Source organism: Azolla caroliniana, unplaced genomic scaffold, assembly GCF_043228905.1.
Source record: "Azolla caroliniana isolate FFs.n. ecotype wild unplaced genomic scaffold, voAzoCaro1.0.p SCAF_7, whole genome shotgun sequence".
In the NCBI taxonomy this organism is placed as follows: Eukaryota; Viridiplantae; Streptophyta; class Polypodiopsida; order Salviniales; family Salviniaceae; genus Azolla; species Azolla caroliniana.
In genome coordinates, this window is record NW_028230442.1 from 3,730,290 (window position 1) to 3,874,468 (window position 144,179).

Sequence of the window (144,179 nt, forward strand, 5' to 3'; positions counted from 1 at the left end):
ATATGTCCTTGATCTTCGAGGTATAGTCAACCACCGACAAATCGCGTTGTTGTAGGTTGCTCAGCTCCTGCCGGAGTTGAAGCTTCCTAGATGTAGTGCTTGCGGCGAAAATCTTCCTCAGATTTCCCCAAGCATCCTTCGGCGTTTTTGCATCCCAAATGTAGCTTAAGAGTTGTTCACCCACACAAGACGCGAAGCACTACAGTACTCTACTCACCGATTGTTCCCAAGTCGGGAAGTCTTTGTGTGTCGACTTGGGTGTTGTGTCATTTGCTCCATCGACATAGCTCCAGTAACCGTGTCCGAGCAAGTACTTGTGCATCTTGTAAGACCAAGACTCGTAGTTGTTTCTGTCGAGCTTCTCTGTTGGAAGCGAGCTAGCCATGCCTCTATCCATCGGTTTTGCCTGTTCTTCTTGGTTGGTTTTTCTTTCAAGCTATGTCGGCTGCAGAGGTTCTCAACCCTCGCGCTCTCATACCATGTAAAAGATTATGTGCAGAAGCAATAGAAAACCAAATACACAGAAAATACGCAGGTTTAATGGAGAGCTTGAGTATGCACAGTACGTGGGAGAGACAAAGAGAGAACACACAAGAAATAAAATTCAAAAAATACTAACTTTATACATACATCGTGCTCAGTGAGCACCTTTTATACAAGCCCTGACAATGGGCTGACACAAGTACTAACAGTACTTGACTGCTCATAAATGAGCCTCGACACTTACTCCCAAAACTATTCCTTACGAGGAATATATCTCTAACGGCCTTTTGGTTTACGCACCGATATGGCCTTCCTACACACCGGTCTGCGTACCAGTTTCCAACCAATCTGGCCTAACCGATCAGTTCCAACCGATCCGGTCCCCGGCTTGCTCAGCCGATCCGGTCGATGTTGAGCTTGTCTCTCAACATGATTTAACCCCTTTCACGTAAACCCATGTCAGACAATGATTTATGAAATTAGTATTTTCCCTTAGACAATACAACTAAATCTTAGTGGGACATAGCTCTTACATGTTGCTCTATTCCCTATTTTTCTTCATACATTAGCCAAGGTGAAATGAAGCCTCATTGAAAACATGACAATGTTAGTAAGAGAGAGGATTTACTAGATGATAAAAGTCATAACTCATTACATGTGAGAGAAATGAGTATGAGGGAACAAATCAATAAATAATACAAATCACTCTATAGTACAAATGTTGGAACGATATAAATCGTTACAATGTTGGCATCTTTAAATGGATGTTCAAACAATTCATTAAGATTGATCTTGCAAAATAAAACAAAGGGTGTGGTTACAATAAATGTGTTGTTTATGCACACTGCTTGATGACTTCATGTATCTCTGTGTTCCTCTTTTTAATACTTCAAACCACGGTAGTGACCCAATATGACTATATTTAGGTTTTAAACATTCGTACCTTATAACAAATCCCCAAGTGTTTATCATACCACATACATTTACATTTGATGTTCCCCATTAAAGTTTTACCGTACCATGCAAAAACATTTTGCCATTTTTAAATCATGTCAACGATGCTTGTTATAAATATGGTTGTATTGACCAGATAGTTAAATGAAAGGAAATTATGCAATTATGCATCTAATTTGCAATACAATTGTCACATTTACTCATGTCATCAAACCCAATCATAACTTTGTAATGTCCTAATTTGGCAAACAACCTTATAGTTGTTTTAGATGTTGGTGTCATCGATGATGCAAAAATGAAATCCTTATGAAAGTATTGTTGGAACTCATAGGAGATTGTTTGAGAATGGCGAAAAGGTTGTCATACCATGAATCATTGCATAGAGTGCTTGAATATATCCTCAATAAACGTATGTGGCTATTTGTTTTCAAAGACAATACCACAGTCTACTACCTAAATTGAAACTTCTCATTACTTACATTTATGTATTGGGTAAGTTATACATTTATTGAATGTCTCAATCTAGGGTTGGAATATGAGTACACATGCAATCAACAATTTGGACTTAGGTAGACCTTAATCAAATCTTAATGCCAATACCATGAACAACTTACAACTAATATGTTGTCACCTTAAGCTTTGGCAAGTGGTATCCTAAGTCAACAAGGAAAATGTACAAGTTGAACCAATGTTGCCTTTTGACGGCTAACATTGCTTGTCATGAGAATGATATTCCAAAAATTTTGCCTGTCAAATGGTTGTTTGTCAAAAAAATTGCCCTTCAAAAAATAAATGTATCAAATATTCGTACTAAACAATATATTATACCCTTCTTCAATGTGTGGCCCATTCAATGAGACTCGCATTAAATCATCTAAATGTTCTATATTCAATCCATTTCTTTTCATCTCTTTGATGAGATTTTGCTTAGAGAACCCTCTCTCACACGAAACCATGATAGATGGAATAACCACAGTAGCGTGCTATAATTTCATCAAATGAGGGAAACTATCTTGCCAATCCTTCATTTTGCAAAACATACGCCAAGCTTCATGCACAGTATAGCCTTCACAATTTAAATGTAAAGTGTCAACAAACCTATAGAGTTCATTTCACAAGCCTTTGCATCATGTAACATTTGAAGACATGCATTGACATTAATGATCAATTATAACTTGTGTGTGAGAGACAAGGTGGGAAAGAAAGAAAGAACACAGTACAACTTGATCAAAGCAAGGGAGAGAGTCAGAGCGAAATCAAGAAAGAAGTAGAAGCAAGTGGAGAGAGAGAGAGAGAGAGAGAGAACCAAACAAACAAAAGAGAGGAATGGGCTAAAAATAGAAGAAGCCCTAAGTTTATTTTCGCACTATGCATATGTCCAAACACTTCTTCGCCTTTATCATATCACATAACATATGTTTACACATTTACCCTTCTCAAATAAAACTATATGCTATAGCCTATGAATTGTAATTTGTAACTACTAATACATGTACTATTGTTTTGGCCTTAGCAAAATTTGACGGTATTAACAAATTTTAAACCTTCATTTTTACGTTTTTATAAATATATGCCTGTCAAGATTGACGGTTTCATTTTCAGATTAACCTTCATATACGGTTAAATCTGCCAAAAACGGTCAAAACGGTCGTCAAAAGGCAACAGTATGTACAATAGTATCAAAAGCAAACGTTCATAGCAAGTTGGAGTCTTATCACATGTGGAGAAGTAGGTGTTTAAAGGTTCATAAGTTTTGTTGACAAAGTTTTACAAAAGCATGTTGTGAAAGTGAGGAGTTTCAAATATAGAAAAGCGTATTATCAAAATGAAAAGACACTCACAGAAAATAACATAGAGATTCTCTTTGATGTCGCGAGAGGTATAGGAAACATGTTGTGAAAGTGAGGAGTTTCAAATATAGAAAAGCGTATTATCAAAATGAAAAGACACTCACAGAAAATAACATAGAGATTCTCTTTGATGTCGCGAGAGGTATAGGAAACATTGTGATAACAATCAGATCATAGTGATTATCTAAAGTTGATGTATGGTTAATTAAGGTAGGCATGAGTGAGAGTGTGGACGTGGAAGTGCATGAATTCATACATATGCAACGTGCACAGTTGCTTATTTATTCACACACCTAATTTAACTACCAAATCACGAGCTTGAAAGATCGGTGTGTGCTATATTCAATTGATATGAGAACAATAATTGCACGTAAAGAGTATATGTGCAAGTGAAGGGGGCAGGTAAGCAACTCCATTGATTTTTGAAAGCTACACTCAAAAGACAAAGGAAAAAACAAAAACCGTAAAATAGTATTAAAATATTGTTGTGTGTGTGTTGGGGATGCGGTCATGAATAGAGAGCAAAACAAAACAAAAATGAAGTTAATAACAATAATCAGAGGGTAGTGGTTTCTATGGGAAGAGAGAGAGATGGGTATGTCGTATAGCAACAACAATGGCAATGATGATAAGCTTCAATCAATGGTTATCATTAAGTTAATGATGATAATGTATAGAACCAACATTATGACGACAATGATTCACGTATAGCACCAACAATGACAATGATGAATTTGGTCTTCCAATTTAAGTCTATGGATAAAAACAAACAATCTATCAATGCATGAATGTTCCACATGTATGCGATGCGACCAAAATCTATGTACAAAAACAAAAGTAGAAGAGATCTCGGAGTTGCATCATTTGACTAGAGCGTTCAATCAAAAGAGCAAATATATGATGCCAAAAACTGATGGACGATTGCCATCACTTTGGCCAGGACCATCAACTACTAGTGCTAATTCCCAAAGAGGAAGCGGTGAAATGGATGGACTTTAACAACGCCATGAGCCCTGAAAAAACTCCTACCATTGTATGGTTTGTTGGTATCTTTCCCTCAAATGTTGGTCATCTCAGCCTCACTTTCAAGACTCATTACAAATGTGCACTCTCATTATCGTAAACTAATCCTACTGTTGTGTTCTGAGCGTAGTGGTTTTGTACTTTCTCAACATTGCCTTATTATAGGAGCAACTCGATTAGTCCTCACTTGTTTGTTGGGAAGCAAGTACATAGCTTTGAGTGCGCGGATGGGCACAAGTTATAATAACATGGTACTAGGGATCAGCAACGGTTCGGTTTAGGCTTAGCCGGTTTGGCCTGATCCAAGCCAAACGGTTTAGCCTAAACCGTTTACAGGATCTCAAACCTGAGCTGAAACGGCTTGGAAACCGGTTTCCAAACCGGTTTAGAAACCTCCCTCCCTCTCTCTCTCAGATGATCCACTATATACTATATACTATATACTGTACATTGTACAAGCTCTCCCTCCCACTCTCTCTCACGTCTGTGGTCTCGACTCGCTCCCTCTCTCCCTCTCTTTCTCCCCCTCTGTGTAGTCTCTCTCTCTCTCTCCCCTCTATGTAGTTCCTCTCTCTCTCTCTCTCTCTCTCTCTCTCTCTCTCTCTCTCTCTCTCTCTCTCTCTCTCCTCGTCTGTGTAGTTCTCCCTCCCTCACACACTCTCTCTCTCTCTCCCATCGTCTGTTTAGTCTCCCTCACTCTCTCTGTCTCTCTCTTTCCCCTTGTCTCTTGTTTGGCAAGGCTCAAGCCGAGCCGAGCCGAGCCGAGCTCAAACCGAGCTCAAACCGTTAAGGCAAGTTCAAGCCTAAACCGAGCCGAGCCGAGCCACTAAGCCATTTTCAAGCCGGCTAAGCCAAATGGTTTAGGCTTGAGCCGAGTCGTTGCCATCCCTACATGGTACCCAAGGGTATTGTTGGGCATGGGTCCACTCACACATATATCTATGAATCTATATATCTATATAATCTTAATATATATATATATATATATATATACACACACACACATAGATTGTATGTATACAATTAAGATAGATCGATAAAGATAGAGAGATTTGGGTATAATACCACGGATAAGTGATAGATGGAGATGTATGTATTATGTATAGAGAATAGAACCCCCAACTACTCGCACTAAGATTTCTTCCTTTCTTGATGACCTCGCATTTACTGCATACCGCGTTGCACACACATATAAATATAACTGAAAAAAGCAGCCTCCTCTCCACCACACCACAGTGCACACAACACAATACGCTCACTCTCAAACCAAACCGTGTAAACCGTATATGAAACCCTCTCTCTTCTTCTCTGCACCAGCAATGAAGGTGGCCATGCTCCTCCTCCTCCTCCTCCTCGCTGCTTCTTCTTCTTCTTCTTCTTCTTCTGCTTCCTCTAAACTCTCCCCTACCGCCACCAAGTTCGAGACGTACACAATCTTCCAGGAGCCCGCTACCCCCGTGGCCTCCACCCAGAGCAGCAGCAGCAGCAGCAGCTCCTCCGCCTCCCCCCTCTACGTCTCCGAGTACGCTGTCTGCGCCCCTAGCGCCGGCAAGGCCTGCTCCGGCAAGGTCATACGATGCCCTGTTTCCTGTACGGACGGCTACTACGGCGGCAGCCCAAAGGGAGATTACAACGGCGGAGGTTATAACGGCGGCGGAGGGTACAGCGGCGGAGGATATGGGTGGAGATTTGGCAGAGGAGGGTACGGAAACGGTGGGGGCTACGCAAACAACCGCGGCGGATACGGAAACGGCGGTGGATACGGTGGTGGAGGCGGAGGAGGAGGAGGAGGAGGAGGAGGAGGAGGAGGAGGCGGCGGATACGGAAACGGCGGTGGAGGCGGAGGCGGAGGAGGAGGCGGATACGGAAACGGCGGTGGATACGGTGATGGAAACGGCGGTGGTTACGGTGGAGGCGGTGGGGGAGGTGGAGGCGGCGGCGGCGGCGGCGGAGGAGGTGGCGGCGCAGCTGGCAACCAGCTCTTCGCTTGCTCCTACGCTTGCAACAGCGGCTGCACGGCTACCTGCGCCGCTTAAAAATGAATGAATGCAAAATTGTAATTTGTATGCGTTTGATTCTTCTTCTTCTTCTTCTTCTTTTTATGATGTTTTTGCCCAATGGGTTGTTATTATCATCATCATCATTATTATTGTAACTCCTTTTTTCTTTTTCGTTTTGCAATGAATATTCATTCATTCTAATGTTAACGACTCAAGAGCCAGACCTCGTCTTCTCCATACATGCCCATGCCCATGCCCATGCCCATGTCCATGTCCACGTGTGTATGTCTGTTATTCGTTAATTGTCTTACCTCTTTGTCTCTCTATATTTGTGCCTACCGTTATTTGGGGTATGTATGACTCTTTCGTCACACACACTTCAACACACGTTACAATCGGCTATTTCATCAACCCCTCCGCATCAATATCTACTTCAATAGCTCATAATTTGAATGGAGGTGGATCATGTGAATTTCAAACTCTTGACTATCACAAAGAGACAACATTGTGTACTGAATAACCTTTGCCTCTATTATGGTGTGACTAGACTCATTGTTCGTGTTTGGCCCATGAAGGGGAACCAAAGGGGGACATCAACATTTGGTTTTTAGTGGGCATCACTAAACAGTAGGGAAAAGATATGTCAAATTGTAGTAGGTGCCTTACATTTGGACATCATACATAAAAACCATTGTAGATACATACTCTTCCCTCCTTGGGGCTATGCTTGTTTTCTTTAGGGCCTATCTGGGTTGCTTCCCCATTCATTCCGTCCTCCTTATAGATTATTTGATGCTCTCAAGGTGGCTTCTTTATGTCATTATGCTCATTTCAAGTGTATTTCGCCGCTAGTTCTTAATATTTTTAACAAACCCTAATTGTGCGAAGAAAACTAGTGAGTTGACATGTTGATCAATCTATTGGTAGGAATTATGGTTTATTTGTAGAGCTCTTCATAAGTTTTGCCCCATATACACATAATTTATGATGATACATACATACATACATATATAGAAGTTAATTCATATTAAACCCTTCTTGCAGTTTCAAAGAAATATTTGGCTACTTTCATAATTTCAAAGCAGAGTCTCGCGAATCGATCTATTCTGTGTTTCTCGCGAATTTGATATTGTATTTTGGTCTATTATGGTAACTTGGTGGCGCTTGCTGAAAGAGTTTCACTCCGATTCGAAATCAGAAATTGAACTTAGACGCAAACAGAAATGAGAAAGAACACACAATTTACGTGGAAAACCCTGATTCAGGGAAAAAACCACGGGACAGAGATTTCACTATGAGAAATGACAGAATACAATCACAGAACAATGAAACCTGATTTGGTATGAGCATATACTGAAACCACGATTTCAGTCAAGCTCTTCAAACTCTAGCACGCATGCGACTATTCCTTTCGAAGCTTTCGAAGCTTCTCTGTCTTTTCTCTTTTGCTTCACACTTCTTTTCTTCTTACTTAGCTTCTGAGTACGTATACTCTTGCACAGCCACCACTGTGCAGAAAACCAGTCGTTCTCAGATTTACAACGCACACACAACTCGTTTTCCTCTCATATATATATATCTCACACCCTCACATACGCTATGTAGGTTTTCCCCCTTTTCTCACTATTTCACTCTTAGTGAGTTATCCCACATACGGGCGCACTACCAGGCCTGTCAGCATATATATACTAGGTCATTATCTTCTTTGTATGTAGAAGACATATGTATATGTATATGTGTGTCAATTCGATTGAGTACGAATTTGACTCTCTCACCGAATTCGATCAGCTAACCCCCCGATTCGGTTCTTCGCAACTGACTATCTTTTGCTTTCCGAATTTCGACCAAATTCGGTAAATCGGTTTTTCGGCCGATTTCAATAATTCGACTCTTTTCGGCTTTTCGGCCGATTTCGACCAGTCGACACTCAAGTCGACTTTTCGGCCGACTCCCCCGCAAGGAGGGACGCCTTTACACAACAAACTCCCCCTTCACTCCTGTAGGGGGAGAACCAATCAAGCCAATCTTATTCCTGCACGCAACAAGTTTTTCCATAGGCAAAACTTTTGTGAGCATGTCTGAGCCATTTTCTTCAGTGGGGATCTTAGATAGAACAAACTCATTTTCTTCCACTCTTTCTCTTAACCAATGGTACCTTCTTTGAATGTGCTTTGTACGAGAGTGGTAGGTAGCATTTTTAGCCAGATGGATAGCACTTTGATTGTCACAATGAAGTAAGTACTTGTCTTGCTTCAATCCTAGTTCATTCAAGAACTCTCTCATCCAAATTAGTTCTTTTCCGGCTTCCACTGCAGCCATATACTCAGCCTCGGTGGTAGACAAAGCCACAACCTTTTGCAATCTTGATTGCCATGACACAGCTCCCCCTGAATACATCATCACATACCCTGATGTGGATCGGCTAGAATCTACATCACCCGACATGTCAGAATCTGTAAAACCTTCTAGTACAGGTTTCCCGGAGCCATATCTAAGACATACATTCGAAGTTCCCTTGAGGTATCTAAGAATCCATTTCACAGCTTCCCAATGCTCCCTTCCAGGATTTCCCATGTATCTACTAACTGTCCCGACAGCGAATGCAATGTCCGGCCTTGTGCAAACCATAGCATACATAAGGCTACCAACCGCAGAGGCATACGGCACTCTTCTCATCTCTGCCTTATCTTTCTCAGATTTCGGACATTGTCCTGAATTTAACTTACAGTCCATTGGCAATGGAGATCCGACTGATTTTGCATCGCGCATATTAAACCTTTGCAAAACTTTTGTCACGTATTTCTCTTGTGACAGCCATAGCAAGTTTTCAGTCCTGTCCCGGACTATATGCATTCCCAAAATCTGTTTTGCCGGTCCTAAGTCTTTCATGGCAAATGATTTGCTCAATGATTTCTTCAAGCTTGCAATCTTTTTGACATCCTGTCCAACAACCAACATATCATCCACATACAACAACAGAATAAGAAAGTCACCCTCATTATACCTTTTCACAAATACACAATGATCGGCTTGTGTTTTGTGGAATCCATGTTCCAACATGAAGGACTCAAATTTCTTATACCATTGTCGTGGAGCTTGCTTTAAACCATACAAGCTTTTCTTCAACCTACACACGAGATTTTCTTTTCCTTTTACCTCAAAGCCCTCCGGTTGTTGCATATAGATTTCCTCTTCTAGCTCACCATGCAAGAAGGCTGTTTTAACATCTAGTTGTTCGATTTCAAGATTCATACTAGCTGCCATACTCAAGACAGTCCGAATAGAGGTCATTTTTACAACTGGGGCAAAAATCTCATCGAAGTCAACACCCTTTTTCTGTTGGAAACCCTTTACGACGATACGGGCCTTATACCTGGGTGTACTACCATCTTCACCAGTCTTTAATTTGTAGACCCATTTGTTTCTAAGTGCCTTCTTACCATCAGGCAACTCCATCAACTCATAAGTTAGGTTCTCATGCAAGGAATCCATTTCTTCTTGCATGGCATTATACCATTTCTCCTTGTGTGCATCAGTCATGGCCTCTTCATAGCATTCTGGTTCCCCTTCATCAGTCAAGAGAACATATTGACTGGCTGGATATCTAGAAGAGACCTTCCTTTGTCTTCGTGGATATCTTCTCCCTTCAATAATTGGCTGATGGCCGTTTTCTTCCAGCAACTCATCTTCCGACTCAGACTCGTGTGTGTCAGTCAGATGTTGGGTGTCGACCGACTCAGATTGTTGTTGGGTATCGACCGACTCAAATTCAATTTCATTAGCCGATTGTTGTGTGTGAGTCGGATCGACTAGTATTGACTCCATAGCAGTGATCGATTTGGGAGACAACTCTGGTCTTTGTTGCTCCCAGTCCTCGATTGTCTTGTCTTCCATGAATATGACATCTCGACTTCTTATCACTTTCTTGTCAAGGAGATCCCACATTCTGTACCCGAACTCGTCTTCCGAGTACCCCAGGAATATACAAGGTTTGGACTTGCTGTCCAGTTTTGACCTCTGATCTTTAGCAACATGTACATAGGCCAAACATCCAAACACCTTTAAGTGCTGATAAGACACATTTCTCCTTGTCCACACTCTTTGTGGTACATCCCCCTTCAAAGGCACTGATGGAGACCTGTTTATGAGATAAACAGCAGTCAACATTGCTTCAGCCCAATATGATTTTGGCAATTTTGCATGTGCCAACATGCTTCTTACCCTTTCCATTATGGTCCGATTCATTCTTTCTGCTAGACCATTTAGCTCAGGTGTCTTCGGCACCGTATACTCAAGTTTGATGCCTTGAGTCTTGCAATACATTTCAAATTGGCCTCTATATTCGCCACCGTTATCTGTCCGGACAGCCTTCAGCTTTTGTCCGGATTCTCTTTCTGCCCTGGCATGAAACTCTTTAAAGACCGACAACACTTGGTCTTTAGACACCAGCACATAAGCCCACACTTTCCTACTAAAGTCATCAATAAATGTGACAAAGTATTGTCCTCCACGATGAGATGGGGCATCAACATAACATACATCGGTGTGCACCAACTCTAAGGCATGCTCTCTCCTCATTGGAGGCCTAGAGTGAAACGCTGTTCTATTTTGCTTTCCAGCGAGGCAATCCACACACCTTTCCAAATGCACTCCTTTCACCTCTGGTAGGAAATCCTTTTCCGCAAGGATATGCATTCCCCTTTCACTCATATGTCCGAGCCTTTTATGCCACAACTCACCATCTGAGCCAGCCACTACATTTGCTTCCTCTCGACACAACTTCCCATGCATTACATACAATGTGTTCTGTTTTTGGGCTCGAGCCACGATCAGGCTCCCTTTACAGAACTTCCATGAACCATTTTGGAAGCCACCGCTGTACCCTTCATCGTCTAGCCGTCCAGCCGATATCAAGTTCAACCTGACATCCGGAACATGACGTACATCCTTCAACATTAACCTGCAGCCTGTAGATGTTAGCAAGCACACAGTTCCTATGCCCACAATCTTGCATTCCCCGTCATTTCCCATCTTTACATGACCATAGTCACCCGCTGTGTAGGATGAGAAACATTCTCTTTTGGGAGTTAGGTGAAATGATGCACCGGAATCCACTACCCATGAGCTCTCAGCACTTGCAAGATTCACACTATCTTGTTCACATATGAACAACATCTCTTCCTCACTAGTTGCGATGGCTGAGGTATTTTTATCATCGGAGATTTTTCTAGGTTCGGTCTCATCAGCCATGCCTTTGTCCTTCCTAAGATGTCGACAATTCTTTTGGAAATGACCAGGCTTCCCACAATAAAAACATGTTGGTCTTCCTCTAGATTTCGACCTAAACCTATCCCCATTTTCTAGACTTCTATGTTCTCTTCTACCTCTACTAAATTCTTGGGTCACATTAGCCTCCGATTGAGATAAAGTACTTTTATCCTTTCTTCTTGTCTCTTCATTTAGAATACTCGTTTTTACTACTTGCAAGGATAAGTTGTCTTCTTTACATGAAGTGCTGAGTGTTACTATTAGGTTTTCCCAACTATCGGGTAGAGTACATAATAATAGTGTGGCCTGCATACAATCATCTAGTGGGAACTTTGATGATGCTAATTGATTCACTAGTCCCATAAACACACTAATGTGCTCTACTATACTCTCCCCATCTACATACTTCAGTCTCACTATCTTCCTCATCAAGAAGGTCTTATTTAAGGCATTTTTCCTTTCATAGAGGGCGGAAAGCTTATGCCATAGCTCGAAGGCATTTGTGTCACTCGCTACATGTTGTAGGACACTAATGTCTACACATTGTCTTATGGTCGCCACTGCCTTCCTATTTAGGATTCTCCACTCCGAATCTATTACCCCCTTTGGTATATCCTTGTTTTCTATGGGCTCATACAAGTCTTTTACTATTAGGAGATCTTCCATTTTGATCTTCCAATCTGAATAGTTCTGTGCGTTCAAGACAATCATCCCAGGAAAACCACTCACGCTCCCTTCCATCTAGAACCTTCCGCTCTGATACCAGTTTGAAAGAGTTTCACTCCGATTCGAAATCAGAAATTGAACTTAGACGCAAACAGAAATGAGAAAGAACACACAATTTACGTGGAAAACCCTGATTCAGGGAAAAAACCACGGGACAGAGATTTCACTATGAGAAATGACAGAATACAATCACAGAACAATGAAACCTGATTTGGTATGAGCATATACTGAAACCACAATTTCAGTCAAGCTCTTCAAACTCTAGCACGCATGCGACTATTCCTTTCGAAGCTTCCGAAGCTTCTCTGTCTTTTCTCTTTTGCTTCACACTTCTTTTCTTCTTACTTAGCTTCTGAGTACGTATACTCTTGCACAGCCACCACTGTGCAGAAAACCAGTCGTTCTCAGATTTACAACGCACACACAACTCGTTTTCCTCTCATATATATATATCTCACACCCTCACATACGCTATGTAGGTTTTCCCCCTTTTCTCACTATTTCACTCTTAGTGAGTTATCCCACATACGGGCGCACTACCAGGCCTGTCAGCATATATATACTAGGTCATTATCTTCTTTGTATGTAGAAGACATATGTATATGTATATGTGTGTCAATTCGATTGAGTACGAATTTGACTCTCTCACCGAATTCGATCAGCTAACCCCCCGATTCGGTTCTTCGCAACTGACTATCTTTTGCTTTCCGAATTTCGACCAAATTCGGTAAATCGGTTTTTCGGCCGATTTCAATAATTCGACTCTTTTCGGCTTTTCGGCCGATTTCGACCAGTCGACACTCAAGTCGACTTTTCGGCCGACTCCCCCGCAAGGAGGGACGCCTTTACACAACACTTGCTACTCAACCCAAGCACAATGACCAATTCTGTTAGTCAATGTTTCCTTCTGTAGTTAGTTGATTTAATATTGTGGCACCACCTGCTCATTAGTATGGTAAACTAACATTTCTTCACTATTGCGGCATCGCATCACTGCCTGCTTTTCAACTAAGCACAATGATACTTCTATGAATTTTTTTGCAGTTCCTCTCATAGTAAGTTGAATTACTATTGAACACTATCAATGAATCCTACCAAGGTACTTGTTTTTTCAGTACTATTTTGCCTTGTATCTTTCAATTTAGGAAGACCTCTATACACATGAACCCTAGAAAGAATTAACCCTTCTTCAATGTGGATGGGCAATTAGGATATTCATTTAAAGATTCATACATAACTGGTTGTTCAACTGTAAATTACATTGCTCTAAGTATAGAATTTTGTCTCTGTCGGTTTTGTTCAAATTGTTTGTTTGAGTTCACACACAAAGAAACTTCTTGAATTTGTTTTTTACATCAGATGAGATCATGTTACATAAATTCTGATTTCTAATGATTCTGTTTACATGTTTGTTCCTTCTCTCTCAGGTGGAAATTTTATTGTTGAACTTGTTTGCTTACAAGAGATTATGTAGTTATGCTTGAACTGAATGCCCATGCTAACACAGAAGGCAATTTTCCACTATGATGGTATTTCTGCTTTTGAAGTTCTTCAAGCCATTTGTAAGAAGCAAAATGTCAAGAAGGCTATTCAAAGGATATTTTTCATGCAGCAGGAAGGAATTCCTCCCCCAGAAGATTTTGTTTGCTCGCTTATTGAGAATTGCACAAGAAAGAGGGATATTATATCAGGTAAGAAACTGCAACTACTATTACTAAAAGATGAACTCAATCCCCCTACATCTGTGGTGGGTGATCACCTTATATGTTTTTTTGCATTTTCTAATAATTTGCAAGATGCAAGCAAGGTTTTTTCTAGTATCTCTAAACCAAAAATTTACACATGGAATGCAATCATCACAGCACATTCAAACCTCAATAGTAATAAAGAAGCTCTTCAGTTATATGAGGAAATGCTAAATTCTGGTATAAAGCCAGATAAGTTTATGTTTCTTCCAGTGTTGAGAGTATGTTGTAGTGCAACCACCATCAGTAAGGGTAGATTAATACATGATCAGATCATTAGAACTGTCCTAGAGCTAGATGCATCTATCAGAAATGCTCTTATGAACATGTATATGAAATGTGGCAATATCAAAGAGGGTGAGAATTTATTTATCAGTTCACCAAATAGAGAGTTGGTATCGTAGGGGACTATGATTTCTGGGTATACCCAACATGGTTCTGGACTCGTGGCTCTTAAATGTTTTGAGAAAATACCAGTTGGGCTTGTCCTAAATACAGTGATATATTCTTGTGTGTTGAAAGCATGTGGAAGCATAGGTCCCCTTGTAGAAGGAAGGCTTGTTTATGATGAGATTCTAAGAAGTAAGCTTGAGTTGGATGTGGGTATGGGAAATCACCTTGTGGAGATGTATGTGAAATGTAGGAGCTTAGAAGAAGCGGTCCGGATGCTTGCAAGCTGGCCAAAGAGAGATATAGTTTCATGGGGCATATTAATTGCAGGATTTGCAGAATGTAAAAATGTTCCTGGTGCTCTGCAGTTGTTGGAAAAGATGTTCCAACAAAACGGTTTGAAGCCAGACCGAGTTATATTTATGTCCCTTTTCCAAGCTTGCAGTAATACAGAGACTGCTGAGCAAGGGAAAATCGTTCATGATTTAATGATTAAGAGTGAATTGAATTTGGATATTATGGTTGGAAGTACTCATGTTGATATGTATGCCAAATCCGAGAATTTAGATGAGGCATGTAATGTGCATAAAACCTTGCCTTATAGGGATGCTAGATCATGGGCTATACTAATTTCAGGATATTCCCAGCATGACTGTCCACACTTAGCTCTTGACTGCTTTGAGAAAATGCCGAGGGATGGTATAGAGCCAGAGAGTCATGTGTTTTCATGTATTTTAAAATCTGTTGCATTGCAAAATGGAAGATTGCTACACTTTCAGATCATAAAGCATGGGCTCAAAATGGATGCAATCGTTGGAGGCAGTCTCGTGGACATGTATGCGAAATGTGGGAATTTAGTGGAAGGGTGGTATACCTTGAACACCATACATCCTCAAGATGTTGCCTCATGGAATGTGTTAATTTCAGGTTATGCACAACATTGTGAGATTACATTAGCTCAAGAATGTCTTCAAGCAATGCAAGCTTAGGGTTTGAAGCCAGATAGCATAACTTACATTAGTATACTTGCAGCGTGTAGCCATGCGGGGACAGTGGAAGATGGTCATTGGTACTTCACATCTATGGTGAGAGATCACATCACACCAAATGTAGAGCATTTCAATTGCATGATTGACCTTCTTGGTCGTTCTGGCTACTTAAATGACGCACTAAAGTTGTTGAGCTCGATGCCTATCATAATTAATACTACTGGATGGACATCTCTACTTGCTGCATGTAGACAATTTGGAAACTTGAACTTAGCTAAGGAAAATGCTTTCATCAAATTATGCAACTAGATCCTGATAATGGTGCCGCTTTCATTCTGATTTCAAACTGCTATGCTGATTTTGGGTTGTGGGAGCATGTGGAGGAACTATGTGGCAGCAGTAATACCACATGGAAAAACAAAAAATCTTGGATAGAGGGTGATGATATATATCATATATGATCCAGTAAGGCATCTGTACCCCAACCATCGAGTTGGTTCATTGGATCCATCAATACCATTGTGTTTCATATTGTTTGGCTTAAAGTGGAACTTCTGAGTTGGAGAAATTGCTCAAGTAACAAAGATAGTCTCCATTTTTTTAATAGATCAGAAATTATGTGAAGTTTCAAATGAACCAGTTACCAATGATGCCCGTCTCTATGGTATGGAAGTTAAATGAAGCTTCTCTCTTGTAGGAATTATTACTCTAGATGACCACCATATGATGTATTGAGTTGAAGGATGACTGGAATTATCCTTATAGATGATAGTGAGGAATTGATATTGGCAAACAAAAAATAGAGGCGTATTATTATGGTTCATGATCATGGTATATATCTGATCCACACAAGAAAGAGGGTACATTTCCAAACTCTAGTTAACGTAGCGCAAATGGCTATGAAAAACAGCCTAACAAGACCTTTCTTTGGTGGCAGACATTTGTGCTTAAATGATGAAAATAAATGGGGAGGGCAGAAAAATTATATGATGTAAAAGCCACCTAATACATTGTGCCACATATACATGCATATTAGATTTGAAACTAGGCAAACAACATGAACGTATAGTAAGAATTTACTTTTGCAAACTTTGAAAATTAAGAATTTCACATATTTTGGCACTATCATTGAGAGGGCCCTTATCTATGGAGGTGCTTGTGAAATGATGGAGATAAAGAGATTTAGGTATAATACCAAGCATAAGTGATAGATGGAGATGTACTAAGATTTCTTCCTTTCTTGATGACCTCACATTTATTGCATACCGCGTTGTATACACATATAAAAATAACTGAAAAAGGTTTAGCTGCCTCTCCACCACACAACTCAATACACTCACTCTCAAACCAAACCAAACCGTATATGAAACACTTGTCTCTTCTATGCACCAGCAATGAAGATTTCCATGCTCCTCCTCCTCCTCCTCCTCCTCCTCCTCCTCGCCTCTTCTTCTTCTTCTTCTTCTTCTTCTTCTTCTTCTTCTGCTTCCTCTAAAATCTCCCCGACTGCCACCAAGTTCGAGACGTACACTATCTTCCGGGAGCCGGCTACCCCCGTGGCCTCCACCCAGAGCAGCAGCAGCAGTAGCAGCTCCGCCTCCGAGTACGCTGTCTGCGCCCCTAGCGCCGGCAAGGGTTGCTCCGGCAAGGTCATACGATGCCCGGCCGCCTGTACGGACAGCTACTACGGCGACGGGGGAGAGGGAGACTACGCAAGCGGAGCTTTTAACGGGAGTAGGTGGCTATCTGGCGAAAGAGGGCACGGAAATAACGGGGGATACGCAAGCGGCGGTGGTGGATACGGAAGCGGCGGCGGCGGTGGAGGCGGAGGAGGAGGTGGAGGCGGCGGCGGCGGCGGCGGCGGCGGAGGAGGTGGCGGCGCAGCTGGCAACCAGCTCTTCGCTTGCTCCTACGCTTGCAACAGCGGCTGCACGGCTACCTGCGCCGCTTAAAAAGCAACCTCATTTTTATTCATGAATTAATAATTGCAATAGTAGTCATTTCATTTGTATGCGTTTTGCTTCTGCTTCTTCTTCTTCTTTTATGATGTTTAGGCCCCCAATGGGTTGTTATTATCATCATCATCATCATTATTATTATTATTGTAACTCCTTTTGTCTTTTTCGTTTTGCAATGAATATTTTCAATCATTCTAATGTTAACGACTCAGAACTCGGTCTTCTCCATCCATGTCTATGTGTGTGTGTGTGTGTTATTCGTAAATTGTCTTACCTATTTGTCTCTCTCTATTTGTGCCTACTGTTTTTTGGGGTTTGTATGACTCTTTCGTCACACACACTTCAACACATGTTACAATTGGCTCTTTTGTCACATACACACTTCACAATACTCTCGCCATAGTTGGACGCATGCCACCCTTTTTGTCATTTGTTTTGGAACAAGGCCATGCCAAAAGGTATAACGTAATCCGGTGTTGCAGTATTCCGTGTGCACGTGTTAGAGCGGGTCGGACCATGGGGGTCTCGGACCAAGGAGTCGGAAAGGAATAAGGGAGGCTCTTGTTACGGTTCGGTGAGTTTCTTCGGATCGGTCCGGATAGCAATGCCGGTTCAGGTCCATCGGGAAGTCGAGAAGTAGCGGCAAGCGCACGGGCTTGCGGATTCGGGTGTGCACGCAACAAGGGTCGGAACGGGACTTAAGATGCGAGCTTGGGCACAGTTAACACGCAACAAGTAAGAACAACACAGAAACCCCAACATGAGAGGGAACTCAATCGACAAGTGATTAGCAGAGAACCATTGAGTACAATTGGGCACGGCCGGTGACAAAGCCAAGCGCTCACGAGAGACACTCGCACACACTCACACACAAGGAAACGGGATGGAGAACCTTTAATTGAGAGCTCACGGGTTTCCTGTGCGAGCAGAGGTTTCCTTCTAGAACCGGGCACGAGAGAGAGAGAGAGAGAGAGAGAGAGAGAGAGAGAGAGAGAGAGAGAGCCCAGATGGATGTAGCTCAGTTGGTAAGGTTGTCCAATGGAGACCAGGTGGTCATGGGTTCAACCCCTGCATTCCACAATGGCATCTAGTGAATTATGAGATATATAAAAAGTATATAATAGAGAGGTGAGGAAGTTGGGTGAATAGAGAGACAGAGACCGTGGATAGAGCCGACAACCACCACAAGCAGAGACCTGACAGGAGGCTGACGGAAAAGAAAGAAGAAAGGAAGAAGGAGAGAGAAGAAGAACAAAAGGATACATCAATACAACAAGAAGAAGAGGATGGCGTCAACGAGAGATCTAAGAAAGATACATAGAAGAAACAGATAGAGAAGCGAGCGAGATAGAAGTAAGAGAGAGGAGGGGAATAATAATAATAATAATAATTGTAAAGAATCAAAAGATGGATTCTTGTGAAGCGGAATAGGTGTGAACTATGTGTGTGTATGAGTGAGAGAGAGAGACAAGGAGTAAGACAGAGTATACGCAAGGTAGTAGATTATATTAACAAAGGAGAAAGACTCAACACTATACAAGGTGGGAGGAGGGTGCTTTATATAGTCACCCTCTCTCTTCATTAACTACAAGATTCATGGAGCATGGGGAATGTGAAAGCTCATAAGTTATGTGTCATAGAATATGATTCTATGACTCATACTAAATGCTAGAATACAAAGTGGTGACATAGTGGTGACTCTTGAACGTTGGAGTGTCTATTCACTCTCAAGGTGAGTTCACACACTAGACCAAGTTGAGCTTGATTCTCAACACGCCCCCTCAAGCTCAAGTCTGGTCGGTTTCAGACGGTATCCAAAATACGCTTCGACTCGCATTCCGGAATCCACGTCGATTCACATTTATGCGGAGTTGCGGAATCTGTGCATTAGCTTGCATTGTGCGTAGTTGTGAAGTCTGTGCTTCAGCTTGCGTCTTGCATTGTGCGTAGTGTCTTGTGTACTCCCCCTCAAGCTTGGTAGGTCAGGAATCGTCAATCCGAGATCGGTCATGAATTGCCATAGCTTGTCGGCTCCTAAAGCTTTAGTGAAGATGTCGGTCGTTTGAAGATTGGTGCTAATATGTTGTTGGTCAACATCGCCAGGTAGAACGCGCTCTCGGATGAAGTGATAGTGCACTTTGATATGCTTTGTCCAAGCGTGGAACACCGAGTTCCGAGCCAAATAAATACTGCTCATGTTATCGCAGTAAAGGGGAATCAGATCCTTGATGGCAACGCCCAAATCCTTCAAAATCCTCTTGAGCCATACGGCTTCACATGCAGCTACGGCTGCGCCCCTGTATTCCGCCTCCGTACTCGAAAGAGCGATGGTAGGCTGCTTCTTGCTACTCCAGGATATTGCTCCGCTGCTGAGGGAGAAAACAAATCCGGAGGTTGATCTTCTATCGGCTTTGTAGCCGGCCCAATCGGCGTCTGTGTACCCCTCGAGTCGTATTGGCATCGCGGTCTTGTAGAGGATGTTGCAATCCATTGTGCCGCTCACATATCGTAGAACTCGCTTAACGCAATCCAAGTGAGTATCACGCGGTGTTTGCATGAATTGACTAAGGAGACCGACCGGATAATATTGGGTCGAGTGATCGTGAGGTAGATGAGACTCCCGATGAGTTGCCGATACTGAGTCGGCTCACACACTTTGGTGTCGGAGTTCGCATCTAGTTTGAGATTGTGATCGAGCGGGGTTGTTGCGGATTTGCACTCAGCCATCCCAAACTTGTATACCAAGTTGAGGATGTAATGTCGTTGACAGATCATGATTCCGGTTGGAGTCCGAATTACCTCGATGCCGAGGAAGTAGAGGAGCTCCTTCATGTCCGTCATCTCAAACTTGTCGGAAAGGAGGGAATTGACTTTATTGATTTCGACGAGATGCTCACCTCCAATGACTAGGTCATCCACATATAAGATGATGACAATAGGACTTGCGGAATCACTTCGTATGTAGAGGGAGTTGTCCGATTTTGACATACGGAAGCCAATTTGATGAAGATAGTGCGTTATCTTCGAATGCCAAGCACGCGGTGCTTGCTTGAGGCCGTAGAGGGGCTTCTTTAGTCGGCATACAGCTTTCGGATGGGTGCTGGAGTTGAAGCCAGGTGGTTGTATCATGTACACCTCTTCTAATTCGCCTTGTAGAAAGGCGTTCTTGACGTCCATTTGATGGAGGTGCCACCCTTTCGTCGTGGCAAGCACAATTACGGTCCGCACCGTCGTCATCTTTGCCACCAGGGCAAAGGTCTGCTCGTAGTCAACTCCGTGAGTTTGGGCATAACCTTTCGCTACAAGTCACGCTTTGTAGCGGTTGACGGAACCGTCAGCGTTGTACTTCACTTTGTAAATCCATCTGCATCCGATCGCCTTTTTGTGTTGTGAGGTGGGAACGAGATCCCACGTCTCGTTCTTGCGTAGTGCCTGCATCTCCTCGTTCATGGCTTCAATCCATCGCGGATCCTTGGCTGCTTCGGAAAATGTTTCTGGCTCGCGTATTGTCACCACCTTCATCATAAAGGCATAGTGATATGCCATGTAGTCGTTGTAGCCGAATCGGCTGACCGGATTCTTTTCACGGGTGGAGCAATGAAGCTTTTCATTTGCAGAGATGAGGGCTTTCTTAGCTCGATTTGTACATCGAAGCCGCCGAACTCACTGTCGAGTGAGTGAGTCGACTCATCGTCGTCAAAGCGATCGCCTGCGTATTCCGCCATTTTCGCCTTGCCTTTGTCCATCTTCGGGCTAGGCCGTGATGTGCTTTGATCGCTCAAAGGCTCTTGTGGTCCGCTCAGTCGGGTCGTGATCGGAATTTCTTCGAACATGCGCGTAAGGTGATCTTCATCCTCTATCTCTTGTTCGGCAGATTCCGGGTCGAGTGGAGTGGGAGTTGGAGTTGTCGCTGGTGCGTACCAGGATGCGGACTCGTCGAAAACGACGTCTCGACTTACACGAGATTTTCGAGTTGAGGGGTTGTAGCACTTGTACCCCTTTTGCTCCAATGAGTATCCTACGAGCATACATTTCTCTGACTTCGGATCGAGCTTTTGATGCTTCTCGTCGGGGATGTGCACGTACGCAATGGAGCCGAATATCTGAACATGTGATAGGTTCGGCTTCTTTCCGAAGAATCTTTCGTGCGGAGTGACCTCGTGCACGCTGGATGTTGTTCACCGGTTCATTAGGTAGACGGCCGTATTTGCAGCTTTGGCCCAATAAGACTTGGGCATATGCTTCTCATTCATCATTTCCCACGCTACTTCGAGGATGTGCCGATTTTTGCGCTCGGCTACTCCGTTTTGTTGCGGAGTGTGTCGACAAGTGAATTCTCGCCGAATTCCTTCCTTTCGGAGATACGCCGTGACATCGTCCGAGAAGTACTCCTTGCCGCCATCCGATCGAAGACAACGTACATGTCGGCCCGTGGCTTTCTCGACTTCATTCTTGAATGTTTCGAAGTGTTCAAACACTCTTTTGCCGCATCGGGTAGATCCAAGTGTGCCTAGAGAAGTTGTCAATGAAGAGCACGTAATATCAGCATCCACCGAATGTAGCCATTTGCGTCGGTCCCCATACGTCAGAATGGACTACGTCAAGTAGACCTTTGCTCACGTTCCACTCTTTTGGGAATGGGTGTCGGTGTTGCTTGCCGAATTGGCACGCTTCGCATACACCTTCAATCTCCTTCTCTTTGATTGTTGGGAGTCTGATGACGACTCCTTTCGATTTCATTGCTTTGAGCTTTTGGAGATTTATATGGCCAATCCGCTTGTGCCATAACTCTATGTCGGAGTCGGCTTTCATGCCCTTTGCGAACATGGCCGATTTCATCTCGTACGAGTCGAGAATGAACATTCGGCCCTCTCTTCGTCCCTGTGCGATGAGTCGGCCCTCTTTTTCGATGAAGCAACCGCCTTGATTAAATCAAACTTGCATCCCTTGCTCTACAATTTGGCCGACGGAGACCAAATTCTTCGTAATGGTCGGTACATGCAAGACATTTTTAATGTAATTTTTCTTACCTTCTTTTCCGAATGGAACATTGCCGATGTGCCGAATCGGGTGCGTAGTGTTGTCTCCGGTTTCAACATAGCCGGGTCGGTCCGGCTCTCGAAGTTCTCGGAACCATTCTTGATGTGATGTCATATGGTTCGAGGCACCGGAATCGACGAAGCATACGTCTTCCAGACCAGAGGCACTAGTTGAGGTAGAGGCCGACATAGAGTTTGCTCTATGTTTCATCATGAACATTCCGCCACGGTCGGAGTTGTGCGCATACATTCCGCCACGATCTTCGTAGTCGGAGTTGTGCCCGTAATTTGTGAGTTGTCGGCTTGTGGAAGCCGTTTTGCGCATCTTCTTTCGGCACTCTTCTTCGTGGTGGCTGAGCTTTCCTCAATATCCGCATTCGGTTGCGTTTTGACGGCTCGGGCCGGAGTGGAAGCTCCCCCTTCTTGTGAAGGTTCCTCGTTAGCTTCCGTTTTGTGGTCGAAATTGGGAGTTGTTGTCGTAGGTCGGACCTCGTCCGACTTGTCCTTGGCCGAATCGGCCTCTCGCTCGTCCGCGTCCTCTTCCTCCATTCGAGTGCGTGTAGAGCATGTGACCTTCCGACTCATTGCTCCTTGTACGCACGTGGTTTTCTTCGACCAATAGCATTGATTGGAGCTCAAAGAAGGAGGGAGATTTCTTCCTTGCTAGAACGGCAGTTCGCATCGTGTCGAACCGTGGTGCGAGGCCACCGAGGCACATTTGCACCATCTCATCATCATCGATACTTACGCTTATTGAGCCGAGCGAGTCGCAAAGCTCCTTGATCTTCAAGGTGTATGTCGTGATGGACATGTCCCTTTGTTGAATGTTGTTCAACTCTTGGCGGAGGTGAAGATTCCTCACGGTCGTGTTGGCGGCGAAAATCTTTCGTAGATTTTCCCACGCTTCCTTTGGTGTCTTGGCTTCTCGAATGTAACCAAGCATGTGCTCGTGAACACATGTCGCCAAACAATCCATCATGCGGCTTGCGGCTTGATCCCATGTTGCATATTCGGGAGCCGTGTCGACGGGTCGGTCTTCGTGCGCTCCTTTGATGTAGCTCCAATAGCCTTGTCTGACAAGGTATTGGTGCATCTTGTACTCCCAAGATGCGAAGTTGTTTCGATCCAACTTCTCGGTAAGGAGAGCGCTCCCCATTTGAGTATTCATTATGTAGATTCTTCTTCTTCTTCTTCTCTCTTCGAATGCGAGCTATGTAGCGAAGCTACGATAGCGATGAGCCGGTTCTTGGTCGTCGGCGTGGAGCACAACACACGATCACAATGAGGAGAATGGGCTAGATCGAACTACCAAATCGCTCTGATACCATGTAAAGAATCAAAAGATGGATTCTTGTGAAGCGGAATAGGTGTGAACTATGTGTGTGTATGAGAGTGAGAGAGAGAGAGAGAGAGAGAGAGAGAGAGAGAGAGAGAGAGAAGGAGTAAGACATAGAGTATACGCAAGGTAGATTATATTAACAAAGGAGAAAGACTCAACACTATACAAGGTGGGAGGAGGGTGCTTTATATAGTCACCCTCTCTCTTCATTAACTACAAGATTCATGGAGCATGGGGAATGTGAAAGCTCATAAGTTATGTGTCATAGAATATAATTCTATGACTCATACTAAATGCTAGAATACAAAGTGGTGACATAGTGGTGACTCTTGACTGTTGGAGTGTCTATTCACTCTCAAGGTGAGTTCACACACTAGACCAAGTTGAGCTTGATTCTCAACAATAATAAATAAATCAATAAAAAGAAAGGACAAGAGAGAATGATAGGGGTATCAAACATAATTATAAAAACATGATGGTACATAATACAAATTTCAAAATCAAAGGGCATTGTCATTAGTTTAGAAAATTTGAGGCTACAATACCTAAATTTAAAAACTCATCGACCTAAAGAAAAGGACGTGATGAACCACGACAATTCACACAAAATTAAAGGAAGGACACACATACACACAACGTGCTTTTGGACCCATAATGAAGTTCGTGAACCAACAAAACGGGAATGTTTGTGTCGATGAAGTCGTTGTCCGAAGGAGATGTTCGAGTCAAGCGCTCCGATCTAGGGAGTCGATCATTGAGACGACCGATGGAAATTCCGGTTGAAGAAAGATTATGATTAAGGCATGTGGGATCGACGTGCAAGGCACTCTCTCACGGGTGTGCCATATTGTGTTACCGTATGAGATGTACGGGTGATTGATAAGTGAGGGTGAAAGATGCAATGTGTTGATATGTATGTGTAACGTTATACGATTATGTGTGAATGTAAGTGTGAGTGTGGTTGATACAAAGAGGTGTGAGTGAGTGACTAGGTGTGAATGCCAAGGGGGCTTGCACCCTTTTGTACCTATTTAACCCCTTATGGGGAATGAATGAAGAATGATCATTTCTCTCTCTCCCTCTCTCTCTTTGACATCCTTCTCTTTCTCTTTCTCTTCCTTTACGTTGAAATAGAGCCATTCTAGGCACCACCCCCCAACCTGTAATGCTTCTCAATGCACACCCCGCAATCATCATCAATCATCATCATTATCATAAATATTAACCCTACGTTCTCATCCCGATCATAGCCACAATGATGGTGAGAATGTAGGGCTTGACCCACTTCATGTGAGGTCACTCCTAGGACACACATATCCAACATCCCCCCCTCATTACATGGATACGAGGCCACCATGAGATCATTCTTACGAAAGGCATTCGTAATGACGTAACCATGTGATGGGCCACGTGAGCCTACCACGAAAAGAGGGCTCATTTGGCTTGACCATTAGGTTGCACTTTGGCGTATACCATGGTAATTATGAGACTTGAGGTTAGGTAACATACCAACATAGTTTGTGGTAAACGAGGCGGAAATAAGGACTCTTGACATATATGTTTACTTTTTAAACAAAAGATATATGAGCAAATACCCCGCATATCTCTTATACGCATAAAATATTAAACATTCAACACGAGCAACCTATTTGGTTAGCTCAAGTGTTTAATGCATTTGTTCTCGAGTTCTCGAGTTCAAATATGACCAAGACCATACAACATTATTGATACATATGACTATAATACATGTTTAGACTTTAGGTCTAAGTGCACTTCGGAGTCCTCGTAATAGGACTTAAAGAGCCGAAACCACATACGTGGGCACAGAAACATAGTTTACTGTTAACATTTTTTTCTTGTATAAACTATTCATGATGCGAACAGGTTGAGCCTTCGGCAACCGCCATGAAAAAAATCGATATAGAGATCAGGGAAATACACCCCCATGGTTTTTAAAACACCTTTGTGCTACCATAGCAACCTGATCTTGAATCTCATCTCATACGTTTAGAGGGGTATTGGCGTGAGATCATGATATCGAGAATAACGACCCGATGTCATCCGCTCAAGTGGAAGGAACTCAAGGAAATCCTCCTGGAGCAATCTCCATTGAGTCGTATTTCTTACAAATACAAAATTTCCTTAGTTCAATCGAAGAAGCAATCTGCACGTGGCTAGGCCGATGGGAGTCTCATTTTGAGCTCTATCCCATGCCAGATAGTACGAAGATTGCATATGTCGACCAAGAACTAGGGGGTAAGACCGCTGCTTGGTGGCGTGGGCTCCGAACTTTGGGGAAATTGCCCGATACCTCGACATTTTTTGTCACAGTTTTTAAGGGCCAATTTCTACAACCTCCCTCTCAAACCGAGGCAGCACAAGCTTTAATGAACCTCTCTAGCAGGAAGTTTTCCTCGCTAGAAGACTATGTCCACCATGCTAGAACCCAAATCCAAAAATCGGATCTAGAAGGGGACAATTGGTTAATAGCTTGTTTTGTTAATGGCATCCCCAATTCGGACTATCACGGGATAGTGCACGATAATGATCCAAAATCCTTTGAAGAGACCGTTGAAATAGTTCTTCGCTATCAACGCACTTCGAAGGACCATAACAAACCCAACGATGCGCTCAGGATCGGCGGATGATCGGAGCAGTGAAGTGTCGGTATCGGCGGATGATCGGCGAGCATGGAAGGCTATGCCTTGAGAACCGGGGGAGGTGCGTGGAGAGCAACGGGCTACATGCCAGGAAGAGGAAGCACGGCGTCCCAGAAGGCATGCGAGGCCAAGCGGGCCAAGAGGACGAGAGTCGGGATGAAGCGGTAACGGGAGTCGCGAAGGACACTGACATGGTGGTCGGGATGACGGTATGCTCTACGGCGAGAGAGCATGGCGAGCGAGGGGGAAGCGAGGAGCGCGTAATGAGGTCGCCGAGGGACCGAAGAACAAGCGCATGTTCGGGAGACAACAAGGGCACACGGAAAGAGCCTACGGAAGGTGAGCGCGGAACGGAGGGAATCGGCACGAGGTGTTCGAGACGAAGAGAGGATCGAGCCAGAGATAGAACATAAGCGGTACGCGAGGGGCGAAATCCGGCGAGCAAACGGGGTGACCGAGGGCCTAATCAGAGGACCTACGTGGCGGACAAAGTAAGAGTGACCGGATCGGCAATGGCGTTCGGGAGGACCGACCGGGAGGAAGGCGCGTGCGGTGGATATGGCAGTTCGGATGGAGTCGATGTTTCGGGGACACACGGTGGACGTGGTGGATTGGTTGGAGTCGTCGGCTCGAGGACGTGCGACGGATACGGTGGAACGGGATGCTACGATGGTTCGTGTGGAAGGGACAGGCATGCTCGAAATGGAAATGAAGCTGAGCAAGGCCAACGAGGACACGGCGGACCTCGGTTTTATCGCCATGGCCGAAAAATCTCACCTCTTCTCCTTTCTTGGCACATACCAATGGATGTGCGGTTTGGTGGGGGCGGATGTCGTGAAGATTTTCGTCCATAGGCGGAAACCGGGGTGGAATAGGCAAATCGGTGGTGTGCACCATGTGCACAAGTATACTAAGAAATGGTGTATAGAAATAAGAGGGAAAATGCTATCCCACATTGTACGGTCCCTCCCTCCTTGGGCTATAAAAGGAAGGGAGGGGTCACTTATGAGGGGTTGCCTATTTTTGAGGGAGAAAGGCATACCACTTAGCTCGAGGGTTTCCTATTTGGTTTTAGGGTTTCGGTTAGGGTTTTCTTCTTGGGTTTTCCTTTAGGTTTTTTGATATAGTCGTTTGGTGCGGCCATGGCGGCCACCATTGTAAAGCGTTTGTGTTTCCTTAAGCTAACTTGTTGAGCATCTTGCCCGTCTATTCTACGTTATTGTCTTATTCTTTCTCAACTCCTCTTGAGCTAAGCTTCCATTTTGTGTCTTATTCTTTCTCCTCCACTCCCTAGTCCAAGACCCCCGTGGTCCCGCCCCTTCTACACGCAAGCGCGTAACAACGCGACAACGCCGAGAGACCTAAAGAGGAGTGGGAGAACTTAAAGAAGAATCTGTTCACCACCAACACGATCGCCCGCAAGCTTCAACTCCAACAAGAGTTGAATAACATTTGACAAAAAGACATGTCTGTGTCGGACTACACTGCCAAGATCAAGAGCATTTGAGAATTACTTGGCTCCATCAACATAAACGTCAACGAAGACGAGATAGTTCAAGTATGATTTGGCGGCCTCGCACAACGATTCGATCCATTACGGACGGCAATCTTGGCAAGAGAAAACCCTCCTTCATTCTTCGACCTCCAATCAATGCTATTGGTTGAAGAGAACCACGTCCGAACAAAAAGCGAGACGTCGGAAGGACAAATGTTCTTCTCGAATTCGGACGGTGGTCGAGGACGAGGTCGCGGCGGTAGAAGAGGTCAATTCGACCCATCACACGAAGGGAACTCAAACCTTCACGGAAGACATCAAGGAACCTTCAGAAGAAGGGGGAGCTTCCACGCCGAACATGGTCGGCAAACAAGGCCCGCAACTTGCAATTATTGCGGCAAAATCGGCCACTATGAGGCGGAGTGTCGAAAAAAGAGAAGTGAGTCGGCTTCAACAAGTTGACAACTCACAAACTACGCATCGAACTCCAACTACGACAATTGTAGCATAATGTTCACGAATCACGCTTCGAATTCCGACTACAATGATCGTAGTGAAATTTTTACAAATTACGCCACGAATTCCAACTACGACAACCGTGGCGGAATGTTCATAATGAGGCATAGAGCGAACTCTATGACGGCCTCCAACTCCACAAACACCTCCAATTCGGAAGACGTATGGTTCATCAATTCCGGCGCCTCACATCACATGACATCCCACAACGAGTGGTTCAATGACTTGCGTACAACGGATCGATCGGGCTACATAGAGACGAGAGACGACACCAGGCATCCCATTCCGCACATCGTTAATGTCCCATTCGGGAAAGAAGGCGAGCAAACTTGCCTCAAGAATGTCTTGCACGTGCCCACAATAACGAAGAATTTGGTCTCGGTCGGCCAAATCGTGGAGCAAGGCATGCAAGTCCACTTCAACAACGAAGGTTGTTTCATCGAGAAAGATGGCCGACTTATAGCGAAGGGGCGAAGAAACAGTTAAATGTTCATCCTCGATTCGAACAAGGTGAAATCGGCAATGTACGCTAAAAGTCTCAAAACCGAGACAAGCATCGAGTTGTGGCACAAGAGAATCGGCCACATAAACCTCCAACGGCTTCGAGCAATGCAAACAAAGGGAGTCGTCATCGGACTTCGGACATTCAAGTCGAAACGAGTCAACTAAGTATGCGAAGCATGTCAACTCGGCAAACAACATCGACTCCCATTCCCAAAGGAGAGCCATGCGAGCAAAGGCTCCTCGACATCTGACACTCGGATGTATGGGCACCGGCACAAACGCCGACGATCGGCGGATGTTGATTCTACGTCACCTTCTTCGACGACTACTCACACTATGCGTGGATCTTCCCGATGAAGAAGAAGAGCGAAGTGTTCTCCCACTTCCAAAAGCTCAAGGGGCAAGTTGAAAAAGAAACCGGTCGTCACATTCGATGCCTACAATCAGATGGAGGAAAGGAGTACTTCTCCGACGAATTCACCTCCTATCTCCAAAGTGAAGGCATTAGAGAGAATTCTCATGCCGACACACACCCCAACAAAATGGAGTAGCCAAAAGGAAGAATCGGCAAATACTTGAGATAGCACGAGCCATGATGCATGAGAAGCACATGCCGAATTTCTATTGGGCCGAAGCGGCATCCATGGCCGTCTATCTCATGAACCGGTGCACCACCAATGGAGTCCATGAGCTAACTCCATACGAGCTCCTCGTCGAAAGGAAGCCGATCCTATCGCACCTCAAGGTGTTTGGAAGCATTACGAATGTACGCATCCCGAACGAACAACGATAGAAGCCCGACACGAAGTCAGAGGAAGGCATCCTCATAGGATACTCATCCGAGAAGAAGGCATACAAGTGCTACAACCCTTCTACCCGAGCAGTTCGGGTAAGTTGAGACGTAGTCTTCGACGAGTCTGCATCCTGGTACGCACCAGAGACAACTTCGACTCTGACTCCGCTCGACCCGGAATCCTCTGAACAAGAGGTAGAAGATGGAGATCGCTTCGAACACATGTTCGAAGAAAGTCTAATTACGGCAAAGCCTAGTGGGCCACAAGAGCCCCTACGCAACCCAAGCATGTCGCGGCCAAGTACAAACTTGGACAACAGCAAAGGTAAGATCCCCGAATACGAAGTCGACCACCCCGACGACAATGATTCGGATGGATCGGCTCCCTCACTAGACAATGAGTTTGGTGTACCCATCATGCGGACACCCGGAGTAAAGAAGGCATTCACATCGGCGAGCAAAAAACTTCGACGCTCTTCTAGAGAGAAGAATCTCGTCACTCGGCTCAGCTACAACGAGTATATGGCCCATCATTACGCCTTCACGATGAAGGTAGCACCAGACAAGAGCCCGAGAGCTCTACAGAAGTGGCTTGTAACCCACGATGGGTGAAAGCAATTGGCCAATTTCGCACAACAAGCCCTCATCACAAGCTTGAGGGGGAGGAACCGAAGCTGACAAAAAAACGTTGACGCCAAAAGAACCAATACCAACCATCCAAAATCGAAGCCGATTCAACTGAATCGAAGATCCGAACGTCAAAAGCCAAAGCGGACATCGGATGCCCCGTACTTGAGCTTGAGGGGGCGTGTTGAGAGATCAAGCTCAACTTAGTTTAGTTAGTGAGTCAACCATGTAACTTCGTAGTTACCCAAATAGAATCTAGTTAGAAATGTTGACCATAATACCTTAAATAGGACCTTGTACTTCGGTGGGATATTCTAGATCCTCCACTCCTAAGTACATTTAATATAGGACTTACACTTTTGTACCTATATTATCCTCACACATGTGCACCCTTGCACATGAAATCAATATATACCTCATTGTAGGTATTTTTGTATTTGATGATGATAATGCTAATTTAATATTGTTACTCATCCCCCATCTTGTGTTGTTCATAAGTGTCTCTCTCCCTCTCTCCCTCTCTCTCTCTCTCTTCCTCTCACACACATATCACGTTATCTTCCGCTTATAAACTAATCACATAATTAGGTACTAATTAATCCTTGTTTAATTACTTACCTAATTCTCAACATCGGTGAAGTTGAACTTCGGTATGTTCATACGGATCGACAGGTTGCCGACATCTTCACTAAGCCGCTCGGATCGAACAAGTTGCAACACTTTTCTGAAATGTTGGGTCTACAACATCTCAACGTGACGCACTTGAGGGGGAGAATGGATGGCACCGAACAAGGAGCTAGAGAGGAAGAAAGAACCAAGTGGGGAGATGAGCAGAAAGAGGAAGCCGAATCGACCGAAGGAGTCGGCATATCACAACGAGTTGGAGCTAGCGGAGGAGGTGGCAGAGTCAAGAAGGACAGAGCCAACCAGAAGAAGGCCAAGACCCGAACGTGGTCCGATGTGGTGAAGGGCCTAAAAACGGAAGACAAGTTAGAGACTACTAACTCGGACAAGAGCTAGAACGAATCGGAGGAAGCCGATTCGGTTCAACAGTTGGATTCAGAAGAGCCAGATCAACTAAAGGCCAAGTGGACGAGAAGGCAGCGGAAGTTGACACCAACACGGAGGAACCGATGGGTCGACAAGCGCTAGAGTCATAGCAGCGAAGGAGCTGAGATGGGCCTGCTAAGCAGACATGCCGACCAAGGAAGTCGAGGTGTGCAGAACCGAACGGATCGTGGGAAGCAGAACCGGACCGGACGAGGAGCGCGAGCAAGGCGGGAGGACACTAGAAGGTGCTGGAGGAAAGGACCCACTGACACCACGATCCGACCTCAAGTTGAGCTTGAGGGGGAGTGTTGAGCGAGCAAGCTCAACAGTATCCGGATCAATTGAACAAGCTAGAGCCGGATCAGGGAGCCGGATTCAAATGTGAACCGGAAGGCTAGTAGTAGCCTACACTCCTAAACTACTAGGTAGTCAGAGTGCTCGTAGTTAGTGTCAACCACCCATATGAGCATTGAAGTACATACTACTTCTGTCAGTCCTTTTGAGGACTTGTATAAATAGTGTTGTTTAGCACATTGTATGTAGAGAGTTTTAAAGAGTGATACAGTGTGTTAGTTTTAATAGAGTTTATGTTCTACTCTCTCTCTCTCTCTCTCTCTCTCTCTCTCTCTCTCTCTCTCTCTCTCTCTCTCTCTCTCTCTCTCTCTCTCTCTCTCTCTCTCTCTCTCCCGCGTATGCTAAATACTCTCAAGCTTCCATTGAACCTGTGTTTTTATTCTCTGCTGCTACCCGACTAAACCGGTTTTGTCAAACTTCCGCACGCTAACTTTTACAAAGATGTTATAAAAAATGCTTCTATCTTGCAAAAACCAGATTGCGTGTCATGAATAATAGACGGCAACACTGATCTTAGTCTAAGAGAAATGGTTTTAACCATAATCTTGTTCACATCATTAAGCAATGTTATTGGCCTCCACTTGGCGACTTCATCACACTGGGCATCGGACTTAGGGATCATATATATGATTCCTTCCATCCATTCTGCAGGCATGCCACCGCTTGAAAATATTAAATTAACCGCTCTAGTAAGTAGGGGACCCAGAAAATCCCAATAATGCAAATAGAAGCCAATTCCTATTCCATCTTTTCCTGGACAAACATCCTTTCCTAAAGATTTAGTTGCAGAAAAAACCTCCTCCGGTGTGAATGGTTCCAATAAATGAGATGCCATTTGTCAAAAAGAACACGCTCAGATGAACAGCGCTCGGCCACAACCGAGCCTAGAATCAAACACAGAAAACGGGTATTGAATGCACGACACAGTGAAGAGAAGAGAACACAGGATGTTATCGTGGAAAACCCAAACTAGGGAAAAACCACGGCAGCCCACAGACTGCAAACTATCACTATATCAGAATGTACAATAGTAAAGCACCGAGGCAACGGCCTCGAGCTTGTTATCTTCACCACAGGCGGCGGTTACAACAGAGGCAACAACCTCTTCCTCTCTCTCTCTCTCTCTCTCTCTCTCTCTCTCTCTCTCTCTCTATACACAGTTACGCGCTCAAATCTTACACCAACAAGAATAACGACAACTGACTATACAAAGTTTGCCCTAAGTCATATTTATACTAATATGACTTTTCGGCTATTTACAAATATAGCCCCGATGGCCTCTCAGGAAACATATTTACGAATATGTCCCTTCATCCGGTGAGCACTTCTCACCGGGTCTTCACCATCCGGCTCTTGCCGGGTACTCCTCATCTGGTTCTCACCGGGTCTTCCGTAGCCGAGTACTCCTCATCCGGTTCTCACTTCCCATCCGGAGGGACCTATTTCCTAACAAACTCCCCCTTCACTCCGGCATGGGATGTCTTACTAGTCCGATCCGCTTCCGACATGCATCCAGCCTGTCGGGTACCAGTACTTTGGTCAACATATCTGACCCGTTCTCGGCCGTGTGGATCTTCGTTAGCGTGAACTCTCGATCTTCTACTCGCTCCCAGATCCAGTGATACCTACGCTGAATGTGCGTCGTCCTAGAGTGGTACGCTGCGTTCTTAGCAAGGTGCATGGCACTTTGACTATCGCAATAGAGCCGATATTCATCTTGTCGGATACCGAGCTCTCCGATGAAGTCCTTCATTCATAATATTTCCTTGCCGGCTTCCACAGCCGCCATGTACTACGCCTTTGTGGTTGACAACGCAACCGTCTTCTGCTGCCTCGACTGCCATGAAACAACTCCCCCTGTGTATGTCATTACATACCTGGATGTAGACCGGCTGGTATCCACATCAGCCGACATGTCCGAATCGGTAAAACCGTCAAGTTGAGGTTTTCCAAAGCCGAATCGGAGACACATGTTCGAAGTGCCCTTCAAGTACCGGAGTATCCATTTGACCGCATTCCAGTGCTCCTTGCCGGGATTGCTCATAAACCGGCTCACCACTCCAACTGCGTATCCTATATCCGGTCGGGTACACACCATTGCGTACATCAAGCTCCCGACGGCAGAGGCATATGGAACCTTCGTCATATTAGCCTTCTCTGCTTTCGTCTGCGGGCTTTGCTTACCGGATAATCTGCAGTTTGCCAGGAGCGTCGATCTGACCAGTTTCGCTTCTAACATGTTGAACCGTTGAAGCACCTTTGTCACGTATTTCTCCTATGAAAGCCACAATTGCTTCGTTGGCCGGTTCCAGATGATATGCATCCCCAGCATCTGTCTTGCCAGACCCAAGCCTTTCATTGCGAAAGTTCGGTTGAGAGCCTTCATCAGCATCCATATTTTGGCTTGGTCCCGTCTGACGATCAGCATCTCATCCACGTACAGAAGGAGTATCAGGAAGTCGCCTCCTTCGAATTTCTTCACAAACACGCAGTGATCGGCCTGCGTCTTGTGGTACCCTTGATCGGTCATGAAGGAGTCGAACTTCCGGTACCATTGTCGAGGAGCCTGCTTCAGTCCATACAGGCTCTTCTTCAACCGGCAAACCAGTTGCTCCTTCCCTTTCTCCACGAATCCTTCCGGTTGCTGCATGTAGATCTCCTCTTTGAGGTCACTATGAAGGAATGTTGTCTTCACGTCTAGCTGCTCTACCTCGAGGTCCATGCTTGCCGCTATACTCAGTACCGTCCGGATGGAGGTCATCTTTACTACCGGGGCAAATATCTCGTCGAAGTCCACGCCCTTCTTCTGCTGGAACCCCTTCACCACGATCCTGGCTTTGTATCTCGGGGGGTTGCCGGCATCTCCCGGTTTCAACTTGTACACCCACTTATTTCAGAGTGCCCACTTTCCTTTTGGCAACTCCACCAATTCGTACGTATGGTTCTCATGCAGGGAATCCATCTCATCCTGCATGGCACTTAACCATTTGCGGTTGTGGGTGTCATCCTTTGCTTCTTCGAAGCTTTCTGGCTCCCCCTCATCGGTTAGCAGCACATGCTTTGCATCCGGAAATCTCCGGGGGGGGCTTCTCTCTCTAAGAGGATATCTCCGTCTTTGGGCTTCGGTAACCGGCTCCTCCATTTGCTCTTCATCCGAATCTGATTCGGGGTCTTGGCCGGTTTCGATTTCTACTTCCTCTACTTCTTCTTCTGCCAATTCGGTATCCTCACCATAACCGGCTGGTTCCTCGAGTGCTAATCGGTCTCTTGCCGGTTGGGTCTGCTCATCGTAGAATCAATCCTCACCAGTCGACTCGGAGTTCATTATCTTCTTCTCCGACTCCCAGTGGGCGAGCGTCTTGTCCTCCATGAAGATAATATCTCGACTCCAGAATACCTTCTTGTCGACCAGGTCCCACACTCGGTAGCCGAACTCATCGTCGCCGTAACCGAGGAATATGCATGGCCGGGTCTTCGGATCTAGTTTTCCTCTCCGGTCCTTAGCTACATGCACATACGCAAGACATCGAATACCTTCAGATGCCGGTAGGACACTTGCTTACCGGTCCAAACTCTCTGTGGCGTGTCTCCGTCCAAGGGTACTAAGGGTGATCTGTTTATCACATATGTCGTCGTCAACAGTGCCTCAGCCCAAAACTTCTTGGGTAGTTTTGCATGCGCCAGCATACTCTGGACCCTCTCCATTATGATCCGGTTCATCCTCTTGGCCAGCTCGTTTAGTTCTGGCATCTTCAGCACGGTAAATTCAAGTCGGATTCCCTTCGAGCGACAGTACTCCTCGAACTGCCCCCGGTATTCACCTCCGTTATCTGCTCGAACCGCCTTCAATTTCCGGCTGGTTTCTCTTTTCACTCTCGTGTGGAGCTATTTGAAGACGGATAACACCTGATCCTTCGTCTTCAACGGTGTGGCCCACAGCTTCCGACTGTGGTCATCTATAAACATCACAAAGTACTGCGATCCTGCATGTGACTTCGTGTCCACTTAACACACATCAGTATACACCAACTCTAGTGGTGCATTACATCTCATCAATGGCCTTGGTCGGAAGGAGGTCCGGTTTTGCTTACCGGCCAGACAATCAATGCACTTCTCCAAGTGCACGTTCTTCACTGGAATGAGGTTGTCGTCTACGAGCCTCTTCATCCCCTTCTCGCTCATGTGACACAGCCTTTTGTGCCATAGCTCACCTGTAGTGTCGGATGCCACGTTCACTTCCTCCGGACATAACCGGGCATTCATCAGGTACAATGTGTTTACCTTCCGGGCCCGAGCCACAATCAGGCTCCCTTTGTTGAACTTCATAACACCGTCCCGGATGCTACCCGTGTAGCCTTCATCATCTAGCCGACCAGTTGATATCAGGTTCAGACGAACCTCTGGAACGTGTCGGACATCCTTCAGCAGCAGCTTGCATCCGGTTGGTGTTGTCAACCACACGTCTCCTATGCCGACAATTCGGCATGTACCTTCATTCCCCATTCGGACACAGTCGTGATCACCGGCTGAGTAGGATGAGAAGCATTTCCGGTCCGGGGTAAGGTGGAACGACGCTCCAGAGTCGACCACCCAGGTCATCTCGTCGCCGGCAAGGTTTAGCTCACTCTCCTCGGTGATGAGCATCAACTCTTCTTCACTTGCTGCGATTGCCGTCGTTCCCTTCCGGCCCAGCCCCCTCCGGTCTTTACCGTTCCGGTCCGGTGTTCGCTTCGAATCGGTACCGTCGGTTTCCTTGTCTTTTCGGAAGTGGCGACAATTCTTCTGGAAGTGTCCCGGCTTGCCACAATAGAAGCAGGTAGGCCTCCCCCTTGACTTTGATCGTGTCCCCGACTTCTCCCGGTTTTGGAGACTACTGTTCCTTTGTCTTCCGCGTTTCGATTCGGTAAGGAGCGCTTTGGAGTCGCGGCTCGTATCCTTATCTTTCTGACGCACCTCCTCATCTAGCAAGCTCGACTTCACTCTTGCTAGGGATAACCGTTTTCCTTCCGGCCCGGCGTTGCCCAAAGTGACAACCAACGTCTCCTAGCTATCTGGGAGGGAACCAAGTAGGAGTAGCGCTAGTACCTCATTGGCGAGAGGTACTTCCAATGATGTTGCCTGGTGAATCAGCCCCTGGAAGGCATTCATGTGCTCCGCCATGCTAGAGCCATCTTGGTACCCGAGTCTTACTAGCTTCCGAAATACCGAAACCTGATTAACATCATTTTTGTTTTGAAACATAATGTTGATCTTCTCCCAAAGCTCATGAGCCTTGCTCTCTTCATTGAAGTTGTTGTATAGACTCATGTCGATGAAGCACCGTATGTACGCCGTTGTCTTCATGTGCATCACCTCCCATATCGTGGCGTCGATTTTGTCTAGTCTCTTGTCCCCGAACTAAACTGGCAACCAAAGATCTTTAACCATGAGCATGTCCCTCATCTTCGACTTCCACACCGAATAGTTGGAGCTAGTGTGCTTGAACATACCTCCCAACGAATCGTCCATTTTCTGTGTCGTTTCGCTCTGATACCACTTTGTCAAGAAGAACACGCTCTGATGAACAGCGCTCGGCCACAACCGAGCCTAGAATCAAACACAGAAAATGGGTATTGAATGCACGACACAGTGAAGAGAAGAGAACACAAGATGTTATCGTGGAAAACCCAAACTAGGGAAAAACCACGGCAGCCCACAGACTACAAACTATCACTATATCATAATGTACAATAGTAAAGCACCGAGGCAACGGCCTCGAGCTTGTTATCTTCGCCACAGGCGGCGGTTACAACATAGGCAACAACCTCTTCCTCTCTCTCTCTCTCTCTCTGTACACAGTTACGCACTCAAATCTTACACCAACAAGAATAACGACAACTGACTATACTAAGTTTTCCCTAAGTCATATTTATACTAATATGACTTTTCAGCTATCTACAAATATAGCCCCAATGGCTTCTCAGGAAACATATTTACGAATATGTCCCTTCATTCGGTGAGCACTTCTCACCAGGTCTTCACCATCCGGCTCTTGCCGGGTACTCCTCATCTGGTTCTCACCGGGTCTTCCATAGCCAGGTACTCCTCATCCGGTTCTCACTTCCCATCCGGAGGGACCTGTTTCCTAACACCATTACATCTGTCAAGATTCGAACTCTTGACACGACCATGTTATAATCTACTATTATGAGTTAACCAAGATATCTAGTACTAGTTATGTATGTAATTGTTCCTTATTATTTTGCTAGCATCATGTGCATAGTTGCTCCCTTGTAGTATTTACACTTGGCACATGCATGCATACCTACATGCTCTATTGTAGATTCACATGCGTGCAACAAGTATGCATGCCATGTAGTATAAATAGAGGAGTTCACCTTGAAGGAATTCAAGGTGAACAACACCAGTTATGGAGTCTTTCCTTTAGTACTATATTCTTTCTTGTCCATTTGGTTATCTTCTTGGTTGTCTCTTGAGTTTATGATCCGTGACAGTTTGTTCACCTTCCCATCCTCATAGCTCTCCCTCTCATAAGCCATAGCTATGTCCGACTCAACTAGTGAGTTAGGCCAAATAATGGTAGCCTTACGACAACTACAACTTGAAAATGAAGCCCTTCGAAATTCTTTACAAGAACTTCAAGTCGGTACCTCCTTATCCTCACAACCCCCGAACCCTAGTCTCCCACAACAACCTAGCCTAGAGCCCGATCTTCTACCAACATCTAGCCTAGCTTCGTCACAGTTTCTTGAGCCTAAGGTTAGCCTCCCAGAAAAATTTGATGGAACGAGGTCGCGTTTCCGAGGGTTCATCAACCAAGTTCGACTTATCATTCGGCTACAACCTCAACGTTATGGAGATGGTCTTCGACAAGTCGGTCTTGTGGGCACCCTTCTCTCCGGTCCGGCCCAAGCTTGGTTTGCACCATTGGTAGAAACCTCATCACCTTTATTGGAGAACTTTCCCGCCTTCCTCGCCGAGTTAGAGGCCACATTTGGAGAGACGGACCGACGACGTACAGCTCTTAACAAGATTTATGCACTCGAACAAGGTTCACGTGCAGCTTCGGTCTATGCTTCCGAATTTCGACAACTAGCATGCGACGTCAATTGGGATGATCAAGCTTTAGTTGATCACTTTCGGCGCGGTCTTCGAAGCAATGTCAAGAATCTTCTCTTAAACTTTCCGGAGCCCACCTCGTTATCCCAAGCGATTTCACAAGCAGTCCATTGTGACAATCGTCTTTTCGAATTTCGCCAAGAAGAGCGCCGGACTTGGGTTCCACCTCATTCACTTCCACGCCACGCCCCGGTCATACAACCCCAAGCATCCTCACACTCGCCTACTTCGGCAGATGCTCCTGTCCCCATGGAAATTGATCAAACCCGATTTCGGCCATTGACTGATGCTGAACGACAATTTCGGCGGGCTAATGGCTTGTGCATGTATTGTGGCGCCTCCGGTCATGTCGTTCGCCATTGTCCTAGGAGTACTCGCCCACAATTCCATCGAGCTAACGGACCCCAACATCCGGAAAACGACATCGTTCGGTTGCAGTAGGAGCCATGCAACTGGACATCTCCCGTCGCCCACATTCTCTTGGTTCCATTGCCGGACCATCAGGCAATTTCACATTGGAGGTATGGCTTTCGTTTAACTCTAGTTCCATTCAGTCTGTTGCTTTACTTGATTCTGGGGCATCTTCTTGCTTCATCGACGTCACGTTTGCCCAAGTACATGGCGTACCTGTCGTTGGCCTCTCAAAACCCATTCCAGTTGAAGCCATCGACGGGTGCGTCCTCTCGTCAGGTGCAATTACTCAAGCTACAATCCCATTAGGGCTTCGGGTGGGCTCACACCAAGAGGAGCTCACCTTTTACCTCATCGCATCTCCTCGACATCCGATCGTCTTAGGACTAACGTGGTTGGAGGCGCACAATCCAATAGTAGATTGGTGCAACCGCTCGATCACATTTAGCAAGCCAAGATGCTCGTGCAAAAGTATGAAGGTAAATTCAGTTTCCTATCCTTCGGAGACGGTCGACTCCGAATTGCCAAGTAGGGTCGCCATTCTTCAAAGGCAGCAATGATAGCAGCAAGCTCCTTGTCGTAAATGGGATAATTGATTTCGGATGCCGTAAATTTTCGGGAATAGTAAGCCACTGGGTGCATTAGGTTGTTGTCGTCTGCTTGGGATAAGATGGCGCCAATGGCAAAGTCAGAGGCATCGGTTTCGACTTGGAAGGGTTTTGTGGGGTCGGCATGTAGCAGCACCGGGGCAGTGATGAATGCGTGTTTGAGTGAGTCGAACGCATTTTGTGCCTCCGAGGTCCATAAAAATGGAGTGCCCTTATGGGTGAGAGCGATAAGAGGTTGTGCTAGGGTGGAAAACCCCTTGATGAAGCGACGGTAAAAATTTGCGAAGCCGAGGAAGGATTGCACATCTTTAAGTCGCCTTGGAGTCGCCCACGCCTGAATGACAGAGACCTTCTTCATATCCATGGTGATGCCAGTGGGCGAGATGATGTAGCCCAGAAATTCGATCGAGGTACGGTCGAACTCGCATTTCTCGCCTTTGGCATAAAGGCCATGCTCGCGAAGTTTGGCCAGAACTAATCGGACTTGGCAAGTGTGCTCCTCCATGTTTGGCGAGAAAATGAGAATATCATCGAGGTAAATGACAACAAAAAGATCAAGATATTCCCGGAAAATATCGTTCATCATATGTTGAAAAACTGCGGGAGCGTTAGACCCACTTGCAGGTCATTTCGAGGTCACGAAAACCCTCGAGCTAATCTCTCGGGGGTATTGGTGGCCACAACCATGGAAGCTGGTCAAAGAATACATAAAGAGTTGTGAGGTTTGTGCTCGCTCCAAAGCCATTCATCATCGGCCATACGGCTTACTACAGCCGCTTCCATGTCCTCGTCGTCCTTGGGCCTCTATCTCTATGGACCTGATAACTGATCTACCCTTGGTCAATAGTTATGACTCGGTGTTGGTCGTTGTCGATCGGTTTACAAAGATGGCTCACTTCACTCCATGCTCCAAAACCATTTCCGGAGAAGGAATGGTGCATCTCCTACTCAACAATGTAGTACGCTTGCATGGACTCCCCGATGATGTCATCTCGGATCGCGGACCCCAGTTTGTCTCTCACTTCTGGCAGCGCCTGCTACAAACTTTAGGCATCTCTGTCAAGTTGTCCTCCGCTTATCACCCCCAAACTGACGGGCAAACGGAGCGTGTCAACCAAATCCTTGAGCAGTATCTTCGGTGCTCGGTTAGTTACCAACAAGATGATTGGGTCAACTTACTTTCGCTCGCGGAATTCGCCTACAATAATTCTCTCCATGCATCGACTGGCGTCACTCCCTTCTTTGCCAACTATGGTTTACATCCTCGCTTCAACATTTCCCTTCCTACCACTTCCGTGAACCCTTCGGCGGAGGATCGTGCCCGCATTTTGGAAGAAGTACATCATGATTTATCCTTGGAGCTTAGTCTTGCTAATGAACGATACAAGAAGCAGGCTGATCGCCATCGATCTTCCACTCCACACTTTGTCGTTGGAGACATGGTCTGGTTGTTACGTCGACACATCTCTACTACTCGTCCATGTGCGAAACTTGATTACAAGAAGTTGGGACCATTCCGTATCATCGAGTGCATCAATCCCGTCGCCTTCCGGCTCGCCCTTCCATCCCACTTCCGGATTCACGATGTTTTTCATGTCTCCCTCCTCGAACCCCATTATGCTTCACAACTCCCAGGACGTCAAGCCCCACCACCACCACCTGTGCAATTGACGACAGGGGAGGAATACGAGGTCGACCAAATCCTTGACTCGCGTTGGCACCGTCGACACTTGCAATACCTCGTCCTATGGAGGGGTTACCCCATGTCTGAGGCCACATGGGAACCATCGGCAAATTTACAAAATGCCCCAGAGGTCGTCCAAGATTTTCATCACCGATATCCCCACAAACCAGCGGCCGATTTGGGAAGGCGGCGTAAGAGGGGGGATAATGTCAAGATTCGAACTCTTGACACGACCATGTTATAATCTACTATTATGAGTTAACCAAGATATCTAGTACTAGTTATGTATGTAATTGTTCCTTATTATTTTGCTAGCATCATGTGCATAGTTGCTCCCTTGTAGTATTTACACTTGGCACATGCATGCATACCTACATGCTCTATTGTAGATTCACATGCGTGCAACAAGTATGCATGCCATGTAGTATAAATAGAGGAGTTCACCTTGAAGGAATTCAAGGTGAACAACACCAGTTATGGAGTCTTTCCTTTAGTACTATATTCTTTCTTGTCCATTTGGTTATCTTCTTGGTTGTCTCTTGAGTTTATGATCCGTGACAACATCTGTAACCTTTTGTTGAACAATTGCAAGAACAACTTGTCGCTTTTAAAGACTATCTGCCGAAAAAGATTCCGCAAACAACAACTGATGGTAATAATCCGAGCCTATATCTCGCATCTCAAATTCATCTGATGTATAGGATCCATCATGCCACTTCAAAGAGGTAATAGAAAGAGGTTTATTTTTCCGTTTAAACTGGTTAAAATATTCTTTGTTGACCCAATCCTACCTTTGTGACCAACAAGCAACATTACGGTGGTAGAAGAACATTGAGCATTCCTCTTGTTTATCTTTTAAAACGCTTTTCACTTGTTGCAAGTCAAAGCGTAACATAGATGAAGTTGGATACCTTTCCAACAGTTGTTGTACTACTCCAAGAGCACGACGTAGGTTGGCAATTTCTGAGTTGCAACGATTAAGTGATGTTGCAATTATTTTTGTGAATAGACTCTTTGTATCGAGTATGGCATGAACCATATTGTTAAGCAGACAGTCATCTGAGAAATTGTAACTGGACCATATCTGAGTGATTGACATCCTGTGATTATCATTAGATTGCAATGAAGGAGGGATACGCAATTGCTTGGAGTATTGCCTCTTGGTAAATGTAACATGTAGCTTCAAAGGATCATGGTCAGAGATAACTGAGACCAGAATAATTCCTAGGGACCCACCGGCCTCCCAAAATACACTACCAGCATAAAATCTATCTAGTCGAGACAAATTTGTAATAGCCACACTCCCATCTGATCGAGAGAATTGAAGGGATCCTTGTATGCGTGAAAACAAGTGCACCTTCCATCATTTCACTGACATTATGTGAAAATGTTCCAAATTTTATCTCATGGACCCCTAAGGTTTATGATAAAACAATTCTCTCTCTCTCTCTCTCTCTCTCTCTCTCTCTCGTAATTACCTTACCCTAGTGGTAAGTTGTTGACACTACAAGCACTGCATCATATGGGTTCAAAACCCAATTTCCTCACCTCTCTATTATATACTTCATATACTCTTAATTCTCTAGATGCCACTGTGGAATGTAGGGGTTGAACCCATGACCACCTGGTCTCCATTGGGCAACCATACCAACTGAGCTACATCTCTCTCTCTCTCTCTCTCTCTCTCTCTCTCTCTCTCTCTCTCTCTCTCTATATGTGTAAAGAATTGAGTGTGATGTTGTGCAGCGGAAGAGATGCATGTGTGTGTGTGTGTGTATGAGAGAGAGAGAGAGAGAGAGAGAGAGAGAGAGAGGAGGTATACAAAAAACAAGAAAACTATATTAACAAGGAAAGACAACCAACAACTACAGTCTACAAAGAAGTGGAGAAGGTGCTTATGTAGTTACCTTCTTTATATGTTCTCTCACTACAACCACCTCTCGGGTGTTCGGTAGAGTATGATCCGGTTCGGTAGATAATGGGGACAAGGACAAGTCAAATATTATTATTAAGATAATTATTAGTTAGAAATATTTTGATAACATAACTTCAAGTGAGCGGACAAGCACAAGATATAATAACATGGTATAAGGGGGTATTGTTGTGCATGGGTCCACACGCACATATATCTATGTATCTATATATCTATACAATCTTAATTTGCATATATATAGATACATATATGTATGTATATACAATTAAGATAGATCGATGGAGTTGAAAGACAACGAATAGCATTCATCGAACAATGGTCATCCTCTCCCTTTCTTGAGTCAGTGGGCATCCACATAAGATGGAAATATCGCGTCCCTACAGGGATTTGTTCATAATTATCTCATTTGTAAAATTTTATAACTAATGGAAGGAGTTTTTTTTTGGAAAAATAAATAAATAAAGATAGATAGAGAGTTTTAGGTATAATACCACAGATAAGTGATAGATGGAGATGTATGTACGTATACATATAGATAATAGAACACCCCCAACTACTCACGCTAAGACTTCTTCCTTTCTTGATAACCTCGATCCTCGCGCATACCGCGTTCCACACACATATAAATATAATTGAAAAAACCAGCCGCCTCTCCACCACACAACACAACCAACCATACACAATACATACAAAGTGTACGCTCACTCTCAGGCCAAAACCCAAACCCAAACCAAACCGAATCAAACCGTATATGAACCCCTCTCTCTTCTTCTTCTTTGCACCAGCAATGAAAGTGGCCATGCTCCTCCTCCTCCTCCTCCGGAGGGTACAACGGCGGAGGTCATGAGCCGCGATTTGGCAGAGAAGGGTACGGAAACGGTGGGGGATACAAAAGCTACATCAGTCGGAACCGAAACGGCGGTAGATACGGTGATGGAAACGGACGTGGTAACGGTCCTGGCAATGGAAGCGGCGGCGGCGGCGGCGGCGGCGGCGGAGGTGGCGGCGGAGGTGGCGGCCACCAGCCCTTCGCTTGCTCCTACGATTGCAACAGCGGCTGCAGGGCTACCTTGCAGGGCTTAACCAGACGTCATTTTATTAATGAATTGCATAGTAGTATGTAATTTGTATGCGTTTGCTCCTTCTTTCTTCTTTTTAATGATGTTTTTGCCCAATGTGTTGCTATTATCATCATCATCATCATCATTATTATTATTGCAAGTCCTTTTTTCATTTTCGTTTTGCAATGAATATTCATTCATTCTAATGTTAACGTCGAACGACTCAGAACTCGTCTTCTCCGTCCATGTCCATGTCCATGCCTATGCCCATGTCCATGTCCATGTCCATGCCTATGCCCATGTCCATGTCCATGTCCATGCCTATGCCCATGTCCATGTCCATGCCCATGCCTATGCCCATGCCCATGCCCATGCCCATGTCCATGTCCATGCCCATGTCCATGCCCATGCCCATGCCCATGTCCATGTCCATGCCCATGCCCATGCCCATGTGTATATGTGTGTGTTATTCGTAAATTGTCTGACCTCCTTGTCTCTCTATATTTGTGCCTACTGTTTTTTGGGGTTTGTATGACTCTTCCGTCACACACACTTCACAACACATGTTACAATCGGCCATTTCATCAAAAACCCCTCCGCATCAATATCTACTTCAATAGCTCATAATTTGATTGAGGTGGATACTAGGAATTTCAAACTCTTGACCATCACAAAGAGACAAGATTGTGTACTGAATAACCTTCGCCTCTATTATGGTGCGACTAGACACATTGTTTGTGTTTAGTCCATGAAGGGGTAACCAAAGGGGGACATCGGCATTTGGTTTTAGTGGACATCACTAACCACGAGGGAAAAGATATGTCAAATTGTAGTAGGTGCCCTACATTTGGACATCATACATAAAAACCATTGTAGATACATACTCTTCCCTACTTGGGGCTATGATCGTTTTCTTTAGGGCCTATCTTCATTTTCTTTAGGGCCTATACTAGGTTGCTTCCCCATTCATTCCGTCCTCCGTAAAGATTATTTGAGCTAATGCATCCATCACTCTTATACGTACTAACTAGCTTACCTAGTATGATGCTCCCAAGGCGGCTTCTTTATGTAATTATGCTCATTACAAGTGTATTTCACCTATATTTCTTTATATTTTTAAAAAACCCTAATCATGCTAAGAAAACTAATGAGTTGACATGTTGATCAATCTATTGGTAGGAATTATGGTTTATTTGTAGAGCTCTTCATAAGTTTTGCCCCATATACACATAATTTATGATGATACATACATACATACATAGAAGCTCATTCATATTAAACCCTTCTCGCACTTTCAAAGAAGTATTTGGCGACTTTCATAATTTCAAAGCAGCAGTGTCGCGAATCGATCGATTCTCTATGTTTCTCCCCACTCTCCTGTGTGTAATGAAAGCTCACCTCGCTTCCGGATCCCTGGATCAGGAAAGAGTGAAGAGGAAGCCATGGAAGTCTTGAAGAGATTTGGCCAGCCTCCATCTCGCAAGGAAAACTGGGGCTTCTTCTTCTCCACTGATAACAATGGAAGGTCAGAGAGACGTATTATAAACTCTAAGGAAACTATAAAATATGTGTGTCCGAAGGTCAATCATTCTAGTAAGTGTTCCTTCTCTGATGTATAATCTCGAATGTGCTTGTATGTATATGTATGTACATATTTCTGCTCGTTCATGCAACTATGAAACACCCCTGAGTCTGTCTTTATTTCGTTAAATGTCTCTATGCTTCTGATATCTTCTCAACAATGATCTTGGTGAAACATGATCAAGAAATTATAGGTACCATATTTGACCAATTTTATGTCAATTCATCCCTTTCCCTGCAATTATATGTGCGATTTGGGCTAGGATATGCTCAATTAGTTCCTTTTTTCTTTCTTTTGGGATTGAACAGCGCACTTTTTGGAAATAACATAAACTTTGGAGCATTCATAGGGATATTTTATAGTTTTTCCCTATATATAGTATGAGAAATTTGTTTTACCTCCCCAATAAATTTGATGTTGTATTTTGGTCTATTATGGTAACCTGGTGGCGCTTGCTACTCAACCCAAGCACAATCCTTTTGTAGTTAGTTGATTTACTATTGTGGCACCACCCACCCATTAGTATGGTAAACTAACATTTCTTCACTATTGCGGCATCGCATCACTGCCTTTTCAACTAAGCACAGTGATACTTTTATGAATTTATTTGCAGTTGCTCTCATAGTAAGTTGAATTACGATTGAACACTATCAATGAATCCTACCAAGGTACTTGTTTTTTCAGTACTATTTTGCCTTGTCTCTTTCAATTTAGGAAGACCTCTATACACATGAACCCTAGAAAGAATTAACCCTTCTTCAATGTGGATGGGCAATTAGGATATTCATTTAAAGATTCATACATAACTGGTTGTTCAACTGTAAATTACATTGCTCTAAGTATAGAATTTTGTCTCTGTAGGTTTTGTTCAAATTGTTTGTTTGATTTCACACACAAAGAAACTTCTTGAATTTGTTTTTTACATCAGATGAGATCATGTTACATAAATTCTGATTTCTAATGATTCTGTTTACATGTTTTTACCTTCTCTCTCAGGTGGAAATTTTATTGTTGAACTTGTTTGCTTACAAGAGATTACGTAGTTATGCTTGAACTGAGTGCCCATGCTAATACAAAAGGCAATTTCCCACTATGATGGTATTTCTGCTTTTGAAGATCTTCAAGCCATTTGTAAGAAGCAAAATGTCAAGAAGGCTATTTTTCATGCAGCAGGAAGGAATTCCTCTCCCAGAAGATATTGTTTGCTCCCTTATTGAGAATTGCACAAGAAAGAGGGATATTATATCAGGTAAGAAACTGCAACTTCTATTATGAAAAGATGAACTCAATCCCCCTACATCTGTGGTGGGTGACCACCTTATACGTTTTTTTGCATCTTCTAATAATTTGCAAAATGCAAGCAAGGTTTTTTCTAGTATCTCTAAACCAACAATTTACACATGGAATGCAATCATCACAGCACATTCAAACCTCAATTGTAATAAAGAAGCTCTTCAGTTATATGAGAAAGTGCTACATTCTGGTATCAACCCAGATAAGTTTACGTTTCTTCCAGTGTTAAGAGTATGTTGTAATGCAACCACCATCAGTAAGGGTAGATTAATACATGATCAGATCATTAGAAGTGTCCTAGAGCTAGATGCATGCCAAATCCGAGAATTTAGATGAGGCATGTAATTTGCATAAAACCTTGCCTGATAGGGATGTTAGATCATGGGCTATACTAATTTCAGGATATTCCCAGCATGACTGTCCGCACTTAGTTAGCTCTTGACTTCTTTGAGAAAATGCTGAAGGATGGTATAGAGCCAGACAATCATTTGATTTCATGTACTTTAAAATCATGTGCTAGTGCTGCTGCATTGCAAAATGGAAGATTGCTACACATTCATATCATAAAGCCTGGGCTCAAAACTGATGCAATCATTGGAGGTAGTCTCGTGGACATGTATGTGAAATTTGGGAATTTAGTGGACCGGTGGGATACCCTGAACACCATACATCCTCAAGATGTTGTCTCATGGAATGCGTTAATTTCAGTTTATGCACAACATTGAGAGTATACATTAGCTCAAGAATGTCTTCAAGCAATGCAAGCTCAGGGTTTGAAGCCAGATAGCACAACTTACATTAGTATACTTGCAGCATGTAGCCATGTGGGAACAGTGGAAGATGGTCATTGGTACTTCACATCTATGGTGAGAGATCACATCACACCAAATGTAGAGCATTTCAATTGCATGATTGACCTTCTTGGTCGTTCTGGCTACTTAAATGACGCACTAAAGTTGTTCAGCTCAATTCCTATCGTAATTATCACTACTGGATGGACATCTCTACTTGCTGCATGTAGAAAATTTGCTATGCTGATTTTGGGTTGTGGGAACATGTGGAGGAACTGTGGCAGCAGTAATACCACATGGAAAAACAAAAAATCTTGGAGAGAGGATGATGATATATATCATATATGATCCAGTAAGGCATCTGTACCCCAACCATTGAGTTGGTTCATTGGATCCATCAATACCATTGTGTTTCATATTTTTTGGCTTAAAGTGGAACTTCTGAGTTGGAGAAATTGCTCAAGTAACAAAGATATTCTCCATTTTTTTAATATATCAGAAATGATGTGAAGTTTCAAATGAACGAGTTAGCAATGATGCCCTTCTCTATGGTGTGGAAGTTAAATGAAGCTTATTACTTTCCCAAGCTTCTCTCTTGTAGGGACTATTACCCTAGATGACCAATATATGATTTATTGAGTATAAAGATGACTGGAATTATCCTTATAGATGATAGTGAGGAATTGATATTGGCAAACAAAAAATGGAGGCGTATTATTATGGTTCATGATCATGGTATTTCCAAACTATAGTTAACATAGCACAAATGGCTATGAAAAACAGTCTAGCAAGAACTTTCTTTGGTGGCAGACATTTATGCTTAAATGATGAAAATAAATGGGAGGGCAGAAAACTTATATAATGTAAAAACCACCTAATACATTGTGCCACATAAACATGCATATTAGATTTGAAACTAGGCAAACAACATAAACGTATAGTAAGCAAGCATTTACTTTTGCAAACTTTGAGAATTAAGAGTTTCACATATTTTGGCACTACCATTGAGAGGACCAAATGGTTTCTCATTGGCGTTTGCTTCTTCTTCTTTATGATGTTTAGGCCGCAATGGGTTCTCATTATCATCATCATCATTATTATTATTATTATTGTATCTCCATTTGTCTTTTTCGTTTTGCAATGAATATTCGGTCATTCTAATGTTAACGATTCAGAACTCGTCTTTGCCATTCATGCCCATGTTTGTGTGTGTGTTCATCAAAGATTACTCAGTATCTTCACCAAATCGGCTTTCGAATGTTGGAGTTGGATAACGCCCTTTACGTAAGAGAATCATGTACGTGGATGATCTAGTAATTGGAGGAGAGAATCTAACTGATATCAATAAGGTTATCCCTCTTGTCCGGCACCTTCGAAATGAAAGACATGCAAATGGAAGGATCACGCATTCCACTTATAGATTCCTTTTATACTCTTGCGATTTTAGGCAGTTTCCAAAAACTTGATACACTAGCATATAAAATGTTTAAACATTTAAATGCGTAAACGTTGATAGTTTGTAGATATGAAATGTAGTTAACTTAAAGAGAATCACAATGGTTAACTCAAGGCACAAGTTAAGATTAATTGTTTCATTATCTTGATGAGATGAGGTTCAAGAAGTGGATGTGGCATATATTGTTAGACGTAAAAAATGTTTTAAGTATAAGAGTTAACATTATAATCTTTATTGTCATCATTTATAAATTTAGTGCTCATCAACGTCCATAAATTCACAACTCAAGAAATGTAGACAATATTCATAAATAGTTTTGATAAATTCACAACTCCAAAAATGTTGACAATAAAGTCCATAAATTCACAATTCAAGAAAAGTTTTGATAAATTTACAACTCCAAAAATGTTGACAATATTAATAAACTTTCAAACTTAGAAGTGAACATTAATATATCAATTTGAACATATCACATAGTTATCAGGGTATCCAAACTGCTCTCCCCTTCTTCTTTTTGAGAACTCCCCTACAAAATTTGTGCAGTAGTATCTACTCCACCTAGGCTAGCAATGATTGATTCCTCAAATAGCTTCCTAGGTTCACCAGCGAATGGAGGAATAGGTTCATGGGATGCACATTGAAAATGTTAAGGCTTTAATCTTTATGTTAATGAAACTCACTTGCTCATCATCCTTTTTATGCGCAACAATATTTCTAAATAGCTTCAATGTAGACGCAGATGTAGTACACATTAACAATTTGAAATGAAGATTGCTTTAGCTAAACATAAACTATATTGATTTCGAAAGGCATAGCAAACAAAGTCATAACAATTTACCGGAGCCGAAGAACAAATCTAGTATCCAATCTCCTTTATTGAAGAACATTTCAAATAACAAATATTAGACTAGGCTAGTTTTGTAAATAGCAAAAAGGGTAGTTGGTATTTAAACCAACCTTTTGTAACTTAGTTACTGTTGGATGTATTTCTTGTCTTGTCTACTACTGTCATGGTATAGCATGGTATGGCTTCAAAAGGATTTGAACCCATGACCCTATGTCACATGAGTTGAAGCCTTACCATTAAGTTATACATTCTAATATAAAGAATGTTGTTTTCATTTATTATTTCACCTAGGAAATCCATGTATATTCTACATTTCTCTGGAACATTCTAGAAATGTCAAGAATACTCTGAAGCACACTATAAAAAGAGGCACATGGCATTATTGAGAACCAATTCGGTTCAACCCTAGTCTTAAGCCTCATAGGTGTTCTTGTATCTTTCTTCATATAATATAATATACTTCTTGTGGTCATCATTATCTCTCTCTCTCTCTCTCTCTCTCTCTCTCTTTTTCTTATCGTAATTAGCTTACCCTAGTGGTGAGTCGATAACACTACAAGCACTGTGTCTTAGGTTCGAAACCCAATTTCCTCACCTCTCTATTATATACTTCATATGTATCTCTATTTCACTAGATGCCACTGTGGAATGTAGGGGTTGAACCCATGACCACCTGGTCTCCATTGGGCAACCTTACCAACTGAGCTACATCCATCTGGGCTCTCTCTCTCTCTCTCTCTTTCCATAAATCAATGTTTACTATTAAAACAAGATGATAATACAACCCTTGCTATCTTCACTACTTCATAAATAGTGATAGTGCAAGGGAAACCCTCTCAAGTGTTGTAAAACTAGATGACATAAGTCTATCTCCTCTTAGGACAATATCCCCATACAACATAGTTGTGAAAATTGCCAAATCAATTTCCCTTTCATCCTACGAAGTTGTTGTGTTATCCCATGAAGTCCATCAAACAAGAACTCATTTCTCATGGTCCAATTAAACCACATCCCCCAATATCTAAGGTAATTAAAAACCACCTTATACGATGGTGTGGGCATAACTTTATCCTCATCCATAAAAACCCATTTATAAGGTGACAAAATCTTTCCTGTTATCAATGCCCAAATTTGTGACATAATCACCCAAATGGCCTTAGCAACCGAACATGTAATGAACCTATGTCTGGCATCTTCTTCAACCACTGTACAGAAAAAACATATCCCATTCGAAATATGTCTTCGTTTTAAAGTCATCGCCAAAGGCAACCCACCAACTATGGCACACCAAAGAAACACCTTTGCACAAAATGGAAGATGAGACTGCCACCCTGTACTAAAACTCTACACTACCACTTTACATTTCTAGTAATGCTCCATGTATCCAACACCTTATTTGCTAACAAAGCTCTATCTTCAACCAACTTATGGTACACATAATTAGTGTGCACCACATAAATCGCTTTCCCATTACCAAATGACCAATCTTTCCATGCTTCCTCGACCACCAACTCTAGAATTGGGGAAACTAATCTAGGCAATGCCAATATTGATTGCCAAATATACCCATATCCACGTGGTATATGAAACTTATTTCTGATTGTTCGAATGACTATCATTTTCCTATAAGGTGCACTTGGCTGATGGAAGAGTACAATACATCAATGGGGCGATTTATTCATTAGGAATTTCTATTAATACTTATATAGAGGAAGTAGACTTCCATATAATGAATCTTTGTACCACTTATGTAATACTGGGTTATCCCTGGTTTTACAATAAAAACTCTTCTTTATCTATTGATTGGGTTCACCATTCCATTACCTTTGTATTGGACGATTGTACTTATTTTATTCTCCATCAATTGTTTCCTCTTCATCTTTCAATTGTTTCCTCTCCATCAATATCCGAGTTATCTTGTTCTTCTTTATTTTATTGTGTACTTGATCCGAACATTCACATTTATAATATCGATAGTGCCTCGGGTCATTTACCATATTTTGAACAACTCAATGAATCTTAAATTATTTTCGTGATGTTTTTCCAAGTGAACTACCACATGGGTTACCTCCTAAACGTAATATAGACCATCGTATAGATATTGTACTTGGCGTTGCACCAATAAGTATACCTCTGTATCGCTTAAGTCGATCTGAAGAGGATGAGGTATCTAAGCAACTCACGAACTATTTACAAATGGGTTATATACGTTATAGTATATCTCCATGGGGTGCACCTATTCTCTTGGTAAAAAAGAAAGAGGGCACATGGCGTATGTGTATTAATTACCAACGCTTAAATAAAGTGACAATCAAGAATTAATATCCATTGCCCCAGGTTGACAATCTGATTAACTGTCTCCAAGGAGCTCGATATTTTACGAAACTTTATCTCTATATAGGCTACCATCAAATTCGTATAACTGAGGAAGATGTTCCTAAAACGGCATTTCGTGCATGCTATGGCCATTATGAGTTTCTGGTCATGCCTTTCGTTTTGACCAATGCTCCGGCCACATTTCAACAAGAAATGAATTACATTTTCCGAGAACAATTTGGAAAATTTGTCGTTATTTTCTTGGATGATATTCTAGTTTATAGTCGTACATTAGAAGAACATGCTAAACATGTCCGCTTCGTTTTACAAACATTGAGTGACAAGAAATTCTATGCGAAGATCTCAAAATGCGAGTTCTTCAAGAAATCAATTACTTATCTTGGACATCTCATAACCAAACGAGTTGAAATTGATCCTTCTTGCATCGAGAAAGTCAAACTTTGGCCCACTCTTTGGAATATTTGAGAAGTTCGATCATTCCTTGGTTTTGTCAAGTTTTTGCGAAAATCTCTTCATAATTACTCCCAATTGACAACGTCATTTACTGATCTTCTCAAAGGTCAAACGCGTTGTTGTGCCTTTCGGCATCAGATCGTTTGCGTGAGTCGGGCGGCAACCACTAGGGTTTTGGACTAAGAGGAGAATTTTTTTAGACAGATAGGAATGTTAATAGATTGTAAGAAAGAGATATAGAAACCTTGTGAATCCCATGAGTGTATTGTATTAGATTAATCGACCCTTATGAAAAAAATCAACAAAACATTACAATTTGCTCCCCCACCCTTATATATTGATGGGAAAGACTAAGTATATCTTACTACATGCAAACATGATGCTTTTTCTCTAACTCGAGTGTTCATGCACACTAGATGTACATGAATAACTTCCTTTATCATACTTTTTCTTTTAGCTCGAGTTATTATGCATGAATAACTTTGGTTATCTAGAATATTTCATGGGATGAACTTTTGTATAACTAGAATAAAGTGTCTATAATTTTAATATCATAATGTGTTAGTACAATGGTAAGGCTATTGAAATTGGCAACATGGATGTACAGGGTTCAAATCTTGCCCTATGCATGTAACATAATTATTTTAGTATTCTCTCCTATTTCTTTATACTTAGTCAATCAGGTACTCTGTATATATATTTCACGTAGTATACAAAATATACCACGACATTCACCCCCTTTGAACCTGCACATCCTCCTATATATGCCGAAATTGCAAGTACTCGTTAACTTTCTTCATCCGTTGCACTCTCTAATTCTCCCACTATGTTGACTATTAATTTAGGCTCACTTTCTTCGCTTCCCGCTTCTTCATGATCCATATCTACTTGCTCCTCAGTGTCGGCGTTGCGTAAAGTTACGTAGGGTTTGACGTCACTTCGCTTCTTGAAAATCTTCACCCGCTTCCCTGCCATAGGCACTCGAAGTATCGTTCCATCTGGCTCACTTAGACGGTAAGTTCCTGTTAAGAATTAAGTAATTAAGTACGGGGTAATTAGTACCTAATTATGTGATTCAACTAAGCAGAAGATTATGTGATATGTGTGTGTATGTGTGTGAGAGGAAGAGAGGGAGGAAGCTACACTTATGAACAACCCAAGATGGGGGATGATTAACTCTATATTAAATTAGCATCATCATCATCAAATACAAAAATACTCACAATGAGGTATATATACATTTCATGTGCAAAGATGCACATGTGTAAGTAGAATATAAGTATTACGGTGTAAGTCCTATATTAAATGTACTTAGGAGTGGAGCATCTAGAATATCCCACTTAAGTACAAGGTCCTATTTAAGGCGTTATAGTCAACACTCCTAACTAGATTCTATCTTGGTAACTACGAAGTTACATGGTTGACTAAATAACGAAACTAAGTTGAGCTTGATCTCTCAACACGCCCCCCTCAAGCTCAAGTGTGAGGCGTCCGACATCTGCTTTGGTTTTCGTCAACTTCGTATGCTTCCGTCCGATCTTCGGCTTTCTTCGGCCTTTTTGAGGCAATCTCGGTTCCTCCCCCTCAAGCCGGTGACAAAGGATTGTAGTGTGTGGACGAAGGCCGACTACTTCCACCCATCGTGGGTTACAAGCCACTTCTTTAGAGCTCTCGAACTCTTGTTCGGCCGCCACCTTCATCGCGAAGGCATAATGATGAGCCATGTACTCGTTGTAGCCGACGGGATTCTTCTCCTTAGAAGAGCGTCAAAGTTTTTCGCTCGCCGATGTGAGCGCCTTCTTTACTCCGGGTGTCTGCATGATGGGTACACCAAACTCATTGTCTAGTGAGCAAACTGACACATCCAAATCACTGGTTTCAGCATGGTCGACTTCGTATTCGGGCATCTTACCTTTGCCTTTGTCCAAGTGCAGACTTGGTCGTGATGTGCTTGGGTCACACGGGGGCTCTTGTGGCCCACTAAGCCTTGTCGTAATCCGACTTTCTTCAAACATGTGTTCTAAGCGATCTCGTCTTCTACCTCTTGTTCGGCGGATTCCAAGTCGAGCGGAGTCGGAGGCAAAGTTATCTCTAGTGCGTACCAGGATGCGGACTCATTGAAGACTACGTCTCGACTTACCCGAACCACTCAGGTAGAAGGGCTATAGCACTTGTATGCCTTCTTCTCGGACGAGTATCCTACAAGGATACATTTAGCCGACTTCGTGTCGGGCTTCTCTCGGTTTTCATTCAGGATGCGTACATTCACAATGCTTCCGAACACCTTGAGGTGCGACAGGATCGGCTTCCTTCCGATGAGGAGCTCGTATGGAGTTAGCTCATGCACTCCATTAGTGGTGCACCGGTTCATGAGATAGACGGTCGTGAATGCCGCGTCGGCCCAATAGAAGTTCAGCATGTGCTTCTCATGTAACATGGCCCGTACTACCTCGAGTATTTGCCGATTCTTCCGTTCAGCGACTCCATTTTGTTGGGGTGTGTGTCAACATGAGAATTCTCTCCGAATGCCTTCACTTTGGAGGTAGGAGGTGAATTCATCGGAGAAGTACTCCTTGCCTCCATCCGATCGTAGACATCAAATGTGCCGACCGGTTTCTTTTTCGACTTGCCCTTGAGCTTTTGGAAGTGGGAGAACACTTCGCTCTTCTTCTTCATCAGGAAGATCCACGCGTAGCGCGAGTAGTCGTCGATGAAGGTGACGTAGAATCAGCATCCGCCGATCGTCGGCATTTGAGCCGGTTCCCATACATCTTAGTGTATGATGTCAAGGAGGCCTTTGCTTGTGTGGCTCTCCTTCGAGAATGGGAGTCGATGTTGTTTGCCGAGTTGGCATGCTTCGCATACTCGGTTGACTCGTTTCAACTCGAATGCCGGAAGTCCGATGACGACTCCCTTTGATTGCATTGCTCGAAGCCGTTGGTCGTTTATGTGGCCAATTCTTTTGTGCCAAAACTCAATGCTTGACTTGGTTTTGAGACCTTTGGCATACATTGCCGATTTCACCTCGTTCAAATCAAGGATGAACATTCGACTGTCTCTCCGTCCCTTGGCTATGAGTCGGCCATCTTTCTCGATGAAACAACCTTCATTATTGAAGTGGACTTGCATGCCTTGCTCCACGATTTTGCCAACTGAGACCAAATTCTTCGTTATTGTGGGCACGTGCAAGACATTCTTGATGCAAGTTTGCTCGCCTTCTTTCGCAAATGGGACATTGCCGATGTGCCGAATGGGACGTGTGGTGTCGTCTCCCATCTCTATGAAGCCGGGTTGATCTAGTGTATGCAAGTCATTGAACCACTCTTTGTGAAATGTCATGACATTGTGATGTGAGGTGCCGGAATCAACGAACCACGCGTCTTCCGAATTGGAGGTCTTTGCAGAGTCGGAGGCTGACATAGACTTCGCTCTATGCCTCATTACGAATAGTCCGCCGTAGTCGTCGTATTTGGAGTTGGGGGCGTAATTCGTGAGTTGTCAACTTGTTGAAGCCGACTCGCTTCTTCTTTTTCGGCACTCCTCCTCGCGGTGGCCAATTTTTCCGCAATAGTTGCAAGTTGCGGACCTCATTTTCCGGCCTTGTTCGGCATGGAAGCTCCCCCTGCTTCCGAAGTTTCCATGATGGCTTCCGTGAAGGTTTGAGTTCCCTTCGTGTGATGGGTTGAATTGACGTCTTCTACTGTCATGACCTCGTCCTCAGCCACCGTCCAAACTTCAGAAGAACATTTGTCCTTCTGACGTCTTCGCCTTAGTTCGGGCGTGGTTCTCTTCGACCAATAACATTGATTGGAGATCAAAGAACAAATGAGGGTTTTCCCTTGCCAAGATTGCCACCCTCAATGAGTCAAATCATTGTGCAAGGCCGCCCAAGCATACTTGAACCATCTCGTCTTCATCAACATTTATGTTGATGGAACCAAACGAGTCGTAAATGCTCTTGATCGTGGCGGTGTAGTTCGACACAGACATGTCTTTTTGCCGAATGTTGTTCAACTCTTGTCAGAGTTGAAGCTTTCAGGCGGTTGCGTTGGCGGCGAACATTTTCTTTAAGTTCTCCCATGCCTCTTTGGGCGTCTTGGCATCTCGAATGTGGCTAAGCATGTGGTTGTGGACACATGTTGCCAAGCAATACATGACTCGACTCGCCACTTGCTCCCATGTTGAGTAGTCGGCATTCTTTGGGTTGGGTCGATTTTCTTGAGCGTCGTTGATGTAGGTCTAATACCCTTGGCCGACTAGGTATTGGTTCATCTTGTACTCCCAAGATGAATAATTGCTCCAGTATAGCTTTTCACTAGGGAGCGAACTACCAATTTGTGTGTTCATTTTGATGTAGCGTCTTCTCTTCTTTTTCTTTTCTTCCTTCAATCACGTACACGTGCTACGTAGCGGCACTATGGTAGCGGATAGCTGGATTTTGTCATCGGCGTCTCGAACACACAATCACGGAGTCTGGTGGGCTTAGTGGATGTGCTAAACCACACGCTTTGATACCATGTTAAGAATTAGGTAATTAACTATGGGTTAATTAGTACCTAATTATGTGATTAAGCTAAGCGGAAGATTATGTGGTATGTGTGTGTATGTGTGTGAGAGGAAGAGAGGAAGGAAGTTACACTTATGAACAACACAAGGTGGGGGATGATTAACTCTATATTAAGTTAGCATCATCATCATCAAATACAAAAATACCCACAATGAGGTATATATACATCTCATGTGCAAAGGTGCACATGTGTGAGTAGAATATAGGTACTAAGGTGTAATTCCTATATTAAATGTACTTAGGAGTGGAGGATCTAGAATATCCCACTTTAGTACAAGGTCTTATTTAAGGCGTTATAGTCAACACTCCTAACTAGATTTTGTTTAGGTAACTACGAAGTTACATGGTTGACTAAATAACTAAACTAAGTTGAGCTTGATCTCTCAACAGTTCCGTTGTCGAATGCTTTTCGAACCTCGTATGGTCCAAACCACCTTTGAGTGAATTTCCGTATCGTTGGATGTTGATGATCCAAACTACAGCCATAGACAATCACCCAATCGCCTGCTTCAATCTTCCATGGTTGTAGACGGTGCTTTGTGTCGAATCGACTTTTGTTCCGGAATGCGCTTCTTGTTGTCAACGTATCGCTTCCACTACGTCTTCCAGTCTTCCTTCTAACAATCGTATCCAGACCTCGAGTAATTCTTCCCGGCTCATTTCTTCCTTCCACGGTAGCACTGTCCATGTCGCAATTGCGATTTCCGTAGGCATTACCAGAGCTTGTCCGGTCATAAGTTCCACTAGCATATAACCGGTCACAGAACTATGCATTGTGCGATCCGCCCATAGTGCATACAGAAGCATCTGTGGCCAATTCTTCATCTTTTTGTCACATGCTTTTGCAAGTGCTTTTACGATTGGACTATGTCCTCGTTCGATCTTCCCATTTGCTTCTGGATTGTATGTCGTGGTTAGTGTCAACCGAACTCCATATTTGGCAAAGAATTCCTTGGCCTGATCAGAGTCAAGATCTCCCCGATCCACAATCACTTGTCCTACACAGTCGTACCTGTAGAACACTTCTTCCAAGACAAATTGGCATACTACAGAACATGTTTTCCTTCATAGCACCCGACCTTCTACTTGGTTCGTCAGGTCCTCCTGAGCTAGCACCAAGTACTTCTTTTGTCTGATCCCGGTTGTTGGCGACGATGTCGACCATCCATTTAAAGTTGATTGTCGGTGATAATGTCGGATGTAATTCATCTCGATGTTGAACTCTGGAGTAGATTTGACATTTCTCGTAGCTTTCGGCGAACTCTGTGACATCCTTGTACATATTCTTCCACCAATATTTTTGTTTGATCTTTGCAAATGTTGCTCATGTTCCCCGATGTCCAGCCTAATTGGATTCGCGAAATTCGGATATTACTTGTTTTTGTTGTTCCATTGTGCCAACTACCCCGATTGGTATACCATCTAGTCTTTTCAGCTCCCTCCAGATTAATCCATTGTTCAAGAAGAACTTCCGGACTTGTCGTTTCTTCTATTGGATCTCAGCTCTCTTTTCTTTATTATCCAATGATTCCCCGATTTCTTGTAGCACTTCCTGGAACTCCCGAATTACGTTTGCCTAGCATATGTGCTCCGAAGTAAAGTAATCTTTGGAAACTTCTTCATTATCCGATTCGACTATGTTATCTTCGAACCGGGTCCTTGATAACATATCCGCTACCGCATTGTCTTTTCGAGAGATGTGTCGTACCTCCGGATTAAGTGACTTTACGTATGCAATCCATCTTAGCATAGGCACATCCGGTACCGTGCAACATCGCATCATCGCTACTTTGGCTCCGATCAAATAATTTTGATCCAATTTTAATGCTGACACGGCTCCCCATAGTTCTCTTTTAACTTGTGCATATCCACATTGCCTTTCGTTGAGAACCTTTGCTCTAAATCGAATCGGGTATCATGAACCATTTGAGTCGACTTGGTTGATGACCCATCCGATCCCGGTTGGACTTGTATCAACCGTTACTATGATCGGTCGGTCATAGTTCGGCTTCTTAAGTGCTTCTCCCTCCGTAGTGTTTTCTTGAGCTTCCTCATGGCTTTGGTATGTTCCGGTCTCCATTCGAACTTCTTACCCTTCCGCAACAAGTGATAGAGTGGGTTCGCAATGTGTGCATAATGCGAAATCCATATGTGATAAAATGCACATGCACCAAGAAACCTACAGACTTAGGATTGTGACTCGCATATTTCTTTCATAGCTTGAATCACATCGATCTTGACTGGTGACAGTCTCCAACCGTAGGGTCCACATAGATGCCCGACTATCAATATCTCTTCTTGTCCGAATGTCGATTTCTCTCCGGAGAGTGTTAGGTGCACATCTTCCTAGCTTTTGTAGCACTTTCTCACAATCGTGAATATGGTCGACTACAAACTTTTGGCATCCCCAATCATCCATATTCTCATCCTTTTCTTCCACCGCACATCCTTTCATCATAATGTCATCTAGGAACGACATTGTTATCTCCGAGATACAACCTCGGAACACCTTGTTCATCGCATTCATCATATGTGCAACCGAGTTCGTCACTCCTTGTGGTAGTGTACAGATCCGGACTAATCCTATCGATGTCCGCATTGTAGTGATATTTCGGCTCTCCACGGCTAGTTGGAATTGGTCATACCTAGAGTATAGGTCTCTAATGGAGTATATTGTGCATCCGGCAAACGCTTCCGCAAATTCATCCACAATCATACCGACTCCAGAGTTCCAGATCGCAACCTTGTTCACCGGTTGCAAATCTTGAATGAACCGGAGTGACCCATTCTTCTTCGGAACCGTAAACCATCAATTTGAGTACGGAACATTTGATGGCTCTAGAATCCCCATCGCCATCTTCTCCTTGAGGAAGCCAATGATTTTCGGAATATGCGCCCGTGGCACCGAAATCGGCTTCAGGTTCCACATCACATGTTCAACCGTGAAGATCATCATCATCTCCATTATCTTCGAATCGACGCGCCCTATCTCTCTTGATGTGAATTCAAATGCTTTTCCATGATGCTCCAACATCGCACGAAATTGTTCTTCTTCATTTGGTAAGAGGAACCCATCTCAACCGATCCAGAGTTTCTTCCGGGTCTCATTCGTGAAGGTATGTCCGATATCCACGGACTCCATCTTCTCCTTGAGCAAGTCAATGATTTTCGGAATATGCGCCCGTGGCACCGGAATCGGCTTCAGGTTCCATGGCACATGTTCAATCGTGAAGATCATCATCGGCTCCACTATCTTCGGATCGACGCACCCTATCTCTCTTGATGAATTCAAATGCTTTTCCATGCTGCTCCAACATCACACGAAATTGTTCTTCTTCATTCGGTAAGAGGAACCCATCTCAACCGATCCAGAGTTTCTTCCGGATCTCATTCGTGAAGGTATGTCCGATATCCACAGACTTTTGAAGTGTCAGATCTCTGGAGACTTCTTTCCTCTTTTGTTCACTATTGGCGGGTAACGGTGTCGTGAAGATCCGTCACTATGTGCGGATCGTGAGGCGGAACCGCCAAGGTTCTGGACCAGAAGGACTCGAAGCACTAGCTTTAGCGAGAAAGGATTTAAGATAGATTGAGAGAGAGATTAAGATTCCAATTTTGAAACAGATTCAGAACGATTGAAATAGAAAGAGAGATTAAGATTGAACTCTTGACTTTAGATTTGAAGAACAAGATATATCATCAAAAGTATAACGAATTTTCTTCTTAATATTAATTTTGATATAAAGTACAAAGTTTGCTTAATTAATACCTTCCCCACTTGCTTGATTCATCCACTCTTTTATAGATGCCCCCATGCATATGGTGCATGTGAGGGTGCAAGACATGCACGAAATGCATTGCTTGCCATGTCATTATCTAAGCTCTCATGTATGAGAATTACATGTAAAACTATAGTAATAAAAAATATATCCCTAAAGAAATTATTTGGCTTAATGGTAAGCCTATAGACTCTCAACTTGTAGGTGCAATGTTCAAGTCTTGCATACATCCCATTTTTAAGCACAAAAGCCTATTAGGCTTTTCGTCTTGTAATTACACCAAATATCTTTAAGACACCATGCACCGCGATCGACCGATCCGTCCGATTTGCACCCAGCCGATCATCGCATCCCTAGCTGGTTCCTTCACCGGTCACCGAATGCCAGCCAACGAGGCCACGGCTGCCGCCGATCCGGTTTTGTTTGGCCAAAACCTTTGCATGTAGCTAGGCCACACCCATTCATTTGATTAACTTAGTTCAAGTCTCAATGAACTCTCTATGCTCCACACATAAACACAAAATAATAGCTTTTGGCTTTGCTTTATATATTGTAGGATCCTTGTTTGTCCTATCTATGTGGGACATCTCACAGGTTTGTTTTCCTCTTCTTCTTCTCAAACTTCACACTCACATAACTTGACATTTAGTTGTCCGTTTCAAATGTAATAAAGTACATCCGGAAGCTCTTGGAGACCTCCATCTTCCCGTACCAGGATATTAAGTTAATCTAAAATAATATCTTCTCTATTATTGTTTAATGTCTCGTGTGAAGAACCACACTCGATTTTGTACATTCCATGCAATTTTCACACCGTTGCCGAAAATCTTCACGACAACGGTCCCGCATACGGTTTCGCCTTCTTTTCTACGGTCTTGTATATTGTACACACACCATTGCATCTTCTTTGCAGAGCACATCTAGCCCCATTTCCGCAATGATCTCGTACATCTCGACCGATTCCATTGGAACTACGTGATCTTCTTGGTTATTCTATTCCACAAGCTCTTCAAGTCGTTGTAGTGTGCTCCCATAGAACACTTCTTCGACTACTCCCATAGAACATTGGATTATGTCGTACACTTTGTTGAAGAAGACATTCATTCATTCAATAACAAGATCTATATGTAAAGGAAGGTAAAATGAAGATGTTGTTTTGTACTTACAACAATGAGGACATAGGATATGATGGAATATTATAAAATAAACTTAAAGAATACAAAAGAGGAATTGACTTGGTGGAGAGACTTCAATATGTTCAAATACAACTTGGTTAGTATAGGAATATTAAACGAACTAGATTATTTGCATATGATTTGACAATTGTAACAATGGTGGACATTTAGTCAATTATTGGATTAGTGAATCTCACATATGATCCAAATGTGATAACTACATGTTGGATGAAAGCAATTGTAAAGTTTCAACCATTTGCCTAATGAGATGAATCCAAGTATATACATATATCTCTATCTATCTATCTATTTATTTGTGTGTGTGTGTGTGTGTGTGTGTGTGTGTGTGTGTGTGTGTGTGTGTATTCCTAAAGATTGTCCATTAGTACCTTCAAAGTTAATACAGTACTAAACATTTTAAGAGCTTTGATAAAATAAAGTAACTTCATTTGGAAGTGGAAGTTAAACATTTATGATTTAAACCCTTCCACATAAATCCATGTGAGACTATGATTTATGAAATTAGTATTTTCCCTTGGACAATACAACTAAATCTTAGTGGGACATAGCTCTTACATGTTGCACTATTCCCTATTTTATTTTGTACATTAGCCAAGGTGAAATGAAGCCTCTTTGAAAACATGACCACCCAAATGTTAGTAAGAAAGGGGATTTACTAGATGATAAAAGTCATAACTCATTACATGTGAGAGAAATGAGTATGAGGAAACAAATCAATAAATAATACAAATCACTCTATAGTACAAATGTTGGAACGATATAAATCATTACAATGTTGGCATCTTTAAATGGATGTTCAAACAATTCATTAAGGTTGATCTTGCAAAATAAAACAAAGGGTGTGATTACAATAAATGTGCCGTTTATGCACACTGCTTGATGACTTCATGTATCTTTGTCTTCCTTTTTTTGATACTTACAATAGTGACCCAATATGACGATATTTATGTATTAAGCGTTAGTACCTTATAACAAATCCCCGAGTATTTATCATAGCACATACATTTACATTTGATGTTCCCCATTTAAGTTTTACCGTACAATGCCAAAACATTTTGCCATTTTTAAATCATGTCAACGATGCTTGTTATAAATATGGTTGTATTGACGAGACAGTTAGATGAGAGGAAATTATGCAATTATGGATCTAATTCGCAATACAATTGTCACATTTACTCATGTGTCATCAAACCCAATCATAACTTTGTAATGTCCTAATTTGACAAACAACCTTAGAGCTGTTTTAGATGTTGGTGTCGTTGAAGATGCAAAAATGAAATCCTTATGAAAGTATTGTTGAAACTCATAGGAGATTGTCTGAGAATGGCTAAACTGTTGTCATGCCATGAATCATTGTATCAAATGCTTGAATATATCCTCATTAAACGTATGTGGCTATTTGTTTTCAAAGACAATACCACTACATAAATTGAGACTTCTCATTACTTACATTTAGGTATTGGATAAGTTATACATTTATTGAATGTCTCAATCTAGGGTTTGACTATGAGTACACATGCAATCAACAATTTGAACTTAGGTAGACATTAATCAAATCTTAATGCCAATACCATGAACAACTTACAACTAATATATTGTCACCATAAGCTTTGGCAATTGGTGTCCTAAGTCAACAAAGAAAATGTACAAAAGTATCAAAAGCAAACGTTCATAACAAGTTGGAGTACATATGAAATAAAAGCTCATAAAAGTCCTAGCACATGTGGAGAAGTAGGTGTTTAAAGTTTCACAAGTTTTGTTGACAAAGCTTTACAAAAGCATGTTGTCAAAGTGAGGAGTTTAAATTATATAAAAACATATTATCAAAATGAAAAGACACTCAAAGAAAATAACATAGAGATTCTCTTTGATGTTGCGAGAGGTATAGGAAACATCGTGATAACAATCAGGTCATAGTGATTTTCTAAAGTTGATGTATGGTTAATTAAGGTAGGTATGAGAAGAGTGTGGACGTGGAAGTGCATGAATGCATACATATGCAACGTGAACAGTTGCTATTTATTCACACACCTAATTTAACTACTAAATCACGAGCTTGAAAGATTGGTGTGTGTTATAGTGAATTGATATGAGAACAAGAATTACGCGTAAAGAGTATATGTGCAAGTGAAGGGGGACGAAAAGCAACTCCATTGATTTTTGAAAGCTACACTCAAAAGACAAAGGAAAACAAAAGGAAAAAATAAAAACCATAAAATAGTATTAAAATATTATTGTGTGTGTGTTGGGGATGGGGACATGAATAGTGAGCAAAACAAACAAAAATGAAGTTAATAACAATAATCAGAGGATAGTAGTTTCTATGGAAAGAGAGAGAGATGGGTATGTCGTATAGCACCAACAATGGCAATGATGATAAACTTCAATGGACAATTGTTATCATTAAGTTAATGATGATAATGTATAGAACCAACATCATGACGACGACGATTCACGCATAGCACCAACAATGACAATGATGAATTTGGTCTTCCAATTTAAGTCTATGGATAAAAACAAACGATCTATCAATGCATGAATGTTCCACATGTATGCAATGCGACCGAAATCTATGTACGAAAACAAAAGTAGAAGAGATCCCAGAGTCGCATCACATGACTAGAGCATTCAATCAAAAGAACAAATATATGATGCCAAAAACTGATGGACGATTGCCATCACTTTGGCGAGGACCACCAACTAGTAGTGCCGATTCCCAAAGAGGACGCGGTGAAATGGATGGACTTTAACAACGCCATGAGCCCCGAAAAAACTCCTAGCACATTGTATGGTTTGTTGGTATCTTTCCCTCGAATGTCGGTCATCTCAGCCTCACTTTCGGGAATCGTTACAAATGCACTTTCATTAATCGTAAACTAATCCTACTATTGTGTCTCGAGAGTAGTGGTTTTCCACTTTCTCAGCATTGCCTTACTATACAAAGCAGCTCGGTTATTCACCACTTGTTTGCTAGGGAGGCAAGTACATACCTTCGGGTGGGCAGACAAGCACAAGTTATAATAACATGGTATGAGGGGGTATTGTTGGGCATGGGTCCACTTACACATATATACCTATGTATCTATATAATCTTAATATATATATAGATATAGATATATATACAATTAAGATAGATCGATAAAGATAGTGAGATTTAGGTATAATACGAAGGATAAGTGATAGATGGAGATGTATGTATGTATGTATTATGTATAGATAATAGAACCCCCAACTACTCCCACTAATATTTCTTCCTTTCTGGATGACCTCGCATTTACTGCATACCGCGTTGCACATACATATAAATATAACTGAAAAAACCAGCCTCCTCTCCACCACACAACACACAACACACACAATACACAGTACACTCGCTCACTCTCAAACCAAACCGTGTAAACCGTATATGAAACCCTCTCTCTTCTTCTCTGCACCAGCAATGAAGGTGGCCATGCTACTCCTCCTCCTCCTCCTCCTCGCTTCTTCTTCTGCTTCTGCTTCTGCTTCTTCTGCTTCCTCCAAAATCTCCCCTACCGCCACCAAGTTCGAGACGTACACAATCTTCCAGGAGCCGGCTACCCCCGTGGCCTCCACCCAGAGCAGCAGCAGCAGCAGCTCCTCCGCCTCCCCTCTCTACGCCTCTGAGTACGCTGTCTGCGCCCCCAGCGCCGGCAAGGCCTGCTCCGGCAAGGTCATACGATGCCCTGCTGCCTGTACGGACAGCTACTACAGCGATGGAGGGGGATACTACCGAGGGTATAACGGCGGCGGCGGTGGGTACAATGGCGGAGGATATGGGCGGCGCTATGGCGGAGGAGGGTACGGAAACGGTGGGGGATACGGAAACGGTGGCGGCGGCGGCTACGGACACGGAGGTGGGTACGGACATGGTGGCGGGTACGGAAACGGCGGTGGATATGGAAATGGCGGTGGGTACAGAAACGGCGGTGGATACGGTAATGGAAACGGACGTGGTTACGGTCCTGGCTATGGAAGCGGCGGAGGAGGAGGCGGCGGAGGAGGCGGCGGTGGGGGAGGAGGAGGAGGAGGAGGAGGCGGTGGAGGAGGCGGCGGCGGCGGCGGAGGAGGAGGAGGAGGTGGCGGCGCTGCTGGCAACCAGCTCTTCGCTTGCTCCTACGCTTGCAACAGCGGCTGCACGGCTACCTGCGCCGCTTAAAAAGCAACCTCACTTTTATTCATGAATTAATTGCAATAGTAGTCATTTCATTTGTATGCGTTTGTTTGCTTCTCCTTCTTCTTCTTCTTTTATGATGTTTAGGCCCCCAATGGGTTGTTATTATCAACATCATTATTATTATTATATATTATTGTAACTCCTTTTTATCTTTTTCGTTTTGCAATGAATATTCATTCATGCTAATGTTAACGACTTAGAACTCGTCTTCTCCATCCATGTCCATGCCCATGTCTTGTGTGTTATTCATAAATTGTCTTACCTCGTTGTCTCTCTCTATTTGGGCCTACTGTTATTTGGGGTTTGTATGACTCTTTCGTCACACACACACACTTCAACACATCATACAATCGGCTCTTTCGTCACACGCACTTCAACACATGTTACAATCGACTGTCTCGTCACACACACACACACACACACACGATACAATCGGCTCTTTCGTCACACACACTTCAACACACGTTACGATCAGCTCTTTTGTCTCAGACACACACACACTTCGCAATACTCTCCCCATAGTTGGACGCATGCCACCCTTTTTGTCTTATTTTTTGGAACAAAGCCACGCCCAAAGCTATTACATAATCCGGGTGGACAAGTTTAATATCTCTTACCACAAGAACTGCCAAGATGCATCGAGTTGCTTAAAATTGAATATCACAATTTGGGAAAATGGAAACCTTGTAGTATCCAATCTTGGGCTTACTCACTAATGCGGCGAGGGCATGCTAACCCATGTTTCACAATACTTGTGATTATAGTTGTGTATCTTGTAGCTTCAATTTCAATCATCGTTGGACAAATTAAGTTTGTAGGTTGTGAACTTACAAATATGCCATTAGAGGTCAAGTGCTTAATGTCTAGAAGGGAATATACATATCTAAATTGTTGATTCCGTTGTTTCCTTTCATTCGTGTCCTCTTGAACTGCCAATCCCCCCAACCCCACAAAATACATCGACAATATGTGTTTTGTAGGGTGAAAAACCAATGATTCGTTGCCCTAACCAATGTTTACTTTGTTAATTCAATCATAGCAAAATCGAGGATGGTTTCTCATAAAATCTACCCCAAAATAAAGTTTCCTACCCAAGAGTTGACAACATAATGATATTAAGGTAAAGTCCATAATCAAGTAAAAATTCGCATGTTTCATGTTTTTACAAGGTTGAATACGATTAATACTGGTTTTTATAGAGGGGACTAGCTATCCCTTCAAGATGACATCTCGAGACATTGTCAAGACTTCATTGGTGAGGATGACCTCTCTTCTTCATGCATGTTATTCAATTACAATAGTATAACATAAGATATTTATGTTTGTCCTAGGACCTTCACCCAAAGGTGGTCAATGTGGCTAAGGATACTTAATCTATTCTTTTCCTTAAATGTCTCGTTATCTAATTAGTTCGATCCTCATACAATGGTTGTCTCAAATAGCACTTCTAGAAATTGAAAACACGAAAAATGATTTGATGGAAACATGCGTGTATATTGCCCATCATTAATTCAATCCGTAATACAAGGATTGATCTGAGAGTGCTCGAAGACATTGAATGCAAGAAATATGAGTTGATGGAGAGCACTGTGATTGTGTGTTATCCATGTACTCCATAATCTCCAAAATCTTACTCAATTTATAAATTGATGTACTATGAGGCAACCCAGGGGATGAAATCAAACCTCCAAAAATACTTAGCAAAATGGAAAACCCCTAGGAAATGTGTAATGTTACGGTAAATTTGTGGCAAGTGTTTGACACATTCTAAATTAAGTTTTGCATCATTGGCTTCTTGGCATAACAATTGCCTTCATTGAAGTATTATACCATGTAGTAAAACCCCACATAAGCAACACCATAAGAATAGACTTTCCTTTAATGATAATGTAGATTGTCACCTTGCTATGCTCTTTTTTCCATCACAGTTGTGGCTTAATTATGCTCCATTAATGATCATCGTATTGTTTTATCCATGGAATAGGAAGGAGTTATATAACTTCATTAGCTATTGTTTGATCCGTATGTCAGGATTTAGAGCCAAAAACCACATTCCAATCTTGAAACAAATTTTGTGTCTCCAAAGGTGGAGAGAGGTACCCAATCACGGACCAAACCCTCAAATTTATGCCAGATATCTCTTTGAGAAAGGTATCTACTTGCTAACACCCAGTGCAAACAAGATCAAGTGGTGAACACCCCCTCTGCATTAACATCTACTTCAATAGCTCATTATTTGATTTAGGTGGATCGTGTGAATTTCAAACCCTTGACTAACATAGAGAGACAACATTGTGTATTGAATAATAATCTTTGCCTCTATTATGGTGTGACTAGACTCATTGTTCGTGTTTGGTCCATGATGGGGAACCAAAGGGGGACATGAACATTTGGTTTTAATGGACACCACTAACTAGTAGGGATAATATATGTCAAATTGTAGTAGGTGCCCTACATTTGGACATTATACATAAAAACCATTGTAGATACTCTGCCCTCCTTGGGGTTATGCTTGTTTTCTTTAGGGCCTACCTAGGTTGCTTCCCCATTCATTCTGTCCTCCTTAAAGATTATTTGAGCTAATGCATCCATCACTCTTATACACACTAACTAGCCACCCTAGTATGATGCTCGCAAGGCAACTTCTTTATGTCATTATGCTCATTTCAAGTGTCTTTTGCCTTTGGCTCTTAATCTTTTTAACTAACCCTAAGCTCGCTAAGAAAACTAATGAGTTGACATGTTGATCAATCTATTGGTAGGAATTATGGTTTGTTGGTAGAGTTTTCATGTCCATACGCGAAATGTAGGACTACACAACAAATAATATTATGTTTTTTGGCAATGGAGCGTAACACAATATTGTGGAGGCTAAAGAGCTAGAGTATCAACGAGAACTAATTAAACAATTAAATGTTGTATAGTCCATGATAATAGATACCGCATCCGATTTAATGAGTTGTTAATGTTGCTAACATTAGAAGAAGCTCTTCATAAGTTTTGCCCCATATACACATAATTATTGATGATACATACATACATACATACATACATACATAGAAGCTCATTCATATTAAACCTTTCTTGCAGTTTCAAAGAAGCATTTGGCTACTTTCATAATTTCAAAGCAGCAGTGTCACGAATCGATCGATTATCTGTGTTTCTCTCCAGTTTCCTGTGTGTAATGAAAGCTCACCTCGCTTCCGGATCCCTCGATCAGGAAAGAGTGAAGAGGAAGCCATGGAAGTCTTGAAGAGATCTGGCCAGCCTCCCTCTCGCAAGGAAAACTGGGGCTTCTTCCTTTCCACTGATAACAATGGAAGGTCAGAGAGACGCTTTATAAACTCTACGGAAACTATGAAATATGTGTGCCCAAAGGTCAATCATTCTAGTAAGTGTTCCTTCGCTGATTTATAATCTCGAATATGCATGTATGTATATGTATGTACGTATTTCTGCTCGTTCATGCAACGATGAAATACCCTTGAGTCTGTCTTTATTTCGTTAAATGTCTCTATGCTTCTGATATCTTCTCAACAATGACCTTGGTGAAGCATGATCAAGAAATTATAGGTACCACATTTGACCAATTTTATGTCAATTCATCCCTTTCCCTGCAATTATATGTATTATTTGGGCAAGAATATGCCCAATTCGTCCCCTTTTTATTTCTTGTGGGATTGAACAGGGAATTTGTGGAAATAACATAAACATTGGAGCATTCATAGGGATATTTCATAGTTTTTCCCTAAATATAGTGTGAAAAATTTGTTTTACCTCCCCAACAAATTTGATGTTGTATTTTGGTCTATTATGGTAACCTGGCGGTGCTTGCTACTCAACCCAAACACAATGACCAATTCTGTTAGTCAATGTTTCCTTTTGTAGTTAGTTGATTTACTATTGTGGCACCACCCACTCAATAGTATGGTAAACTAACATTTCTTCACTATTGCGGCATCACATCACTGCCTTTTCAACTAAGCACAATGATACTTCTATGAATTTTTTTGCAGTTCCTCTCATAGTAAGTTGAATTGCTATTGAACACTATCAATGAATCCTACCAAGGTGCTTGTTTTTTCAGTACTATTTTGCCTTGTGTCTTTCAATTTAGGAAGACCTCTATACACATGAACCCTAGAAAGAATTAACCCTTCTTCAATGTGGATGGGCAATTAGGATATTCATTTAAAGATTCATACATAACTGGTTGTTCAACTGTAAATTACATTGCTCTAAGTATAGAATTTTGTCTCTGTCGGTTTTGTTCAAATTGTTTGTTTGAGTTCACACACAAACTTGAATTTCTTTTTTACATCAGATGAGATCATGATACATAAATTCTGATTTCTAATGATTCTGTTTACATGTTTTTTCCTTCTCTCTCAGGTGGAAATTTTATTGTTGAACTTGTTTTCTTACAAGAGATTACGTAGTTATGCTTGAACTGAATGCCCATGCTAACACAAAAGGCAATTTTCCACTATGATGGTATTTCTTCTTTTGAAGATCTTCAAGCCATTTGTAAGAAGCAAAATGTCAAGAAGGCTATTCAAAGGCTATTTTTCATGCAGCAGGAAGGAATTCCTCTCCCAGAAGATATTGTTTGCTCGCTTATTGAGAATTGCACAAGAAAGAGGGATATTATATCAGGTAAGAAACTGCAACTACTATTACTAAAAGATGAACTCAATCCCCCTACATCTGTGGTGGGTGATCACCTTATACGTTTTTTTGCATCTTCTAATAATTTGCAAGATGCAAGCAAGGTTTTTTCTAGTATCTCTAAACCAACTATTTACACATGGAATGCAATCATCACAGCACATTCAAACCTCAATGGTAATAAAGAAGCTCTTCAGTTATATGAGAAAATGCTACATTCTGGTGTAAACCCAGATAAGTTTACATTTCTTCCAGTGTTGAGAGTATGTTGTAGTGCAACCACCATCAGTAAGGGTAGATTAATACATGATCAGATCATTAGAAGTGTCCTAGAGCTAGATGCATCTATCAGAAATGCTCTTATGAACATGTATATGAAATGTGGCAATATCAAAGAGGGTGAGAATTTATTTATCACTTCATCAAATAGAGACTTGGTATCGTGGGGGGTAATGATTTCTGGGTATACCCAACATGGTTCTGGACTCGTGGCTCTTAAATGTTTTGAGAAAATACCTGATGGGCTTGTCCTAAACACAGTGATATATTCTTGTGTGTTGAAAGCATGTGGAAGCATAGGTGCCCTTGTAGAAGGAAGGCTTGTTTATGATGAGATTCTAAGGAGTAAGCTTGAGTTGGATGTGGGTATGGGAAATCACCTTGTGGACATGTATGTGAAATGTAGGAGCTTAGAAGAAGCGATTCGGATGCTTGCAAGCTGGCCAAAGAGAGATATAGTTTCATGGGGCATATTAATTGCAGGATTTGCAGAATGTAAAAATGTTCCTGGTGCTCTGCAGTTGTTGGAAAAGATGTTGCAACAAGACGGTTTGAAGCCAGACCGAGTTATATTTATGTCCCTTTTCCAAGCCTGCAGTAATACAGAAACTGCTGAGCAAGGGAAAATCGTTCATGATTTAATGATTAGGAGTGGATTGAATTTGGATATTATGGTTGGAAGTACTCTTGTTGACATGTATGCCAAATCTGAGAATTTAGATGAGGCATGTAATGTGCATAAAACCTTGCCTTATAGGGATGCTAGATCATGGGCTATACTAATTTCAGGATATTCCCAGCATGACTGTCCACATTTAGCTCTTGACTGCTTTGAGAGAATGCTGAAGGATGGTATAGAGCCAGACAGTCACGTGTTTTCATGTACTTTAAAATCATGTGCTATTGCCACTGCATTGCAAAATGGAAGATTGCTACACATTCAGATCATAAAGCATGGGCTCAAAATTGATGCAATCGTTGGAGGTAGTCTCGTGGACATGTATGCGAAATGTGGGAATTTAGTGGACGGGTGGGATACCTTGAACACCATACATCCTCAAGATGTTGTCTCATGGAATGCGTTAATTTCAGGTTATGCACAACATTGTGAGTATACATTAGCTCAAGAATGTCTGCAAGCAATGCAAGCTCAGGGTTTGAAGCCAGATAGCACAACTTACATTAGTATACTTGCAGCGTGTAGCCATGCGGGGACAGTGGAAGATGGTCATTGGTACTTCACATCTATGGTGAGAGATCACATCACACCAAATGTAGAGCATTTCAATTGCATGATTGACCTTCTTGGTCGTTCTGGCTACTTAAATGACGCGCTAAAGTTGTTGAGCTCGATGCCTATTGTAATTAATACTACTGGATGGACATCTCTACTTGCTGCATGTAGAAAATTTGGAAACTTGAACTTAGCTAAGGAATGCTTTCATCATATAATGCAACTAGATCCAGATAATGCTGCTGCTTTCATTCTGATGTCAAACTGCTATGCTGATTTTGGGTTGTGGGAGCATGTGCAGGAACTATGTAAGTTAAGGAATGGCAGTAGTAATACCACATGGAAAAACAAAAAATCTTGAATAGAGCGTGATGATATACATCATATGATCCAGTAAGGCATCTGTATCCAACCATCGAGTTGGTTCATTGGATCCATCAATACCATTGTGTTTCATATTGTTTGGCTTAAAGTGGAACTTCTAAGTTGGAGAAATTGCTCAGTAACAAAGATAGTCTCCTTTTTTTTTAATAGATCAGAAATGATGTGAAGTTTCAAATGAACAAGTTTGCAATGATGCCATTCTCTATGGTGTGGAAGTTAAATGAAGCTTATTAGTTTCCCTAAGCTTCTCTTATAGGGACTATTACTCTAGATGACCAAAATATGATGTATTGAGTTGAAGGATGAGTGGAATTATCCTTACAGATGATAGTGAGGAATTGATATTGACAAACAAAAAATAGAGGCGTATTATATGGTTCATGATCATGGCATATATCTGATCCAACAAGAAAGAGGGTACATTTGCAAACTATAGTCAACGTAGCGCAAATGGCTATGAAAAACAGCCTAGCAAGAACTTTCTTTGGTGGCAGACATTTGTGCTTAAAGGATGAAAATAAATGGGGAGGGCAGCAAAATTAAATGATGTAAAAGCCACCTAATACATTGTGCGATATAAACATGCATATTAGATTTGAAACTAGGTAACCAACATAAACGTATAGTAAGCATTTTCTTTTGCAAACTTTGAGAGTTAAGAGTTTCACATATTTTGGCACTACCATGGAGAGGGCCCTTATCTATTGAGGTGCTTGTGAAATCATGTTGTCTTTTATTGTTGCAAACTCCAAGAGGATATGAAGATTACAGTGTATGTGCCTTGTCAAGAGAGGGTTTTCAGTGTAATAAACATCCTCTAGTGTGTTATATCAGTATGAGAAAAAATGTCATTAGAAAGTGTTTACCAATATTCTAATGAACATACTTTTATTGTGGTAAAAAAATTCTATTTGTGATATAATGGTATTATAGTGAGTGAGGAATCTCCATGAGAATAATATTTGCTTCAATGCCCAACATTTGAGCATGTGAGCAGGAGATACATTTTTTTTATGAATTGGATAATAATACACATGATATACTATATGTTTGCCAACATCATGCAAGATGATGTACTAGAAACACAATACACATACTTTTGTGTGGTTCAAGCATGAACCTCAAATAAAAAGGAATCAAGGATCCAAAGCTTGTTGGGGAGCATGGTTGCTTTGGAATGTGCTCCATAGGGTTGCCTACACAACATTATAAAGCATCTCGTTTAGATTACTTAAAAATGAGCGCACGTAAAGTTCTTTATTCATTTCCTAGCCTAGGGTTATACCTTGTAGCTAGTCCAAGTTCTCGAATATTTTTGGTTTATAGTTATCCTAATGTAAAAACAATGGCCCCTCTTCCCTATGTAATTTTTTTTAATCTTAAAATCATCCAAAGTCGAAAAGTATCATTAATTTCTTATAAAGAGCTTTCACAAATAGTATTCTAGAAGTTCTGAGACAGCAAGGAGATGCTTAATGAAATTAGAGGTCATGATTGATCATCTCTCAATTGAGAAACCTTGTCACAATGTATGTATGCATTAGAATCAGCCTCAAAATGAATTAAATCATGAACATTGAAACCTTAGATACAATATCTATATTCATGATTGTCTTTTAGCCCAAGTATCAACAAGGACTAGGTGATTGTATTATTTAACAAGAACATGAAAGAAACTATGCCCATAACTGCCATACTAATCGCAATTGATTGGGGGTTCATGTGTCATCTTACTTGAAAGGTTCTAATTAGTAGAGGTAATAAAAGTCAAAGCCACAATATTTGCTGGTAAAAGAAGAGGATCAACATTGAGATACAAGACCATTTAATCTGATATTTGTTTAGGGGAGTATGTCAATAAGGATTAACCAAAGACAATGGGGTCAAGCGAATTCACAATACTCAATCAAACCATAAGCGCTTGCCAGGCACAATTGGCCCCAGAAGAGAGATTGGGAAAACAAAACATTTGTCTTGCTTGAGGGAGGCATGTTTTAGCTATAATGAAGTCAAACAGTGTTCGACGGATGGGCATATCTAAGGGCGTATTGGGATGGCGAACAGTGGAGCATGGGCAGGATTGACCTGCGGCCAAAAGACGAGACGGTGGAGATGAGTGGGTGGGGTCAAGTGGACTTGACCCATGCTCGTGTCACCACCACCACATATACATAATTTATCTTGACTCCTCCTCGAGTAAATAAAGTCAAGGCGAAAAGTAACCGTTGCAAAATTAGATAAAGGAAAAAAGGGACCGTTAACTTTCTCGTCATTCGCCGTTGCCGTTGGAGGAGGGAGGGCCACCGTTTCTTCTCCGTTTTCTCTGTTCCATTCTCTCTGTTGCCTGCGCTTTTGTTTCGTCTGTGTCATGACGCTCGCTTTCCCTTCCTCTTACCACCTCCATTACCTGCAGGAATCCGCCATAGCCACCGAGCTCGACGCATCAGAGTATGTCTTTGCAGACCCGCATTTTTCGTCTTCTTCTTCTTCTCCTTCTTCAGTTTCTTCTTCCGGCCATGAAAGATTTACATCACGAACAATGCAGGTTCACTCCCCATTCATGATGTCCTCAAGTTCAGCTAGTAGGAGAGGAAGCTCCCATGGCGTTCATCCTCAGGATATGTATGCGACGAAGCTCGAAATAGTCGAATCAAGTAGCTTGGGACAATACCATTCCTTTATTTCTTCTCAGCATGAGAATCTGTATCAGAAATTGTTTCAGGATCAAAGTAGTCACGGTGTCTGCGTTGCTGCAGAACTGGCGATGAAGGAAGGACGATCCATGTTTCAGAATCAGTCTAGTCGTGAGGTCTCCGTTGCCGCAGATATGGCGATGAAGGAGAGGAAGTCGATGTTTCAGAATGAATGTAGCCATGAGGTCGCTCCTTCGACAGTTATGGAGATGAAGGAGAGGAAGTCTGTGTTTTCGTATGCTGCGCCTACGAGAGAAGTGACATTATCTCAGACTGAAAAGTATCAGATATTTCAGGATCAATACTGTCCAGTCTCCTTTGCAGATATGGCCATGACAGAAAGGCAATCGGTGCTTGCTTCTACGTCTCTCATGCCGAGCTATGGAACTGTCAGCACACCCATATTTCACTCGGAAACACAAGGCTATGACACTAAGCTTGAAGTGATGGAATCAAGTATTCTGCATCATCGCCATCCTCATGCATCTCAACCTGAGCAGTATCAGATCCTTCAGGATCAACACAACCTTGAAGATATGGCGATGAAGGAAATTCATGGTTCAGTGCTTCCTGTACCGAGACAACTAGAGTCTCTGGAGGATGAGGACTTTACACAGGTAAAACATCCATTTACGGATCAAGGAAAGGATTATGTTGTGGCACCATGGCAGGTTTTCACCAGCAGCGATCGATTATATACCAGAAACCTCGTGGATTCGGATAAGAAAGAAAAGCAAAGCTCCATGATTCCACCTCTTCATTCATGTACAGAAATGGCGTTAGTAGACAACGCTCTACAGGTGGATAGAGAAACCAAAGCAAGGAAAGGATCATCATTAACTGTGCAAGTGAATCAGCAACATCAAGGAAAGGATCATCAACTCCCAGCCACATGGCAGATCTTCTGCAACGATGGCTATGGTGGAAGCACTCTGCTTATTTCTCCCACTCAATATTGCACCGCCAGTGAAGCTGATCAAGCAGCAGAGGCAGGCTTCTGGACCTCTATATATAATAATTATAACAAGGTCGATCAGATCAATGGAGTTGTAGTTACAGCAGATCCTGCATCATCATCAGTGTCCTCGCCACTACCTGCAGAGTTCAATGGTGTCTCCTCAAGTGGAACTGTAGCAACTAATTACACAGCCGATTCAGCCAGAGGAAGTTGCTCTCCATCTTCATCATCTGTCTGCATACTCGGACAACATTCTCCATCTCCGTCTCCATCTCCTTCTATGGCATTCCATTTTGAATCTTCTTCCATCGATGTAGCCATCTCTTCTAGGTCATCTTCTCTACCTGCACCAGCTATTCATAACAGTACTGAGAATCAATGCTGCTTAGAGCCTGCAGAAGCCTACAATTACACAAAGGAGAAGCACCTCGAACAAAAGTTAAAGGCGAATTGCAACCATTTGGAAGCATCTCATCAACTAGGAGAAGCTACTGATCATCTGGATATTTATCCAGAGAAATATACCATATCTTCATCACCGTTGCTCACCACTAATCTTCCTGATATGATACTAATGGCCACACAAACGCAGAAGCTAGTAGAAGGTAGGCGAAAGGAAGAAGAAGATTTAGGGATAGAGCTAATCGAGCTTCTCACAGCCTGCGTTGAAGCGATTTCAGCAGGGGATTTAACCTCTGTGAACCAGCTATTGGCTCGATTAGGAAGACTTGCATCACCAACCGGCAATTCAGTGCAACGTCTGTCAGCTTATTTCACAGAAGCTATGGCATGCAGAGCTTCCAGGCTATGGCCACAGATGTATCAGATTCTCCCAGTGCTCTATACACAAACGGCAGACCTCGTGTGTAATACTAATGAAGTTGGAGATCCTGCAGCCATAGCTTGGCAGGCTCTGAACCAAGTCACGCCATTGGTGAAGTTCAGCCAATACACAGCAAACGAAATCATTCTGCAGGCGTTTCAAGGGGAAGAAAAGGTTCATATAATCGATCTTGACCTAAAACAAGGTCTGCAATGGCCATCTCTATTCCATTCTTTAGCCACAAGAGCTGGTGGACCTCCGAAGCTCGTCCGTCTAACAGGGATCGGAGAGTGCAAAGATGATGTACAAGACGCTGGTGATCGTTTAGCAGAGTTTGCAGAAGAACTTGGCCTGAGGTTAGAATTCCATGGGGTGGTGGATAAGCTGGAAGATGTTCGGCTATGGATGCTTCATGTGAAGACAAAGGAGGCAGTAGCAGTGAATTGCGTGTTGCAGCTTCATCGGGTTCTGAGAGATGAAAGCGGAGAAGAAGCTAGGAAGCTGCTAGCATTGATTCACAGTATGAAGCCGAAAGTGGTGGCTATGGTCGAACAAGAAGTTCTGCATGATTGTCTGCATGACGAGCCAGCCATGGAAGCTCGATTTGCTGGAGCCATTCGCTACTTCTCAGCTTTATTTGATGCACTGCAAGGAGGAGGACAAGGAGATCATACTCCTACAGATTTCCATGTAACTCGATTGAAGGTAGAGGAATTTTTGGGTGCACAGATCAGGAACATTGTGGCCTGCGAAGGGGAGATGAGGGTGGAGAGGTATCAGCCATGGCGGAGATGGAAGGCTCTGCTAGAAGATGCAGGCTTTTGCAACCAGTGTTTGTCTCACCGATCGCGTGTGCAGGCACAGATTCTTCTGCGTATGTTCTCTTCCTGCTCCTCCAAAGCCATGGCCACGACATCTTCCTTCCCTTCTGCTTATTCGTATCGTCTGCTCCCTGATGAACCTGAGCACCACCGCCTTACACTAGCTTGGTTGGACCAAACGCTCCTCACGGCCTCTGCTTGGGCGCCATCGCCATGGCCGACGCCGACGCCAACGCCGGCTTCGGCATCGCCGTCTTGCTGAACCGAACCTCTGAAATCGGCTTCGGCATCGCTAGCCTGCTGAACCGAACCTCTGAAATCGGCTTCGGCATCGCTAGCCTGCTGAACCGAACCTCTAAAATCGGCTTCGGCATCGTTACCCTGCTGAACCGAACCTATGCTATGCTTCTTCATTTCATTCATTATTTCATTCTATTCTTATTCTATTCATTTCATATTGTTTTTGGACACACACACACACACACACAGATTTCTTCTATTTTTACAAGTGGGAGGGTATAAAAAAAAGGACCCCAACTAAGAAGGCCATTCATTTTCTTCGCTAATATTTGTTCACATTATTATACACATACAAATATCAAATTCTTCGTTTCGATCATCCGTGTAATCTTTGTCGATACAATTCCTTGTTTTGGTTGTCTCTCTAATCTGTCCATCTAAGTTTCATTGCTTCGATCCCTTGTTTTGATTGTTTTTCTAATGCTTCGATCCATTGATATGAATGAATTTGAGAATGGAGGAATTCTTGCCTTGCATGATGTTGTTTAGTTTCTTAACCCAATGCCAACCATCTATCATTGGCATGGATGGATTCACCTACATGAAAAAGGGCCCTAGCGCAAGGCTCGGGAAATATACTTGTTGCAATTCCTTTTGTTATTTGCTCAATGTTTGAAACCCAAGAAACCTTGCTTTTTCTCTATCTTTAGTGCATTTCTCGCATTAAGAATTTGAGGGGATGGAAAGACATTGAAACCCCGCTTGGAAAGTATTATATGTTCAATATGTGAAACCCAGAAAACCTTGCTTGGGGTGGGTGGAGAGGTATGTAAAAGAGGGGTAAAGGATGAAAAGTAATGCTCCTAGTTTTGTAACATGAGGTCATACGTAACAAACCATTTGTGAAACAAAGCACTTGCCTTTTGTACACATTATCAAGAGCTTATCGTGTAGTTGTTGGTCTATTTCTTTGTCAAGGTCTTTCAAAGGCATTGGCATACTTCTTTTGTCTCTCCCTTTCATCAAGACTGTTGTCATCATCAAATCAAAACTTTCTTAAGGAATGAAATTTTAATTTTGCACTGATTTCTTAAGAAAAACGTCTCAAAAGGAAACCCGCCAAGAGGGTGTTGATTGCTATATTGAAACCACCAAAGCATTTTGACAGGCTTTAAGCTATGCAATGGCCCTAATACCAAGTTGTGATTCAGTAAGGGAAAGGTTCTAGCCATCTCAATAGTACTAGGAGTTTAACCTACTTAAGTTTTCCGAATCACAAAGCATTAAGGTTCTCGGGGCCTTGGTTCAATCCAATCCAAAGTAATTTAGCACTATCATCTGGAGCTTCCATTTGTTTGGCTTAGTCAGGATAGGAAACAAGAGGGCTGACAATGACATCTCCCCGAGGCTTTTGTGAAGTGCCAATGGTGAAACCAATCAATTCATTCAGCTTTGGCGAATTGGGGGGGGGGGGGGTATTGACGAAGTTCAAGTGAGGGCATTTCGGGAAATGGGGGAAAATTAAAAAGGGTATTTGGGGAGATTAGAAAAATACAGGGGCATTATTGTGTAATTACGGAAAACCCACCCGAACAACAGGTCATGTTTATTACTATTCCAGCGTGTTTTTCTTCGCCTCAAGCTTTCTCTCTTCACCCTCCCCCGTGGCGATGGCGGACGACTGCACGAGAAGCTTCGTTGAGGTAGATCTCGAGATCGCAACTAATGATGCATCGTCTCCCCCTGTACCTCTGACCCCTGAGCAGAAATCTCTACAAGCAGCTCTCTTAAATGTTGCAGAATGTCGGGCCAAGCTTGAAGCTCTAGGTGAACCCCCTGAACATGAAGCTATCGAAGAATCTCGTTCTGCCATAGCTTCCATCGATGATGCTCTCTCTTCTGAGCTTGAACGTCTCCATCTCTCTCCTCCTCCTCCCGACTCGGACCCTCAAGAATGGTCTGCTTACCTGGTAAGATCTGTCATGCTCTTTCCTGAAAGACAAAATCTTCCTTGAATGTCTTATTTCTCACACATTTTATGTCTTTTGCTTTATTTCTTCTGAAAGGAGTTTTTGTCATAAAAACAGCTTGAGGCTTACTATGCGTTCTTCGACCTGATTATTTTGGTGCTTTTAATGTTAGTTTCTTTCTTTTATTCTTCTGTTCGAGCCTTTTTCAACACCTGAAAGAGGGAAATTTAGGTTTTGTCTCAATTTGGTTTGGTCTGGTTTGTATTTTTTTCTTAGTTTTTTCATCTGCTCGCTCATCAATATCTATACTTAACAAATTCTTTAGTTTGATCCTTCTTGAATTCAAAAGAGAAAATTCCTGTCTTTTCTTCTGTTCTTGAATGCATGAATTTATGTTGTTTTATGTTCTGTTTCTGCTTTTGTAGACCTAGACGAAAAATCACAATAAGTTGAGCTGCTCTTTTTTTTTTCCGTTGGATTCCCTCCTGAACGCTGGAAAGGTAGAATTTTCCATAAATTAGGTATTCTGACTTTTATCTGTTTCTAGATGTCTTTTGTTTTCTTTTATTCAATTCTTCTCGAATGCATAAAAGGAAAGATGCATTTGATTCTATAAATATAGGTTTTCTGCTTTCTATCTGATTCTGTAGTAAAATGTATCTGTTTCTAGTAATATGTATCAGTTTCTGTTTTTTGGTCATTTGTTCTGTGATTCTTTTGTTGAATTCTAATTTTTTGTAAGTTCCTAAATCAGGACTTCAACTGGGTAAGAACCACCAGTTTCTAACCTTTTTGTTCTTTTCTTTGATTATTCTTGCATGCCTAAGAAGGGAAATGTTTCATGGTGTTCCATATGCTGACATCCATTCGTGCTATTTGTAGTGAACCTTGGAAATTTTCCATAAATTTAAATTGTCTACATTATTTCTGTTTCTGGGAAGCTCTATCTATTTTCTGCTGTTCGTTCTTTTTTTTTTCTTGCAGTATCCTTGAATGCTTAAAATGGAAATATTTTCAGAACTATGTGTCCTGTGTTCCATTGGTCCAATTTTTTTCTCATCCTGGCTCTTAAATCAGGATTTCTACCTGATAAGTACTATCTGTATCGAAAACCATTGTCTTCGTTAATCCTTTCATGCCGAAAATGGAAAATTTTCCATAAATTAGTTTTTTATCTTTATTCTGTCTGTTTCTTTTGTCATTTTCTAATGGAAATTTTACTCACAAAGTTTGATCAATATCCCAATTTTTTTACTCTTCTTGAATGCATAATAAGGATTTTTCCATAAAATGGGTTTTCTGCATTCGATATGTTTATTTTCCTCACTCCTAAAAGGGCATTTCTATTCTACATTTTGCCCTAGATTTGGATTTCTATCATAAATTTGACCTGGATGGGGATTTCTACCCTTATGTTTTTGTCTTAAACAGGCGTTTTCTCTCTAGTTTTTGTCTGAATGAGTACTTGCCTCAGAAAGAGAAGGAATTGCATGCCACCCATAATAATTGCCACTATCAGTCTCTCACTTTGTTCTTCTGTTTAATATTTTTAGTGGCTAGAGGGGAAATTTTGCCATAAATTAGGCTTTGTGTTTTCATTCATTCTTAAATGTGAGTTTCTGCTCTCTTTTTGCCCTAAATGCTTTTTCATCTCCCCCCCCCCCCCCGCTGTTGATTCTTTATAGGCTCGGAAGGAGAAGGAATTACATGATACTGCTCACAATTCACAGTTGCCATACCTAGCCCTGATTCAAACAGATGAGCTGTATCGTTGCTATGAATTGTTGTTGAGAGATGCAGAAATGGACATGATTAGGTTGTCTTCTACGCCTAACTCTCCTGCACCATCGCCTAAGACTGCAAAAATCCTCTCAGAAAATGAAGAAGAAGGTGTTCCAAATGAGGACGTGTTGAGGATTTTGTCATTGGCCAAAGAAGGACCAGTTACAGAAGTTGACTTGAAGGGGCGCGGGTTAATATCTATCCCAGATGCTTTTGGAAGGATATCCACCCTTGTCTTGCTTGATCTGTCGGAAAATAAATTAAAGGTAACCTTCACGATGCTCAATCATAAGTTAATGATAGTATGTTCTTATATATTGCTTTTCTTGTGTAGGTGCTCTCTGATTCAATTGGTGGACTGACTAACCTTGAGACACTGAACCTCGAACATAATAACCTTGAATCTCTTCCCGATTCTATTGGATTGCTGAAGAATCTCAAGTTTTTGAATGTTTCTTCAAACAAGCTCACTGCTTTTCCAGAAAGCATTTTGCATTGCAGGTATTCATCTGGCTAGTTATGATATTTATTGGGGTATTGTAGCATTACTTTCATTGAGATCAGCTCTAATGTAGGTTGGATAGGTTGTCTAATATATCATGGGTTACCATGGATGTTAGATATTTCAAATGTCGCAAAGTAAGACAGAAGTTGAGATTGCACCTTTCCTCGGGGCAAATTAATCACAAGGCACCCCAATCTTTGGGACTGTTTAGGGTTTAGGGTTTAGGCAAATTAAGTTCCGATCCAGCTCAACCATAATGTAGGTTCGGAACTTAATTAGGGTTGGTCATTAGAGACTGCATCACCACCTTGCCCATATTAGGTGAATACATTGAAGAAACGGTCAACAAGCTCTGAGTTTATCCCCCATGGTCTGATGCCAAGAAAATGTTGGAGCCCAAGCGGTGCCCACCTTGGGATACTGAAGGGGTTAAGAATGTGCGATGGCACTATGTAATGTGAGTAGAGTAAACAAATAAGATCTTGCAATTTTTAGAGAGAGAAATAAAGAAAGATGTATAACATTGACAAGATGCTGAAATAGGTCTATGAGAAAGCTAAATCTACTGCAGGCGCACTACAAATGTGTGTGTTATCTGAACAAATAATAATAGACATCCAAATTTTAGGTGTCAGTTGTATTTGAGAAATCCTAGTACTGGGATAGAGGAAAATGAGAGTTCCATAGCCAGAGAATCAAATGCATCAATATTTTACATGTGTGGGGTATTCAAGCATGAAAAGTGAAATTTACTGTTTATGTCTACAAGACCTCTAGGGCATTACGAGAAAAATTGTTGGATACATTAGTCTCCTCCGACTCTTATCCCTGCTACACTTTGCAATTTTTAATGGTCTGTCCAATATGTCAATCATACATCCCCTTATCTGGAGTGCAGGAAAACCAACAGAGTAACATGTAGGTCTGAGCTAATGCAATGTTTGACTGAGTTTGATCCCTTCATATGCTGAACAAGCCAATAGCACATGTGCTTCTTTTTCCACCATACCTTCAATACATGGCAATGTCCAAATTCACTTAGGATGTTTGCCTCCCTACCCTCTTTTCACCAAGCCTGCCAATACAGTTTTTTCATTGAAATAAGAAAAAACTCTGAAACACACCTGCGTTTTTGTTTATTCCCCAAATGCCACTTAAGTTTTATCACTCCCCTAACTCTTGGTCAAGCCCCAGAAATGCGACTGTGCATGCTATTTGAGCGATTACATGCCAATTCATCCCTTTTTCTCTTTCGAGGAAAATAACAAATAGTCAGTGCTTTTAAGGAAATAATGACAATCTGCTGTATTTTGGACTTTCCTCTCGAGTTACTTGGCCTGCTGTTGCATAATCTTATGTGGCCTGCTTTCTTTAGTGTTGGAACTCACCAAATATATGAACATTTCCTGTAGCGCATTCACTAATGTTATCCATATGCACTCTTGGATCATGTATGTTCGTTCATTCATTATTTCATTAATCAAGTATGCTTTGGTGTTTGATTTTGCAGTTCTTTGGTGTCACTTGTTGCTAACTTGAATCAACTTTCTTACCTTCCGTCACAAATTGGATTTAGCCTCACCAACCTAGAGCAATTATCAGTTCAGTGGAATAAACTACGAACTTTACCAGCTTCAGTTTGCAATTTAAAGTCATTGAAACGCCTTGAAGTGAAGTTCAATCATTTGAAGGTTTTGCCTGCAGCAATAGGAAATCTGACGAATTTGGAAGTTCTAGATGCTAGTTGCAACTTCATGGATCTGCAAACTGTTCCAGACACAATCGGTGACCTAACATCATTGGTTGAAATTGATTTGAGTTGCAACCAAATTAAGTTTTTGCCACCCTCGTTTGGAAGATTGCAAAATCTGAAGAAGATTAACATTCTGGATAATCCTTTGGTAATTCCACCCATGACCATTGCTGAGAGTGGATGTGAAGAAATAGTGGCTTTTATGAAGGAGAGGTGGCAAAGCTTTTTGGATGAGAAAAATAGGCCAATAGAAGAGGATGATCATGTTCCAAGTACATGGGGATCATGGTTAGGCAAAGTTGTTTCAGCTGTAACACATTGGCCATCTAGCATTGATCCAAATCAGCCTTCGGAAGCTTCTAGCATTGATAAATTGTTGGATCAACAGTTATAAAAAGATGAGGTACATAAAAATAAACCATGAGCCCCTTTTCTGTCATCGGCATGTTGTCTAGTAGTAGTCTTGTATGGTGAAGTTGTACATAAAAATAAACCATGAGCCCGTTTTACTTCATTGGCATGTTGTCTAGTGTTAGTCTTCTAAGTTACGAATCTTTCCCAATCTAGTATCTGGTACTTTTTTGGTTATTCAGACGTGGTGTGTTGCTGCATGAGCTTTGGTTTGCATAAGCAGGGTTCTTTATAATAAACTTGAAATCTGATATCAACCAAATAATAAACATGTAACATTAGTTGATTTGGGTGTGAATATAAAAGGGTATCTGCTTTTATCACATTGCTAGTATCACTGGAGACCACCTCAATACTTGGTTTTTTTATAATGAGTTAGATATGCCTAAGTGAAACCATGATACCATCGACTCTATTTCACAAGTGAGCAGAAAACAATGTGGAATTGTCAACTCTAATAAACAAAGCTTGGGTTTTACCTAACCTTTTGACTTAGATACATTTGAACTAAAGGTTTATGTTAGGTTAATCCTACTTCTGTTTACATTTTAGAGATGTTATATTTTTAGAACATTTCTTAAATGCTTTTGAACAACATCAAGTTGTATAGGAACAGATGGTAGAATGGGCGGTTTTCTTTCTAAGCTCAATTAACAAACCTAACCAATCAAAATTGATTGTGGAATCACCTACATCTCATGCTATGACACAATACCCCAAGCATCCATGAAACACATCCAATTACCGCTATGATTTGGCCAATCAATGGAAGGTTACCAACCACATTTGTCAAAGGATGCAATGTGCAAAACAATTCTAGTAAAGTTTGAGAAACGTCAAGGAGCTCAAGGAGTTATATGTGTATGTTTTGTGTTTGTGATCATGTTATATTAGTGATTAGTTGATTGTATTAGAGTGATACTAATATATTGTAGTACAATCAGTAGTCTCGACCTGAGTTTTACCTTAATAGTGGTATTTTGGTATTTGGATATTCTATGACCAAGTGGGTTTTACATCTTTGAGTTTACAATTAAAAATAAGGAGTTTGTTGTGTTCGTCATATCTTTTATGCATTTCAGATCAATCCTTTTATAGGCTGAAAGTCATACTATCCAATTTTAGAGTCCATTGGTTAATTGAAATTTTATGTATAAGGTCTAAGATACCTCCAAGAATAACAGTTAGTTGATAACATTATTTCCATTATGTTTTCTACATGTACAATCAGCACTATCATTCTATAAATATATATAATTTCCAATCAGTATTAAGGTACTATAGCACATTTGTAGAACTAACTTTTCATATTGATAATACTTTTGATTAGTGTATACCTTCTTGTATCCTTGAGAGTTGTGGTGAATAAAGTTACAAAATTCATGTATGGGCATTCATGTCACCAAAGACAATAACCTTTCTTTTCTTGGAAGAAAGCAATGTGATTAGCTGGATCTAGATTTACAGAAGGTTGGTATCGATCTAAATAAACATAAAAGTTAGAATCGTTATGATGCTATTGCAAAAGTTGGAAGGTTATTCAGTGGTGTTATTTTCAACCATATGTAGCATTTATGCTCATCAAATCAATGATAAAAACATTATCTTCAATCCCCGCTTAATCAAACATGCCACCCCTCCACATCATCTTTGTTTTCTTGGAGAGAATGATCTCTTCATGTTTGATATGTTCCACTTGACATCAAACGGCACATTTGTGTCATATTCGTTGAACCCTTACTCTAAAACTAGTAAAGTAGACATGAGAAAAAGAAGATGAGGCTTTCTTTGTTGGTCGTTAGAAGAAGTCTAGTAAACATGACAAGGAAGATGTGTGTTGCTTTATTGGTAACTAGAAGTTTAGTCCCTCAAGAGATTGTTGGAAGAAACATGATGATGCTTGATGCGAAATAGATTACCAATAGTTAGAGGTAATTGAATTGAGTAGCCTTTATATTCTTTGTATTGAGTTGTCTTTATATTCCCAAAAACACTTATTTCTTGGTGTGAAAACAATGAGTGCATAGAAAGTGATATGTGTAAACCTTATGATCCATATAGGTTATTTGAAAATCTATTTCCAATTGATCTTGAGTTTTCAGGTTTCCCCTCCAATGTTTGCTATGTGTTTTATGAGATATATATTGCGTTTTTTTTACTGTTTCTAATCTAACATTTAAATATTGTTCAAGAGTTTTTTTCCCTTGCTTTTGAGGTTACCCACTTGTAACATAATGATTGGCGAAAAACAAAAGCGAGTTTTAGAAGAGAGCGTTAAGTATTACAAGAGGAAAGAAAGAAAGTGTCTAATAATGTCTAGAATGGCCTATGAGACTAAAAAACATTAGATTGATAATGTTGTTGACATGTGAGACTAAAAAATATTACAATCATTATATTGTTTGATATGTCGTCCTAGTGTTATTATTTTCAGCCATGCGAATAATTTATGCTCAACATATTATGACATAAACAAGAATCTAATCTAATATATAAATGAACGGGCTCTATCAAAAGATCTCTCTCATATGAGAATTATTTGTAAAAAAGTGATGCATATGATTTCTACATGTTTGGTATTTTTTATGGATAACTATGTTTTTCATAGATTGATTTATGGGCTAATATCAAAGCAATCCTTGCACACAAATAAACGTGTTATACCTTACTTTGGGCAAATCGGTTGATTCACATTCATTAATCAATGACAAAATTAAATTGAATTAAGAAGCATTATCCCATTTGTGTCTTTACATTTAGGTTCTTGATGATAGTCTGCAAGCTTGAACCAACCTTATAGCTTAATGTCACGTATGATACACATCACATGATTGCTTGTTAGTGGATGGATGGTCTACATGTATTTGAGTTTAATTTGCAACATTCATAGCCTCAACGCTCTTGATCAAATATTTTATTACTAAATCTATTTGTGATGGAGAGCCTCTAGAGTGAGTTTATGTATCTCAATTCATATCATACCTAAATTACTCACAAATATTTATTTATGTATTTCATTGTTCTAAATACTAGAGAGACAAATGTTCTTCCTAAAATGCATGGAGTTTCTCATTACTGAGACAATGTTATGCGCATACTTGTGTATGGTAAGGGACATACAACATGTTTCACTAAAATTATATTTTGTTGTGTTCGCAGTCATATGATGTGCCTAGTGTACATAATTAAACTCAATTGAAACCACTTCTTATCCAAAAGGCCAGCCGCCAAATCACATCTTATCATCCCAATATACTCAATGAAAAGTACATTAAGATAGATAAACATGATGTAACACTACATACTACAAAGACTAAATATAATATCTAAGATTGAATTAGTCGTGAGTTTTTTTTAGTGAAAATTATAAAAAAAGTATTTAAAGATTGATCCATTCATGACTGTAAACGTGACATGGGATTGAGCTTAATAATGTGAGTTCTTTTGAAGTTATGTTGGCTGGAAAAATGCACTTTTGGCTAATGGTAACATTTTTTATCAGGTGGGTATCACTCTAAAATACTCATCTAATGACCAATGAATATGTGTTGGTAGACAGACCTGCAAGGTCTTCTAGTATATTTGTAAAAGTGTTAGATGTCGGGATTTTGCTACATTCACAATCAAGATGGTATGATATATCTTGTGGAGATAGCCACAATTCATGAATGTTGATGTTGAGGATAATTAGTCATGCATCTCCATTTCTTATCTTTGAGGCATCATCATACAAGCTATTGTATAAATGGATGCTTGTGTAATCTTCATAGGAACAAGGTGCTTTTCCACATTTGAAATGTCACGATATAATGTTAGCACTCACTATTTATTACTCAGGCAAGAAACGTATTGAATTATATACTGGCTAGTTCTAACTTCTTACTATTGAAATCAAACTTGTCTCCACATAAACTAGCATATGCTGAAGGCGTGTGTGTAAAAGACATTGGAAAGTAGGAGGATGTATATGCTACAAATTAAGTCATCTATAATGGAGAATCTAGTATGTAAAGTTATGAAAAACAAGTCCAGTGCATGCATTTACAGAAACATTTCAACACGGTGAGTTTCCGTCACTCACCAGATTGTGTGATGATCAAGATATCCCTTGTACATACGGCTCAAACATTGAAATGCAAACAATGTTGGATGTGAACCACACTCATGGTTTTCCCATGGGTAAGCACATGTAAAAAGACTATTCTCGCAGAGTAGGAAAACTCGATTCCTATTTAGTTAAAAAAAGTTGGGTAAAGTAATGCGAGCACAATATTCTCGAGAATCCCGTAAAGACAATGTTGGCATCACCATCACACAAAAAAATAAATAGAGTACGCAAGAAAGGCAAGGAAGATGCTGGCATTGAAAAGAATTGCGAGATGTGAGAAATCTCCACTTACACAACAAGGTCAAGACTGTTTGTTACTAAACTATAGCACAAGGCTTCTAAAAGATTATGTGACCTTTTCAAGCTTTACATTATAGTGACCTACATATCAAGTTGCTCCAAAAATACATGTCCCAGCACTTAGCTCCTGACAAATCCATTGAAGTAAAAATTGTGTATTTGTAGGGTATAGAGGTTCCCATTCTGAATAAACATACACCTCAAACCCACACACAGGCATCATAATCTAATAATGCCAATCTCGACTCAAAGGAACTGTGAGATTGAGCTTGAACAATACACCACTCTGAACAAACATGTAATTGTTGTGTCTATAACATATAGTAGACAGCTAGAATTTGGGGAAGAAACCATTATTGAGTTGTTTGTACCCGCGGAAGGGTGCTACACATCCCACCTAGCAACATTTAATTGCCAATGAGGCAAAAAGATAGAAAAAAAGGGTAATATAATATAATATAATATATATATATATATATATATGAATTTGTATAATCATACAAAAATGTGGTTAAAACATCCCCTTTCTTTATACCAGAAGCCCAAATCCGTGAGATGAACAATCTCAATGTTTGGCCTGACCACCCTCGCGTAAAGAAGAATTTGAATCCTTCGGTGGTCACGAGAAACATTTTAACATTTCCAATATACTTTGGGATATGAAGAGATAGAGACTCATCATGTTTGTTGCATGCCTTCCATCTGAACCGAAGCTCGGAGGTTCACATACTCCCCTGAATATGCACCCAAGTGTTCGGATAAAGCCACCGTGTCGATGCTCTCGTGGTGATATGCTTTACAAGAGAAATAGAGGATGGTGGACACGACCATATCGACTTGGTCGATGAATGCGAAAAGGAGAGCAAAAACTAGGGCCAAGACAACCTGAATGGCCACGCTGTGGACACTCCACATGGCAAAGTCGAACGAAACCACGACAATTGAGGTGAAAATGAGATAGAGAGCATACAAGGAATATGCAATGGCCCGTCTTCCTTTGATCAACAAGCTGCTCTTCTTGATCGATCGGAGGCCGTAGCTTTGCTCGAGGACCGATACTACGGTCGCGAGGTTGAAGACACATGTGAAATGGAAGAGCACGGCGAGGAAGAGGAGGCTCACGAACCACCACAAGACGATCGCGCCGATGCTCGTGAGGGGTAAGAAGACAAGGTACACGAACAGCACGGTCGCGAGGAAGGCTCCGGCTAGGAAGAAGACAAAGACAAAAGCCCAAAGGAATGTGACGAGGAGTCTGCGCCACACCTTGGGGACAACATAGAGGACCTTGCGATAGGTTAGCGGGCGCTTGATGAAGATGCAAGCTACGCTGTACACCGAGGCAGCGGTGGATAGGAGCCTGAAGATGAGAACCAAGAGCAGGTATGCCGAGAGGAGGAGGCCGAGGCGGATCCGATCGGCCGTGATGTTCCGGTGAAGGATGTTGCTGTCATCGGCAGATGTGTTTTGGGTGTATATGTAGGCTTCGGTGTTCCGATTGATCCGAGAGACTATAGGGTCTATGGCCAGGTTGTGGGCTAAGATGATGAAGCAAAGAGGTAGGGTTAGGGTTAGCGAGAGCGCGGTGAAGAGCTTCGGTCTCACCCACAGGATGGATGCAGAGGTCTGCAGGATTCCTGAGAATCCCAGTGCCATAGCCGGGGGAGAACCCCACTGTATTCCATCACTACCCATGGAATCCATCCACCCGACTACTGTCTGCCTTGCCTTCTCTTCTTTTCTGCTACCCTTCTTAGTAGTTCGTCGATATTAGTTAGTGTTATAACCTGTTAGGGTTTGGAGTGGAGGGAGAGGATCTTTCCCCTGTTTTTGGCTATGCTCTGTTCTGCCCCTGTCTCTCTGCTCTCTCTCTTTGTCTCCTCTGTCTCTGTCTCTGTTTCTCTATCTCTCTCTCTCTCTCTCTGTGCTTTAAGGAAAGTTTCAGTTCACTTTCCTCTGTATTATCGGTTTCACACTTTGTCCGGACAAGTGTGTACAGAAAGTAGTCTCTTATCCACATCCACACACAACCTCCCCAATTTTGCTTTCTAATAACTCTCTTGCTTTTTCTTCTTCTTCTTCTTTGTGTTTTGTGTCTTCATTGATTTATATATGTATTTGCTGTGTTGCAAGAGACAGAGAGAGAGAGAGAGAGAGAGAGAGAGAGAGAGAGAGAGAGAGAGAGAGTAAATCCTTTTGTTCACTTTTTACTACTTGCTCTTATTCTTCTTTTTCCAACACTCCAATCCTTGGATATCACAAAACATGAGGTGATATCCCCCCCCCCGCCCTTTCTCATTCAATCAGGAATCTTTCATGCCTCGTGTTCTTCGTTCGCTCACGTCAATGCTCTTGTGAGGTTTAGGGTTTCTTTTCTGTCCCGGAATCGAGAGTCGATTCCCAACCTACCTCCCCTCAACACACATACAATATATGATGCATTTCATTGTATCATCAATCAATGTTTCGTGCAATGGATTCTAGGGGACTTCAACACTGCGTCAATCCTACAAAACTAAGGATTTTAAAATAAGCTTTGGGCACCGAATTTGAACACATTCTTTTCATTCTCCAGTGCACCATAACCATCCACGAGTCTTTATCTCGAGAAAGGTGGCCAATTAGAAGGCACAAATCATTAGGATTTCAACAAATAATAAAGAAGGGTACAATTCAATATGATTTACACACATAGACAAGCCTAGTAAAACAACGAGGTAGTGAATTGTTGGCCACCATGCATGAAGAGAATGAGGTGTGAACCAACCATGTCTTTGCGATAACATCTTGCATCATCTATTGTCACAGTTCACAATTATATTCTAGGGTAATGAGTTCCCTAGTCCATTGAAACCAAGCTTGACCCATAGGAACTTGATGCAACTTAATCTAACAAAGTTGTCCACAATCACATTGTATCACATGTCATGCATCCCAACTCAACTTTTTCCTTATTAGGGATAAACTCTCTTGACTTTAGGCAAAGTTTGTGCTCGTCATCAATGCAAGAATACAGTTTGACTCATAATGCAAACAAAAGGATGGACATCGGCCACACAAAAGCAAATTTTATTGCGTAAAGTAGAATGCATTCAACTTCCAAGGAGTTAAACCTCTTGAAATATACCCATATATGTTATGGACATGGTGTTGCCTATATCTCTCACTACTTATGAGTTTTCCTTGAAATACATCCCCCATATTATACAACATATTATGGCTCCATCTCAAAAGGAGCAAACTATTATATTTAACTTACTCTTTGCTATTTTAAACAAGAAGCTATAAAAGAAGGACTTGTACGGCGAGCGAAACGAAAAATCTCACATGCTTGTAAAGAAGGGGAAGGTTCTCAATGCTCTATGTGCTCATGGGCCATGTTATCCCTAGTTACCATACATTCTTCGTTTATTTAATCATGATTACAATATTTTGGTTAGCCATATATCTTAGACCTAGGTGAACACGCTTTTGAAGTACCTCCACATTATTATTTCATAAGCAATTCTATAGTGTATATTGTATAAACACATAAACTCCGGGATGTGATCTCCAAAAAATAGGTTTATATATTCGATTAAGTTTACATATGTGCGCAAACATGGGTATTTTATGATCTATCCATCATATTTGTATGCACATAGAGGGAATATCACGTGCCATCCACAACCAATTAATTTTTTGATATAATTTTGTAATCAACAATCTTAGATTTCTCTTTGGTTATTAGACATCATTTGCTATGTTTTTCTTATGAACCATGTTCAATTTAAATTCATCATATTGTACGATGAACTCCAGTTGCTATAGAAATCTCCAACACTTTCTTGTTATATTTTTATGGTTTCCCTTTTACAAGGGGAAATTATTAGTGTGGTATGCATAATCAAAGTTGTATTACGGAAATTAAAAAAGTCTTGAAACTAGTAATTGTTGGTTATACAAGCAAGAAAGAGTTAACCATGGGATTGATTAGAAATTTGTGAAATATGGATAAATGGAATCAAATATTTTAGTTAGTAAACCAAAGTGTTGGTATTACAAAACATAACACACATATTTAAGTGGTTTTTTAATTGCAACATGATACACTTTACACTAGTGATGTCTAAGCATCTAGTGGTCTCAACTCTCATGTTGGCCACAAGGTCGTTCGACTTCTATTAGTCTTTCTATCTTGCTTTCTTTGTGTTGTATGATGATGTTGTCACATTGGTTTGATGAATACATAGACTTGGATTCAAAACTTTCGGCCACTTGAGGCTCACTTTTCATGTCACATGAGTAAAATTTCCCTCTCTTTTCTTATTTTGTCATCAAATTATAGTGCCTCGTTTTTACACCTAGTTGTTGTTGTAGTTGAAGAGCCATTTTTGTAACAACATTATTGGCACCACTTTCAATTGTATAAAGGATGGCACCCAAAATGCATGTCCTCAAAATGAAATAAGATAATTTGGCGTGAAAACATGTTAGATTTTAAATCAGTTAAATGGATTAAAACAATATATTCTCAAACCTGAAAAGTGTTGAAGAAATGCAAACCGTGCGATCTAGGATGGACCTTGTAATTCATGTGTCACAATAATGGTTATTATTCGCTTACAAAGCAATAAATTTAATTGTTCTATTGACATATATAGTATATCTCAACAAAGTGATGTTTGTTGGTTCACACACTCCACAATAAGGCGATGCTTCAGAAGCATTGAGGAATGAATGTATTGAAGAACAAAAGGTGACAACAACATATCGGTATTGCTCATGAATATTTTAAGCTTGCTCTTTAGCTCTGATGAGGATTTTTTGATTGAGCATTCTTTTGTCTTACCTTGTGCATGAATATTTTTGGTTGGGGCTCTTTCTTTTTAACACTTTAATGTTGCTAATGTTACATCTCTCATTGGAATATTCTAAGATGAGGAAAACAACCCGCCAACACAACTACGTCATCATTCAAAACACAATAGAAACAAGATAGGCGAAAACGTTGCACCATCCAAAAATTTGTGAGACCATTAAGGCGATGTGGTCTAACCCAACGTCAATCTTGAAATTGCTCAATCAAAACATGCACATACTCATCTTGTAAAATAAACCTAAAACTATGGGTTTCTTAGATGTCTAAAACTAATTTAATTGCTCTTTGTCTTTGAGACTCAACTTTAATATGGTTATAGTTCAGGGTTGTTCATCGACATAAATTATTGTGTTCTATTATTGATTTAAGAGCATTTCTCTATGCAAGATTCGCCTCCACATTATATATTCTTATTTCATTTGCATATTTTTTTGACTATTGATAATACTTGAGATTTTTGGTGCACCAATAAGAATTGCAAGCTCAAGAGCTATGAGATCCACAAATCTCCTTAGTGCTTCTCCAATTCCTATCATTTTTATGTGTAGTGTCTGTCACAAACACACAACAGGAGGTTTCACTTTTTGTTGGTTTCGAGGAATTGATTGATTACCGTTAGAGAGAATAAAGCATCTAGCATCCACACGTAAAATAAAAGTTACAAGATATGATGAATCTGTTGACGTTGATTGAAGAAATGCAAATCAAGCAATCTAGACAAGTTCCATCAAACATGTGAGGGTTCGGCTGATGATCCTACTACACAATGCTGGTTCATACAACAGTCCATGGACCTAGTAGAGGCACTTCAATGAAGATCCTTGTGGGCTCATATTATGATCCATGGAATTTCGTTGAGGACACGTACAATGGTCCCGACAAGACCTAAGTGGACTTCGTCGTATGGCCTACAAGACCCCAAGGGCATGTATGAGGATTGACAAGACCTCGTGGCTCATGTGAAATGACTATATAGACGCATACGTTTTGCTTTTAAAGGAAAATTCATCAATACATTGCGTATGTGTGCAAATCAATACATTATGTGTGTATTGAATTTGAGAGAGAAACAAAGCATGTGGAAATTCAGGTTTTTTTTTTTTTCTTTGCATTCCACACGTTTGGGAAGGGAGAGAGCAGGTTGTCGCAGCCCTAACCTCTCTTTTCACACGTGTGGCTATTATTATCATAAGTGCCAACTAGCCAACGAATCCTTCAAAGTATTTACGTAGTAGTATTATCTATCTCATGTATGTATTCACACCACAAAGGACAAATGGACCCAAACCAACAAGAATTCATCCAAAAAAACAATAAGGCTTTTTCTTCTCTCTTTTTTTCACCATTTGAACCAAAGTCTTCTTATCTTATCGTGGCACAAAACCTCCTTCATCGACCATCTCACGGGCAAAGAACAAAATTTGCACCAACTTACTACCATTATGCAATGGCACAATATCTCTTCCCCCTCCCCCCCCATTCCTTCGCGTACATCAAAGTGCCACATTTAAGGCCACTAAAAACAATGAACGAGCTCCCTCGCTCACCGGTGTACATATATACAAAGCTCAAGGGTCATTTGTGTGCTTACATTATAAGTAACCCAAAGATTGATGAAGTGGAGGTATTTAATTTATATCATCATGGTGGAATTGAGCTCTTTGTATTTACTTTGTCCCAATCTCTGTGTCCACCTCGGGAAGGAGCTCTTTCAATCGCTCGGGGATCGGACTAGTTAACAACTCATGGCTCGCGGGGTTTTGCGCGTAGCAAACATAATGAGCACATACTGCACCTTGCGGCACCGCCATCATGAGACGAACCTACGAATGACAAATGAATTATTACATGATTGAGAAAGTGAATGTGACAAATGATTACATTATTACCTTACATTCATGAAGTCAATCAGGCTAGAGACTGAGCGTTTAGATACACAAACATAAAGCTAGGTCAAGTGGACTAGACATAGGGAGGGACATTAGGTCTTCAGTTGGCCCAACTCTGAAATTCCACTTCCACCATATCCATACTATTTTTACATGGTGAAGAAGATGCCAATGGCAAGAAGACCAAAACAGAGCGTGAACCATATGTACTATACGTGCATTCACATTCGAGTATCTTTCGATCATTCAAGTATGGTAAATACCATACTTTTGTATTCATTATTTACTATAAGGTAAAACGTTTTTTAAGGTAAAACTGTGAGAAAACATAAGTATGTTTTCATAACATACACATTCATTTGCAAAAGTATGAAAACGAATGTTTGAGCAGAAGAATGGGAATATTAAGTTCTATGGTCCAAAATATGTCAGGAACCCTTGATGTATATATTGGTCATTGTTATACATGTGCCATAATTAGCCCTAGGTCTATATGCAAACTATAGCTATGGGCATTTTGGACATCCATAATCTAATTGATGCATGTGTGGTCTGATTGACTCTAACATTGAAAGATTGCTTATGTACCAGTATAATATCCAGGGGGGATTATTCGAAGTCCCTTTTTATTGTCATTATGGACATCCATGAGGTGCCGGGCCTATCTCTAGCCTACTCAACTTCATGTTAATGTATGAAACGGACACTCACCAAGAAGTAACCGATGAAGAAACACACGATTGAGACTGATGAAGTGAGGGCCTTGTGAGTTCCAAATGTCCATCCACCACTGACCAATGCACACATCATTCCGCCCAAGATTCCACTGAGGACACAAAAGGAGCTTGTCAAGTCGGTGGACACGACAACATCCAGTCTCTTGCTTGCGAATAGCTCTGAGGTTTCTTTGGCGGCCTTGATGAAGGGTTTGCGATGGAGGGCGACCTGAGAATAAATAACAAGTGGTGCTCTTTCTAAGATTATGGCCTAAAAAAATTGCAAGACACTTTCTTTTTGTTGTAAGATGCAAGTTTACCTGGACAAAGGCCCAGTTGTTGGCATACAAGGAAAGCTTGTGGGTGATTTTATGGAAGCAATCAGCACAAGAGAACATGAACTCATTGTCCACATGTATTCTGTCCATGGCTCGGCCCTGAGATACACAAGGTGAAACAAAAGATGGGAGATTAATATTGGGTTCAGATGGACAAATGCACCATGGCATTTGGATTAGGTTTCACAACAAAACATAATCGATCTAAGGCAACTACAGGCAATGCTCGAAATGGCCTCAGTGCGAACAAATCTTATCACTGTTGTTCGGCTTTGGTCCAGCCTTTCAATTAAGAGGTTCATTAATGGTTGGGATTTAAGGTCATATTTCAATTGTCAAAGTGCACTAGTGTGGCGATAAAATGCAACCAACTTATCCACCGACATGATGATCGGCAAACGACCAGTCTGAAACCTCTATGTTTTGGTTTAGGATAATTAATGTTAGAGCGATTAACGTTGCATTGAGAGCAATTTATGTTCCAAATTAGATGAGTTACACACACCGTTTGCATTAGGGTCCGTTATTCATTGAATGAACGAGTGACTTAAATGAGTACAAAAAGATTTATTTACAACACACTTTGGATGTGGAGATGATTACCATAACACCGAGGACATGGATGATCGGTATGACCAACGAGCCGAGGCAGATGCTCCCGAACCAAGCCGTGTAGGCCGAGTAGAGGGAGCCTTCCCAGTGATGAGGGGCGGGAGGCTCGGGGCCGCCACCATTGGACAGATGGGCCACGGCGGCGGACACGCCCCTCGCGGCCGCGATGAGCACCATATTCCTCAATGTCTCCAATGTCCACGCCATGCTGACGAGGAGGCCGAACACGAGCAAAGGGGCGAGCCGGAGGCCGAGCGCGCTCACGACCCCGAAGCTCCAGAAGAGGAGCCACACGGACCCGGCGACGAGGAGCCAATAGGAGACGAGGTATGTCCCGGGGACCTTGGATGCCGTGTTCAATGAGCAGAAGAGGACGTCGCCCGCGTACTTCATACACCGGTGGGTGTAGACCCCGTATAGGACCTGCGTGATGGCCATGACCAGGACCAGGACGCCCACCCCTAGATTGGCCGCGGTCCCCGTGGAGAAGAGCATAATGGCCGTCCCCAGTGTGAACACGGACGACGCCCATGTGATGGACCTCGCCGCCTGGTTAGGGTAGAGGCGGAAGAGGGTCTGGCAGAGCAGGGCGGCTATGGCCCCCACCATCACCGACGCGCTCAGCTGTGGGAACCATCTCTGCAGGTCCTGCAGCTTGCTCCGCGTCAGCCTCCTCAGGAACACCGCGTTGAGGTAGATGATGGCCACCATGGACAGGAGGAGGTGGAGCAAGAAGATCGCTGCGAAGGGGAGGTCTCTCACTGGGAATGGCGATGGCGATGGCGATGATGATCTGAATATGACTCCTGTTGTAGCATTGCTTCCTTCCTGTGCGCGGCAGAGACATCAGAGAGATATGAAATGGTTAAGCATACTGGTTTGAGAAATAGAACAGACTAGACCAGACGATAATAGAGATAAACTTCTTGATGATCAGTGGCTACAGGCGAAGCTGAAGAATCGGTATCAGCAGAAAAAAACCAGTGAACAGTGTCAAGGACGTTGGAAATGGCTATGGCGGAGCGAAGCAAAAATCTAGCTACCCCAGAAAGCAAGAAAACCAGGCCGAAAAAAGTGGAGGGAAATGCTAAAAGGAAGTAATTTGTTTTGCGAGGCATGAACGCTAATGACTATGGGGTAACTTAAGGGGGAAACCTGTAATTTAAGGCTATGGCCGAGATTCATAAGTTACTCTCACAGAACAAGAATGAAGACGGAACAAGAAAGAGCAGAGAATTCCATGACGTAGATAAATGGAAGTAAGCTATGATGGAAATTACGCTTTAAATTCATAGGGAGGAAAAAATCTCAGAGCGAGAATTGGTCTGCAATATGGCCTAACTTCTTTAGCTTCAGAAATAAGTTCTGAGGGGGAGAGCTTAAGCTTTCCCTCCCAGAGGAAGGGGGAATAAAACAGCAGACGAAGGAATGGAATAAAATAGCTATGGCGGAGAGCTTTTGAAGCTTTCATCAGAAAAGAAGAAGAAGAAGAAAGAAAGAGCAGACAATTATATGATGAGCAAGTATGGAGATTAGCTATAGCAGCGGAGCTTACAGTGGTCGTGGTGGCCTCTGGTGCCACTTGATTCGTTCTCTGGTTCTTTGAGATGTTGATTTCATGCGTCACAGTACTACTTCTTGCAACAGAAGCTCCTCCGCCATCGCCGTTGGAGATTATCTCCGAGTTACCAACCTCCTCAGAAGCTCTGTTCGATTCCAGATCTTCTACCCTGTTAGAGCCCTGGCTTTGGTCTCCATGCTTCATTACCTTTTGATGATCAGAGTCTGAATTTGTTGTCGCGGAGTTAGCAGCAGCTGTAGAAGACGAAGAAGCTCCGCCATAGTTGTAGTGTTCTGATTCTCCATGGAAATCTACGTTGATGTTGCTGTGATAATTCATATCGTCGTCTTGCAGATACTGCTGCGACCGTCTGCCATAGCTGGGATCTTCATCTCTAGGGTAATAAGAAGAGCTCCCACGACGGGATGAGCCACTGCCTAAAGGGTCATTAGGGTTGTGATCCCAGAAGCTCCCCATTTCTCCAGATTCCTGACAAACCAGAGAAGCGAAAAACAAATCAGGAAGAAGAAAAGAAGGCAGATTTAGGTAGGCAGGCAAGGGAGGGAGGAGAAGCAGAGTTAAGTTACACATACCACGTTCCCCATCGCTGAGAAATGGGATGGATTTTTGCTGCAGAAGGAAGCTTGAGCAGAAGAAGATGTGAGAAGAACCTGAGAGATCAGAGCAGAGCAGAGGCGGACAGAACAGAAGACGCAGGGAGAGACAGAGAGAGATGTCTGAGCAGAAACAGAGCCGAGCCGAGCCGAACAGAAAACGCAAAGAGAGAGAGAGAGAGATGTCTGAATAGATTGAGTAGAGAAGGGTAGGAAGCATGGAGAAACACAGAGAAGCTCTATAAGAGAGGAAGTGAGAGAATCTGGAGAGAGAGAGAGAGAGAGAGATAGACAGAGACAGTGAGGGGAGAGAGAGACAGAGACAGAGAGGAACGCAGAATGGACTGGGAAAGGCGACCAGGACAATGACGGCCATCGTCGTACTGACCACGACCGTCAGTGACCTCCGTCAAATGGCTCCCTCTGCCGAATGTCAGTCAGCGTTAGACTTGACGGCCGTCATCGTCGGCAAAAGACGGTTAGCTTTTTATTTTTTGACGGGGAGCCACCGGCGACTTTTATTTTGATGCTGGTCACCGGCGCTAAACGGTTGATTGCCTTGACGGAGAGAAAACGGCAAGCCGTCAAGATTTGATATCGACGACCGGTTACCGCCTGACGGAAGTGCGGAGGGGGTCCCATTATTATATCATCATTGCTTCTTCTGCTCCTCGGGAGGGCTGCAAAAGAAATGACGACAAAGTTTTTCTCCCCACTGCCACGTCAGCTGGTCCTCTGACGCTGACCGTGCCAGCTGGCCCCCGGCTGATCGGGATCCTGACGTCATTGGACCAGATGCCACGTGAGCCAGCCAGTCGCCAACTTTCCCGTCAGTGCGTTGCTCCACGTGGCATCTCCTGCTTATTTTGCCGTTATGAATATTCCTCCCTTTCCTTCTTTTTTATTTTTATTTTTTACTCCTCATAGATATCATACCGTTGTCCAGTGAATAATAATAATAATCATACTAAATTCTAATAATATAGTAAAAATAAATCTCTGCTTTTTAAACAAATAAATAATGGCTTCTGTACGGATCATTTCTTTCTTTTTATTATTGTCGCTCAGGTATTTTCCTGTTTTTAAAATAAATAAATCGAAGAAGAAAAAGGAAGGAGATGGCATTATTCCCCAAAATTGACCTTCGTAGAGATAAAAAAAAAAAAGGGAAGGAAATTCATTGCCAAGAAAAATGTTAGAGGTTTCGGCACTCTCCAAGAGACCTGTCGAGATCATTGACAATCGAAACTACATCACTCGCCCCATTAAAGATTAGATCCATTGTGTGACATGAAAAGAGTTTGCATAGTCTCGATCTGTTCGCCCTTGATTGTGTCGATCATAGAGAAATGCATTGCTCCCACAAGTGTATATAGATTTGATTCAATTCAGCATGACAAATTTTTTAGCAGTGGGCACCTTCCAAAAGAGTCCATGATCCAACTTATGAGCAAATCTTTGCTCATGTTGGTTTTGAGAATCTTGTCGTGTGCAAATTTTAAGAGTATGCCAGCTAGGAATCACCTACAATGCAGAACACAAAGAGTTTTATTTCCATAGATTTGGTAAGGTGTTACTCTCTCCAAAGATGTAGGATCAACTCCTAAGTCAACAACAAGTGAAGGGGCCCAAGAAAGACTTTGGTTGACAACAATAAGACAAAAATATTTCAAGGTGGCCATATCCATGATGAGTCAAATTTTCATAGATCATCATCCCCTCAAGTCAAATCATAAAAAAACAATGGGTCCAAAGATGTTGCGTAAGGGTTAGACGTAAAGTAGCAACTCTCCTATCTTTGCTAGTTATTTCTTGTATTATAGTGAGTCCTATCAAATGCATACACTAGAAATGGAAAACTTTATCGGTATTTGGTCTTACAAATGAAACCCGAAACCCTCACCAAACCAATCAACATTCGTTGGCAATATAATCCCTATTATGATTGTTCTTTATCTTGTTTTCCAATTTTGCATATGATCATACAAGAGTTGCTCCCCACTTTAGCTTCATTAGAATTCTTCTTGGTTAGTGGTTGATTATTCAATGTCTCTTTAATGGCAAAACTTATGAATTTGTAGGTACATATATATACTTTTTAACATTCACATAAACATAAACAATTGTTAAATAATGTTTTTTTATGTGGTGGTTTTTTATGATGTCCCTTCACCCGCAAATAACAAGTCATATCATTCTCGTATGCTTTAGAATGACGAGTTTGTGACGATTCATGGATTTGTTTGTGCCTTGGTCTTTGGACTCATATAAAGCTGGGTATTCATGGGTTTACATCACTGTGTCATATCTATTTATTATGTTGGGCTAAATAAACCATATATATTATATACTCAAAGACATGATGAATTTGGTTGAAAAATGTGGATGGGACTAACATATGATATATATTAACTTCTCAACGACATGATGAATTTGTTGAAAAATGTTGATTGGTCATTGTTGTATGGTTTCAAATCATGCCCATTTTTATATAAGTTTATATTTGGGGCTTTGTATGGATGATTGGTTTTAACCTAATTTTTTTTGCTTCAAGTCACCAATAGTTAGAATTTTCCAATTAGAAGAAAAAATGTGTATAGATTGATTTATCAAGACATTGCATGGCCTAGATTTGACATGTCATTGAAATCTATCATTCATGACATTGACAAAGATTGAGTTTTTCTATTTAAGCTTCTGGAGTATTGATAATTGTTATAGGCATAATCGTAGGAACCATTCTATAACTAATTTTAATGGGTTAAATCAGGATAGTGGGGAACTCAGTTATCCTAAGATTTGAGCCAAATCCATATGGACCTATGATGGTGGTATGAGAGCCTAGGTATCTCCTATGTAAAGTGGACTAGCTATCCCCGTCATTAAGACATGTTGCATCATGTCGAGACTCTAATGGCGAGGCTAAACTTCTTCTTCTGATCTGATATTCAAAAGCCATTGCATAACATGATGTAATATTCGGTAGTATGGGCCACCAATGTCGTGATGTAGTGTGTGCAATAGGTAGGAAAAAAAGGGTCAATAGTAGTAATATATTTATAATACGACAATTAAGGAAATTGAAATAAGAAACATTAATAGCCAAATGGTTAACTCTCCTGCAAAGGTGGGGGGCAACCTTGCAAGAAGTGACCCCAAATCAATAAAAGGGGGTTAAACCAAAGGACCTAGATCCATGAAAGGGGAAAGGGCCTAAATCCAAGAAGGGGAACCAAACCCATGAAAGGGGGAGGAATCCATTAAGGGCCCCGAATCCACAAAGGGCATGAGTGTTCCTTGAAAGCACCCTTCAAAAGCACAAAAGCACCCTCATTGCAAGAAGAGGGCCGCAACATAGGAAGGCCCTCCCAAGGCATGGAGAAGGCAACACATGAAGAGACAACATGAAGTTCTAGCGAGGAAGGCAACTCATCTAGCGATACTCATCCTCTATCTCTATGTGGCACAACCTACATAGCCTTTCCTCCCTAGGAACTCTATTAGCCCGACCATTCTCAATCTCAAGTCGGTGAGATGATATCCTAAGTTGTCCAATGGCAACCCTTAGTGCATTTGATAAGAATGTGTCACGGATCATAAGCTCAAGAGACAAGCAAGAAGATAACCAAATGGACAAGAAAGAAGATAGTATTAAAGGAAAGACTCCATAACTTGTGTTGTTCACCTTGAATTCCTTCAAGGTGAACTCCTCTATTTATACTACATGGCATGCATACTTGTTTGCACACATGTGAATCTACAATAGAGCATGTAGGTATGCATGCATGTGCCAAGTGTAAATACTACAAGGGAGCAACTATGCACATGATGCTAGCAAAATAATAAGGATCAATTACATACATAACTATGTACTAGATATCTTGGTTAAATCATAATACTAGATTATAACTATGTCGTGTCAAGAGTTCGAATCTTGACATTATCCCCCCTCCTACGCCGCCTTCCCAAATCGGCCACTGGTTTGTGGGGATATCGGTGATGAAAATCTTGGACGACCTCTGGGGCATTTTGTAAATTTGCCGATGGTTCCCACGTGGCCTTAGACATGGGGTAACCCCTCCATAGGATGAGGTATTGCAAGTGTCGACGGTGCCAACGCGAGTCAAGGATTTGGTCAACCTCGTATTCCTCCCCTGTCGTCAATTGCACAGGTGGTGGTGGTGGGGCCTGACGTCCAAGGAGTTGTGAAGCATGATGGGGTTCGAGGAGGGAGACATGAAAAACATCATGAATCTGGAAGTGGGATGGAAGGCGACGGGATTGATGCACTCGATGATACGGAATGGTCCCAACTTCTTGTAATCAAGTTTCGCACATGGACGAGTAGTAGAGATGTGTCGATGTAACAACCGGACCATGTCTCCAATGACAAAGTGTGGAGTGGAAGATCGATGGCGATCAGCCTGCTTCTTGTATCGTTCACTAGCAAGACTAAGCTCCAAGGATAAATCATGATGTAGTTCTTCCAAAATGCGGGCGCGATCCTCTGCCGAAGGGTTCACGGAAGTGGTAGGAAGGGAAATGTTGAAGCGAGGATGTAAACCATAGTTGTCAAAGAAGGGAGTGACGCCAATCGATGCATGGAGAGAATTATTGTAGGCGAATTCCGCAAGCGAAAGTAAGTTGACCCAATCATCTTGTTGGTAACTCACCGAGCATCGAAAAAACTGTCACGGATCATAAGCTCAAGAGACAAGCAAGAAGATAACCAAATGGACAAGAAAGAAGATAGTATTAAAGGAAAGACTCCATAACTTGTGTTGTTCACCTTGAATTCCTTCAAGGTGAACTCCTCTATTTATACTACATGGCATGCATACTTGTTTGCACGCATGTGAATCTACAATAGACCATGTAGGTATGCATGCATGTGCCAAGTGTAAATACTACAAGGGAGCAACTATGCACATGATGCTAGCAAAATAATAAGGATCAATTATATACATAACTATGTACTAGATATCTTGGTTAACTCATAATACTAGATTATAACTATGTCGTGTCAAGAGTTCGAATCTTGACAGAATGTATCTAGATATCTTGGTCGTGTAATAAAACCTAACTGAGAGAAGTGCAAGAAGTGTTCCTTATAGTACACCATTTTAGATGAGAGTGGTTCTCGTGGGGTGATCCATTTATATTGAGTGTAAATTTGCCATATTTCTTGGCGTATCACTTTATTACGGTATTCATGAGATATTAGAGTTTGGTTAGTCCCATGGTTGTACTTAAGGGGGGGTAGGTTATTAATGTCTATGATGTTTGCAAGTAACCAACTCACCACAGTGCTATACCAAGAGCTAGTGTTTCGAGATGCATGTAGGGATCAAGATGCCTCAAAGGCTCTACGAGATATCCTATCTTGTGGTTGACTATGTATCTGATGAATAAAAACTACCACTTGAAACAATGCTTCTACTAACATTGGGGGCAAACAAAACTCTGCTCTAATAATGTCATGTGGTATTGTTGATTTGCTTCGGAGTTGATGTGATAACATTGTCACCAAAGGTCTCTCTAATTGCGTCCACATGAAAGATGGTAGACCTGGAGCCCATACTACTGATGCATACATGAGGGAAGGGGTCACTAATGAGTCTATGAAAGATTATGTGCAGAAGCAAGTAGAAAACCGAACACTGAAACACAGGTTTAATGGAAAGCTTTACAATATGCGGGAGAGACAGAGAAAGAGTAGAACAAGTTAAATCTATTACTAGGCAATAATAGTTCTCTATACATAAACCGTGCTCAACAACACTATTTATACAAGTCCTAAGAGGACTGACAGAAATACTACGTACTTCAATGCTCATACGAGCGTCTGACACTAACTACGAGACTATTAACTACCTAGTAGTCTAGGCTACTACTAGGCTTTCGGTTACTGTTTGATCCAGCTAACCGGCTCCCTAGCTCACCGACTCACTTGCTCACCAGCTCGCCGATCCAGCTTCATCCTTTTGGATGCCGATCCGGCTCAAGCTTATTCAACCGACCCGGATCCGGTTGAGCTTGCCGCTCAACACTCCCCCTCAAGCTCAACTTGAGGTCGGATCGTAGTGTCAGTCTCCATGGCAGCTGGTCCTTCCACTCGGCTCCTTTTGGCGTCACTCCGCCTCGTTCGCGCTCCTTGTCCGGTTTGATCCCGTTTGCCGTGACCCTTCTGTTTCTGCGCACCTCGACCTCCTCAGTTGGCTTGTCTGCTCAACAAGTCCAAATCAGTTCCCTTGCTGATGTGGCTTGGGCGCTTGTCGATTCGCCGATTCCTTTGTGTTGGCGTCAACTTTTGCTGCCTTCTCGTCCTCTTGGCCTTGAATTGATCCGGTTCTTCCGAATCCGTCTGTTGAACCGAATCGACTATCTCCGATTCGTTCCAGCTCTTGTCTGTTGAGAAGCAAGCTCAACATGGTATGTGATGCTTATGAGAAATAAGCTATAGTAGCTATTTAGCTACTAGTGAACAAAAAGGTAAAACAGCTATTTAGCTATGGACAGCTAATTAGCGACTGAACAGCTATTTAGCTAGTGACAGCTAATTAGCTAGTGAACAGCTATTTAGCGACTGACAGCTAATTAGCTACTGGCAGCTAATTAGCTGCATGTGTAATAACTTATGACTTAGGTAAAAGTAAGTGAGAGTGAATAGGAAGTAAGCAGTAAGAAAAAAAACAGAGAATAGTGAGTAGAGAACTCTGAGAGAGAGTGAGAGACCAGAAGACTGACGAGAGCAAGTTGAGCTCTACATGTAATAGAAGAAAACCATTTTGCTACTACAGAGGTAAGTCCCCTTTCCTTTCTCTGTCTGTTTAGAGCACGCTAACGATCCAGCACACTACGATCCACCGCGCACATAAGAAGAGCTCGAGTGCCTTCTTCACGTTTTCTTAACATGGTATCAGAGCAGAGTAGCTCGTAAGGAAGATTATAGCAGTGCCTTAATCTGAGAAAGTTATTTCTCTGGTTGCTGATCAGAAATCAGAAAGTTACTTGTTGAAGTAACTAAAGCAAAACCCTGGTTTTTGGGAGGAAAAAAATGGCTGCAGAGAATGTAGGCCAAATGGTCACAGAGAAATTAGATAAAAACAATTTCCCGGCGTGGAAATTCAGAATGACAAACTTTCTGATGGGGAAAGGATACTGGGATTACATTGAAGGAGACCTAGAAGAGGCTCCAGAGATCCCAGAAGAGAATGCAACAGCTGCACATATTAAGGCATTTAAAGATTGGAATCAAGGGGCAAGGAAAGTAATGCATTGGCTCTCACTTAGCATCTCAGATTCGATGCTTGGGCACATACAGGATGCTATGCTCCCAAAAGAAGCTTGGGACAACTTGGTAAAACTGTTTGCTGTGAACACAAAGGCTAGAAAGCTCCAGTTAAAGACTGAGCTAAATACCTTGGAGAAAGGTAAGATGTCAATAAATGAATATGCCCTAAAAATCAAGAGTATATGTGAATCACTTGCTTCTATCAATGTGAAGATAGAAGATGATGACAAAGTGGAAATATGCTTAAGAGGCTTAGGACCTCAATACAAGAGTTTTAAAACTTCTATGCTCACAAGGGATAGTATCCCAAGTTTTTCAGATCTGGTCTCAATGCTTGTGGTAGAGGAAAGGAATCAGATGGATGATGCAAATAAAGGAAACTCAGAGAACGAGGGGCAAGCCCTCTATAATAATGCCGGAAGAGGCCGAGGAAGAGGCCATGGAAGATTTGGCTCAGGAAGAACCAATAATAATGGCTTTCAAGGAAGAGGACAACAAGCTCATAGAGGAGGAAACAACAACAGAGGCAGGGGGAGCAACCGAGGTAGAGGTAAGCAAACTTATGTAAATGATGATGGCTGCTGGTATTGTGGTAAACCAGGCCATACACAGGCTGAATGTTACAAGAAACAAAATGATGAGAAAAGAGGAAAAGGACAACAGAGTAACTATGCCTCTACTAGTGAAGATTGTGAAAAGGAAGGTGTTTTTGTAGTGCAACATGAGATAGCAGCAGTGGCTGAAAGCTCACAGAAATGTAATGAAGAGTTTACGTGGTATGTAGACTCGGGGGCATCTAACCATATGACTGGACATGCAAATTGGTTTGAGAGTTTAAGAGAACCAGAGGTTCCTGGTTATGTACAAACAGGTGATGACACAACTCACCAAATAAAACATGTTGGAGATATCCCATTGTGGGAAGAAAGAGGAAAAACCAAGTATATGTTGAATGTGATGCATGTTCCAAACCTTGCTAAGAATCTGATTTCTGTTGGACAGATTGTAGAGCAAGGTATGCAAGTGAAGTTTAAGCAAAGTGGATGCTATATAGAAAAGAATGGGAAGCTCATTGCAAAAGGGAAGAGACAAGGAAGAATGTTTATCTTGGATGTAGAAATGCCCAAACAGTTTTCAGCCATGTTTGCAAATGGAACGAGTGTAATCTCAGATGTGGAAATGTGGCATAAAAGGATTGGCCATATAAGTATGCAAACATTAAAGAATATGTTGAGAAAAGATGCAGTGGCTGGACTGCCAAACTTGAAAAAGTGTGAAATGGGAAAAGTATGTGAAGCATGTCAATATGGTAAGCAAAACAGGTTGCCATTCCCTCATGAGAGACATGTAAGCAAAAATCTGTTGGATTTGGTACATACAGATGTATGGGGACCAACAAAGAATGCATCTATTGGTGGATGCAGATTTTATGTTACATTTATTGATGATTGTTCACGGAAGACATGGGTGTACTTCATGAAGGAGAAAAGTGAAGTATTTGACTGTTTTCATAAGTTTAAATGCATGGTAGAAAAGCAGGCTGGTACAAGGATAAAATGTTTGAGATCTGATGGAGGAGGAGAGTATTTCTCCAATGAATTTTCTGATTTTTTGTGTAATCAGGGAATAAGAAGACAGTTCACATGCCGATATACTCCACAGCAAAATGGAGTTGCTGAGAGGAAAAACAGAACTTTGGTGAACATAGCAAGGGCAATGATGACTGAGAAGAACATGCCATTATACTATTGGGCAGAAGCTGTAAATACAGCAAATTACATTTTAAATAGATGTATTACATCAGGAGTACATGAGGCAACTCCTGAAGAGTGTTTTTATGGCAGGAAGCCTAGCTTACAACACTTGAAAGTGTTTGGATGCCTTGCATATGTACATGTGCCTGCAGAAGTAAGAAGTAAGTTGGATCCAAAAGCAGAAAAATGTATCTTTGTTGGATATTCAGAAGAACAAAAAGGGTACAGATGTTATAACCCTGTGACTAAAAAGATTGTGACAAGTCGAGATGTGATATTTGATGAGTTGGCTAGTTGGTACAGCCCAAAACAGAATCTAGAGACTGATGAAGACTGTCAAAATGAAGACAAAGACAGATCAGAAAATGTAGAAGACTGTCACAGAGATGGAGACAAGGTTGGATAGCAAAGTCCAACATCAACAGAATGTTCTGGACCATCAAAAAGCTCAGATGGTAAATCTGATTTAAATTCTTGGAGTGGAAAAACTGGACAGAAAAAATCTGATGACAAAAAAGGAAAACAGAAAATGCCAGAGTATGAAATCCCGGATGACCTATCAAAAAACATGGAAGATGAAGATTCAGATATGTCTTTGGATGATTTCCTTGGAATACAGGAAATGAAAATCCCTGGTATGAAAAAGGCAATAAAGAATGCAAATCAGAAACTGAGAAGATCAGATAGAGAGAAAAAGACTGTGGAAAGATTTGGGTATGATACATATATGGCTATGCACTATGCATATATGTCTAAGGTGGTACAGATCCCTGACCCAAACAGCTTTGAAGAAGCAAAATATGAGAAGAAATGGGTGGACGCAATGCAAGAAGAGATTGATGCATTGGCTGAAAACAGAACATGGGATTTGGTGAAGTTACCAAAAGAAAAAAATGTGGTAGGTTGCAAATGGGTCTACAAGACAAAGCATGACTCCAATGGGAATGTAAGTAGACATAAAGCAAGATTGGTTGCAAAAGGATATGCTCAGATGCAAGGGATTGATTATGATGAGACTTTTGCACCGGTTGCAAAGATGGCAACCTTGAGAACACTACTTGCTGTAGGAGCAGCCAGAAAATGGATTTTGCATCACATGGATGTAAAAAATGCTTTTTTACATGGTAACTTGGAAGAAGAAGTGTATATGAGTCAACCACCAGGTTTTGAAGATAAGAAACATCCTGATTATGTATGTAAGCTGAAAAAAGCTCTCTATGGACTGAAACAGGCACCAAGAGCATGGCACAGAGAACTTTCAGATTCTCTGAAAAATCTTGGTTTCAAAATGTCAAAAGCTGATCCTTCTTTGTATGTAAAAAGTGAAAATGGTTGCATTGTTATTATTCTGATTTATGTAGATGATTTGATTATTGGAGGAGATTCCGTGGATGAAATAAGAAAGTTGAAAAAAAATCTGGAAATGCAGTTTCATATGAAAGATTTGGGAGATCTGAGATATTTTCTTGGTATTGAAATCATCAGATCTGAAAGTGGTATATGTATGTTGCAAAAACAGTATGCAACAACTATGTTGAAAAAGTATGGTATGCTTGGATGCAAACCTATTGCTGTACCACTTGATAAAAACTACAAGTTGAGGGCTGATTTGGGAGCCAAGATAGAAGATGTAAACATGTACAGGTCCATGGTGGGCAACCTTATTTATTTGACTATAACAAGACCTGATTTGAGCTATGCTGTTGGATTAGTCAGCCAGTTTATGCAACAGCCAACAAAGCCACATTTGGACTGCATCAGAAGGATTCTGAGGTATGTAAAAGCAACTCAGAACTTTGGACTATTTTACAGGGCTGATCTAGACATAAATCTGGAAGGATATACAGATGCTGATTGGGCTGGAAGCCAAACAGACAGGAGATCCACAAGTGGATACATGTTTACCTTGGGAAGTGCAGGAATTTCATGGAGTAGCAAGAAACAGGCTACTGTTGCATTGTCCAGTACAGAAGCTGAGTATAGAGGGGCTGCAATAGCCACATGTGAAGAAGTATGGATCAGAAGACTGCTTGCTGATCTGGGAGTATATATAGATGGTGCTGTCACAATCTGGTGTGACAATATGAGCAGCATTCAGCTTGCAAAGAACCCAGTGTTCCATGCAAGAACAAAGCACATTGAGGTGCATTATCACTTTGTTAGAGAAAAAGTGATGGAAGGTGAAGTTGATCTGGTGTATGTGAATACAAATCAGCAGGTTGCTGATATCCTTACGAAGGGATTGAGTGTGGAAAAACATACACAGTTTCGGAACATGATGGGAGTTGTAAACATTGATGAGATGGCTAAAAAGCAAAATGGAAAAGAAGATTGAAGAGAACCTCAAGCAAGAATAAGTTGAGCTTGAGGGGGAGTGTTGAGAAGCAAGCTCAACATGGTATGTGATGCTTATGAGAAATAAGCTATAGTAGCTATTTAGCTACTAGTGAACAAAAAGGTAAAACAGCTATTTAGCTATGGACAGCTAATTAGCGACTGAACAGCTATTTAGCTAGTGACAGCTAATTAGCTAGTGAACAGCTATTTAGCGACTGACAGCTAATTAGCTACTGGCAGCTAATTAGCTGCATGTGTAATAACTTATGACTTAGGTAAAAGTAAGTGAGAGTGAATAGGAAGTAAGCAGTAAGAAAAAAAACAGAGAATAGTGAGTAGAGAACTCTGAGAGAGAGTGAGAGACCAGAAGACTGACGAGAGCAAGTTGAGCTCTACATGTAATAGAAGAAAACCATTTTGCTACTACAGAGGTAAGTCCCCTTTCCTTTCTCTGTCTGTTTAGAGCACGCTAACGATCCAGCACACTACGATCCGCCGCGCACATAAGAAGAGCTCGAGTGCCTTCTTCACGTTTTCTTAACATTGTCCGAATCGGTCGCTCTCGATTCTTCTTATGGTTCTAGGCCCTTCACTGTATCGGACCATGTTCGGGTCTTGGCCTTCTTCTTCCGATCGGCTCTGTCCTTCTTGACTCTGCCGCCGCTACCACTTGTTCCGACTTGTTCGGATGTGTCAACTTCCTTTGTTGACTCGACGCCTTTCTTCTTCTTGTCTCTCCTTCTGTCCGTTCTACCCTCACCGGCGCAATTGACAGTCTCTTTGCCTTTGCCCATTCCGGTGTCTTTGCCCATTCTCCCCCTCAAGTGTGGCATGTCGAGATGCTAAACACCAAGCATTTCGGTGAAGTGCTGCAACTTGTTCGATTCGAGCGGTTTGGTGAAGATGTCGGCAACTTGCTGATCCGTATGAACATACCGAAGTTCGACTTCATCGCTCAGGACATGCTCACGCACGAAGTGGTAGTGCACTTCTATGTGCTTTGTGCGAGCATGGAATACGGGGTTCTTGGCGAGCTGCATGCTGCTTATGTTGTCATAGTAGATTAGGATCGGGGTCGGCACCTCAATCCGCAGGTCTTGCAGCAGTCGCCGAAGCCAAATGGCTTCATAGGTGGCAACGGTAGCGCCCTAGTATTTAGCCTCAGTGCTCGATAGGGCCACTGTTGGCTGCTTTTTGTTGCTCCACACAACAACCGCGCTTCCAAGGGAAAACATATAGCCAGAGGTGGACCAGTGTAGCTGACTAGCTCTTCGGGTATACCATGCTGATATAACAGTCCTCGTTCCTTCGTGCTGCTCACATATCACAAAATTCGATGCGCACACAGAAGGTGCTCCACGGTCGGCTTCTGCATATATTGGTTGATCACGCCAACTAGATAACTGATGTGAGATCGGGTGACTGTCAAATATATAAGGCTTTTGACGATTTGTCGGAACCTTTGCTCATCGTAGGCCGGTCCAGAGTCGGGACGAAGCTTCTGGTTCCGGTTCAGGGGTGTAGAAATAGGTCGGCATTCCGTCATGCCGAACTTGTACAACATATTCAACACATAATGTCTCTGTGAGAGCAATATGTCGTCGGGGGTTTGGATCACCTCGATCCCAAGGAAATAGTGAAGGTCCCCCAGGTCCTTCATCTCAAATGCGTCCGATAGTTGAGACTTGACTCAGCTGATTTCAGCGAGGCCGGGTGCGGTGAGGACTAGATCATCAACATACAACAAGATGCATACTGGACCGTCCAGACCTTGCTGGATGAACAACGAAGAGTCAGACTTGGAGGCCACTTGGTAAGCAAAACTGGAACCGGAACTGGCAAGCAAACCGGCACTGGAACCGGCCGGCAAGCAAAACCGTAACCGTAACCGGCAAGCAAATCGGAACCGGAACCGGTCAGCAAGCAAAACCGGAACCGGCCGGTAAGCAAAACCGGAACCGGAACCGGCAAGCAAATCGGAACCGGAATCGGCCGGCAAGCAAAACTGGAATCGGAACCGTCCGGCAAGCAAAACCGGAACTGCAACCGGCAAGCAAAATGGAATTGGCCGGTGAGGGATTCAGCGATCGGGCGGAACCGGCTACCGGACGAGGTTGGACGCGGACGGACGGAAGATTGGATCATGCAACAAACTAAAGTAAAGTGAAGAGAACTAAAGTAAAGGCCATGTGGATGCAAGCAACTAAAGTTGGAGTGCATACAAAAAGTAAAGGTCATGTGGACGGTCACATGCAACTAAACAAAAAAGCCATGCAACTAAAAATAGATGCAACTAAAAGAAAAAGCTAAGCAACTAAAAGTAGAGGCCATGCAACAAAAAGTGGAAAGGCTATGATCAAGGGAGAACTCCATATATATTCGATTTTTTTTTCCTTCACGAGGACCCACTCTCCATATTATATTTCTTTTTCTTTTCCTTCTCAACTCCCTTATCTTAGGTAAGCCATACCTCTCATAATTCCTAAATTCCCTACGGAAGCCATAACACTCAAAAACCCTAAAATTCCCTACAGAAGCCATAATACTCAAAAACCCTAATCTTCCCTACGGAAGCCATAATACTCATATAACCTAATCCTAATTTTCCCTACGGAAGCCATATCTACCAAAACCCCTAATTTTTCTTTTCTATTAATCTTAGTAAAGCTAAAACTTCTAAATCCCAATCTTGGGACATATTGTAATTTTTTTTTCCTTTGTTAATGAAAATTATTAAATTTCTTCTTTCTGTTAATTGTTAAAAAATATAAACGCACGAATGTGATTATCTTCTGGTCGGAGGCCCCGGGGTCCTGCCTCAAGTTCACGTATCCTCGTCGTATTTTCGCGACACCGGTACATGCACATATGCAATGCTACCGAATATCCGAAGGTGTCTCAAATTCGGCTTGCACCCAAAATACAGCTCATGCACGGACACCTTGTCACCGATCTGGTTTTGATGCAGACGGTTGTCCGGATCGCCTCTGCCTAGTAGAAATGGGGCATGCTCTTATCTTCCAACATTGCCCTTGCCGCATCGAAGATCGATCGATTCTTCCTCTCGGCCACACCGTTTTGCTCCGGTGTGTACCTGCAACTGAATTCTCTCCGAATTCCTTTTTGCTGCAGATAACTGTTGAATTGGCCGGAAAAATATTCTTTTCTGCCATCCGACCGCAGGCACTTGATCTTCCTCTTCGTTTCCCGTTCAACCAGGCTTTGCAGGTTCCGAAAACACTCGAAGACTTCGCTCTTCCGCTGAATGAGGTAGATCCATGTGTGCCAGTTGTAGTCGTCGATGAAGGAGACGAAATATCGACTCCCGCCAAGACTCACGTTCTGTGTCGGTCCCCATACATCCGAATGAATAAGGTCGAGCTTGTTACGGCTACAACTTTGTTCAGTGGGGAATGGAAGCCGGTGTTTCTTCTCGAGTTGGCAGGCTTCACATATTTTGGCCTTCCGGCCACTGAACTTCGGTAAACTGAAAACAACTTGTTTCGTTTGCTGGTCTTGAAGCCTCCGATAATTGACGTGGCTGATCCGCTTGTGCCAGAGATCAATATTTGATTCAATCTTCTATCCTTTGGTGAACAAAGCGGTGCAGATGTCATTGGTGTCGAGGATAAACATCCTCCTGTCTCTGCGCCCTTGCGCAATGATTTGCCCCTCTTCCTCGATGAAGCACTCGAGGTGCGTAAACCACACTTACATCCCTTGGTCGACAATCTGTCCAACCGACACCAGGTTCTTCGTGATGGTCGGAGCGTTGTCGCGTTGTTACGCGCGTGTGTGTAGAAGGGGCGGGACCACGGGGGTCTTGGACTAGGGAGTAGAGGAGAAAGAATAAGATGTGAGAAATGGAAGCTTAACACCGGATGAGAAGATGAAGAGTAGCACGTAAGCAAAGACCAAAATAGATGGAAGCAAGATCCGCAACAAGATATATTAAAACGAACTATTGATTACAACGATGGTGGCCGCATGGACCGCACCAAAACTATGAGAAAACCCTAACCGGGGATGAACAAGGAGACCCTAAACAAAACCCTAACCCTAAAACGGTAAGAACTCTACACTAAGTGATATACCTTTCATACGCGAATTAGGCAACCCCTCATAAGTGACCCCTCCCTTCCTTTTATAGCCCAAGGAGGGAGGGACCTTACAATGTGGGATAAAATTCCCCTCTTCTTTCTACACACCATTTCCTAGTATACACGTGCACATGTTGCACATCACCGATTTGCCCATTCCACCCCGGTTTCACACTATAGCCGGAAATCTTCACGACAACGTGTAATACGTTCATCAGCTTCCCCTTCTGTCCGATGTGGCTCAAAGGGACTTCTCCGACATGCACGATTGGGTGTGGAGTGTCGTCTCCGGTTTCAACAACTCTTGGTTGTTCTGATTTCTCCACAAAAGAGAACCACTCTTTGTGGCTCGTCATGTGATTCGACGCACCAGAATCAACATACCACACTTCCTTTGACTTGGAAGTGGTCTTCTTCATCGAGTTAGCCTCGTGTTTCATCACCAGGGCTGGCCCTTTACCGGCTTTTTCGGTTTTGGATCCTTCCGATCCTTCTGCGTAGTGCGAGTATTGCCGGTTTTCTCTGCCAGCATTGCCGGATCCGGATTTGTCCGAATCGGCGCATTTCTTCCAGCACTCGCTTTCTCTGCCTTCGGTCCTGCTCTTGTCGGTTGCTACCATTGCGAGCCGACCCGCTTCGTCCACCATACCCACGGGGTCGATCTGCCTCTGTGTACAACATCCGGCTGTTGGTGGGTGCACTTGTTGACGCACCGGCGTGGTTCTCCTCTACAAGGAGCGTCAACTGTAAGTCGAAAAATGACGGCGTATTCTCCCTCGTACAGACCGCCGTTCGGAAAGCTCCGAACTTAGACGCTAACCCGCCAAGATAAACCTGCACCATATCATCCTCCTCGACGTTCACGTTGACAGAGGTGAGTGAGTCACAGATTTCTTTAATCTTGGTGGTGTAGTCAGCCACCGACATATCTCGTTGTCATACATTGCTCAACTCTTGCTTGAGTTGAAGCTTCCTGGTTGTAGTGCTTGCGGTAAAGACCTTTTTCAGATTTCCCCAAGCTTCTTTGGGCATCTTGGCGTCTCGGATATGGCTCAGCAAGTGGTCTCCGACACTGGACGCAAAGCAGTACATCACTCTGCTTGCCACTTGTTCCCACACAGGGAAGTCCTTGTGTGACGTATCAGGTGTTGTGTTGTTAGCTCCGTCGACATAGCTCAAGTAACCATGCCCAAGCAGGTACTGGTGCATCTTGTAAGACCAAGATGTGTAGTTGGTTTTGTCGAGCTTCTCCACCGAGAGTGAGCTAGCCATTCCTCTGTCCATTTTGTTTTTCCTGTTCTTTACAAAGGTTAGGTTTTCTTCTTGAGCTAGGTCGGCTGTTGAGGTTCCCAACCCTCACGCTCTGATACCATGTAAAAGATTATGTGCAGAAGCAAGTGGAAAACCGAACACAGAAACACAGGTTTAATGGAAAGCTTTACAGTACGTGGGAGAGACAGAGAAAGAGCAGAACAAGTTAAATCTATTACTAGGCAATAATAGTTCTCTATACATAAACCGTGCTCAATAACACTATTTATACAAGTCCTAAGAGGACTGACAGAAGTACTACGTACTTCAATGCTCATACGAGCGTCTGACACTAACTACGAGACTATTAACTACCTAGTAGTCTAGGCTACTACTAGGCTTTCGGTTACTGTTTGATCCAGCTAACCGGCTCCCTAGCTCACCGGCTCGCCGATCCGGCTTCATCCTTTTGGATGTCGATTCGGCTCAAGCTTATTGAGCCGACCCGGATCCGGTTGAGCTTGCCGCTCAACAGAGTCGAAGAGCCATCCCTTGGTCCGTGGCTCTTGAAAGTATGTGTGGTGGCATTTTCTCTCTGAGAGTGAGAGGGATGCATACCCTCTTATTAGCCTATCTTTGGCTGCCTGGGTCATCGAGAATTTACTTGAGCGAGCACTAAAAGTGATTCCCAAGTATACATATGATCCAACTACCTCAACTAGTTTATGAGAGAGGATTAGGTGACATTTACTCCTAACCTGGGACGATGTATGAAAGATAAGGACTTTAGTTTTCGCTAGATTCACTACCAGTCCTTGTTGTGTACAAAAGTCATCTAGGGCACTAAGATGCTTTTGTAGGTCGTGTTCTGACTCCGAGAGCAAGACAATGTCGTCTATGTAGAGTAATAGACTAACTTGTGTATCCCCAAAAGCTACTCCCTTGCCTCCCTTACGAGCAACTAAATCAGTGATCTCATCATTGTAGATCCCAAAAAGAGTCGGTGATAGGGGGCAACCCTGTTTTACACCAATGGTGCTAGGGAAACAATCGAATAGGCCACCTGGGCATCTTACGCACCCAGAGACTACTTGCTCATATAGGGTATAAATGGCCTAGAGCATGTCATTTGGTATCTCCAAGCTCTTAAGTCTATCAAACAACTTCTCCCTAAGAACTATGCAATGGCTTTGTGGAAGTCCACAAAGCAACAATATAGTTTCTTCTTTCGAGTCTTCGTCTGGTCAATTAAACACCTAAATGTGAATATATGGTCAATAGTGGAGAAGGCTCATCCAAGGCCAACCTGCTTAGGTGCTCGAACACTTAATGTTTCCATATAATTGATAAGCTCCGTTTTTGTGAAGATCCGTCACTACGTGCGGATCGTGAGGCGGAACCACTGGGGTTCTGGACCGGAAGGATTCGAAGTTTGCACTAGCTTTAGCGAGAAAGTATTTAAGATAGATTGAAAGAGAGAGAGATTGAGATAAGATAGAATGCTTGACTTTAGATTGAGAGACAAGATTAATAGATCACAAAAATGGGAGTTGAGATTATATATGAAAATGTGCATGATGTGGAAGTTGATGCTAATGCAACTTTGTAGTATTACTGAATTGTCTTCAGAATATATATACAAGCCCACGAGGGTTTTATGGTGTTGTATTTCATTCCCCTAACCATCGAAGTGCATTGTTGGATAAACATCCTCCCATGAACATCAAAGTGCATCATTGGATAAACATTCCCATGTTCTTAGTGAATGTAATGCAATGATCCCCTGCATAGTACGTAAAATTCGTGTTCGTCTAGCATAACATTCGTTTTCCTACGTTGGAAAATGAATGCGAATGTTATTCAAACATTCTTGTGTTTTTTTTCTTGTTTTTTTCCCATTTTTTTAATGTTTTTTCCATTTTTTAGGCTTATTTACCTCATAATAAATAGTTAATCCCAAAGTATGGTATTTATCATTCTTTGAGGGTGTTTTTCTTTCGGGAATTATTGAAACATTCTCGAATGCGAATGCACGTATGGTACATATGGTTCATACTATGATCCCCCGTACTGGATTATCATGCTTTGTTGAAGCAAAAATCCCTTGTTTGAGTAATAATGGATTCATTCATAAGAATTGAACCCATGACCTTATGGTACATAGATCAAGGCATTACCATTAAGATAAATTTATTTTCATTTGCTATTTCACTTGGGTTCTAGAACTTTTCGGAATAATCTAAAAAATTCATAAATATTCTAGATACTTTGGAACATTCTAGAAACTTTAGGAATACTCTTGAAGGACCTATAAATAGAGGCATATTGTACTATTGACAACCAATTCGGTTTAACGTCGGTCTTAAGCCTCTAAAGTAATCTTATCCTTGTACTCATTTTCTTATAATATACTTCCTTTTATCATACTTCTCTCCCTTTCCCTCACTCTCATGATTCTCTCACATTCTCTCTCTCCTCTCTGTCTGGGAATCCTGACCGTTTGAACCGAATTTGCCATCTTCTCATCCTTCAATCCTTAGTATTAATGGCCTCTATTAGTGTACAAGAACACCAATCCATCCTTTCAGAGCTTCAATGCTTGAAAGAAAAATTTGTGCCACTAGAACAAGAAAATCAACGTCTTTTGGGTGATCTACAACAAATCATCATAGAAAAACAACAACATGGGGAGTTGACATTATGAGTGCAATAGTTGGAAGCAACTATCATATCATTACAACAACAAGGAACGAGTACTCAAGGGATCCTTAAAGAACCCAATATTAGTCTTCCATGAAGTTTGATGCAGTAGGGTCATAGTTTAGAGGGTTCCTCAACCAGGTAGGTTTAATAATTCAAATACATCCTTCTCAATATGCAATCGATGCATTGCAAGTGGGGTTAGTAGGCACATTACTAAGTGGTACAACATTAGCTTGGTTTACCCCTTCAAATCATGTTTCGGAGAATCTGACACATAAAGTTCGAGACACTAATAGGATAGATTAAAGAAATTATACTCAAACGAAAAGTTCTTATATTTCAAAAAAATATTTCAGTTACAAATACAAAGTATTATACAATTCAATCCATTAGGAGGTCTCGAAGAGGTTGCTCTCCAAGATCAGTTGGTAGTTGTGTCGTATCCACTTGTTCCGTCTGCTCAGCTGAATCTTGTGTTTGTTCAGACTCTGGTACATCTTCGAGGTCGACAAGGTTCCCTCCTTCTTTGTCTATAGGTTCCATTGGTTCTCTGGATGTCAACTAAAACATCTTCGTTTCATTGATATGCTTTGCCCCAACTATCACAATACAATGACATAAAATATATAGTTGGTGAGCATTGCACTTACAACCTCACATGAACAATACATCATGCTCAACCATCTTCATATGAGCATTGTATAAAATATATTTGATCGACATATCATTGTATAAGATGTACATGATCTCAGTATACTCTCTAGACATCTACAAAGTTCTAGAAAGTTCCAAGGTTCTACAATATTCTTCAAAATATTCTAATGCATGTACTTCAACTTACAATATAAATACTTGTAACCTTCTTGGTCCCTTTCGAGGGATTCAACACCAGTCATTGACACATCAATCTAGTATTCTTGTTTAGCCCCATATTCTCTCCTGGATTTACATCTTTGTCTTTATGCTCTTGTATTTGTTCGTAGTGTCGTAAGTTGTTCATCTCATCGCTCCCAACTTCCCGAGTTTCTAGCCTCATCACGTCGAGTTCCATGTTCGTAACCTTATCAGTCGTAGCCTTGTCATCGGTGCTTTGTCGTAGTTTAGCGTTGGTGTGTCCATGACAGTTTGAATCCCTTCCAACTAGATGCATCACCCATCTTCATCATCACCCTTGCTTCTAGAGTTACCATCGTCGCCGTCCTTGCTTCCATAGTTACCGTCATCAACATCCCTTCGTTTCCTATCTTCCTCACCATCTCTATCTCCTAGTTCCTTCTCATCGTTGTCTCTGTCTTTTAGTTTCTCCTCATCATCGTCTTTGTTTTTTAGTTTCTTCTCATCCTTCACATATCTATCTCCATGTTACTTATCATCATCATCCCTATCTCTGCGTTTTTTGTCATTGTCATCCTTCTCCCTATGTTTCCTACCGGTTTCATCTTTATCTATGTGTTTCTTATCATCATCATCCCTATCTATGTGTTTCTTATGATCTTCGTCCCTGTCACTATGTTTTCTATCATCCTCTATATCTCTGTCTTTGTGTTTCTTTTTATCCTCAACGTCTCGAACTCTGTGTTTCTTCTCCTCTTCATCTATGTCTCTATTTCCATCATTGCCATAGTTAGAATCATTGCTTCCACAGACGCTTCCTCAACATCATTGTCTTCATTGCTTCGTCTTTGACATCATCATCTTTAGCACCTCTTGGTGTCGTCATCAACACTACTTTGCCTAGCTTGACGCGAAATGTGCGGAATATTACTCGGCCACAACCGAGTCTCAGATCGTGTCGTTTATAATAGAACACTAAGAATGGGAATGGAGGTGAATACACGTACACACAATAAATATGAGAGAGAGTACACAGTATGTTAACGTCGAAAACCCTAAATGGGAAAAACCACGCGAGTCCACAAACTCCAAACTATCACTATGTAAGGAGAATACAATAGGTGAACACAGAGGCAACAACCTCTTGCTCACAATCTTTGTCTGGCGATGGTTACCACAGAGAATAACTCTGTATCTCTCTCTCTCTCTCTCTTTGCTACACTCTGTACAGTAGTTACACAGACAACACAAAGAATGACCTACCACCCACGTAAACCTGTTTGCCCTAAGTCATATTTATACTAATATGACTTTCGAGCTATTTACAAATATGTCCCTTCATTCGGTGAGAGGTTCTCATTGGGTCTGCAACATCCGACTCTTACTGGGTACTCGTCATCCGATTCTCACCAGGCCTTCATCATTCAGTTCTTGCTGGGCCTTCATCATCCCATCCCGAGGGACCGAAATCCTAACATAGCCTTGATTGACGTCAAGTGTTTGAATTCCCGGTGAGGACCGCACATGGTCGCTCATGCCCATTAGTGTTTCGATTCCCAATGAGGACTGTATAGGGTCTCTCACACCTGTTGGTGTTCGTGTCCCTAGTGAGGACCACACATGGTCGCTCATGTCCATTGGTGTTCGTGTCTTTGATGAGGACTGTACAGGGTCGCTCATGCCCATTGGTGTTCCAGTTCTTGGCGAGAACCGCACATGGTCGTTCACGCCCATTGGTGTTCCAATTCTCGATGAGGACTACACATGGTCGCTCACGTCTGTTGGTGTTCCAGTTCCTGGTGAGGACCGGACATGGTCGCTCACGCCCGATGGTGTTCAAGTTCCCGGTGAGTATCATACATGGTCTCTCACGCTTGTTGGTGTTCATGTTGTCGTGAAGATTCTGGGCCATAGGTGGAAACAATGTGAAACTTGTAAGAACACTGGTGTGCACGAGTGAACACCCCTAGTGAATTAAATAGTGTAAGTACTAAGCATAGGTAGAAAGAGTTGTACTAGGTAGTTAAGGCATTAATAGGGATTCAGACATCGCGTAAGGAGGGAGAGTTACGAGGAGAGCGAATCAGGGGGAAGAATCTAGGAAGGGAAAGCGACAGGTCATGAATGCTCTGTAACGGTCGCTCCTTGTGCTATAAAAGGGGCGACCTTTGACTGTTTTAACGGAGGTCATTGAGAGAGGAGGTCATCGAGAGAGGAGAAAAGGAACAGAGAGGAGGGGAGACGAGGAGTCCCACCCGACTCACTTCTTGATTCCTTGGTTCAAGCCCCTCGTGGTCCTACCCACCTTCTACACATCAGCGAGGATTTTCTCGACAATGTTCCCGGTGAGGACTGTACATGGCCTCTCATGCTCGTCGCTATTGCAGTGCCTGGTGAGGAGTGCACATGGTCACTCATGTCCGTTAGTGTTCGTGTCTCCTGTGAGGACCGCACATGGTCGCTCATGCCCGTTGGTGTTCCAGTTCTCGGTGAGGACCGCACATTGTCACTCATGCCCGTTGGTGTTCCAGTTCCCGGTGAGGACCGTACATGGTCTCTCATGCTCGTTGGTGTTCCAATGCCCGGTGAGGACCGCACATGGTCACTCACATCCGTTAGTGTTCGTGTCTCCGGTGAGGACCGCACATGGTCGCTCACGCCCATTGGTGTTCCAATCTCCGGTGAGGACTGCACATGGTCGCTCATGCCGGTTGGTGTTCCAGTCTTTATTTGATCTACATATCATTGTATAAGATGTACATGATCTCGGTATACTCTCTAGACATCTACAAAGTTCTAGATAGTTCCAAGGTTCTACAATATTCTTCAAAATATTCTAATGCATGTACTTCAACTTACAGTATAAATACTTGTAACCTTCTTGGTCCCTTTCAAGGGATTCAACACCAGTCATTGACACATCAATCTAGAATTCTTGTTTAGCCCCATCTTCTCTCCTTGATTTACATATTTGTCTTTATGCTCTTGTATTTGTTCGTAGCGTCGTAAGTTGTTCATCTCATCGCTCCCAACTTCCCGAGTTTCTAGCCTCATCACGTCGAGTTCCACGTTCATAACCTTATCGGTCGTAGCCTTGTCATTTGTGCTATGTCGTAGTTTAGCATTGGTGTGTCCGTGACACCAATCTCCTGGTCTTGGTTGGGACAATCCCAGATACCTTGGATCCTCATTTTAATAAAATTAACTTGGGAGGGTTCCTTCTCCAAGGCGACGCAATTCTTGAACCATTTGAGAGCACATGTAGTTGTTGTTCTTGAATAAACAATCATACATGCGTAAGTAAGAAAGCAAGACAAGAAATTCTATTTTATTTTAAGATAAATTTATCACAGTTATGAGAATACTTGTGCTAGAGAATAAGTCGAGCACCCAATCATCAAGGTTGGGGAACAACTTGACTAATCGATTAATCAATCATTGGGGCTTTTGATATGTGTTTACTAAACAATTGTCGCTAGAAACGTGGTGCAACTTCTTCATTATTGCTAGGCACATGATATAATTTACGACGTTTCGCTTATTCACAGGTGCTCAAGGCTTCTTCTTAGAAAGTGCATCGTAGTACCCCACGCACAAATGCTCCACATTGCTCACCATTCGATCGCCTGGGGTACGAGTTATATTCGTCTTAACCCTATTTGTAATGGAACGGAAACAAGTCAATATCTATATAGTAAGTGCAATAGAAGTCATATATTAAATATATAACAACTTAAAGCTAACCAATGCGTGTGTTCGGTGGCATGGCATCTTGACTTTAGTGCAATAGTGACCAATAAAGCTTGACCCATACTATGAAATATTACTATTCGCCATAATGGAGCCAGGGTCAGGTCTACAAAGTCTTTCACCATCTGTTCTACTTGCGGATATTTATATGGCACATTGTCGTACGTGGACCCTGTTAGTCAAAATCCATATGGTATGTCTGCGACGAGCAATGTATAATGCCTCTTGGGTAACATGTCAAGCATATTACCCACATCACCATTATATACACTATAATACAGTTGTCAGAAAGGATTAGCCTTGTGTAAAAAACCTTTTACTGTGTCCGAGTCTTCGGGCACCTCTAGCTCCTTTCCTTTCATCATTCGCTTTTTGTATTTTGCTCGTTCCAAATGGGTGATGAATGCACTTGGAATGCCTTCATTACTATCACCCAATTTTTTGGAGCAAGGGTGTTTCTACAATTATAAGATATATAAGAAAATGCACATTATCCTAATATCAACTATAGAACATATTAAACACACATACCCATTCTCTAAACATAATGAAAGATTCTTCAAGAGCCTTGTACGATAATGTTTTTGGGCAAGACTACTCCACTTCTTCCCATGTAGGCAGGGACAACTTTTTCATCATCAACTCTTGTATCTTCATATAAACCTTATGGCTAAAAAACATTACACATAAAGGTTGGAATAAAGAGCAAATTTAATTAAGGAATCCAATAAAAAAAAATCATCACATAGATTACTCACTTTTGCAACTCTATGACCATTTCGTCCAAGCTAAACTCCTTGGCGGCCACTCTTGATAATACAGATATTAATAAGCTGTCATCTTTTATCCCTTGCAATGACTGCCAAGGAAGCAACTTCATGTCCTCGGCTAGTTCCTCTATCACCAAGTCACTTTTACATGACTTAGACTTCATCTCCACTTGAGGGTCCAACTTAGACTTCTTTGATCGTTGACCCTTTATTTCTTTTCACTCCCACATATTGAATATTCGATCTTGGAGGTCTCACACCTCCCATGTTCTGAAAGCAAGTTGAAACCATGAGTCGTACTTTCTCAAGCTTTCAAACTTTGTGCTTTCGTCAGTTGCTATCTCTACTTCACGCAGACATTATCATCGCAATCCAAGATGCAACCTAGTACCAAAATTTTTGCAAAGTATCAAGGTACTCGTGATGAAAGAACCTGATGTGCTCTATACATGACATCTTCTGTCTATAATCATTATCATTATTGTGGTCCCAGGCTAGCAACTTGGCTTCTTCATGTGTAAGTCCAACATACACGTTACATTCTGCATATTTGAAGAAGGGGGTAAGAGGATACTCCTTGACAAGTTGACGTCGGGCTTCAACAGAGTGGGATCCTCCAATTATGTAGTATGTGTAATCATCTACCGAATTGTACTTGAAGTCTGCTACAATTGGGCACTAATTTGGGTCTACCATTACTAAGAATGGCATAACAGTAGCATGTGGATTGATCTTCATTTCACTTTTCAAATTTTGCACATGCACTGGATGCGACTCTCTTATCTCTAGAGCCCGTCATCCTGTTTTTGGATCAATTGGTGGCCTCTAAATAGAACAAATCAGTAAATGAAATAGTTGTCCCTTACGGACAAGCTTTGTCTTCACAATATTTTCTCGAATCCGATTTTGTTCGGAGGTGAGGATTCCCGAGGCAATCTGGCCACCTGGAGGAATTACTTCAAGTTGTGTACCTTCCTCCTCATCTTCGACGAACTCAAGTACTTCGAGCTCGTCCTCCTCAGGTTACTGCCTTTTCTTGTATTGCTTGTGTTCTGATTTTTCTTTTCGGGCAGTCTTCGGTGGGGTGCTTACTTGTGCGACCATGAGTTCTCCTTTAATGTACGGGCGCAAAGCGACAATTAAGTTGTTCTTGGTTTGAACATCTTTTTTCAAGGCTTTGGGGTGGCAGGAGTCTGTTATAAAATTGCCTTCATCAATTCGGACTCTGCGCAACCCCACGGAGCTATCAACATCGAACAACAAGTTCGACGAGTCATTGTCCTCATATTCAACGTTCTTTATTTGCCCGTAGGTGAAGGTCTTTCAGAATTGAAGCTTTCCTTCACCTTCGGATTTTGCAAGTATGAGGAGCAAATCCCCTTCTTCCTCAGAATAGATCAACGTCCATTCCACATGGGGGTTGCTCTAGAAACGAGGCTCCCTAGTCTTTTCGGCTAATGTCCTCATTGTATTTCCGCCCGAAGACTTGGAGGTGCCGTCACTTGCCAACTCCATCAAAGTTTTTCGAGATTCTTGCTTATTCACATTGTCGGCAAGCTTTTTGGTTGGGGAGGGAATCTTCAGTTTAAAAGATGGAACCTTTTGACGAGGTTCATTGCAAATAACAGGCAATAACACAATGATATGAAATTATTCTTCAAAAAGGAAAACTGTAAACCTTAAAACTGAGGTAAAGTTCATTAAATTTAGTATAAAAACCTCAAAATTTAATGTAACTTAGTATCCAAAACACTAAAAAAAAGCTAGTAAAATATAAATAAAGTTACTATTTCTAGTACAAAAATAATAAAATTTTCCTCGTTGAAATGCATTGCATCGAGTTCTCGATGCAAAATTGAACAAAATTAAAATGGAATATTTTGGGAATCTATGGAGAATCTTAAAAAACAATTAAAAGAAGATACTTGGCAATTTTCTTTCCCTTGTTCATGTTGCTGATGTCGACTCGTGTTGACTAGGGAGGCGGAAATGGAGGGTTTGGGATGGCTATGTGCTCTTGTGCTCCTATGCTTCTTGAATGCAATAATGACAACAAGAAGATGACTTTCCTTTATATAATTTTTTTTCTTAAATTTTTTTATTTTTAAAAAATTATTTTTAAAGGTGACTTATTATAGAATAAAATTTTGAGCTATTTTCGATTGAGTTGAGCTTAGTTAGCCTTAGTTGAGATGTCCTCAACCTCCAGTAAAAATTCTCTATTCGCCATTGAGCCTTTAATATTAATGTCAACTCGGCAAACAACATCAAGTCCCATTTCCGAAGGAGAGCTACGCAAGCAAAGGCCTCCTCGACGTCATACACTCGGATGTATGGGGACCGGCTCAAACACTGACGATCAACGGATGTTGATACCACATCACCTTCATCAACGACTACTCCCGCTACACGTGGATCTTCTCGATGAAGAAGAAGAGTGAAGTTCTCTCCCACTTCCAAAAGCTCAAGGGCCAAGTCGAAAACGAAACCGGTCGGCACATTCGATGCCTAAACGATCAGATGGAGGAAAGGAGTACTTCTCCGACAAATTCATCTCCTACCTCTAAGGTGAAGGCTTCAGAGAGAATTCTCGTGCGATGCACATCCCAACAAAATGGAGTCGCCGAAAGGAAGAATCGGCAAATACTCGAGGTAGCATGCACCATGATGCATGAGAAGCACATGTCGAACTTCTATTGGGCCAGAGCGGCATCCATAGATGTTTATCTCATGAATTGATGCACCACCAATGGAGTGCATGAGCTACCTCCCTACGAGCTCCTTGTCGGAAGGAAGCTGATGCTGTCGCACCTCAAGGTGTTCGGAAGCATTGCGAATGCACGCAGCCCGAACGAAGTGAAGTCGAAGAAATTTATCCTCGTAGGATACTCGTCCGAGAAGAATGCATACAAGTGATATAACCCTTCGACCTGAGTGGTTTGGGTGAGTCGAGACGTAGTCTTCAACGAATCAGCATCATGGTATAAGCCCAATTCGGCTCCACCCAACCCGACCGAGGAAGAGTTGAACATCAACTCCGAGGACCGTTGTCGTGTTGTACCGCTCACGTGGGAGAACCAAGGCGGGACCCCAGAGGCCCTGAACCGAGGAGCAAGATTGTGGCGAGGGAGAGAGATACGAAAACGTCGGCCGACTAGGCTTGTTCCCTACCGAAGCACCCATCCGCGAGACGAATCCCAGACATATGCACCAACCAACCAAGGTTCAAGCTTGCGGAAAGGGAAAATTGCAGAGACGCGGAGACACAGAAATGACTTTAACAAATAAAGAAGATTACAAAAATCGCAAGATTACAACCAGCAGCCGGTATCTAACCCAAGAGAAAACAGAGAACGACTGTGGAGCCCCTGACGGAAGCGCACGGGCTTTCACGCGACAAAGGCGACTGCCACAGAGATATGTAGATGACCACTAAAGATAGAAGGAGGAGAGAGAGCTCGGTTCCTGGACCGACAACACTTCGTCCTCACCCCAAAAACGCGATATCCTCTTAGTCTTCTCCCCTCCCCTTATATAGGCAACCAGGGAGAGACCGTTACAGAGATTCGCACTGAATTCCTAGGTAATTAATGCACACAACCTAGTATATATTTACATCAGTCGAATAAATCCTAAATATGTACAAGTTTATAAATTCATGTGCACACGTGTAAGGGCCAATTCACGCGTATATCCCTTGGATTCCTTCTATGACCGGTTTTCTCCACGACATCCACCCCCGCCAAACCGCGCGTCCACAGGAGAAAACCGCTTGTGTTCACGCCTCGCTCTCCGAATCCTCGCACCCTCCAATCCGATCCTTACCGTCATCCACGTCCTCCAGAACCGGCTCGTCCTCATACTGCTTCTTGAACGCCTTGACTTGCTTCCCGGATACCGGCACCGCCAGCCGCGTCTCGTCGAGCTCCGCAAGATGATACGTGCCATTATCGTTCGTGCTTATCACCGTGTAGGGCTCGGACCATCGCCTCGAAAACTTACGCACCGCCTTGTGCTGATTTTCGAGGCTACTGTCGTACACCAGCACCCAATCACCTTCCTTGATCTTCTTCGGTCGCAACCGGTGCATCTAGTCGAACCGCCCTTTGTTCCTTTCCCTTGCCGTACGCAACTTCTCCCTTGCCCGATCCACGTCCTCCGGCCTCCGCTCAAGCTGTCGTATCTGTGCCGCCAACAGCTCCTCTCGGCTCATCTCGTTTTTCCAATTTATCGCCGCCCACGACGAGATTGTACGCTGCATCGGCATGACTGGCTTCTGCCCGTACATTAGTTCCGCCGGCATGAACCCTGTTACCGAATTGAGCGTAGTCTGATCCGCCCACAACCTGTAAGGAAGGAGCCATGGCCAATTCCCCACTTGCTCTCCACATGCGCGTAGCAATGCCTTTACAACCGGCCAGTGCCCACATTCTACCTTTCCGTTCGCCTTTGGATTGTATGCCGTAGTGAGAGAGAGCTTGATCCCTAACTGGTTGAACAACTCTTCGGTTTCTTGCGCATCCAGCTCTCCCCGATCCGCCACGATCTTTCCTACGCATCCGTACCAACACACCACCTCCTCGATTAAGAATCGGCACACCGCCGCAGTTGTCTTGTTCTATTGTGCGCGGCCTACCACCTGGTTCGTTAAGTCCTCTCGTGCAAGCACCAGGTACCGCATCTGCCCTACCCCCATCGGCATCGTTACTAAGTCCACCATCCATTTGAAGTGGACCGTAGGCGGGTAGGTTGGGTGAAGCTCATCTCAGTGTCGGATCGTGGAGTGCAGCTGACAGTTCTCGCATGTCGTCACGAACCGGTGCACATCCCGGTACAACCCCGACCACCAATACTTCTCTTTCAGCTTCTCAAACATGGCCCATGTCCTGCGGTGTTCGTCCCAAGGGCTCTCGTGGTAAGCCGTCAATAGTGCGCCCTGCTCTCCCTTCTTTATCACCATCCGGAGTGGCATGCCGCCCCTCTTCTTTGGGTGTTTCCATATGCTTCCTTCCCGTAGGAAAAATCGGTAGGCTTTCTTTCGGATCCGGTGAGCCTCCTCTCTCGTCCATATCGTATCCGGCGTCATTGTATGTAGGAACCTTCCAATTTGGAGCCACTCCCCGTCGTACTCGCTCTCGCGGAACTCGTTAAGCGTCGGAGTGCTCCCTGCCCTTGTCGTCACATCAAAGAAGTTCTCGCCAACTTCTTCGTCATCCGAAACCATGCCGTCTTCGTTGTTAAACCGCGCTCTAGAAAGCATATCGGCCATGGCGTTATCCTTTCCGGAGATGTGCCGTATCTCCGGATCTAGGGACTTGATGTATGCGATCCACCTGAGCATTGCCAGGTCCGGAGTCGCGCACCTGGAAACCATACCAAGAATCGGTAGGCAATCCGTCTCGATGATCACTTCTGTCCCGATCAGATAGTCCTTGTCGGCCTTGACTGCCGAAACGATACCCCACAGCTCACGCTTGACTTGGGCGTATCCTCATTGACGCTCGTTCAATACCTTCGCTCTGAACCGGATTGGGAACCGCGTGCCGCTCTCATCCTCCTAATTGACTACCCACCCTATCCCGGTCGGTCTCGTGTCTACGGTCACATAGATGGGGACTTCCTTGTTGTAGACTGCTTTTCGGAGAGCCGGTGCCGCCATAAGCGCCTCCTTTAGTCTCCGGACCGACTCCGTGTGCCCCGCCTTCCACTCGAATTTACGCCCTTTTTTTAGCAATCCATTGAGTGGCTCCGCGACGTGGGCGTAGTGCGGGATCCAGATATGGTAGAATGCGCATGTGCCCAAGAATCTCCGTACTTCCGTAATCGACTTACATTCTTCTTGCATCACGGAGATAGCTTCCACCTTTGCCGGAGACGGTTTCCAACCGTAAGGCCTGCACAAGTGACCGACCACTAGGATCTCTGATTGGCCAAACGTTGATTTCTCTCCGGAGAAGGTGAGCCGTGCACCCTCTAGCCTTAGCAGCACCCTTTCGCAATAAGCGATGTGGTTCACCATGACCCTCCAGCATCCGTCCGGTCCAATCGTCTCATCCTTGTCCTCCACCGGACATCCCTTTATCGGTATGTCTTCCAAAAACGGCATGGTGATGTCTAGGATGCAATCCCTCAGTACTTTATTCATCGCATTCACCATGTGCACCACTGAGTTCGTTCCTCCTTGCGGCAGGGTACACATCCGCACTAAGCCGAGAGGAGTCCGCATCGTTGTGATATCTCTGCTCTCTACGACTAGCTGGAACTGGTCGTAGCCCGAGTATAGATCCCCGACCGAGTAGATCGACCTTCCGGCGAAGGCCTCCGCAAATTCATCTATGGTTAGTCCGACACTTGTGTTACGAATGGTCACCTTATTGACCGGCTGCAGGTCTTGAATGAAGCGCAACGTGCCGTTTTTCTTTGGCACAGTGAACCACCGATTCGAATATGGGGCGCTCGACGGCTCGAGGACTCCCATCGCCACTTTCTGCTTCAATAGCTCCATCAGCTTCGGGATGTGAGCTCTGGGTACTGGAATCGGCTTGAGATTCCATGACACATGCGGCACCGTGAATATCACCATTGGCTCTACCATCGTCGGGTCTACGCACCTGATCTCCTCCGGTGAGAATGCGAAGGCCTTTTTGGCCTCCCGAGCATTCTCCGAAACCGGTCCTCCTCCGCCGGAAGTAGAAAGCCACCCCCATTGACCTTGAGCTCTCGTAGCGTTATGTTGGTAAACTAGTGTCCTATGCCGGCCGGATCTCGTAAACTCAGGTCCGACGCGACCCCTTTCATCCGTAGCTCACTGCCCTCCAGCAAGGGTGCCGCGACTGGCCTCACCTTCCAGTCCACAGTCTTGTACTTCGTATCCACGCAAGCTGTCCGATCCGACCTGATCCTCTCCCCAAAGTCCGCGATGACTTCGTACATCTCTACCGAGCTAACCAAAATTGTTCGGTCTTCGCTAAGGCCTTCTTTGACCAGCTTGCATAGTTCCCCCAAGGTGTCGTCGAAAGAGACCACCTCCACGGCACCACTAATCTCTTCACCGGGGTGGAGAGCTCTGCACGACCTGAGCCGCTCCTCCACCCTCTTCGTCTCCCGGACATTGATGCCAGTTAATGTATAGCATCCATTGTCGGAGAGCCAAAATTTCCTACCTACTATACATGTGTGGGGTTCCTCTAGACTATCGCGGCCCCACGCCTTGATAGCCCTTTCTGAAAATCCCCCAGGCTATCGCCGCTGAGGGTCTCGCGGTTACGCTCATGATTTGGTCATACGGCCAGGAATTAGACGGAGTGCCGTCCATCTTGACTCTTTACGCGTGCATACGCCGAACCGTTGTAAAGCACCTTTGTCTCCATGTGCACCGTCGTGATGTATGGTTCGCCGAGTATCACCGGGTGTGAGGATGTCTCCTGCACAAAGAAGTGTTGATCAATCTCGACGTCACCAATCTTCAAGCGTACATTCGGGCACACTTGATGCAGTTCCTCTGTAGCACGCGTCGCCGCCCGTATCTTCCACCCGTGCTTGGTGTTGATCGACCATTTCCCTTTTTTGTAAAAATCCATGCACATCAGATTTATTTTGGACCCATGGTCTATGAACGCCACCACTGGCTCTTGCACGTCCCCGATCCGAACAAGGGTCTCTCCGGTTCTAGCTCTGTGGAGAGCCGTTTGCGCTTCACCAAGTCCACAATGGAGTCATGGAACTCCTTCTTGGTGATTCCGAGCACCTCCCTCAGCGACAACTCCACCTTGTTGTCGAGGATCCGTTCTTCGAGGACCTTCTGCAGGTCCTTCGTTCTCTCTATCTCGGTGCTTAGCCGGTAACCGGCCGGCTTGGCTTTGTCTGGCATGTCGGGATTGCCGGCATCGCTCTTCTTTGGGCTGAACAGGGTCTCATACCTTTGCGAGGGACCTGCCTGTCCAGCCTTCCCCACGCGCTTGTCATCCACCAGAAACTCGTAGTTCTGACATGTGGCTTCCACGAAGCCAGACTTTTCCTCGACCGGGTCGTCCCATTCGGTGACCACCCGAATCCGTTGCTATGCCCGCTCCACCTCTTCCTTCTTCAACTGAACCCCGGAGAAGCCTTCTAGTACCAGCGGCCAGAACCCAGCGTATTTCGCCTTCTGTCCCTCATTTCCCCCGACCCGGATACCTGCTGACGTCGCGTAATTAACGGCCTCCGCATGCCGCGCCACGACTTCTTCCATCAACCTCTTCATCCCGCCACGCTCGATGTTCAACTCTAGGGCTTTCCGTGTTTCTCTTGCGTACACCCGCCCGCTCCAGAGGTACACCACGTTAGTCCTCAGAGCCTCTGCGAAGTCCACGCACTCTTTCCGGATGTGACCGGCCGCGTAACACCACATGCATCGTTGTCCCGGCAGTGGCCTCCATTCGCGAAGCGGCTCCCCGCTATCTCTCCGGGCTTGCGCAATCTGGAGGTCGCGCACCATTTGCGTTAGTTCTTCCAAAGTTGTTCCTCCGGAAGGACCCTTGACCACTCCGCTTGGGGCTGGGCCCGTCTCAAGCCAACCCCGACTATCTTCCTTCTGCACCAGCGAAGGCTCATCGAGCCTTCTCGCCGGGACGGGCCTTGCTACCGATGACCCCTCACCACCCCACTCACGCCGTTTGTTAAAACGGCTACAGACTCTCTTCACGACGGCCCAATCGGCCGTGAGCCCGTCATCCGTCTCCAGCAAGAGACCCACCTGATCTCGATCCCGCGCGTCCACGGCTTTGACAAACAACAAGACGCGGCTTGTGTCCAGCACAGTCCTATCCAACACTGAGAGCCGTGTGAAGCATTCTTCAAACTCCCGGAGAAGCGCGTATGCGTTTCTCCCCTTTCCGGGAGTCTCCACCCAATCCATGAATTCCCGCTTTGACAACCGAAGTGGATCATCGAGCCCGTATTTTTCGAGGAGCCGCCCTTCAAACTCTTCCTAGGTCCGGCATCCAGCCTGTACCTCGAGCACCTTTGCATGGATGCCCGATGTTACCACCCAAGGGAATCCGGCTAATCGCTTGTCCTCCAAAATGTCCCTCATTACCATCTCGGCTCGATAGGCCTCCAAGTAGCTCGTAGCATCTTTTCCACCGAACCAGCTTATCGCACCGACAATCGCTTCAATGGCCCTATCTAGGGTGCCCGTGCCCTCGCGAGTGTTTACTATACGATCGACCATTGTAGCCATGGCCTTGGCGAGCTCTGATCCTCTCATCTTCGACCCCTCTGCCGCCTTGTTTCACATCGGGTTCACCAAATATATGTCGTGTTGTACCGCTCACAGAAGAGAACCAAGGCGGGACCCTAGAGGCCCTGAACCGAGGAGCAAAATTGTGGCGAGGGAGAGATATACGAACACGTCGGCCGACTAGGCTTGTTCCCTACCGAAGCACCTACCCGCGGGACGAATCCCAAACGTATGCACCAACCAACCAAGGTTCACACTTGTGGAAAGGGAAAATTGCAGAGACGCGGAGACACAGAAATGACTTTAACGAATAAAGAAGATTACAAAGATCGCAAGATTCAACTGGCAGTCGATATCTAACCCAAGAGAAAACAGAGAACGACTGTGGAGCCCCTGACGGAAGCGCACGGGCTTTCACGTGATAGAGGCGACTGCCACAAAGATCTGCAGATGACCACTAAAGACAGAAGGAGGAGAGAGAGCTCAGTTCCCGGACCGACAACACTTCGTCCTCACCCCAAAAACGCGATATCCTCTTAGTCTTCTCCCCTCCCCTTATATAGGCAACCAGGGAGAGACCGTTACAGAGATTCACACTGAATTCCTAGGTAATTAATGCGCACAACCTAGTATATATTACATCAGTCGAATAAATCCTAAATATGTACAAGTTTATAAATCATGTGCACATGTGTAAGGGCCGATTCACGCGTATATCCCTTGGATTCCTTCTATGGCCGGTTTTCTCCACGACACCGTCCAAGCTCTACTGAGCTAAGTGGACCACACGAGCCTTCAAGTCTTCCAAACGCATCTCAATTAGGGGCTAGATCAGACAAAGGCAAAGGTAAGATGCCCGAATACGAAGTCGATCACCCCGATGACAGTGATTCGGATGTGTCGGCTCCCTCACTAGATAGTGAGTTTGGTGTACCCATCATGTGTACACCCGAAGTAAACAAGGCGCTCACATTGGCGAGCGAAAAACTTTGACGCTCATCTAGAGTAAAGAATCCCGTCACTCGGCTCGGCTACAACGAGTATATGGCCCATCATTATGCCTTCGTGATGAAGGTAGCGGCCGAACAAGAGCCGGAGAACTCTACAGAAGTGGCTTGTGACCCACAATGGGTGAAAGCAGTCGACCCAAGCCGTCATCACATGCTTGAGGGGGAGGATCTGAAACTGCCATGAAAATGCTGACGTCAAAATCCGGACAACACTGAAAGCAGAACCTATCGGACGCCTAACACTTGAGCTTGAGATATCAAGCTCAACTAGATTTAGTTAGTTAGTCAACACACGCAACTTAGTAGTTACCTAGATAGAATCTAGTTAGTGTGTTGACCTTAAAGCCTTAAATAGGATTTTGTACTCGAGTGGGATACATTGTAGATCCTCCACTCCCATGATCATTTAATATAGGACTGTAAAGAATCGGGTATGATTCTTGTGTAGCGGAAGAGATGTGTGTTATGTGTATGTATGAGAGGAATTAGAGGAGCGAAGAGAGAACTGTACAAGATAGATAGAAAAGGGAATATTCAAGAAGAAGTTGTATATTCACAACGAGAATAAGAATTACAAAATGTAGCATTACAAGGAGTCACAACCGACTTAGTGTGAAGTATGAGGAGGGTGCTTTATATATAGTCACCCTCTCTCTTCATTAACTAACTACAACCACTCTCTCTTGGGGAATGTGAAGACTCATAGTCATGGGGAATATGTAACTCCTTAGTTATGTGTCATAGAATATGATTCTATGACACATTGTTAATGTGTAGAGAGTAGTGGTGTGACTCTTGACCTTTGACTAATCATAGATTCTCAAAAGGTGTGTTCACAAGTTGCACTATGTTGAGCTTGATTCTTAACACGCCCCCTCAAGCTCAACTCGGGTTGGTTCCTTTCGATTGATGTAAAAAGTAGCGTGCGGAAGCAAGTATTAAGACCGAACAGAAGGGAGGAAACTCAGGTTTAATGGAGAGCTTGAGCTTACACGGTATACACAGGAGAGACAGAGAGAAAACACAAAAAATATATTCAACAATAATACTCAGTCTGTACATAAGACGTGCTCAGTGAGCACTTTTATACAAGTCCTAGAAGGACTGACCGAAGTACTGACAGTACTTCAAGGCTCATTAAGAGCTCCTACACTAACTCCCAAATATATTCCTCACGGAATATCTTTCCTAACGGCCTCCCGGTTTATGTACTCGGCCTAACCGATCGGTCCCAACCGATCCGGTCCTCGGCTTCTTCAGCCGATCCGGCCGATGTTGAGCTTGTCTCTCAACACTCCCCCTCAAGCTCAACTTGAGGCTCTTCGGGATCTTCACAGCACCGGTTCCTCCTGGCTTCTCGGCTCGCTTGCGCTCCTCGACCTGTTCGACTACGCGCGCTTCGACCCTTCCGGTTGGCTTGTCTGCTCATGCGGCCCTTATCAGCTCTTCTGTTGTTGCGGTGTTGACGCTTCTCCTGCTGCCTTTTCTTCCGCTTGGGCCTCGGTTGATTCAACGTGTTTGAATCAAACATCCGAACCGACTCGGCTACCTCCGATCGGTTTTCGCTCTCGTCCGAGTTGGCTGTCTCCAACTCGTCTTCGGTCTTCTCGCACTCGATGGCGTCATCTTCCTCATGCGTGGTTGGCTTCGGCTCTCTCCTTCGGTTGCTCCCCTTCTGTCTGTTTCCGAACTTTTCCGCGGGTCCGCCCTCGGCTTCTTCAGCCGATCCGATGTCGAACTTGTCAACCGACTCGGTGTCGCGGTCTCCGCTCCTTTCCTGCTGCCTTGCTTGGTCGTTCGGGACTATTCTCCCCCTCAAGTTCGGCACATCGAGGTGACGCAACCCGAGCGCACCTGAGAATTGCCGCAACTTGTCCAGACCGAGAGGCTTGGTTAAGATGTCGGCAGTCTGCCGATTCGTCGGAACGTACTGAAGTTCGACTTCACCGGAAAGGACACGCTCACAGACGAAGTGGTAGTGCACCTCAATGTGCTTGGTCCGTGCGTGGAAAACGGGGTTTTTCGCGAGTTGGATGCTGCTGAGGTTGTCGCAGTAGATCGTCGTTGGATCTGACACCTCCTCTTGCAGGTTCGTAAGTAGCCGCTTCAACCATATGGCTTCGCATGTCGCGACAACCGCTCCTCGGTACTTAGCTTCGGTGCTCGACAGTGCAACTGTCGGCTGCTTCTTACTGCTCCACGCGATCGCGGCACTCCCGAGGGAGAACGCGTATCCAGATGTGGATCGGCGATCGGCGGCGTTGCCGGCCCAATTAGCATCGGTGTAGCCGACTAACTGCGCGGCTGCACCGGTCCGATATAGCAGTCCGCGGTCCTTAGTGCCGCTTACGTACCGAAGTACGCGTTGCGCACACTGAAGGTGCTCCTTGATAGGTCGCGCCATGAACTGACTGATCACCCCGACCGGATAACTGAGGTCGGGTCGGGTGATGGTCAAGTATATGAGGCTTTCGACAATTTGTCGGAACCTCGTCGGGTCGCATTCCTTTCCCGTATAGGGATGAAGCTTGACGGTTCTGTCCAGAGGAGTCGAGACGGACTTACAGTCGGCCATCCCGAGTTTGAAGAGCATACTCAGCACGTAATGACGACTGATCAATATGCCTTCGGGGGTACGGATCACTTCGATCCCGAGGAAGTAATGAAGGTCCCCCAGATCCTTCATGTCGAACGATGCCGCAAACTGGAGCTTCACGCGGTTGATTTCACCTAGGTCGGCGCCGGTGATGACCAAGTCATCAACATACAGTAAAATACTAACCGGTCCGAGTCGACCTTTCCGGATGAACAGGGAAGAGTCCGATTTTGACGTGACGAAGCCCATCTGACGCAGTTGTTGCGTGATCTTCGCGTTCCAGGCACGCGAGGCTTGCTTCAGTCCGTAAAGGGACTTTTTCAGTCGGCATACTGCCGAGGAGTTCGTTCCGAAGTGAAATCCGGGGGGCTGTACCATGTACACCTGTTCCTCAAGGTCACCTTGTAGGAACGCATTCTGTACATCCATCTGATGTAAGTGCCACCCCTTGGCCGCGGCTACCGCGAGCAAAACATGGACGGTCGTCATTTTCGCGACCGACGCAAACGTCTCATCGTAGTCGATGCCATGTTTCTGCGCGTAGCCCTTTGCCACCAGCCGAGCCTTGTACCGGTTGACTGAGCCATCGGTGTTGTACTTGACCTTGTACACCCACCTACACCCGATCGGCTTCACACCCTTCAGTGTGTCAACCAGGTCCCAGGTCTCGTTCTCCGCCAATGCGTGCATCTCTTCCTCCATCGCGGCACGCCAATTCGCGTCTTTAGCCGCTTCCGCGTAGCTCTCCGGCTCACGCACTTCCGCAACACGGGTCATGTACGCATAATGATGCGCCATGTACTCGTTGTATCCGAACCGCACAACTGGGTTCTTTTGGCGGGTAGATCGGCGTAATCTCACATCAGCCGATGTCGAGGCCTTCTCGGCCGACACGGTCTTCATCTTTAAAGACCTGTCACCGGTTCCCTCGGAGTCGGACTTGCGTCGGTCTGACTCGTTCCTTTCCGTGCCGGAATCCGACACCTTCTTCTTCCCTTTCTCTTTGCGCGTAAACCGTCTCCTCGGCTTCCTGCGTGGGGAATGCACGACCGAGTCTCCACTACTCGCCGACTTTTCATCGGACTGGTCGTACCAACTCAGTCGTCCAATTGGTCCACTTAACCGGAGTGAAATCGGACTCTCTTCGTGGGTCTCGATTTCGGGCTCATCCGGAGGCATGTCGGCCTCGCTGACCTCATCGTCAGAGCTCGGATTGGAGTCGAGGTTCGTAGTCGGGGGCAGGTACCAGGACGCGGACTCGTCAAACACAATGTCGCGGCTGACACGCGCTTGTTTGGTGCGAGGGTTATAACACTTATAACCCTTCTGCTCGTCCGAGTAACCGACCAAGATGCACTTCTCGGCCTTTGCGTCCTGCTTCCTCCTTTTCTCCTTCGGTACATGCACATACGCAATGCTACCGAATACCCTCAAGTGTCGCAAGTTCGGCTTCGTTCCGAAATATAGCTCGTGCGCCGACACTTTGTCTCCGATCCGGTTTTGGATGTATACCGCGGTCCTTACCGCCTCGGCCCAGTAGAACTTGGGCAAGCTCTTCTCCTCCAGCATTGCCCGTGCCGCTTCCACAACTGACCGATTCTTTTTCTCGGCCACGCCGTTCTGCTCTGGCGTGTATCTACAACTGAACTCGCGGCGAATTCCCATTTGTTGTAGATAACCGTTGAATTGACCGGAAAAGTACTCTTTTCCGCCATCCGACCGCAGGCACTTGATCTTTCGTCCCGTTTCGGCTTCCACGAACCCTTTGAGGTCCCGGAAACAGTCGAAGACTTCGCTCTTCCTCTCAATGAGGTAGATCCACGTGTGCCGCGTGTGGTCGTCGATGAAGGAGACGAAATATTGGCTCCTGCCAAGACTAACATTTTGTGCCGGCCCCCATACATCGGAGTGTATAAGGTCGAGCTTGTTCCGGCTCCAGTTTCGCTCGTTGGGGAAAGGAAGTCGGTGTTGCTTTCCGAGCTGGCAGGCTTCACAAATTTGTGCCTTTCGGCCACTAAATTTGGGCAATCCAAATACTACCTGTTTCGATTGCAGATCTTGAAGCCGTTGGTGGTTGACGTGGCCTATCCGCTTGTGCCACAAGTCGATGTCCGACTCGGTCTTTTGTCCCTTCGCGAACATTGCGGTGCCGCCGTCAGTGGAGTCGAGGATGAACATCCTCCCGTCTCTGCGCCCTTGCGCAATCACACAGCCTTCTTCCTCAATGAAGCACCCGAGGTGTGTAAACCGCACCTCCATCCCTTGGTCGACGATCTGTCCGACCGAGACCAAGTTCTTAAGGCCTATTGAATAGCCACCACTCGAAATCATGACAGAATCATAATTTCCATGTCCTTATATATTCTGATAAGAGCCGTACCAAGAAGTAATGATGGCAAGAAAATATTTGGTTTTCAATTTTTTGTTTCTTTCTTTTTCTCTTTTTCTATTTTACCAGTTTTTTTTTCTTGTTTTTTCTTTTTCCTTTTTTTTTCATAATAACATTTACAAGTATAACCTTCCGACCCTTACAGCTAGTCGGCTGACTGCCATTGGAATAGATTTGCCAGAGTCAGCCCTTGGTATGGTTTGACATGAAAACCATTGAGCCATTTCGGTAATACTTCTCCTGCTAACGTACCAATTTGTTGCGTGCCATTGTAGTTGTTGACAATCCAAAATGGGCCTGTCCATCTAAACCGCCATTTTCTAGGCATAGTCCCCATTTTGGTCTGAAACACCAAAACTGGCTTACCGATGTCGAACAATTTTTCCTTACTTTTGCAATGTCAATCGACAAATTCCTTCATTTTTCGTTGTTTTTGCTCCAAATACCACATTGATTGCAATTGACCTTCCTCTAGATTTAGCAACTACTCTTTCCAAATTTGCTCCGACTGTTCTTCATCCAGACGCTCTATTACTTGAACTCTTAAGCTCGAAATTTGAAATTCTATTGGCATAATTTCCTCTAAACCGAATGCCATCTTGAATGGAGTCGATCAAATCATCATTTTGTATGTCGTTCGGTAGGCCCATAAAGCAATGTGAAGCTTCTGATCCCAATCAGTGTGATTTTCATTCACTATTTTTTTCAAAATAGTTTGGACTGTTTTGTTCGTAGATTCGGCTAATCCATTTGCTTGCGGGTAATATGGTGTACTTCTTTTGTGCACTACTGCATAATAGTGGGATAATTTAAAAATAACTTTATTAACAAAATGAGTACCTTGATCAATGACAAGTTCGATTGGACAACCGAATTTGCACCATATGCCCATTCGTATAAAAACTTAGCGGTTGAAGCTACCATATTATCTCGCAAAACTTTGGCTTCGACCCATTTCGTACAGTAGTCAGTAGCGACTATGACATATCAGTTACTTGTTCTTGTCGCCGCCGGTTTAGATGGCTTGACAAAATTGAGACCCCATTTTTGAAAAGGTTCGAGCGGCAACATTGGTTGATGAGGTATCCGATCCTTTTCATTAGGTTGGCCCATACATTGACACAAGTCGCATTGTCGACAATACTCCACCATAGTCTACTATTCCAAATCTTTTGGGCCGTCGTTTCTCTTGCATAATGACCTCCGACTATACTGCAATGTGCTTCACATAGAATGGCTTCTTTTTCGAATTGCCAAATCGCCCTCCTCCAAATTCCATCCGCTCCTTTATGATATAAGGTTTCCTTGGGCAAGCAGAAATTCCGACTCTGAACCACGAGTCGTTTCCGTTCATCAGGTGACATGCCCTCAGGTGGTAATCCGATACTAAGAAATATCGTGATTTCAATGATTCATCAATCAACGATTTCATCATCGACTTCCATCGTATTCTCAACTTCCACCCGAAATAGTTGTGCATCCGGAAAGTGATCCCGAACACCGATGCCTGGTTCTCCTAAATACAGTCGACTTAAATAGTCAGCTACGGCATGTTGCACCCCTAGTCGATGAACGATGTCAAATTCAAATTCCTATAATAGTAATGTAACATTGGCCTTGTAGCTTAAGACGTCAATCCAAATAATTGATGTTGCAAATGACAAGTTTACTAGCAGACCATCATTTTTCTATACTCTAGATTTTAGAATTTCAATAACCTAATCTTGTAATCAGTATGTAGGAATATTTCCAAGTGTCTATGTGAAAGATTATGTGCGGAAGCAATAGAAAAATGAACACTGAGAAAATACATAGGTTTAATGGAGAGCTTGAATATACACAGTACGCAAGGGAGATAGAGAGAGAACACACATAACTAAATTCAAATATAATACTCAATCTGTACATACACCGTGCTCAGTGAGCACCTTTTATACAAGCCCTAACAATCGGGCTGACACAAGTACTAACAGTACTTCACTACTCATAAATGAGCCTCGACACTTACTCCCAAAACTATTCCTTACGAGGAATATCTCTCTAAAGGCCTTTCGGTTTACGCACTGATACGGCCTCTCGTTACGCACCGGTTTGCGTATCCCTTTTACGCACCGGTCCGGCCTAACCGATCGGTCCCAACCGATCCGGTCCTCAGCTTGCTCAGCCGATCCGGCCGATGTTGAGCTTGTCTCTCAACACTCCCCCTCAAGCTCAACTTGACGCTCTTCCGGATCTTCTCGATCATCGCTCTGGTTCCTCCTGGCTCCACGCCTCACTCGCGCTCCTCAGCCTGTTCGACTCCATGCGCTTTGACCCTTCCGGTCGGCTTGTTTGCTCCCACGGCCCTTCAAAGCTCCCTTGTTGTCGCGGTGTTGGCGCTTCTCCTGCTGTCTTCTTTTCCGCTTGGCCCTCGGTTTATTTAGTGTATCCGAATCAAACATCTGAACCGACTCAGCTACCTACGATCAGTTTTCGCTCTCGTCCGAGTTGGCTGTCTCCAACTCGTCTTCGGTCTTCTTGCCCTTGACGGCGTCATCTCCCCCATGCTTGGTTTGCTTCGGCTCTTTCTTTCGGTTGCTCCCCTTATGTCCGCTTTTGGACTCTCCCACGGATCTGCCCTCGGCTCCTTCAGCCGATCCGAAGTCGAATTCGTCATCCGACTCGGTGTCGCGGTCTTCGTCTTCCGGAACTTCTCTCCCTCTTCCATGGTCATTCGGGATGTCTCTCCCCCTCAAGTTCGGCACGTCGAGGTGACACAACCCAAGCGTACCCGAGAATTGCCGCAACTTGTCCAGACCAAGAGGCTTGGTGAAGATGTCGGCAGTTTGCCGATCCGTCGAAACATATTGAAGTTCGACTTCACCAAAAAGGACACGCTCATGGACAAAATGGTAGTGCACGTCAATGTGCTTGGTCCGTGCGTGGAAAACGGGGTTCTTCGCGAGCTGGATGTTGCTGAGGTTGTCGCAGTAGATCGTCATCGGATCGGACACCTCCTCTTGCAAGTCCTTAAGTAGCCGTTGCAACCATATGGCTTCGCATGTCGCGATAGCCGCTCCTCGGTACTCAGCTTCGGTGCTCAACAATGCAACTGTCGGCTACTTCTTACTGCTCCACGCTATCGTGGCACTCCCAAGAGAGAATGTGTATCCAGACGTGGATCGGCGATCCGCGGCGTTGCCAGCCCAATCAGCATCGGTGTAGCCAACCAACTACGAGGTTGTACCGATCCGATATAGCAGTCCCCGATCGTTAGTGCCGCTTATGTACCGCAGTACGCGTTGTGCACACTGAAGGTGCTCCTCGGTAGATCGTGCCACAAACTGACTGATCACCCCAACCGGATAACTAAGATCGGGTCGGGTGATTGTCAAGTAGATAAGGCTTCCGAAAATTTGTCGGAACCTTGTCGGGTCGCATACCTTTCCGGAATTGGGGCGAAGCTTGACGGTTCCATCCAGAGGAGTCGAGACGGACTTACAGTCGGCCATCCCGAATTTGAAGAGCATACTCAGCACATAATAGTGTTGGCTTATCAATATGCCTTCAGGGGTACGGATCACTTCGATCCCGAGG

At 43.0% G+C, this 144,179-nt stretch overlaps 6 protein-coding genes and 2 long non-coding RNA genes across 12 annotated transcripts; 6 read left to right on the forward strand and 2 right to left on the reverse strand.

Annotated features, from left to right (window-relative positions):
• The first annotated feature begins 13,165 nt into the window (after window positions 1–13,165).
• Window positions 13,166–15,172, forward strand: LOC147861594 (uncharacterized). Its single transcript, XR_015530030.1, has 2 exons — window positions 13,166–13,995; window positions 14,693–15,172. It is a non-coding gene; the product is annotated as an uncharacterized LOC147861594 (long non-coding RNA).
• Window positions 15,173–45,966: 30,794 nt separating this feature from the next.
• Window positions 45,967–48,148, forward strand: LOC147861595 (uncharacterized). The gene is made up of 3 exons (XR_015530041.1): window positions 45,967–46,104; window positions 47,158–47,410; window positions 47,975–48,148. It is a non-coding gene; the product is annotated as an uncharacterized LOC147861595 (long non-coding RNA).
• Window positions 46,098–73,961, forward strand: LOC147861596 (pentatricopeptide repeat-containing protein At1g15510, chloroplastic-like). 5 transcript variants are annotated; one of them, XM_087322678.1, is made up of 3 exons: window positions 70,133–70,466; window positions 71,468–72,987; window positions 73,087–73,961. In XM_087322678.1, exons 2-3 carry the CDS (start codon window positions 71,530–71,532, stop codon window positions 73,615–73,617), a joined length of 1,989 nt encoding a protein of 662 aa, XP_087178804.1. In that variant the 5' UTR covers window positions 70,133–70,466; window positions 71,468–71,529; the 3' UTR covers window positions 73,618–73,961. The 5 variants fall into 5 exon arrangements, with proteins under 5 accessions (XP_087178802.1, XP_087178804.1, XP_087178801.1 ...); XM_087322675.1 differs by adding an exon at window positions 71,092–71,146 and having other exon boundaries at window positions 70,135–70,466; window positions 71,468–73,961; XM_087322676.1 differs by lacking the exon at window positions 70,133–70,466 and adding an exon at window positions 46,098–46,172 and having other exon boundaries at window positions 71,468–73,961.
• LOC147861597 (uncharacterized) lies at window positions 66,035–67,140 on the forward strand. The gene has a single exon (XM_087322680.1). The coding sequence runs from the start codon at window positions 66,143–66,145 to the stop codon at window positions 67,055–67,057; it is 915 nt and encodes a 304-aa protein (XP_087178806.1). The 5' UTR covers window positions 66,035–66,142; the 3' UTR covers window positions 67,058–67,140.
• Window positions 73,962–76,013: 2,052 nt separating the features above from the next.
• LOC147861598 (uncharacterized) lies at window positions 76,014–79,556 on the forward strand. The gene is made up of 2 exons (XM_087322491.1): window positions 76,014–76,088; window positions 76,186–79,556. Exon 2 carries the CDS (start codon window positions 76,201–76,203, stop codon window positions 79,195–79,197), a length of 2,997 nt encoding a protein of 998 aa, XP_087178617.1. The 5' UTR covers window positions 76,014–76,088; window positions 76,186–76,200; the 3' UTR covers window positions 79,198–79,556.
• Window positions 79,557–80,824: 1,268 nt separating this feature from the next.
• PIRL1 (plant intracellular ras group-related LRR 1) lies at window positions 80,825–85,769 on the forward strand. Its single transcript, XM_087322758.1, has 4 exons — window positions 80,825–81,145; window positions 82,831–83,193; window positions 83,262–83,428; window positions 84,943–85,769. Exons 1-4 carry the CDS (start codon window positions 80,846–80,848, stop codon window positions 85,577–85,579), a joined length of 1,467 nt encoding a protein of 488 aa, XP_087178884.1. The 5' UTR covers window positions 80,825–80,845; the 3' UTR covers window positions 85,580–85,769.
• Window positions 85,770–90,291: 4,522 nt separating this feature from the next.
• LOC147861600 (uncharacterized) lies at window positions 90,292–91,860 on the reverse strand. The gene has a single exon (XM_087323010.1). It carries the CDS (start codon window positions 91,706–91,708, stop codon window positions 90,683–90,685), a length of 1,026 nt encoding a protein of 341 aa, XP_087179136.1. The 5' UTR covers window positions 91,709–91,860; the 3' UTR covers window positions 90,292–90,682.
• Window positions 91,861–96,162: 4,302 nt separating this feature from the next.
• On the reverse strand, window positions 96,163–100,860 carry LOC147861601 (protein PNS1-like). The gene is made up of 6 exons (XM_087322644.1): window positions 100,575–100,860; window positions 99,976–100,470; window positions 98,412–99,248; window positions 97,791–97,907; window positions 97,466–97,699; window positions 96,163–96,688 (listed from the first exon to the last, which is right to left on the reverse strand). Exons 1-6 carry the CDS (start codon window positions 100,584–100,586, stop codon window positions 96,533–96,535), a joined length of 1,851 nt encoding a protein of 616 aa, XP_087178770.1. The 5' UTR covers window positions 100,587–100,860; the 3' UTR covers window positions 96,163–96,532.
• Between the last annotated feature and the right edge of the window lie 43,319 nt (window positions 100,861–144,179).

Excerpts from the sequence above, each read along its gene's own strand:
- LOC147861597 (XM_087322680.1), top strand. The coding sequence starts at position 66,143 with ATGACCTCGCATTTACTGCATACCGCGTTGCACATACATATAAATATA.
- LOC147861596 (XM_087322676.1), top strand. The coding sequence starts at position 71,530 with ATGCCCATGCTAACACAAAAGGCAATTTTCCACTATGATGGTATTTCT.
- LOC147861598 (XM_087322491.1), top strand. The coding sequence starts at position 76,201 with ATGATGTCCTCAAGTTCAGCTAGTAGGAGAGGAAGCTCCCATGGCGTT.
- PIRL1 (XM_087322758.1), top strand. The coding sequence starts at position 80,846 with ATGGCGGACGACTGCACGAGAAGCTTCGTTGAGGTAGATCTCGAGATC. Across the intron at positions 83,194-83,261 it reads TGTCGGAAAATAAATTAAAG|GTGCTCTCTGATTCAATTGG; the intron begins GTAACCTTCACG and ends TTTCTTGTGTAG. Across the intron at positions 83,429-84,942 it reads GAAAGCATTTTGCATTGCAG|TTCTTTGGTGTCACTTGTTG; the intron begins GTATTCATCTGG and ends TTGATTTTGCAG.
- LOC147861600 (XM_087323010.1), bottom strand. The coding sequence starts at position 91,708 with ATGGATTCCATGGGTAGTGATGGAATACAGTGGGGTTCTCCCCCGGCT.
- LOC147861601 (XM_087322644.1), bottom strand. Across the intron at positions 99,249-99,975 it reads CAGAGGCCACCACGACCACT|GAAGGAAGCAATGCTACAAC; the intron begins GTAAGCTCCGCT and ends TGCCGCGCACAG. Across the intron at positions 97,700-97,790 it reads ACAACTGGGCCTTTGTCCAG|GTCGCCCTCCATCGCAAACC; the intron begins GTAAACTTGCAT and ends ATTTATTCTCAG.